This window comes from Linepithema humile, chromosome 1, assembly GCF_040581485.1.
Source record: "Linepithema humile isolate Giens D197 chromosome 1, Lhum_UNIL_v1.0, whole genome shotgun sequence".
NCBI lineage: Eukaryota > Metazoa > Arthropoda > Insecta > Hymenoptera > Formicidae > Linepithema > Linepithema humile.
Genome location: NC_090128.1, coordinates 18,004,066 through 18,142,336, shown reverse-complemented (window position 1 = coordinate 18,142,336; position 138,271 = coordinate 18,004,066). Strand labels below are relative to the sequence as shown.

The following is a 138,271-nucleotide window of genomic DNA, read 5'->3' as shown; positions in this document are numbered from 1 at the left end:
TCCTGCGCATCCTGCCGATTTTCCGAAAAGGGGGGCCCCTGAGAACCGCCCACAGTTCATCCAGGGCGCCCCCTTCCGCTCACTGTGGTTTCCTCAAGTCTTTCGGCTGATAGCGTGTCGGTAAGTCGATGTTCCCGGAAGAGACTGGTTAGGCTGGCCGGGCCATACTCCGGTCCTTCCGGGTGCAGCATCTTCGGGGTCCTCGAAGCCGTCTGCAGCCGGGCGAGGTCCGCTGCTGCGTGTCTTTGTGTTGCTTTTGACTTTGTGGCTGAAACCAAAGCGGAGTTAGATAGGGCTTGGATGGCGGAGGCGACGGAATCGCGGTACCTGACCTTTTTCGTGGGGTCACTAACGCGTGGCCCCTGCGGATGATCCCCCGGTGTCCGGCTTCCCTGGCGATGCTGTCTTCGCCCTGAGGCACAAAACACGCAACGCCGCCCGCACGGGGTCTCGCCTTACAACTCAAAAACGGTATTACGGTACAAAAACAGGAATTACAATACAAACGACGCGCAAAAATGGTGGAGTCTCGCGGGTTGCTCTCTCCACGCGAGGAGCAACACCAGGGCTCCTTGCTCCCTCGGCCGGGCTATCGCCCTTGTGACGGCGCTCGAAAAGCGTCACGTCACAGTACATTGACGATATTCTGATTCCATCCGTTTCAATTAATAAAAATTTAACCATTTTAAAACAAGTATTAATATTGCTCAAGCAGCACGAATTTCAATTAAATTATGCGAAATGCCATTTTTTGTAAACGATTGAATATTTAGGGTATATACTTTCCCCTTCAGGGATTACAATTAGTACGCGTCACACGGAAGCGATAAGAAACTTTTCGCAGCTTAAAAAAGTAATTGAGGTTCAAAGATTTTTGGGACTAACAAATTGTTTTAGAAAATTGATTAAGGATTATACTACCAAAGCGAAACCCCTCCAAAATCTATTACGTAAATCAGAAAATGTTTTTTCTATATGTATATTATTATTTTTAATTTTAACAATGGATAAAATTCGAATATAGGAGTTTAAAAACAATCATTTTAAAAATTTTAAAGATAAACTAATTTATTTGTTTTCGATTTTTTTAATTCAAATCGGAGGAGGGATGGAAGAAAATATGCGGCAGTCGGCGAAAGATAAAAATCAAGCCGAAGAAACCGACGGGAGCGATGAGATAATGGTTCGCGAGGAGAAGAGACTGGAAAGAGAGGAGGAGGAAGCACGGCAGCCGGAGAATCAGGATGGTGTGCTGGAAAGGCATCAGGTTGCGAATTATAATTTTATCGGGAATAATTTTGCTTACTTAGATTTAGTAAGGGAAAACGTACGTGAATTAAAAAATTTTGGAGTATTAGAGAAAGAGGCGGTTTTCGCCTACGTCCATTACCCGAGGAAAAGGAGGTTTATGCTAGAAAACGCGTTTCACGAGCTTCGCGGTATGTGTACGCGGTACTTTCCTGCGCTCGGGGATTACGTCGGACTTACTTTCTATTTTTCGAATCTTTCGTACGGGCCCGCGGAAATTTTGTTCCGTCTGTCGCATGATTTGACTCACGAGAATATCTGGAACCTCGTGAGTTTGCTAGCTCATTTGCTAGCTCAAAGCTCCGGGGACTTGAACGTAGCGCAGAAATTCGACATCAGTTTTTTCATGTTATCCCTCCTGCGGGTCGTGCACGTAACGCGTTTGATCGCGGGTAAACGCTTGATTTTAGTGATATCTAACTTGGATAATTTATGTTTTCCGCGTGAGTAGTTATACTATGGGGGTTCTAACTCAGGGATCTGAGGGGGTGCGCGGGTGAAGAGGGGAAAAGGGGTATCGGATAACAGTGGAGGGGGTAATGACGTCTTCGTTTTTGGAGGAGAGGGGGTAAATGTGGAGTGGTGGGGGTATCAGATTACAATAATTCCCGGAAGATAAGGATTGTTAATACAAATCGCAAGATAAGGATTCCCGGAAAAGATAAGGATTGTTTATTGGAAAGAGAACTGTTCATTGGTGCAGGTTTTTTTTTCTACGCATCAAAGTAGAGCGCCATGTTGTCAGAATCGTTATGTTTATAGTATGCAGGTTCGTGCAGATTTACGGATTGCGTCATCGCTGTATTTTAGAACAAAGAGGCAGCATTTGAGCGCCGTTTCTTAGAGGGTGTGATAATGATTGTTAATACAAATTGTAGGCATCGCCATGTTGCTAGATGCGTCATCGTGTTTAGAGGAGAGGAGGTAATTTTGGAATGGTGGGGGGTATCAGATCACAATAATTCCCGGAAGAGATAAGATAAGGATTGTTAATGCAAATATGAGCCATCGATAGTTTTAATCAATGTCGTGTGCAACAAGCGGGTATATAAGGTCCATCATGACCAAGTCGAGGTAACAGTCGAAATGTTCATCGCGCTATTGGACGAACGTGACATTCTGAGCTTGTCCGCGGAGCAATTAGAAATCGTGCCAAAAGTGATTCTTATAAAAAACTTTGCTCGGTTTGTGGATCACGTGTGGGATAGGCTACCGGATCATTTAAGAGCGGATCCGGAAGTGCAAGGTTATCGTCGGTGCTCGTTGCACTACAACCAGTCGTGGCAGCGTGACCACATCGACGGGCCCCCACCGTACAGGAAAGATTGCACTCTGTGCAAACTGAAATAAGTAAAGTACACATTTTTAAAATATCTTTAATACACATTTTTCGAATGCGTAATAACTAATTGAATATTTTTTTATTTTAATAATTTTTATTTATTACAGAGATGGAAGACAGTCTCATCTTACGAGAGGAAAATCTGAGTACTCTCACAGATTGGTTAACAACATGTCGGGAATGTAGAAGGAAATATAAAAACAGTGAGGAAATAATTGAAAAGTATACAACATTTCCTGCATTCATTAAACCATATATTCCGGATACTATATTTCGACAACAATTTATCGAATGGACGAGTGAAATTGACGACAGTGTACTAGAATATTCCGAGAAGGAATTTTCGACGTTTTTAATAGAATCTATCCTGCCGATATTGATGGAAAAGTTGTGCTCGTTATGCGCTCAGGATAGTCTAATATCAAGAATCTCTTCACACTATTATGACTACATATATTATATGATACCGAAGCAGTATAGATCAGCGATACCGGAAAAAATTAGAAAAATGCATCCAGAGAAGGTGTCGACATCGATACATTTGCACAAAGTACACACAACTCCTCAACATCAAACATCGATCGTACACATTTTGCAGAACCGGGAGAACGGAGTATGCAACACCTCAGTGCAAGAAAAGAATGAACAATGTTTTTGCAGAACCGGGATAACGGAGTATACAACACTGAACCATGTATGCGGAACTAATTATTTTTAATAAATATTATTTATCAATAAAATAATTTGAATTATTATTCCTGTGCCTCATCTTATTTACTGACCTATCCTACTGCGAGATAAGCGCGCGCGTCATGTTACACTACACGATAGAAGGAAACGAGCGAACCAGTGACTATCTTTTTTTTTTTTCTTTTAATTGTGGCGAATAATATAGAGTGAATTATTTAAGTTATGCATTTATTCTAAACACCAATAATATACTTATGTTTTCTTCTTAATACAAATTATCCGCGGTAAAATATAAATTTAATAGGAACTCTAATCTAAACTTAATATGTAATTTAAGGATGGTAGGTGAAAGGAGAAAAAAATCGCAATAAGATTAGTATTAACAAATTTTATTCATATTTTTTTTTATCTATGCAACATCTTTTAAAAAAAAAAAAAATTGTTTCAACCGAGCCTTTAACGCCTTTCACGATTACGAGGAGGGACGGTAGGCGCTTGAGTCGTCCTCGGACGAGGCTCGACCACAGCTATCGGCTTGTGGTACACTCCGCAATCTTTACACTTCTCGTATTCGGAAGTTTTTCTATTCTGATCACGCTCCATTTTCTATACTTTTTTCTCCACCGCGTGCACACTTTGAACTGATAAATTTCTCTCTTCCGCACACCTTATATACAGCTCGACGCAAAAAACGTCAATTTCGCTGTAGTAATAAACGTTAAAAGACGTTTGATAGATGTTAAAAGTGGTTTAAGTAATGTTGAAAAGATGTACAAAAGATGTTAAAAGTTGTACGTAAGTCGTTCAACAATACGTTAAAAGATGTACGAGACGTTCGATAGAGGTTCAAAGACGTACGATAGACGTTGAATAAATGGAAATATGATACGCTGGCTTATCGCCTATCGTCCTAGCGAAACCTTAGATCCACGATTACTGTTCCTCGAAAAGGAAATGCTACTGTCGAGCGAGTTATCTCGTCTTCGACATATTATTGTAAACTATAGTGGATATCGATACGAATGTTAGTTAGCGACGAATAGCTTAGCACCTATCGTCCTAGCGAAACCTTAGATCCTCGATTACTGTTCCTCGAAAAGAAAATGCTACTGTCGAGCGAGTTATCTCGTCTTCGACATATTATTGTAAACTATAGTGGATATCGATACGAATGTTAGCTATCTGTGAACATAATTAGATTATAATAAGATTTAGCGGCATCTTTGATGTAAGGGTATATAAGCCGGGATTAACTATTGCATCGACGTATTAACTTCTCAAGGCTCGAGTGAAACGTAGGAAATCATCCGGGAGCTGGTTATTTGTTTTAAAAATGTCTAGTTTGCGGAAAATTATTGATTCGTGTTTGCGATTGGCGTGTAACTTAAACGGGAGTAGTATGTTGGCAGGTATGGGCCGTCACAACAAACCCCCACCACCTACCCCGTCTAGGCCCCCCGCGGTGGGTCTGGCGCCAAAACATTCCCCCACTCCTCTCTGACGGGATGGGAAAAAAAGATGGCGGCTACGGGTAAACAAGATGGCGGATGTTGACAAGATGGCGGAAATTTTTATTTTTCCGAATTGAGAAAATCCAAACGGGGTTCGAACCTGGATCGCTGGATTTCTAGTCCTGGTCCTAGTCTGCTGGGCTACCTATAGATCTAATGAAATAAGTCGTAGGGTCGTATTTATGGCAGGCGCGGGATGACGTAAACTTTTTATTTTTTTCCGAATTGAGAAAATCCAAACCGGGTTCGAACCTGGATCGCTGGGTTTCTAGTCCTGGTCCTAGTCCGCATGGCTACCTATAGATCAAATGAAATAAGTCGTAGGGTCGTATTTATAGCTATGGGGCCTGGCAGGTATGGGACCTGGCAGGTATGGGGTATCAAAACAAACGACGTCACACAGTCGCCTCTAGTCCGTGAAGGGAAGGGACGTATTTATGGTGGAGCCGCGTCTACATGAGGTACCCCGGACTCTCAGGCAGGTATGGGACATCAAAACAAACGACGTCACACAGTCGCCTCTAGTCCGTGAAGGGAAGGGACGTATTTATGGTGGAGCCGCGTCTACATGAGGTACCTCGGACTCTCTGGCAGGTATGGGACGTCAAAACAAACGACGTCACACAGTCGCCTCGCGAAGGGTCGTATTTATGGTGGGGCCGCGTCTACATGAGGTACCCCGGACTCTCTGGCAGGTATGGGGCGTCAAAACAAACGACGTCACACAGTCGCCTCGTGAAGGAGCGTATTTATGGTGGGGCCGCGTCTATATGAGGTACCCCGGACTCTCTGGCAGGTATGGGAAATGTAAACAAACATCGCCAAGGTGTCGAGCGGGGGATGATAGAACTACGACCTGTGAGCGGGCAAGTATGGGAGAACAAAAGAACGACGGAGTCAAACGGTGGATTCTGCTAGACCGATATTCGACGAGATGACGACTAAGGGGGTGCAAACGGTATAGAGCGTGCGCCGGTATAGCGAACAAAAGAACGCAGCGACGAATGATCGGACGACTTTTAGTCTGATATTCGGCATGCTGGTTAAGGTGGCAGCGATATCTCGTGAACGGAATGAGCCACCCCGCGGATTGAGCGCGCTGTAAGGATTGTCGAGTGCAGGAACATGCGAAAAGAGGAAGGAAACAAACACGAGAAATGGAATACAAAATCGTTTATTTGGAATTTTTTCTTAAGAATACATAATTGAACTGACAAAATAAAGTTTATACATTTCATGATTTTCAATAGAATCAAATTTAATTATAAATGATAAAAGTATACATTAATGTATGAATTACAATTTTCGTTGAAATCTAATTATATGTACAATTTGATCGAAGTAAAGAGCAATTAATTCTAAAAATACAATTTCAAATTGATCGTCGAGAAATGTTAAATCTTTTAGTTGCGTACGTACATTAGTTTGTATTTCGCGACAATTAGATTTGAACGCGAGTTTTATAATATCGTTTTCGATATAACCCACGATAGGTAGTCTTATTTGTATTTCATTAATAAGATATTTAGCGCAATCATTGGCACTAGTGGTGATTATATTCAGTCGATTCAAATTAGCGTTTACACATTCGAGTATATTTTCTAGTCCCAGAAAACTAGCTCTCTGCATTGCTATAGCGAGCGAATAAGTCCGGCGTTTCTTTGGAGCATGAATTTCTTCTTTAGTCGTGGTATTTTCCAAAGGTTGAACTTCTTGTCCGTTTTCTCGATATGTCAATAACAAAGCTCTTGCTCCATAAGCAGTGGTGAAATTTATAATTATCTTGTTGATAATAATCGAGTTTGCCGTAATACTATTTCCATTTAAGTAATCCGACATTTGCTTCATATTTTCTTGAAATTTTTGCCATTCCGCCATGTTGAAGCAAATACCATCGGCTCCCTTGGATGAAAATTTAACGAAAGGTTGAAAATCAAACTCGTCGCTGTTGATTGAAGTTTGCAGCCCAACATGAATTTTCTTCGTATAAGAAAAATTCAATCCATATGTTGTAGATAATAGCATGCAATTCTGCACAATTTTTTCGGTGATGTCGCATCTTGCTTCGGAAGTGTCGCTGCACTTTGTCGGTTTTTCGGATTTCACAATTTCCCGGCGTTTATCCATGACACTGATTTTTATACGCAGACGCAAAACGAAAACACGAAAACTGAAACTTGTTCGCTGTTGATCTTGCAGGTTCGAATGCTAGGAGACAAATGAGAAAAATGTTACAATTTTCCGCGTAATAGAAAATCGGAAAAACGGTGGGGGAAATTTGAACACATAAACTTTTAAGCACTATGATTGGTCGCAAAGGCGAAGCATTGACAAATATTACTTTTCCGAATTCCCACGATAATTCTACTAGATAAAAGAAAGTTTCGATTTTCATGTCACGACATGTTACGGAATAAATTTTCATGATTTTACAACGGAAAAATTTTTGCACTCTATTGTGGTTTTTACTACGTGATTGTTATATAGAGGATTATTCTTATTCAAACAACAGAATTTCCACCCGTTGCGTAGTATTTCTTAACAAGTTAAGCGTCGTCGGAATTTTTACTACGTGTTCAATACTATAGGATTATTCTTATCCCGATTCGATTATTTGTTATTTTTATTTTTTCCGAGGCGCCTCGCTCTCCTATCTTGAAGTACCGTTCGTTGAATAATAGGATTATCGTGAAAAGCACGTGCGAAACGTTGTACGACGAAAGGACCTGGACCGTTGTCCGGTTTCAAAGGAAGTGTAATAAAAATATTTGAAAACAAACAATGCTTTTTTCCCTAAATTTTCTCAAGGTGGGGAAAACTGGTATAAAACGGGAAGACGCTAAAAAATCGCACAGTTTCACATTTTCTCGCGCATTCGGGATCATAGCGATCTGTATTTCCGTCTTCGTGTGATTTCACCGCGTATCGAAGCCACGTTGAATTAAAAATGTCTAGTTTGCGGGAAATTATCGAATCGTGTTTGCGATTGACGCGTAGTTTAAACGGGCTCTGCATCGATAATTATTTATCGTCGTTATCCGACAACGACGATAATAATTATGTCGTATTCGCAAAGTTTGCGGGTGCGTGCCCTACCGCGGTGCTCGCGGTTTTATTCCGTTTGGGGCATTTCTCGATTTACCTCCAGCTTTTGATTATTGCCGGCGAAATAATCGAGATGAGACGTGTGTTTAACGACAACGAAGAAGAGGATGCGGGAGGCTATATCGCCGGCCTGCTGAATTACTATCGTGGTGCGGTAAAAAATGGTAAGTTTCTATTTTTTATTATGAATATTTAAAACAAAATTTAAAAAAATTAAAATCATTATTTTTTAGGAACGCTACAATGTCACGAGCCGAAAAAAGTCATGGTGGTGGAGGGTGTGGTGCGTAGCGAGCGTCAAAATTATGTCGAAGAGCGAGCTACTCAACGCCGCGGGGTAAGACGACGACGAGACGATACCTCGCCTGAGGCTGGACCTTCGTGTAAGTAACAGACCTTCGTAAAAGTAATTTATATGAAATAACAGCATTGATTTAATATTAGGAAATTTTTCAAAAAATTTAATGTTTTAGCTCGCGCGCGAATTATTCTTACGCCGGAGCTTGTCGATCTTGTGAGCAACGAATCGACGAGTCAGTCGGCTCCTCGCGAAGTGAGCTCGTTCGATGAGGAGGAAATATTCAGTCCTTTGTACAGTAAGTGATAAAAAAAGTTATCTTAGCAGAAGCATAAAATAACTAAAAAATTTGAAAAATTAATAACGTAAATTTTTAGATAACGACCGTCAACAGAGTGTAATATTACCCGAGGCTGACGACGAAGAGGAAGAGCAGGAGGAAGAGCAGGAGGAGGAGGAGGAAGAGGAAGAGCAGGAAGACGAAGAAGAAGAGCAGGAGGAGGAAGAGCAGGAAGAGGAATTACAGGAGAGGAATTATGAAGGAGAGGATGAACAAAGCCACGACGGATGGGGAATGGGTGACAGAAGTAAGAAAGATTGCAAATTTTTACAGTTGCTTTTATGCTCGAATTTTATTTTTTAAACATTAAAATTAAACATTAAAATTTTCACAGGATACAGTCCCCCTGTGATTTCTTACTCTCCCGATTACAATTATCAAACGAGGGTGTAAAATAAAAAAGAAGAAAATCTAGAGGTGAGCTGATTTAACACTTTTTCGATTTTTATTGCAAATAAAATTCGAGCATGAAGATATAAAATATAATATTTTATCAAATTTTTAATTAATTCGCTAATTTTTTAATTTTGACTTTTGCAGTTCAAACAGGTGACGGTAGAGAAGAAGAAGAGTCGGAGGAAACTCGGTCGGGCGTGGAATCGACTGGCGAAACCGACGAAAGAGCGCCGCAGGAAGAGGAAAGAACGGAGGAGGAGGAAACGAGGCGAGCGGAGGATATCGATGCAGCATCGGCGGCGGAAAGGAATAATAATCAGGTCGGCGATAATTTTAATTATATAGAATTAGTATCGGAAAACACGCGTAGATTTAGAAATTTCGGGATAGAGGGTAGAGAAGCTAGATTCCGTATACTTCCGTTTCCCGAGGGAGGAGGGGAGGTTTACACGCGATTGGAAAACGCGTTTCGCGAAATTCACTCTTACGCGATATTTTCATGCGTACCGGGAGATTATGTTGGATTGTCTTTCGACTCTCCGGCTCTTTCTCACGGCCCCGCTGGAATATCGTTCCGTCCGGCGAACGATTTGACTCCCGAGAACATTTGGAATCTCGTGAGTTTATTAGCTCAAAGTTCAGGGGGGTTAAACGTAGCGCAAGAGTTTAATATTCGCGTTTTTCGTATTACCCCTCCCACGGGACGTGGATATAACGCTCTAGATATTGTTGGTAAACGTTCGATTTTAACAATAAACAACAACGATAATCTGTGTTTTCCTCGCGCGCTCGTGACGGCACAGATTTATAACGAGCGTGGAAATGTGCGTACGGGCGAGTTGCATGCGAGATGGAACGCGGTGAGAAAACGAAATTCGTCGTTGCAACGCGAACTCGCCGTCGAGTTGACGAAAAAAGTCGGTATCGCGATTCCGGAAGTCGGCTGCGGAATTAGGGAAATTGAACATTTCCAACAATATTTAGCCGCGGAAAATGTCGCGATAATAGTTTACAATTCCGACACTTTTGGTCGCGGGGGTAAACCGTTATTCGACGGAACAGCGGTGCTAGCCTCTCTACATCGAGAACCTATATCTCGATTAAATATTTTATTTGTCGCCGAATCGCGTCATTATAGCGTGATTTTAAATTTAAGAGCCGCTGCTGGAAGTAGAGGGTATTGCATTCCGTGCAACGTAGCTTATCGCAGTGACGCGAAAGGGCATCGATGCTCTAATAAATGCCCGCGTTGTAACATGGTTCCAACTTGCGAGAGATTCGAACATGAGCGAATACGCTGCACGGAATGTAATCGCGAATTTTTTAATCGCGCGTGCCTCGAGCGTCATCGCGCGCAAAAATCGTACGACGGGCATTCGCTTCAAAGCGTTTGTAGCGTTATACGATTTTGCGGCGAGTGCGGTCGTGTAATCGAACGAAAGAAACAGCACGAATGCGGCGCGGCTTTCTGTTTCACGTGTCGTTCTCACCAACCGCTAAATCATTATTGCTGCATGATGCCGATCAATCGAGCTTCGAGTAGCATCGTGGGTCGCTCTTCGGAAGAGCATTTCGAAGATCAAAATGAGGATGAACACGAGTCGAAAACAGAAAACCGCTCCGCATTCGTGTTTTACGATTTCGAAACACGACAGGATGAAACGCTTCGAGGTACCGCTAATGTAAAAATTCACGTGCCCACTCTCTGCGTCGCGCAGCAGATTTGCGAATCGTGCGCGGAAATAGAAGATATGTCGGTGCGGTGTCGTTGGTGCGGTATCCGCGAATTTACATTTCGTCACGATCCTGTTAAAGAATTTGTAAATTTCGCGACGCGTCCGACGACATATTTTAAAAAAATAATTTGTATTGCTCATAACGCAAAATCGTTCGACGCGCAATTTATCCTCCGATATTTAGTAGAAAGCGGTATTTCGACAGAACCTCGTGTAATTTTGAGCGGTACTAAAATCATAGTACTAACGGTAGGAAATACGAAATTTATCGACAGTGTTAATTATATGCCGATGCGGTTATCCGAATTACCAAAGGCTTTCGGGCTGGCGAATACTTTGGATAAAGGCGTCTTTCCGCATTTATTTAACACGCTCGATAATCAATTCTATGTAGGACCGTTGCCGGGCGTCGAGTATTACTCTCCGGAAACTATGAATACGAAAGAACGCGAACAGTTTTTAGCATGGCACGACGAGTTAACCCGGGCGAATTATATTTTTGATTTTCAACTCGAGATATCGCGCTATTGTCGCAACGACGTGGATATTCTTAGACGAGCGTGCATGGCTTTTAGGAAAATTTTCCTGAGGCGCGGAAAAGTGTGCCCGTTCGAGGAATGTACAACAATCGCTTCCACGTGTATGAGGGTTTTTAGAAAAAACTTTCTGCGTGAAAGCGAGATTGGTATAATTCCACCGGGTGGGTACAGACACGCGAATACGCAATCGCGCAAAGCACTGCGTTGGCTGGTGTGGATGGAGCGAGAGCTCGGACATCCTATTATTCACGCAGGGCGTACCCGCGAATATCGCGTACTCGACGGCACACTCGTCGACGGATATTACGAATCGTTAGAAAACGGCGTAACGCGACATCACGTGTTTCAATTTCACGGATGTTTTTGGCACGGTTGCCCGTCGTGCTTTAGAATCAACCGCGACAGTAACCTCTCCGTAAACAGTGAACGTAGGGATACGATCGATTTGCGTTATGAGCATACAGTCGCAACGACATATCGTCTTAGAAAACGCGGATACACGGTGACGGAGAAATGGGAGTGCGATTTCGATCGTGCGATGGCTGTAAATAGCGTAATGCGGGAATATTTACAGCACCATCGAATGGTTGAAAACGAACCGCTCAATCCGCGCGATGCGTTTTACGGCGGCCGTACGGGGAATGTCGCGACTCGATATGAAATTACGGGTACAGAGAAGATACGATACATCGATGTATGTTCTCTGTATCCGTATGTTTTAAAAACGGGTACTTTTCCGATCGGACATCCCACGGTGTATGTCGGGGAGGAATGTTCGGTGCTAATCGGAGAAGGCCCGAATTACAATTTCGACTCCGTCGAAGGCCTCGTACGTTGCAAAGTACTCGCACCGCGCGATCTCTTTCACCCCGTGTTACCGTATCGCGTACGCGGAAAATTGTTATTCGCGTTGTGCCGCAGTTGCTGCGAAACATTTTCACGCGAAGATTGTACACACAGGCCTTCCGAACGTGAATTTACGGGTACATGGGTATCGTGCGAATTGCGCAAAGCGCTTGAAAAAGGTTATTTCGTGTCGGAGGTTAGCGAGATTTGGCAGTACAACGCAACACGCTACGATCACGGTACGCGGCAGGGTGGGTTATTCGCCGAATATATTAATACATTTTTAAAATTAAAACAAGAAGCCAGCGGGTGGCCGAGTGAATGTACCGATGACGAGGCTAAAGAACGATATCTTCGCGATTACGAGGAAACCGAAGGTATCGTTCTCGAAAGTAACAATATCGCGAAAAATTCGGGATTACGTTCGGTCGCGAAGTTGTGTTTAAATTCTTTTTGGGGGAAATTCGGCCAACGACCCAACCTAACGAATACCGAAATCGTAAAAACTCAGCAACGATTAGCGAGTTTGCTCACAAGCCCCAAACATGAAATAACCGAAATACTGCCGGTAAACGAAGATGCGATGTATGTTTCATGGCGACTGCGGGAAGAGGCCGACGTTCCCTCGCCTCTTACCAACGTCGTTTTAGCGGCGTACACGACGGCACTAGCGCGATTAGTGTTGTATAAATATTTAGAACGCTTAGATCGACGCGTTTTATATTACGATACCGATTCTTGCATTTATGTAAGCAGCGATGATCCTTCCGAATACGAGCCGCGTACGGGTAATTTTTTGGGCGATATGACGAACGAACTCGAAAGCTATGGGTCCGGTAGTTACATCGAGGCGTTTGTATCCGGTGGCCCGAAATTTTATGCTTACGTTGTTCGCACACCGGAAGGACTCACGCACGAAGTTTGCAAAGTAAAGGGTATAACCCTAAACTTTGCAAACTCATGCTTAGTCAATTTTAATAGTATAAGAGAATTAATATTGCAAAAAGAGCGAGAGGGACGAGAAGAGGAAAGTGAAGAAGAAGAAGAAGAAGAAGAAGGAAAGTCACATAGAACATCGATAAATCTACGTTTCAGAGCAATTCGGCGTACGGCTTTTCACGAGTTAATAACTCGCGACGAAGTGAAAGCTTGTACTCCTGTGCTATTGAAACGTAGATTTATCAATAGTCGTTGTTCCGTTCCTTACGGTTACGCGATTCGATAATTTTTACAGAATTGTTCTTTCGCTGTCGACGGTTAGCGTGTGTTTTCCGACTTTATATAAATAGCTTTAAGTAGATTTATAAATTTTTGTAAAAGTATAAATAAAAAATTTTTTTTATTTAATTTAAGAAAATATTGCTAGTTTTAAAATGTAAAATGTATAATTGTATAAAAACCATGTAAAAACTATGAAAAATTTAAGAAATAAAAACGAATATTTTTATTTTTCTCAAATCATGTACTTTTATTCGTAAAAATAAATGTTTTCTCGCATAATTTTTCTTAAAGATTTTTCTTCTTCCTAACTTACTTTCCCGTATAAAACCCTCATTTTTTCCGAGAAAAAAAAGCGTTTCATCGCGCGAAGTAGCGTTTCCACTCTTGGACGCTGGCGCGAGCAATTTCGGTGGTTGCGCTTGTCCAGCGTCTCCGCGGACCGAATCAGCTTGTTCGAGTCCGCGAGTTGTACGCTAGCGCGGTTGCGCTAGTCCAGCGTCTCCGCGGACCGAATCAGCTTGTTCGAGTCCGCGAGTTGTACGCTAGCGCGAGCAAGCGGTCGCCGCCGCCGCCGCCGCCGCCGCCGCCGCCGCTGCCGTCAGTGGGCAGTAAGCTTATCGCGTCATAGTGTTTCGCTGATTTTTTTCGTTTATGAAGGCGCGAGCGAACGGCGAAGAGTTCATTTCGCAAGATGGACATACGCTGGAAACATCCTTGGACGTCTATCGTCAGCGGTCCCACTGGATGCGGCAAAACGGTCTTTGTAAAAACTTTTCTCAAATATCTATCCGAAATGGCCGATGTTTCTTTCCAAAGAGTTTTATTTTATTACGCCGAATGGCAGGATGCTTATCGACAACTTCAATACGCGTTTGAGAAAAAAGAAAGGAACGCTGCGGGAAAAATAAAGAAAAATGCAATCGAGTTTCGCGAGGGGTTGCCACAAGCGCATGATTATTCCCACGATCCTCTCACACCAAAGTTGGTGATAATCGACGATCTTATGAGAGAATCATCCTCGTGCGACGTCATCGTGGATCTTTTTACAAAGGGTAGTCACCATAAGAATCTCAGCGTTATACTTATCACGCAAAATCTATTTCACCAGGGATGCTGTCAGCGCGACATATCGCTTAATACCAATTACATCGTCGTCTTCAAGAACCCGCGCGATCGCGCTCAAATTCGTCATCTCGCGCGACAGGTGTACCCCGATGACCCAAAGTTTCTAGAAGAAGCATACTTTGACGCAACCTCGCGCCCCCACGGATATTTATTACTCGATCTGAAACAATCGACTCCGGACAAATATCGATTTCGGACAAGCATCTTTCCCGACGATGCGTTGCGTTACGTCTACGTACCGCGCAGATCCAGCGTATAAAAAGTATGCACCATCGCTCGCGAGACGACAGTTGCGAGTGATTTTCTCACGATGAAAGTAGCGGCGTCGGACGCTGCAACGAAAACCGCTAGACGTTCGATCGGAAAGAGAAACGTTTGTCTTCTAGAGGCGCTGTGTCATCTGAACAAAAATCAACGCAGCTCCTTCCTGCGAACCGCGGACGAAAAATTTATTCGCTGTATTTGCGAATGCGTTTTCAACACGCTCAATGGTAACGTTGCGCTCGAACGACGCGAAAAAAATCGTCTGAGCAAATACAAAACGACGCTACGTCGTATCGCGTCAAAGCGCGGAAATTGGAAGAATAAAAGAAAGCTATTGGTACAACGAGGTGGATTCTTATCCTATATTATCGTTCCTCTATTAGAGGCCTTATTTTCGCGAATCATAGACAAGGTGACGGCTTAAAACACAAGAGAGAAAATAATATCGAGTGTTATGGAAAGAGCGAAAAAAATGGTTTTAATTTCTACGGAAAATCTCGAGAGAATGCAGCGTCAATTGCATCAACCGACTACCGACTACGGTGCACCGCTCGTGGAAAACACACCGGACGAAAGCGTTAATAATAATAATAATAATAATTATAATTCCGTACGAACACCCGGAACCGCTCTATCCAGACTCGATGCGGAGATGAGTCGAATTCTTAATTCGCCCTATCCGAACGACGAAGCCGAGAGATGGAAGATGTACAAAGAGGCTCTTTGGCGATATCTTCACTTTGTACGAGTAGCACACGGACGACGAAATCAAGACGCGCGTAACGCCGAGGAAGAAGAAGAGGAAGAAGACGCGATGGACACTCGCGAAGAAGAAGTACCGCCGAGCGATCTCTCATTCGCTCCGGGCTCTAGTCGTGCGAGAAGCCTCCCGAAAGAACACGACGCGAGTCTCGGGGTGATGAAAAGCGTCGAAAGAATAGTGGAAAGCGTACCGAAATCTTACCGTGCCGAAGCTCGCTTACTGACGAAACGCTTGCTCGATAAAGCATCGTCGACTAGAATTAACTGGGACGAGTACGGAGTCGTGACCATAGACGGTAACGTCGTAAAAGATTCAAATATCTCAGACCTGATAAACGAGGCGATGCGCGATAGAAAAACCGTGAAAGCCGCGGGAAGAGTTCAGTTCGCGCGATTACTTCACGACTTGAACATTCCCTCCGCACTAGTGAGAAATAAAAAATTATTAACAGCCGGTTCTTCGCAAAATATCGCGAAACTTACCGGTCCTGCGGCGAGTTCCACTCCTCAGAGAAACACGGATTCTCCACCAGCGAGACGTCTGTTCGAATGGAGTAAATTGGAATGATGGCTCTTGAAAAATTGTACTACGATCCCGCGCATTATGCCGGCTATTCGGCTGTCGATAATCTGTTTCGCGCGGCGAATTTGCCCCGTAACAATGTCGAGCGATGGCTCGAAGCGCAAGACGCCTACACGCTGCATCGTCCATTGCGACGGAAATTTCCGCGAATGCATTACAACGTAACGAATATCGACGATCTGTGGGAGGCAGATTTGATCGAACTCCGAAATCTCAAAAGTTACAACGAGGGATATTCGTATTTACTCGTGATTATCGATGTACTTAGTAAATACGTCTGGGTAGAACCATTGCGCGACAAAACGAGTAATTCCGTAATGAGAGCTTTTCAGAACGTGCTCTTGAGAAGTAACGGACGCGCGCCCGTATACCTACAAACGGACAAGGGTAAAGAATTTGTCGGGCGATCGCTACAAAAGTTTTTGGAAGAAAATGACATTCGTTTTCGCGTAGCCCGCAATCCGGATGTCAAAGCAGCCATCGTCGAGCGCTTCAACAGAACGTTGAAAGAACGAATGTGGCGTTATTTTACGCATAAAAATACACGACGCTACATCGATGTTTTGCAGAATATCGTAAACGCCTATAATCACACCCGTCATTCGAGCACCAGAATGCAACCGTATGCTGTTACGAGAGAAAATGCGCGTATCGCGTGTGAAAATATAACGCGCCGATGGAGGAGCAACGGCGAAACGAACGAAAAACGCCGAAAGGCTAAATACCACGTCGGTGATCACGTTCGTATCAGTAGAGCAAAGGTCGTCTTCGAGAAAGGATACGAGGCGCGGTGGAGTGAGGAGATATTTCGAATTCATCGCATACTCGATTGGCGAAAACCACGTGTGTACGAGCTGAGCGATTTAGCGGGAGAAGTCATAGACGGTATTTTTTACGAACAAGAATTGGCTCGGGTTGAGAAAAACTTGCAGGAGGAGGAGTTTATCGTCGACCGTGTGATAAGAAGCCGGGGTCGCGGTAATAATAAGCAGGTGCTGGTTAGCTGGCGTGGTTATCCCAGTAAGTTTGATTCTTGGATCCCTGCTTCGAGTTTAACCCCGCTTGTTCAAAATGAGGACGGATCAATTTCTCTTGATTCTTCCCAGCAATAGCAGTATGCGTTATTTTCCGCACAATGCAACCACTTCCTTCACCACGGAATTACCTCAACCTATACACTTACACGGCGAATGGGAAGTCGCGCTTAACGAGATCCAATTTCCCACTACTTTTTTACACATAAACCACGTTGAAAATGTCATTAGATTCGTCGATATTGAAAATGGACACGAGACGAGGAAAAACGGGGCGCCGTTAACGTCGACGGAAGGCGTAATACCGAATGGTATTTACAAAAATATCGAGGAACTTATCTCCGCTATTAATTCGTCTTGCAAAGATGCGAATTCGCATATTAACTTGAAACTAGAAGACGCTAGCGGCGGTAAAATCTTGTTCAACATTACATGCGATGAAAATAAATGCAATCTGATTCATCATATGAACGTTTCCGATAATCTACTACGAATACTCGGCTGCGGCGGGGCCATACCAACGCCTAACAATCGCCTACAAACCACACATTATACCACGCTCACTGCGACTAAACCTAATTCCAAAGATATTTTTACAGCGCCTTTTATTAAACTCGGGTTTAAAACGGAACAAGGAGTGCGCGCTGGAAGTTTCTATACCGTCGAACCGCACGGATTGCTGCGCGGTATTCCCGATAAACTCTTTGTTTATTGCGATATTTGCGAACCTTATATAACCGGCGATGTGCAAACTCCACTTCTTCGAATAGTACCGGTCGAGCTGCAACATTACGGACATTATTACGCGTACGGCGCGAATCAAGTGAAACATTTCTCCGTCCCGCATTATATCCCATTACGACAAACGTATTTCCGCAGGATTGAAATAGATATAAAAGATCAATTCGGAAAAAGAATACCATTCCAATCGGGAACGCTAACGGTGACGTTGCACTTTAGACGTTTCCAGTAAGAAAAAATCAGTCGGAAAAGCCGCTCGCTATGGCTAGACCGGAGGACCACGAATATTACGATAGCGGAGGTAGGAGCGGAGGAATCACGAGGGTTTTCGTCGGAGCACCCTATCAACGAGGACACGGAATCGGTAGTTTTCTCGGAGGATTATTCAGGAGGGTGCTTCCTTATCTGAGTAAAGGTGTACGAGCGGTTGGTAAAGAAGCTTTACGAGCCGGCGTTAACGTGATGGAGGATGTCGAAAATAATACGCCGTTCAAGGAGGCGGTCAAATCTCGTCTCAAGGAATCGAGCGGAAATCTCAAAAGAAAAGCCAAAGAAAAAATAACTAGCTTGATGAAGGGAACAGGTTATAAAGTATCCGCGAAAACAGCTGCGCTTCAGTTTCCTTTCTTCAGTCACGTAAGACGCAACGCTGCTTCTAAGCGCCGTCGTCGTCAGACGAACAAAAAGAAATCGTCGAAGAATAGCAACGCGCGAAGAAAAATCACGAACAAAAAAAGGGCAACGAAGAAAATACGCACGGCAGGTAGAAAGACCAACAACAAAAAAAAGCCATCCACAGGACGCTGCCGTCGAGTCAAGAAACGCAGTGTAGCCGACATATTCTCTTAATCGACGTGTGAATTAGGAATTTACGGAGCATGTCCTTTCTTCATACACATTCAAACGAGTGCTTAAAGAGTGAACTCGATCTCTTTTCTTTACCGCCTACACAAACCAGCATCGAGAGATCGCAATGGATTTATTACAAACCCGTAACGTCGCTCGCGGACGACGCGCCTATAGAATTCGTCATACCCGGCCATGGGGAAGATTATCTAGATCTCACACACACCATGTTGAGTCTTCGCGTACGCGTAGAATCTTCCCCCTAGCAGGAGGCGGTACCGCCGCTGGCACCCCCGAGTTCAAAGTAGGCCCTGTAAATCATTTACTGCATTCCATGTTCAACCAAATCGACATATATTTCAATCAAAAACTCGTGTCACCCCCAAACAACGCTTACGCGTATCGGGCTTACATCGAGGCGTTATTAAATTATTCTTCACCCGCAAAAAACTCCCATCTGACCTCCTGCTTGTGGGACGCGGATACCCCGGGCTTAATGGACGCTCTCCTAGAGTCGCAAGCCACGAATCAGGCACTCGTGAGACGCTCGCGTTACATTCGAGACGGACAGGCGTTAGATCTCATAGGGCATCTTCACTGCGACGTTTTCAATCAGGATAAATTCCTAATCAACGGGGTGGAAGTTAGAATGAGGCTCGTTCGCTCGAAAGATTCGTTTTGCCTCATGGAATCTAATTCGGTGTCAAAAATACGTCTTCTAGACGCTAGTCTGCTCGTTAGAAGAGCAAAGATAAGCCCCGGTGTGTTACTCTCGCACGCGAGAATGTTGAGTAAAACCACCGCCAAATATCCTCTCACAAAAGTCGAGGTTAAAACATTTACGATTCACGCCGGACTCGTAGGAGAATCGATAGATAATGTAATACTCGGACAACTGCCGAAACGTGTAATAGTCGGCTTTGTCGATAACAGAGCGTTTAATGGCGATAGAAAATTGAATCCGTTTAATTTCAAAAACTACGGTATAAATTTCTTTTCTCTGTATGCCGATGGTATGCAAATTCCCAGTAGGCCGTTACAACCGAACTTCTCGAAAGACGAAAAGCTTTACGTCGAAGCCTACCACACGCTCTTCTCGGGAACCGGCATTCACTTCTTGAACGAGGGAAATTCTATAAGTAGAGAGGATTATGCCCAGGGCTACACTCTTTTCGCTTTTGATCTTACCCCCGACTTGTCCGCTCATTGCGCCGGACATTGGAATCTCGCGAAACATGGTAGTTTGCGATTAGAAGTGAAATTTGATAAGGCGCTTACCACGACCGTTAATTGTATCGTTTATGCTGAGTTCGACAATATTCTAGAAATAGACTCCTCTCGACAAGTTATCGTCGATTTTGGCGGTTAGGTTTTTATAACGTCAAACCCCCCACCTCTACTACTACTACTACGTACATTTTTCCCTAACGTCTGTTTTCTTAAATGACGTGTAAAGCAACGGAAAGAGATTCAGTTTTGTTCGAGACGCGAACGGCGTCGCTTCGTTTGAAAAGAAAAAGCGAGTACTTGGACATAACCATGGATATAGTCATCGATATACAGGGTTTCCGCGATGCCGACGAGAAGTTTATTCCGAAAGAAGTGGCTGTTGTCGCGCTTAACTCCGCAATCATCGGACACTGGATTATGACGCCTCCCTATCCCTTTGACGATTTACCTGAAAAATCGAGACGAGAAAACAACTGGCTTTCGCGAAATTATCACGGAATCGAGTGGTTCGATGGCGAAACCGATCTTAAATGTTTCGTAATACAACTGCGAGAAATAACACGTCGAGTGCGCTACATCTATAGCAGGGGGCAAGAAAAGGCCCGCTATCTGAGGCGTCTACTTTCCAGAAACGTATATAATTTAGAAGGAATTTCTCCGGCGTTTAAAAATTTGCCGGAAGACAAAGAGAGCGGACATCGGTGCTCTCACCACGGTTTTCGATTTTGCTCTACAGACAAATTTCTTTGCGCGTTACGCAACGCTGGCAAATTGAAACGTTGGATAGGCGCTCAAAACACCAGCAGTGAGTGTAGCATCGTTTCGAGCTGCGATGATCTTTCTCGTGAAAATTGGAGCATAAGCGAAAAAGCTGACAGCGGCGTTTTTATGAAAAAGAATAAAAATCTCGATATAATTCGCAATATCGAGGCGTGGCGTACGGAAAAAAAAGAAGAAGAAGAAGAAGAAGACAAGAATCAATCACGTAATTACATTGCAAAAGATATATCGTGTGTGAAGAAAGAAGAATATCCTACCGATAGCAACGCTCAACAAACCATCTCCGCACAATCATTCGAGAACGTCTACTCTACGCGTAAGGAGATAAACCCCTGCGACTCTACTATACAAATAATTCCTCGCGCACGAGCACCGTCTTGTTACGCGACAAATGAACTCGTTGGAAATCTTACACGCGTTGCGTCGTCTCAATGTCAGATATGTGGGAGTCTATCCTGCCGACAGACTACCGAGGGTGTGGACGAGGTCGACAGCCATTGTCGCTAATACAGACGAGCATGATCGCCCCGGAAGACACTGGGTCGCCTTCTACATCGACGAGCACGGTACCGGCACATATTTCGATAGTTACGGAATCCCGCCACACTCGGATCAACGATTTCATCTGCGACTTCGACGAAATTCCACCATGTATCGATGGAACACCGTGCAGCTACAAGGATTTTTTTCGCAAACATGCGGCCAATATTGTTGCGTGTTTCTTTACTATTTGTCTCTTGGTTACAACCTTGAGCAATTTCTTCGTCTTTTCACCGATGATTATAACCAAAACGACAGACTGATAGTATGCTTATATCGCAAAATTTTTCATTGTAAAAAAAATGAGCAAACGAAAGTACGTACAAGTACTTGTTGTAATATTCAACAATGTATTTTTAAAAATTTCAAATAAAACATTTTATTTTATATATTTAACATTTCTCGATGCATGCTTTGAAATAATATTTGTAATTCATACATTAATGTATACTTTTATCATTTATAATTAAATTTGATTCTATTGAAAATCATGAAATGTATAAACTTTATTTTGTCAGTTCAATTATGTATTCTTAAGAAAAAATTCCAAATAAACGATTTTGTATTCCATTTCTCGTGTTTGTTTCCTTCCTCTTTTCGCATGTTCCTGCACTCGACAATCCTTACAGCGCGCTCAATCCGCGGGGTGGCTCATTCCGTTCACGAGATATCGTTGCCACCTTAACCAGCATGCCGAATATCAGACTAAAAGTCGTCCGATCATTCGTCGCTGCGTTCTTTTGTTCGCTATACCGGCGCACGCTCTATACCGTTTGCACCCCCTTAGCCGTCATCTCGTCGAATATCGGTCTAGCAGAATCCGCCGTTTGACTCCGTCGTTCTTTTGTTCTCCCATACTTGCCCGCTCACAGGTCGTAGTTCTATCATCCCCCGCTCGACACCTTGGCGATGTTTGTTTACATTTCCCATACCTGCCAGAGAGTCCGGGGTACCTCATATAGACGCGGCCCCACCATAAATACGCTCCTTCACGAGGCGACTGTGTGACGTCGTTTGTTTTGACGCCCCATACCTGCCAGAGAGTCCGGGGTACCTCATGTAGACGCGGCCCCACCATAAATACGACCCTTCGCGAGGCGACTGTGTGACGTCGTTTGTTTTGACGTCCCATACCTGCCAGAGAGTCCGAGGTACCTCATGTAGACGCGGCTCCACCATAAATACGTCCCTTCCCTTCACGGACTAGAGGCGACTGTGTGACGTCGTTTGTTTTGATGTCCCATACCTGCCTGAGAGTCCGGGGTACCTCATGTAGACGCGGCTCCACCATAAATACGTCCCTTCCCTTCACGGACTAGAGGCGACTGTGTGACGTCGTTTGTTTTGATACCCCATACCTGCCAGGTCCCATACCTGCCAGGCCCCATAGCTATAAATACGACCCTACGACTTATTTCATTTGATCTATAGGTAGCCATGCGGACTAGGACCAGGACTAGAAACCCAGCGATCCAGGTTCGAACCCGGTTTGGATTTTCTCAATTCGGAAAAAAATAAAAAGTTTACGTCATCCCGCGCCTGCCATAAATACGACCCTACGACTTATTTCATTAGATCTATAGGTAGCCCAGCAGACTAGGACCAGGACTAGAAATCCAGCGATCCAGGTTCGAACCCCGTTTGGATTTTCTCAATTCGGAAAAATAAAAATTTCCGCCATCTTGTCAACATCCGCCATCTTGTTTACCCGTAGCCGCCATCTTTTTTTTCCCATCCCGTCAGAGAGGAGTGGGGGAATGTTTTGGCGCCAGACCCACCGCGGGGGGCCTAGACGGGGTAGGTGGTGGGGGTTTGTTGTGACGGCCCATACCTGCCAACATACTACTAACGGGCTATGCATCGATAATTATTTATCATCGTTATCCGACAACGACGATAATAATTATGCGGTATTCGCAAAGTTTGCGGGTGCGTGCCCTAGTGCGGTGCTCGCGGTTTTATTCCGTTTGGGACATTTTTCGATTTATCTGCAGCTCTTGATTATTGCTGGCGAAATAATCGAGATAAGGCGAGCGTTCAACGACAACGAGGAAGAGGATGCGGGAGGCTATATCATTAGGCTGTCGAATTGCTATCATGGTGCGGTAAAAAATGGTAAGTTTCTATTTTTTGTATTATGAATATTAAAACAAAGTTTTAAAAAATTAAAATTTTTTTTTTTTAGGAACGCTACAACATCCAACACCTAAAAAAACCATGGTGGTGGAGGGTGTGGTGCGTGGTACGCGTCAAAACCGTGACGAGCGAGCTACTCGACGTCTCGGGGTAAGACGTCGAGCAGATACCTCGCCTGAGGCCGGACCCTCGTGTAAGTCGCTGTATACATTATTTATATGAAATAACAGCATCGATTTTATATTAGGAAATTTTACAAAAAAAAAATTTAATGTTTCAGTTTGCGCTCGAATTGTTCTAACGCCTGAGCTCGTCGATCTCGCGAGCGACGAAGCCGGACCCTCGTGTAAGTCGCTGCATACATTATTTATATGAAATAAAATAACAGCATCGATTTTATATTAGGAAATTTTACAAAAAAAATTTAATGTTTCAGCTCGCGCTCGAATTGTTCTAACGCCTGAGCTCGTCGATCTCGCAAGCGACGAATCGACGAGCTCACTTCGCGAGGAGGAGGAAGAGCAGGAAGAAGAATTACAGACTGAGGAAGAGGAATTACAGACTGAGGAAGAGGAATTACAGATTGAGAAAGAGGAGAGGTATTATGAAGGAGGGGATGAGGAAGGCTACGCGCAAGACGGATGGGGAATGGGTGACAGAGGTAAGAAAGATTGAAAATTTTTACAGTTACTTTTATGCTCGAATTTTATTTTTTTAAACAATAAAATTTTTACAGGATATAGCCCCCCTGTGATTTCTTACTCTCCGGATTACAATTATCAAACGGGGGAGTAAAGTAAAAAGAAGAAAATCGAGAGGTGAGTTGATTTAACACTACAAATTTTTCGATTTTATATTTTCATACTCAAATTTTTTTAATTAATTCATTAATTTTTAATTTTGACTTTTTGCAGTTCAAACAGGTGGTGGTGGAGAAGAAGAGTCGGAGGAAAACTTGGTCGGGCGAGGTTCCTGCGGCGCGCTTTCGAAGTCGTCGGTTTCGCCAGTCGATTCCTCGCGAGGAAAGAACGGAGGAAACAAGGCAAGCGGAGGGATATCGATGCGGCGGTGGTGGAAAGGCGTCGGAAGAACATTTTTATGCAATTGAAAAAATTCTGTTTGCTCAAATGTACATATATTTTTTTTTAGTTTTTTAATAAATATTATTTATATTAAATAAATTAATTTTTCATTTTTTTTACCAGACTCTTTCCCCATCCTATTCAACGTCCTATTTTACTGCGAGATAAGCGATAGACCATATTATATGGTGGATTATGTGATGGGTAAAAGGTGGAATAAAAGTCATACGAGTGTGATATACATCATTTTATTAGCATAAATCATAGTTGTTTTACACGTTTGTTACGCTCAAACCACCACTTGTACAATTTGCTAACATTCCGCATAGCGCAATGTCTCGTGTGATACGCGCAGCGCAAGGTTCCGATTACATCCAAGTTCGTCAGGCGTGCGATATCTTCGTAATCCGCATCTATTGTTTCAATCTCTACATCATCTTCCAAAATCTCGCACAACCACTTTTTCTTCTCGAGTCCTTTCACGTATATCAGAGACGGTTCCGTACCAATGGCATTGTTGATAAGACTTTTTATCTGACTGTACGAGACGTGTCCATCTTCCCATCGAAAGCCGTGGTGGTGTATCCGTAACCAACACGCCAGCGATTTTTCCGATTTCGTCAACAGATACCACGGTACGTGTTCACGAAATACGTAATGAAATAGCGTTTCGCCATCTCGAAGTACCGCTACCTCTTTCACGATAAAAATGTTGTTGAACGCGTAACCTTGCAAGTCGACGAAAATTGGTACGTCAGACATCGTCGTCGACCGTCGGAAAACTGACGTTCCCATTCGCACACGTCTAATTTATAACTTTTCACACGAGTCTGCGCACAATGTTGTTCAGTGGATTATATTCGACCATTCGATCGTGTATAATGAGACAATAGGCGGTGGTGTTGGCCGGTATAATTTCCTTACAATCAAATTCTATTCGCACGTCAACGGTGGCGCTCTTGACAGAGTCGTTTTGTCGCGAACAATCTATGACTACGAACGGACCGGCTTTCAAGAATTCATCGATGTCCAAATACGTATCGTCCTGTCCATAATAGGCTTTGCGGAAACGCGCATACATATTGTACAGTATAGCGTATCGACTCTTGTCGAAATCCAAATTCATGTCGTCGTACGGATAAAAATCTGAATTCAGATGCAGTCTCACATTGGTGAGTTTACAAGCGTCAAATTGCGTAGAGTTTTCAGACAGTACGTTTTTTCGACCGGTTTGGAGAGCAAAGATTACGTATCGCGGTTTTTCCAATTGCGTCACAGCTTTGACCGCCCAGGAATGCTTCGTTGTATTCTGCAGCAGAGGAAACTCGTACAGATCCCACGAACGAAAGCACACGCTCAGATATCTTCCGCTTTTCAAAGTTCAAAGAAGAGACAGCTTGTTGACTTTGCTCAGAGATACGTGCGGCATTCGCCACTGTATCTTGAGTAGTTCGATCGTTGGATTCGTACCGACTCGTCCAACGAGAGAATTATTATCGTTGCGCGATCGTATCAATACAAGTTCGTGACGAGCGTTGATTACAATCCGTTTGTAGTCCTCGCAGAATCCTAAAAGAGTATTGAGCGGAACGCAAAAATTAAAGTTTCCATCGAGCAACGGATTTCCATCCGGATTCCACGATGCGTATTTCAGCGTCTTGCTCTTCTCCGTCGTCAACGATACATAGTTTTTGATCGTGCTCGTTATTCCAACGTTTCTGTTACGATCGATTTCAACTCCGTCGAGCTCGTATCGCATTTCATCAAACATGAACGCGACACAATTATTTCTCATTATACACACGTTATCTCTATTCTCATCGGCAGGAGTAACGAGTTTTCCTTCAATGTAGAGAAAACTCTCACACGGTAACGTGTACAAATCCTGTTGCTGCATCGGTATTCGTATCTCATCACTGTGTCCCAACGTCGTGTTAGCGTACGGATTGTACGTGTGCATCTCATATTTCACGATACGCTCGTCGAAGACGGGCTCGTCAGCGATATCGAGTATATCCATCTTTTTAAACGTTTCTCACAACGAATCCCAACGATTTTAAAAAGTTTACGTTCGTCGTACTGAGCCTCTTGAATGGTGATGTTTTCCCAATTTTCGTTGTTCTCTCAATCACTCGCTGTTCGTTCAACACGAGCATTTCCTCGCACCACGTCGCCGCAAGTGCAGTCTGATGGTAATCTCCTCTCCGCGAAAATCGATCAATCGTCCGTCTTGATCCACCACACGCAAGGTGATATCGGTAACGCTCCTCGCGATGACCGGAAAGTAAATGATTTGCGCCGGTGTTTCCGAGACTTTATATCTCGGAGGTACGTTCGGTGAAAATTCATGTATCGTGTGCACCGACCTGTCGTTGGCGTACGCAGCCGTGGTTATGCTGCATTCCACTCGAATAATGTTTACGTTGCCGATGTTTACCGAAGAATCTGATTCGTGCAACTTTTTCGGTTCCAGTATACGACTCGTCGAAAATCCAAACAGCGGTCCGATGGTATTTGGTTTGGCGAAATTTATTCGAAAAGCGCACATGATTTCACTCTTCATGGTATTAACGTTGGGACAAAGTGACAATGGATAATCTTGCTCTTCACTTTTTCCTCGTTTTTGCAGTATCGCGCGTTTCAGATAAGAAGCAATGGCGTCCAATTCGTACGATCCTTCGGGAATTGTAATTTCTTCGTCATTGTCGTCGAAATAAAATTTATTGTTTGCTACCGTCACGTTCGGAATCGTGTTGTAGGTCTCCATCGTGGTTAGGCCGAGCTCGTAGTCCCCATCGCTCAAGTCTATCGGTGGAAAATAATCCACCGTGAGAACGCTGCTTTTACCGCTTAGAGTGAGCGTCAGCTACATTGCCGAGATTCCATCGACGACTGATGTCGATCGATGGCGGATCGATTTTTATATCTATTTTCTGGAGGAACAGGAGGCACAATTGTCCGCAGATCGTTTGATCGTACGTCTGGTAGACCGTGCGATTGTACGTTATCGTTGTATCGGTGTCTCCGAGGTAGCGTGTAAGCTCCTTCGGCGGTTGCAAATTGCCAAAGCTGTCAAAGTATACGGCGCGATCGCCTCTCTTGGCGTACGCCACCCAATGCGTGCCCGGCCCGTCGACATCGTCCAAATTCACGATACCGCTCTCATTTTTATGTATCTTGTCGGGTAAAGCGTTACGCATGTAGACACCTCGGAAATACGGTATTCGCATACGCTTCGCTATTTGTAACAACTGTAGATTGGTGGTGGCACCCGCGGGCATCTCTATCGTTTTTTCGACGTTTTTTTTTTCTCTTCAATCCTTTGCCCCGCTTGTACGGAGCGAGATAAATCCCCCGTCCTTCTATTGCTTTATTGTGACGTTTCGTCTCTTCGAGTTGTCGTCGCGCGGCCTTAGAGTCGTTCACCGCCTTTGCAACACCCGCCGCTCCACCGGCAAGCGAACCGATGACTCCCAAGAGCGGTAACAACGGTAACATACCACCGCGTTTCGCCGTCGGAAGCGTTCTCCTCTTGGTCTTCTTCTTCTTTCTCTTTGTCATACCCATCCCCAATTCCGTCTTTGCTTTCATAGCAGCCCATACGGCGGTAGCAGCAGCCCTCTCACCGAGAGTCGCGTCCGCAGCGGTGATCCGCACTTGCGCTTTGTCGGCGAGAACGCGATCGGCTGCGTAGCGGTTTTGCGAGTACGCGATGTCGTGATCGCGACACGCCGCGTCCAACGGATTGATACCTCGATCCCCTCGCGCGAGTCGTTTCCGCAGACGAGTCCCCGGCCCGCAAAATTGGTAGCCGGGTATATGCAGCTCCAACGGTAGTCGATTTATCACACTGTTCAGTAAACCGGCACCCTTGTATCGTTTTATAGAGCGCGAATTCTAACGTATCGCGTGTAAATCATATTTCCAACTGAGGTGTGTTTCGACAGCGCTCACCTATAAATAGGAGGCGCGTATTGATCATTAACCAGTAGAATATCAAAGTTTGTCGGACGACAAAGTACAATGAATAACCGGGATAATAAGAAGGAACGGAAGGAGGTGAATGTCGCAAACGTGTATCGCTAATCGTGTGTTTGAAACAATAATTTTTTTTCAGTATAATGTCCAAATCATGTATGGAAATAGAAATATTTTAGATCTAGCGACAAATATCCGAGCACCGCTCTTTCCAACAACCGATGCTGCGCACTCGTCGCGTAATAACAAGGATGAGAAAAAGTCTGGTAAAAAATGAAATTTGTACAACAACCGTACACGATCCGTGTGAAAAACATGGATGATAAGACGCAAGGGGTTTGTGAGAAGGCGTGCAGACACGGTAAAATGTTGCCAAACACGATACGCGGTATCATTTGCGGTTCCTCGAATTGCGGTAAAACCAATGTAATGATTAGTCTGTTGGAAAGTCCGAACGGTGTACGTTTCGAAAACGTGTACGTGTACTCGAAATCGTTGAATCAACCAAAGTATCGATATCTCGAAAGATTGCTCGGATCGATCGATGAAATCGGCTACTTTACATTCTCGGACAACAACACAATTGTACCGCACAGCGAGGCGTTACCGAATTCCGTATTCGTCTTCGACAATATAGCGTGCGACAAGCAGAATGCGATACGCGAGTACTTTGCTATGGGTCGACATTCGAAGGTCGATTGTTTTTATCTGTGCCAAACGTATGCAAAAATACCGAAACATCTCGTGCGCGACAACGCGAATTTACTCGTAATATTCAAGCAGGATGGAACAAACCTTAAGCATGTCTACAACGATCATGTGAATACGGACATGATGTACGAAGATTTCGGTACATTGTGTCACGCATGTTGGCAGCACAAGTACGGATTTTTAGTGATAGACAAGGGTAGAACGATTAACGATGGACGATACAGACGTGGTTTAACGAGTTTGCGGTACCGCGGAATAGTTAGTTGTTCTCGAGATGTTGACGATGACGCTCGACACGAAAGATATCGACGAGAGGGAGAAGATCGCGAAGGAAATCGCTCGTACGAGCGAGTCGATTCGCAAGAAGCATTGGACGTTGAAGACGGGTAGAGTGGAGCAAGAGGTGCAATTGGAGAAACGGTTGAAACCGATCGTAGAGCCGTTGAAACAAATCGTCGAGAATATCAAGGGTGACGATGATTCGGTTGACGATCTCGAGATTAAAAACGAACCGGACATCAAACGAAAGCGAACAAGCTCTGAGAAGAAGAAAATCAAGCGTACCTCGTTGACGACACCGATACAGACCCTATTGACGTCACCGATACAAGCCTCGACTCCGTTCCAGCCGCAAAAATTGGTGTTTGAAGCGCCGACATATTTACCGACCGAAAACGTGTTTGAAACCACGGACCCGTCTTTCGTAACATCCGTGAGACAGACGATGCAAACGTCCGATGGTCGGGAAGCTCTGTACGGCCAAATGGGTCCGCTGGGTCAAGAGTACATCGGGGAGCTCTTGAGCGGTGACAAGAAGAGAGGGATCGACAACGTGTACGGTGTATACTTCAACGATGCGGGAACGTTTCTCGGAGACAAGGTCTTCGACATTGATAGAGACGACAATGTGATCGTGGACGGTGTGAAATACGCTGGCACACCCGGCCTGTTTGAATTAATATTCAAAAGACTTCCCGACGATACGCTGTGTACGGAGGATGACAAACAAAAGTACAAGAGCATACTACTCGCTACTAACGCTCACAGACGCGGTCATAACGCGCATTTACCTATTTTGGAAAACAAAGGATACAAATACAAACATATCATCACACCTCTGATATCTAAGAAAGGTGGAGGTGTTGCACATCTCGACTTGAGAGGTGCGGGTCGCACGTTACCCAAGTGTAACGTACCACAGACCATGACTGTGACCGACAACGCGGTCGATTACGTGCACTGGGATGATCCGAACGAATTGGTGGATCGCCTTCGATTGCTGGACGCCTCCCGTCAGGCGGGAAACAACGCGCACGACAACGAGTTTCTCTCGATTATCGAGGAACTGCGCGAAGCTGGTCTGATTATAAATTGATCACAGCTTTTCAACTATCGCCAGTATTGCTCGTGTGATGCTACAGGAATGTCTATCAACAAATTCGGACTACAGCTAGGAGGAGGAAGCGCCAGAGTGACGAGACAGAGCGGCGAAGTCTCGAAGAATTACGTGCGCGAGAATTGTCTCTGCAAGGATGGTGAGGTTTTCAACGCCAAGTCGCGCGTGATCAGACATCTCGCCGACCCTGAAGCGGACACCGACGCCGTCAACAAGCTGCATCTGGATCATCACCTCAAGCTTATGAGCGATCGTGAGAATCGAAATCGTATGCTCTGTGAAAATTTTAAGCGAGAAGTACTTTCGAGACTCGAAGATTCGGAGAATACCGAGCGGACCTGGAAGAGAGACCACGACGATTACATCGAGACCAGATACGTGGCGTTGGAACGACAGATTCACGATCTGAGAGGTCTCCTCGACGAGAGTGTAGCGCGACTCGATGGAAAACTCGTCGATCGCGAGCGAGAGACGAAGAGTCTTGTCGAGCGAGAGATTCACAATCTTCGTAGAGCTGTGAGAAAAAATTTCATCGAATACTACGATGAGGCGATGAAGAAGAAGCAAAACGAATCGCAATGAGCAAGAAGGAAGCGGTGAGCCTGGAGAGGAGATCGCTCGTGGACGAGCTCCACGCACCGGCGAGAAGAAACTTTACGCGTAGGCCAGTCGTCGTGAAAGGATACGACGATTTGTGGCAGGCTGACATTGTCGAGATGAGACCGTACTCGCGATCCAACGGCGGCTGCAACTACATTCTAACCGTTATCGATGTGTTGAGCAAGTACGCGTGGGCCGTGCCCTTAAAGACCAAAGGTGGAATCGAAACGTCCAAAGCATTTTCCGCGATATTTAGGGAGAGAATTCCGAAAAATTTGCAGACTGACCATGGAAAAAAATTTTACAACAGAGATTTCCAAAATCTTGTCAAGAAACACAGCATCAATCATTATTCGATATACTCGGTTATGAAGGCTTCGGTGGTGGAACGATTCAATCGCACGTTGAAGAACGAAATGTGGAAGTTTTTCACGCTCACGGGATCGTACAGGTGGATCGACGATTTACCGCGATTGGTCTCGGAATACAACGGTCGTAAACATCGTACGATCGGTATACGCCCGATCGATGTCACTCCCGAGATCGCAAAGGGACTCTTGAGCACCGTGTACGGTAATATAAAAATTGCCGCGCCGGCGAAATTCAGGGTGGGTGATTCGGTGCGCGTGAGCAAATTCAAAACTGTATTCGAGAAAGGATACACGCCGAATTGGTCGACGGAGGTGTTTAAGATCGCCACCGTGCAACGTACCAATCCTGTGACGTATCTGATTAAAGATTATCGCGGAGATCCGGTCGCGGGAGGCTTTTACGAGCACGAATTGCTCAAGACCGCACAACCCGACGTTTATCTCGTGGAGAAGATGTTGCGCCGAAAGGACGACAAGGTGTTTGTAAAGTGGTTGGGATTCGACAATTCGCACAACTCTTGGATAAATAAAGACGATGTATTGTAATAAACTATATTTATTGTACAATAAACAATTATACATATATATACAATGGTGTTCTTTATTACTACAATATATACATTTAAAACTAACAACGATAATAATACATAAAATATTAAACTATACATAAATATTAACACTAGTGTATAAACAATATAAATAATATAATGTATAAACTATATACAACATAATAATACTACAATTGTATCTTGTAATGTCCCCACGATAGAGTGTCGGTGGAACCGGATACGACGTGCCGCTTATCGTCGTACGGACTGAGCGCGAGCTTCGACTCCGACACGGTGTACACCTCGTGCAACTTTGAGCGGATGCACGATTGACGCCGCGTCAGCTCGATTTCGTCGTTGAGACACCGAGTGTAATCGTCGAACGTTATCGTTCTCACGACTACGTTTTTCTTAACGCCTTTAACTTTTTTGACATCTTTTTGTCCGGTGACTCTCAACGCGTACATCTTCGCTCTCAGTCCGACAAATTCCGTCATGATCGCGCCGTTGTTCTCGTCTTTCAACAGACCGGGTACTTTCTTGTTGGCGCGCGGCATACCGTAAGCGTTGTCCTCGGAGTAGTCGCTTGTGTCGAATTTGGATATATCGCGTTTCATATCCCGATACGCGTCCTCGCAGTGCAGAAAGTATATCAGACTGTCGGTATCGGTATACATAATTTTGCAATTGTCGCGGTAGAGAGGCGCCATGTACTCGTAGTGAAACTCGTACAAGCAGGTCTTGGATATGTCGAGGATGCACATACCCACGTAGATCGGCTTGTCGAATTTCACTTCGAGTTTTCGCAACTCTACGGCGACTAGATCCTCCGAGAACACGCTTCGGCTGTGGAAATTCGGTTTCGCGATCATAGCCTCCACTCCGTACGGACCATCCCACTGTGTAACGAGCCGGACATCCGTGTGATTTCGCACATTCTCCATGGTTTTGCCGAAAACCGCGTTGTTCATCAATTTGTACAAATTTTTTTTGAAATTATTTTTCGCCCGTGTCCGAAACTGTGTATTCAGTTCTATGTATCCGCGGAGCCACGGAGATTGCGCGAATTGCAGTACGCGGTGAATCTTTGCAATTCGCAGGCCGTGTCGCACGCATTGCTGCAGATTACGGTAGTGGATGACATAACGCTGCTTATCGCACAGCGTGGCGAGTAACTTGATCTCCCGCTTGCCGGGCGGCTTACCGCGCGTCGGGCAGAACGGTAGGTCGGAGTGCGCGTCGTGAAGATTCACCGGGTACTCGAGATCGACTTCCAGCACATAACCGGTAGCCGAATCGGATGCAACAGACATTACGTTAAAGTTTTTGACATTATCGACCCATCGAAATTTGGTGTAGGGCAACGGTTGACACATTGTCCACCCGTACAAGTTGTTTACATCATAGTACATTAGGTACGACGACGGTTCCGATGGGTCGTAGGATGGCATGTATTTGTTGTTGGCGGCGGCGTATCGGTTGGAGCATTGGCTGAGACCGCCGCGTATACCGTGCTCGACAAACAGCACCATATCGATGTCTGTGAGCAACTCGAACTTGATGCCCGTGTACTTCAACATAGCGTCTCACGTGTACCCCGGTAATGTGTAATACTGAGCGGGATCTAAACCGTAACTCTTTATACACGTGTTTCGGAAATTTTCGAAAATATCCGCCAACAAAAGAACGTCTGTTTTCAAATACAAATCGCTGTATTGACCTAGATCTTCGATTGAAAATGTTTGCCAAACGTTTGTCGCGTGCGCGTAATTGCTCTCGGATACCGTTTCTCTGGTGAGCGAGCTGTAAAACGATTCGCGCGATGGCAGGCTTGTGTCCCGGAGCTTGTCGACGCTGTCGACGTACTTGTAGGGAAACACACCTTTTCGAGTAAGCAAATTGAAATGTTCCGCGGATAAATGATTGAATTTTGATCGTGAAATTTTTAATTTATCTACAGTTAAATATGATGCCAATTTGTCGAGACTTGTACTGAGAAATTTAAACGAATCAATAAACCGTAATTTTATACACAATTTTGATTTTTGATCCATGGTATCTTTAACATTTTTTGTAAAAGAAATGTATCGCTCTTTCGTCAGCGGTAACAATTCGACGTTGCCTTCAAAGGCATTGGCAACGTCTTTAAGAGGATGCTGAAGTGACGGGCGAACTCCGACGCGAAAGCGCCATCATTTCGATGGTACTAAAAATGAAATGACATTATCGGCGCAGCCTACGGACCTATGCCGCGTAGGTCCGTGTGTACGCATTTGTTTGTAGTGGTGACTCACTACACTGACGTGTGGTCTGTGTACGTGTGTCATCGGAAGTTTGTAAACAAACGATGCTTGCGCTTGTTTCCTCGACTGAAATTTCGTCGCAAAGCTGCAATATAATGTCCGAGAAAACATAAGCGTATACAAGGTGTCAAATAAATACAAACTAAATATGACAAAATAATAAATAAAAAATATACATATAATACTATATATATCATTGAAGAAAAATGTCATATACTTTTCTTACTTTTATCCTTATGTAGTAAATACTAAATAACTAATTAATCAATTAATTAATATATACATATACACATATATTCAATAAATAGTTATCTTTATTTTGTATTTTATATGATAATGACTGAAATAATGAAAGTATATATTATTTCAGTTATATAAAATACAAAATAAAGATAACTATATTCAATATGTATATGTATGTATTCAATAATTAATTAACTTATTTATTTATTTTGTATTTATTACATAAAAATAAAAATAGGAAAAGCATATAACATATTTTTCCAATTAGATATATAGTATTATACATACATTTTTCAAATAAAATATTTTATTATATCTAACTTATATCTATTAGACACCTTGTATAAGTCTATTTTGTCTCGTATGTACATCATTCAGCCATACGATAGAATTTCAATTGCGAGAAAAAAGGTTAAATGACCTTATAAATTATCTGATAAAATATAAACAGACCACACATGCAGTAAATTGCTAACTAAAATAAATACGTATTTCTTCAAATCTGTCAGCTGACGTTAGATCGCCTATGACAATATTTCTTAAAATCTGCCAGTTCACGAATAAATTGTCTTTAGCTCTCTTTTTTCTAAACTGTCAGCTGACGTTAGATCGCCTCTGACTATATTTATTAAAAATTGTCAGCTCACGATAGATCGCCTCTGACAATATTTCTTATAATTTGCCAGTTCACGAATAAATCGTATTTAGCTCTCTTTTTTCTAAACTGTTAGCTGACGTTAGATCGTCTGTGACAATATTTATTTAAAATTGTCAGCTCACGATAGATCGCCTCTGACAATATTTCTTACAATTTGCCAGTTCACGAATAAATCGTTTTTAGCTCTCTTTTTTCTAAACTGTCAGCTGACGTTAGATCGCTTCTGACTATATTTATTAAAAATTGTCAGCTCACAATAGATCGCCTCTGACAATATTTCTTACAATTTGCCAGTTCACGAATAAATCGTCTTTAGCTCTCTTTTTTCTAAACTGTCAGCTGACGTTAGATCGTCTGTGACAATATTTATTTAAAATTGTCAGCTCACGATAGATCGCCTCTGACAATATTTCTTACAATTTGCCAGTTCACGAATAAATCACCTTTAGCTTTTTTTCTTCTAAACTGTCAGTTGACGTTAGATCACCTCTGACTATATTTATTAAAAATTGTCAGCTCACAATAGATCGCCTCTGACTATATTTCTTACAATTTGCCAGTTCACGAATAAATCGCCTTTAGCTGTCTTTTTTCTAAACGGTCAGCTGACGTTAGATCGCCTCTGACTATATTTATTAAAAATTGTTAGTTGACGTTAGATCGCTTCTGGCTTGTCTTATTCTATATTGCCAGTCTACAAGAAAGCCGCCTCTGGCTTGAAGACAAGAATAAGAATTTTCTAATGCCAGTCCACGAGAAAACCGCCTCTGGCTTGAAGACAAGAATAAGAATTTTCTAATGCCAGTCCACGAGAAAACCGCCTCTGGCTTGAAGACAAGAATAAGAATTTTCTAATGCCAGTCCACGAGAAAACCGCCTCTGGCTTGTCTTATTCTATATTGCCAGTCCACGAGAAAACCGCCTCTGGCTTGTCTTATTCTATATTGCCAGTCCACGAGGAAATCGCCTCTGGCTTGAAGACAAGAATAAGAATTTTCTAATGCCAGTCCACGAGAAAACCGCTTCTGGCTTGTCTTATTCTTTATTGTAAGATACTTTTATTACGTCATATGCTCTATGTATATATATAATGTATATTATATGCTCCATATTATCTATATTTATATCAAAATATCTTTCTAAGAAATTGACATCATTTTGTATACTTTTTTTACAATAAATGTATGATATATGCCATATTTTTTATTTCTAAAGCATGAAATATAAAGATATTTTTATTTTTTTGTGTCTATTATTTGTAAAATAATCTTGATAAAAGAAACAACATTAATTTTGCGACTTGCAATAATCTGTTTTATTATATGCTTCTTTTAAATACTTACAATTAGCCTTATTTTATGTGATTAACTTGGTATTTAAAATACGTATCAAAATCGAAAATGTATTTGTATTACAGTAGAAACGAAACATTCTTGTCTTACAACAGAGAGAAATGGCAAAATATAATATTGTCTAAAGTACAGTCTAATAAAAACTGTTAAAATTGAACATTTTATAAAACCACTGTGATTCATGAAAAATCAGAACTATTATTTAAAAAATATAAACATATTTCGACTGTGTGTTTTAAACCGCACCACACATTCAAAATTCACAGAATAAAATTATTTCTGCAAAGTTGTGTATAATGTCAGTGGAAAAGTGATTTATTTGTTATTACATATACATGATATTTTATCATTCCTCTCTGGTGTAAGACTACAATGTTTTTTTTCTACTGAACTAGAAATTAATTTTACATTTTGATGTGTATTTTAGATACCAAGGTAAACGCATAAAATAAGGCTAATTGTAAGTATTTAAAAGAAGTATATATTGAAACAGATTATTGCAAGTCACAAAATTAATGTTTTTTTTATCCAAATTTTTTTACAAGTGATACATACAAGAAACTAAAAATACCTTTATATTTCATGCTTTATAAATAAGTTATATGACATATACATTTATTATAAAAATATATACAATATACAAAATAATATTAACTTTTTACATAGATACTTTGATGTGAATATACATAATATGGAGCACATAATATATATAATATAAACACATGAAGCACATGAATAAAAGTATTTTACAGAAATTAGAATATGAATGTATGTGACTAAATAATATAAATATTTGCAAAAATGTTGCAAAATTTATGTATAATACATACACTTTTTTATCCTTCAGAGTGCCTTCAACCCATTTTTTTCAGCCGGGTTTTGTAGCACATAACACAAACACACACACACGCACAACTAACACACATAACTAACCTAAAAGATTCTGTATATGACAGATAGCACTGAGAACTGTATAGCGCCTCTATCCCAAAATCGCGGAACTAATCTATAGCTCTTTTTTACCATTTTCTTCTATATTGCACGCATGCTTTGCATAAATCTGGAAAAGTATGGCATTTTGAAAATAAGTCTCTAAGCTCTATTTTTTTGGTTTTCCATTATTGTTTCATACGCTCTTCTTCGGCACACACTCTTGTTTTGCAGATTGAAGCAGTATAATTTTGATATAAAAGATATAATTCTTTGAGGTGACATTGTCGATAAATTTTCAAAAATTTTTTTTATTTTTTGGTTTAAATTTCACTATCCACCGAAAGATTAGCATGTGCACTTTACTTACACCAAAGGATTTGTAATTCTATCAAAGCAATAAAAAATGCCATACTTTCCAGAAAATTAGAAGTTCGGTCGGTAACAATATGACTTCAGCATCCTCTTAATAATGAAATGCGCGTCGTAACCGGATAAATTGTGAAATATCACCGGCATAACGTAGGAGTCTTTGTAATTTAGATTGCACGACAAGTGCGCGGCACCGCGGTAACGCCCGGTGAGATGACAATGATCGCGCACCCGCGTATCGTTCGGTGTAAACGGTTTCTCGCACATGTGGCACATCGCGGTGCTACGGAATTTTTCCGATTCCTCCCGCGTAAGATCCGCCATGGGGACGACGGTGGTGAGGATCGCTTTCACACGGCGCGCCAAATCGTGCAGTTCGTTGACGAACCACGTCACGTATTCGATTGTTCTGTCTGAATTTTTTTCCGCAGGATACAAGACTGCTACCACCGCCCACGCAAAGCACGCATTATCGTTTGATTTAACATTGACTACCGCCTTTTTCAGCATAATTTTCCGCGGTAACTCGATGTGGCATCCCGCGCGCAGAGGATTGAACTTGTTGACGTTTATCATTAGGTTCAGGATACGTGACAACGCCCATCCGCTGTCGCGTTCCTGAAACTCCTCAAAGGATGTCAAGATGGCGTCAACTACATGCCTCGTGTACCATTCTTGTAGATCAGATGTTGGAAAGAGCTCGCAGTTCTTCGTGGCGATGGTCTTCACGGCAGTCTTGGCGCCTGCGGTGAATTCCCCGTTGAACGCGGTGTTGATTTTAACGTTCCCATGCTCCGCCATGACGCTCCGGATTCGCTCTAGTGGTGGGCGATGTTAAAAAAAAGCATCGATTTGGAAATAATCGATATAAAATAAAATCGATGTTTCAAAATCGATATTTTGCCAAATAAATCGATTTTAATCGATTCTTTTTTATCGGGACAATGCGCGCCTAATTTAAATAGCTGCAACTAAAAGGAGAAAAAAAACCGGCAAAAAATTAATAATAAATTAAGTAAAGTATTATTTTGCTTTTATTAATATCCCTATTTTTTATTATTTTACTTTTTATTTATGTAGATACAAAATTGAGCATGGAATATTGATGTTCCTGGTAATGGTTTGAATGCTGTATGATTTATAATTTTATCTTGTTTCTCTTATGATTCCAGAGTTGTGTATCTGCCTCCTTCAAATACTATACAAAGAAAATATTTATTAGTTCTATGTTCATAAAAAAGATAACCGAATAAAAATAGTACAATGAGAGTAAAGGTAGAAGCTTGAGAAACACGTTATAATTTTTAAAAACCTAAGAAATTTGATATATTATGCTTTATTATTAATTCTGTAAACATATTACACATCTTGTACATAATTTTATGTACAGTAAGAACACATGCTTCTTAAATTAGCATTTAAACAATAAGCTTAAATAATAAGATCACCGTAAATAAAAGTGCACAAAGCAATTTATAGTTCTAAACAACGTTTATGAAATGTGCCAATATTCTTTGTTGAGGGAACTAAGAAACACTAATACATTAAGTCTACCTGCCGTAAGTCGACTACGACGTTCAGCCTTAATCGCGCCGGCTTTTGAAAACAATCTCTCTGACGGTACGGATGTAGCAACAACACTTAAATATTTTAGAGCGCATGAGTGTAGTGTCGGATACGCAACTTTCAACTTGTCCCAGTACTCAATGGGGTTTTCAAATCGCGAAATAACTGGCTGATTCAGATACTGTCTGAGTTCGAGAACGAGATCATCGCCATCGGAAAATACCATCGAATTCTCGGAAACGATTAGTTTATCATGAAAACTCCATACACTATTTGCTATCTGCGGATTATTTTCGTCGTCCATCGCCAACGTAATAGGACTTACGTTTTGATGTAGAGCCGTTTTAACAATCGTATTAATTTTCGCGACTGCACTCGCAGCGAGAAGAGGCTTTTGAAAATGCAGCCTTTTAAACCGCGGATCAAGAATGGTTGATATCGCGAGCAGCTCGCGAGACTCATAATCTTTAAACCGACGATGTGATTCCGCTAAAAGTTTCTCTTAAAACTGTTGTCCTATTTCAGTGCACGGATTGCGTGTTCTAATAACAATTATCATACAACGAATAATCGGAATGATCAAACTCGATGTGACGTATGTGTCCCCGCTGCATTCGGTTATTACATTTTCCACAGGTTTTAAAAGTAATACTATATCCTGCAATAAATCGAGTTCTTCACGCGTAAGCATTTCTACGGGCCCTTTGCACTTAAGAGAGATCGGATATACATACTCGTGGAGTTCAAGAAATCGCTCGATCATAATTAAAGTAGAATTCCACCTCGTGGGAACGTCTTGTTTAAACTTGAGAAGTGTTGCTTCCGTTTTTCCGTCTCGTTTTTGCAGACGCCGCAATTCGTCCGAAACGGCGACGCTGCGTTTTGTTATCGTGACAATAGACTTTACTTTCGCGATTGCTTGTTCGACCCCACGCGTAGCCCTTATTGCATCAGGTACAATATGCGATACGGAGTGAGCAAAACATTCAATATGTTTGGAAGCACCGAAACAATCTATTATTGCTTTTTTAATATTCGCGCCGTTGTCAGATACGATCGCTGTCACGGTTTCTCGGTTAATTCCGAAGGACTGAATACTCTCCATAAGTATTTCCGAAATGTAATGTGCCGTATGGCTTTCGTCTAACGGTATTCCACCCAAACATCCGCTTTTCATTTTATTATCATGCAAGTAGTGCACCGTTATCCCTAAATACCCACGATTTGAAATATCAGACCAAATATCACACGTAAGAGTTAATGAAGTAACTTGAGCAATCTCGCGTTTAAACATGCCATGCAGGTATTCGTACTTATCATCCATATAACGAGTGATAGTGCGTCTTGATGGGATTTTATACCGCGGAGCTATCGTCTTCATGAGAGTACGGAATCCTTCGTTTTCTACGGTAGAGAGAGGACAGTGATCCGTAGCGAGCATATACAGTATTGCGTTGGTGATGTTTTTGAACGACGTTCCTCCATCTGCAATTAGAATATACATATATATATAAATATAGGCGTATGCCTAATGGATTGTGTTCGACTTGGTTGAAATTATGAAACCAATTTCTTAGAAAAATATAATTTATTTTTCCTCGTCAGAGAAGTAGAGTAAAGGTACAAGTTTTGTTTGATTTGATTGATTGCGCCAGAGGCGCTTTCTCGGCAAAAGTGTAAGGCCGAGAATCAAAAGAAAAATTGACGGGCGCGGTAAGAAATTACCGGCCGCGTCTTAGTGTGTTGAACGGGTCCTAAAAAGGACGGTTCAATTGAATTAGCTCGTTGCAGCCCCTTTCCCGGCGTCGGTGGAACTCCGTTCGGGAAGTGGTCTTCCGTCTGACAACTGCTCTCTGAGCAGGCTCTGAGCGGTGAAGTCTGTACTGCTACGGAACGAGTCTCTGATGTGCTGGTGGTAGTAACCGTCTCGGCTCTCGGAATTGCGGATTGCTCCGTGTACCGAGGAGAGAGAGGTCTCCGAATTCGGATGTCGCCTTGTGTAAGAGTGTCCCTTGGTGGTCGAGTCAACCGGACGCAGAACTCTAGTGGAATTAATTTCCAAACTAGAGACTGAGGAGGTGACGGCGAAAGTGGAGTATCCGCGGGCCGCTTGGTTGAAATGTGCGGCCGATGCTGGGACTCTGTTTTCTTTTTACGCGCCTTGCGAGGCAGCGTGAGGAAAACTGCGAGACTATGTGTCTCTGGTTAGATTCTGCCGAGGCAGAGTACGACTCAGTTCAAGGGCCCTGGAGAGAGCTCGCCTTGAAGCGAGTGAGTGAGGAAAGATCTGCGGAGCAGCTCTTTTATATCTCGTCGATCGAAGCTTGATCGCGAGAAGGCTCTTCACCGCCTGCGCAACCTGGCGGTGGGTCCGCAAGCTTGTAACTGGTAGAAGGCCTGCGGCGCGTAGCGGCGCCGCGGCGTATTATACCGCGTCAATGCAGCGGTGTGGCGGTGAGCCGCCACAGGACCCCCTTGGCAGTTTTTAAGCCTGGAAACGCACGGTTGGTTTTGAAGTTCTGCCGCTCCTCGTCTTGTTGGTTGCGGAGGGCTTTGGTTGGTCGGCTGGTGTTAGTTCGATTGGCTGCTCATCGTCGTCCAACGTGTAAGCCGGTTTCAATCGGTCAATCGAGACGTTGATTGGCTTGCCGTTGACCAATAGCCTGTAGACTTTGTCGTTTCTGCTTAAAACGTTAAATGGTCCGTCGTATGGTTGCTGTAACGCTCTGGTCGGGCAATCGTGTCTGACGAAAACTTTTTCCGATGTGGCCAGGTCCTTGTGTACGAAGGTGCTGCGGTGGCCATGGCGTCGTAAGTGTGGACGGAGTTTGTTCATTTTTTCTTGTAAATGACGGACAAACTCGTCCGTTGGCTGCTCGTTACTGGTTTGGTCCAAAAATTGTCCGGGAATCCGAATGATCTCTCCGAAAACTAATTCTGCTGGTGTGGCTCCGATGTCCTCTTTTACTGTGGCGCGGATGCCTAATAAAATGACTGGAAGAATTTGCGTCCATGCTTCTGTTTCGTGGCTTTTGATAGCCGCTTTGAGTTGCCGGTGTAGTCTCTCTACCATGCCATTGGCTGCCGGGTGATACGCGGTAGTTCGGATGTGTTGCGATCCGGTCAGTCTGGCCAACTGCTTAAATAGTTCCGACTCAAACTGCCGTCCCTGGTCCGTGGTGATTCGTGCCGGCGCTCCGAAACGCGCAATCCAGTTTTCGAATAAGGCCGCGGTCCGATTCACGTTCACAGCGCTATCAGTACACTAACGATCGGTCCAATTCACGCTCGCAGTGCCTTCGTGGACATAATGACATCATAGCACGTCATAGTTTTATGACGCGCACAGTGCTCACGGTGCCCCTAGTTGAAAGGTGAGGCACTGTGAGCATCATGGCTGATTATGGTTGTGTGACGTCAGACATGCTACACGTGCTACACATTAATTTATTTATTAGTCGTCGCGTTAGAAACAATGTCAAATCAGTTAATCTCCGTCCCTGTCTTTATAGAAGATACAGGTGAAACTGTGACCTTAAAACTTTCGCCACAAGATGCTGCAAAGGCTACTAAAGGTAAGGAAACAAATAAATTTTTGTATTTTAATAATAAAATTATACTTAACCCTTTAGAAGATATCATATCTCAAAGAGATATCTTCGGGATGTCTACTTTTCGATATTCGTGCTGTATGGATAATTAGCTCTACTAATAGCTATTACTAATACTAATTAGCTCTGATCATTGACATCAAATAATTGATGCTTGATGTCAATGACTATGATTTATGTTGATTAATGCTGATGAGAAGGAACTTTTTTTTTGTATTACCAGATCTGAATTATATGACAAGTCTTATTAAGAATATTTATAGAAAAAGAAACGAAAATGTTATCAGTCAAGAAAGTCAAATTTCGATTGATGAAAACGATGAGACTGATTCTGTAAGAACTGCAAGCAGTGCATCTTACGTTTCATCTCCAGAGCCACAAGAATTTGATAATAATCCTAAAGATCAAAGTGAGTATGACTAAAGAATATAATGGCTCCCCTACAATATGATTCTTATATTCATTCCAAGTCTTCTTTATACATAAAAATTTTTATATAATTCCAGAAAATGATAAATCATTGTTTATATGGTCATCCAAGTGCGTATATCTACTGCTCGATAAATATGAGGAATGGAAAGAAGAATTTTCAGCAGGCACAAAACGTCATAATAAAATTTGGGAAGCCATTGCTGATAATATGAGGAAAACAAATATTGAATATACAATGACTGGACCACAATGCCAATCAAAATTAAATGGTTTGAAAAAGACATACAAAAAAATATTGGATTATAATTCAGTATCAGGAAATGACAGAAAAACATGGCCATATTTTCAAGTAAGTATTTATATGAAAAGTAAATAAATATATTATAAATTTCATACTTCTCAATCATATTAGACTAAAACTTATTGAAGAATATTTCTGTTTTCTTCCAGAGAATGCACGAAATTTTTGGGAAATCAGGATGGGCAAATCCCAAAGCTATTGCCACTGAAGCTGGACCATCTACATCGAATGAAGAAGCAATCCTACTGGAATCTTCTTCAAAAAATTGTAAAAATAATGAAGGGAAATCCAATAAACGGAAGATTGAGACTATTATAAACAACTTTATCTTAGATATGAAAGAAGAAAGAGCAGAAAGGGAGAAAAAAAGGCAAGCCAAAGAAGCATTGTTTCAGGACTTAAAAGATCAACGAGAAAGACAGCATCAGGAAAAAATTAAAATAATGCAGAAGTTGTTTGAAGCTATCACCAAGAAATAATTGGACAACTGTTTTCTTTAGTATTTTAATGCGATTTGTGTAGTTTTTATTTCCAAGAGTTCTATTATTTTTATTTTTCATGGATACTCTCTGTACCTGCAATGTAGTAATTTTGGTAGTCTTATAGAGCTTAAGAAAAATTGTTTAGTTGAATATCTATTATCTTTTTCATTTTATTATTTGCATACATAATAGTTTGTCTAATTATAACTGAAGATTTTCTAGTCTATGAATTGACTATTAATTAATAAATTAAATATTATTTTTTTAAATATAAAAGTTAAAGTTAGCTTTGGAATTAATAGCTTAAAGATTTGCCTATCCTGATGAGCATTCTTTGGAATAATATATTACAGTTATTCTTATTAATCTCATCACTTGTTTTATTTTAGTGATACTGTATTAATAATATAATTTTATGTTTTTTAATTTTTATATTAAAGCTCATTTTAAACTTAGAAAATGTCAATATGGGCGTAATATGTGAAATCAATTTTTTTTTGTGAAAATAAGATAAATATTTTTTTATTTAATGTATAACTATTTAAGTTTATATAGATACATCACTATTATTTTCAGCTTCTAGTTAAATAATAATAAGCTATGATATTTATTCTTCTACCAATGTGATATTATATTTTATAAATTAGTGTAGAAAATAAATATTGTTTACAATATTAAAATTTGATTTATTTTTATCATTCTAATAAGCGATAATTAATAAAAATTTAGATTTGTATTACTAAAATACACAAAAATTGGTATAAGACATTTATTTATATAATATTTAATACAATCTATAGCAAAAATAATAAGGTTATTTCTATTCAATCTTAAACATACGCGCTCACAAAAATAAATTTGATAAAAATAATTTGCAATAAAAATATTAATCATATCATATAATCATCATATAATTTGCTGCAAAAATAATGAAATAACTATCACTAAAACATTAATTAATCAATCAATGAAACATTAAATAAGATTGAAAATATCAATGGTATCTCATTATCAAACTATTCATAATTCTTTGTCGTTTAGTATTGCCGTCCTCCATTCTATCAGATATTAATGCTTCACTGGATACATCTTCTTCATGTGTTTGCTCAAAATCTATCAAATCTCCTTTTAATATACAAATATTATGTAGTACACAAGTAGCTAATAAGTATTCAGGAATTTTTTCTAAGGTGATCATAGGCAAACAATCAAGAATGCTTCTCCATCGTCCTTTCCACAACCCAAATGTTCTCTCAATTGCCATTCTCGCTGAAGACAAACAAAAATTAAAATTTTTCTGTCTAACTGTTAAATGCCCATTATCTTTAAAAGGCACCATGATATGAGGATGAACACCATAGGCAACATCTCCAATAATGTGTGAATCATTAGGAAAATAAATTTGTGGATTTGTAATATATTGTCTGACAGGAGAGAGCCGAAAAACACGTGCATCATGCACTGATCCAACATTCCCAGCTAAAACACTTGTAAAAAGCAATTTTGAGGTGCAAACTGCCTAAAAAAGTGAAATACAAATTATTAAACGATAAGAACTTCCAATCACTTAAAGACATTTTTAAAATTCTTACTTGCACATGGATTGAATGATATCCTTTGCGGTTCACATATGATTGTTTATCTTCCAGTGGAGCTTTTATGCGAATGTGAGTGCCATCGATGGCTCCTATAATCTTAGGAAATGCACTAACTTTTTCAAATTCTTCCATCACTTTATTTGCTCTTTCACCTTGAGGCCACTGAATAAATCGCGGAGCGAGAATGTGCAAAGCATAAGTAACTTTTCTCATAGTACGAATTGCTGTAGCCTTTCCTATATTAAATTTTACACACACAGACCTATAAGCCAGAGACAAGCAAATAAAAAAGCTTATAGTTTTGACAAATAATTAAGATGTTACTATACCTGTAGGAGTCTGGTGTTGCCATCATCCACAAAGCTATTAGAAGTTGTTTTTGCGCTGCCAAAGGTTTTCTGCCACTAATTGATTTAGTGGCGCTTAACGTAGGTCCTATTAATTCCAATAGAAATTCAAAAGTTGTAGGCCACAATCTGTAAATAAAGGAAATTTGAAATTTCAGAATGTAAATATTAACAATTACTTTAAACTGAAAATTTTTATGATACTACAATGTTTCTTTAAACAATGGTCAGCCATACCTAAAATGCGATTTAAATTCCTCAGCGGTGTAATTGAGAATAATTTTTTCCACATAGTCTTTGATGCGAGGTCTAATTTGCATTTCACTTTTTTTTGTATTTAGAATCAAGTCTACAATAGTGATACGGTTTCTTACTTCTTCTTCGTTCTCGTCACTACTTGAAGACATATTCATTACAAATTCCAAGTCGTCATCATCTTCATCCTCGCTTTCAAAAGAAAATTTAATAAACTGCAGCAATGTTATTTTTTCATTTAGTTCCATTTTTCTTTTTTTTTTATTTTTCTATTCGATACATGCACACAGAACACTATCCATTTGTCTTTCAGGTTATGTTTTTTACTGTAACAAATTTACGAGCTTATGACTGGTCCGAAACGAACTATCAATAGCGTGCTTTCTCATTCGGACCGACCATTAATGCCGGTGAGCGTTAGTAGTGCTGAAAACACGATTCGGACCGCGGCCTAAGAGGCGAGCCATCGTTTCTGCCGTGATGTCGGACATCGGGTATGCCTCTGGCCATCGTGTGAACCTGTCAATGATTGTGAGGCAGTATTTCTTCCCTCGAGATGGAGGTAAAGGTCCGACGATGTCCACATGTATATGCTGGAACCTGCTGGTAGGCCCCAAGTAATTTCCTGTTGGTGAAACGGTGTGTCGGTGGACCTTTGATTTCTGGCAGGGAACGCAAGCCTGCGCCCATCTGCGGCAATTCTTTTTTATTCCGGTCCACACGAAGCGCTGCGTGATTAGTTTGACGGTGGTTTTTATCCCGGTGTGCGCAAGTCCGTGCAAATGCTTAAAGATTTGCTTTCGGAATTGTTGCGTGACGTATGGTCGTGGGATGCCCGTCGATGTATCACAAATCAGCTTGATATCCGTGCCGGGAATTACGGTTTCTTTAAGCTGCAACTTCGTATTCCCTTGGAGTAATGCTTGTATTTCGGCGTCGTCTTTTTGTGATTTTGCGAGCTCTGCAAAATTTACTGCTTGCTGGACAGCCTGCGTCCTCGACAGTGTGTCTGCTACGATGTTGTCCTTTCCCGCCACGTGTCTGATGTCGGTTGAATACTGCCCGATCAGCTCCAAGTGCCGTGTCTGCCGCGGTGAGCTCTGCAAAGGATCTTTTCGAAATGCATACACGAGCGGTTTGTGATCCGTGTAAATGATGAACTCCCTTCCTTCTAACCAGTGCCGGAAATGTTTGATTGCTGCGTATATCGCCAAGAGCTCTCGGTCGTACGGACTGTACTTCTGCTGCGCGGTGGTCAGCTTTTTGCTGAGGAACGCCACCGGTTGCTGTCCGAGTTTTCCATGCTGGTGGATTACTGCTCCGATTGCGAAATCTGAGGCGTCGGTTGTTAAGGAGAGTTCTGCTTTAGGGTCCGGATGTGCCAAGAGCGTTGCCCGTGCAAGGCTTTCTCTGCACGTTTCAAACGCTGCTTCTCGTTCTGTGCTCCATTCGATTGGTGTTTTCCCTGGTCTGTTCCCTTTTAGCGCGTCATTCAAAATTGCTTGGTCTATGGCCGCTCCCGGAATGAATCTCCTGTAGAAATTTAAGGTTCCGAGAAACTGCCGCAGCTGCTTGACGGTGATCGGTTTTGGAAATTTCCGAATGGCCTCGACTTTTTCCGGTAGTGGTTGCGTTCCTTTTGCTGAGACATGGTAGCCCAAAAATGCTACGGTTTCTCTTCCGAACACGCATTTTGCTGGGTTTAGTTGTATTCCGTACTTGCTGAGTCTCTGGAACAAAGCTGTTAAGTGTGTTTTATGTTCGTCTACGTTGTGAGATGCTACCAGGATATCATCAATGTAGGCGTAGCAGAAATCGAGTCCGCGTATCACCTCATTGATGAATCTCTGGAACGTTTGCGCTGCGTTTCTCAAACCGAAAGGCATTTTGAGAAATTCGAACAGACCGAACGGTGTGGTGATTGCCGTTTTTGGCACGTCTTCAGCGTTTACTGGAATCTGGTTGTAAGCTCTAACCAGATCCAGTGTAGAGAAAATTGTTTTCCCGTGAAGAGCCTGTGTAAAGTCCTCGATATGCGGAATCGGGTATCTGTCCGGCACCGTTCGGTTGTTGAGCTTCCTGTAATCGCCGCATGGTCGCCACGTGCCACCTTTCTTCGGTGCCATATGCAATGGTAAGGCCCACGCGCTCTTGGACGGCGCGATTACTCCTTCTTGCAGCAAAAGATCGAATTGCTGCTTCGCTTCTTTTAGTTTCTCCGGCGCCAGTCTCCTCGGCCTGCATGCTTCCGGTGGTCCCGGTGTTGTCTCGATGTAATGCATCGTTGAGTGCGGCGCGGATTCCGTCTTTCCGGTTGGTCTAGTGAGCTGTGGAAATTCAGCCAATAAGGCGTGAAAAGCTGTTTCCTGCAGTAACGTCTTAATTGATGTTTGTCCGGTTCTGCTCTGCAGGCTGTTTGTGGCCAATCCCGTCGTAGCGTCCAAAAGTTTGCCTCTCCTTACATCCGGCAGGAGATGGAAGTGCCCGAGGAAATCGGAGCCGATGATTGGCTGTGTGACGTCAGCTACGATGAATTTCCATTGGAAGGCGCGCCTCAATCCGATGTTGAGCTGAAGCGCGATCCACCCGTAAGTGTGAATGACAGTTCCATTGGCTGCAAACAGGGCTTGCGTTGCTCCGGACATCCGTCCGCGTACCATCGAGCGCGGGTAGACACTTATGTCTGATCCCGTGTCGATGAGGTACCGAACTTTCGTTTGTTGCTCGGTTATTACAAGGCGGCAAGGTTTCGGGTTCGGGCCGTCTGCCGCCATTGATTCCGGACCGTCTAGTTTTCCGTTTTGTCCTTCTTCTTCTCCTTGTATGTACATGGCTCTGTACACTTTCTAGCCTTGCTGCCGAATCGCCGATGGAAAAAGCAAAACTCGCTGTCTTCTTCCGAATTTGATTTAGTCCGGCTGCGGCTGCGCGATCTGTGGCGCTGCTGTTTGTGGCGGTGCTCCTGCCGGCCCAATCGCGTGTTGAGTGCCGCGACTTGCTTAACCAATGCCTGTATCTGGTCCTCGAGCGAGCCGGTAGGTTTCGATTTCGTCTCCTTAGGCTTGTCCAATACTGCGACTGTTCGGCATGTAACTTCGTAAACGACGTGATGGCGCTCAGCAGGAACTGGCTCTCTAATTGGGCGAACCATAATTCTGGTTCCTCCGGCCAAAAAGGTGGTACTCGCACCGATACTCTGCCGATTTGTGCTGCGTCGGCGCCTGGCATATCGCCGGCCTTCTCTGATTGGCTCATTTGCTTTAACCAGTCGTCGGGGTCACCAGTTTATAGGCGTATGCCTAATGGATTGTGTTCGACTTGGTTGAAATTATGAAACCAATTTCTTAGAAAAATATAATTTATTTTTCCTCGTCAGAGAAGTAGAGTAAAGGTACAAGTTTTGTTTGATTTGATTGATTGCGCCAGAGGCGCTTTCTCGGCAAAAGTGTAAGGCCGAGAATCAAAAGAAAAATTGACGGGCGCGGTAAGAAATTACCGGCCGCGTCTTAGTGTGTTGAACGGGTCCTAAAAAGGACGGTTCAATTGAATTAGCTCGTTGCAGCCCCTTTCCCGGCGTCGGTGGAACTCCGTTCGGGAAGTGGTCTTCCGTCTGACAACTGCTCTCTGAGCAGGCTCTGAGCGGTGAAGTCTGTACTGCTACGGAACGAGTCTCTGATGTGCTGGTGGTAGTAACCGTCCGGCTCTCGGAATTGCGGATTGCTCCGTGTACCGAGGAGAGAGAGGTCTCCGAATTCGGATGTCGCCTTGTGTAAGAGTGTCCCTTGGTGGTCGAGTCAACCGGACGCAGAACTCTAGTGGAATTAATTTCCAAACTAGAGACTGAGGAGGTGACGGCGAAAGTGGAGTATCCGCGGGCCGCTTGGTTGAAATGTGCGGCCGATGCTGGGACTCTGTTTTCTTTTTACGCGCCTTGCGAGGCAGCGTGAGGAAAACTGCGAGACTATGTGTCTCTGGTTAGATTCTGCCGAGGCAGAGTACGACTCAGTTCAAGGGCCCTGGAGAGAGCTCGCCTTGAAGCGAGTGAGTGAGGAAAGATCTGCGGAGCAGCTCTTTTATATCTCGTCGATCGAAGCTTGATCGCGAGAAGGCTCTTCACCGCCTGCGCAACCTGGCGGTGGGTCCGCAAGCTTGTAACTGGTAGAAGGCCTGCGGCGCGTAGCGGCGCCGCGGCGTATTATACCGCGTCAATGCAGCGGTGTGGCGGTGAGCCGCCACAATAAATATTAGAGAATATATATAAAATTATAAAATAATATCACATAAAATTAATTTTGTATGTGTGTGTATGGTCATTGACGTTATTGATCCATGTAAAACGGATCAACCCAATCTACTCGTAAACTACTATGTATATATTATTACCTGCGAATGACTGAGCTCGTTGAAAAACATTATCGATTTTTTGATCGCTGCCGATTGACTGGACCTGAGAAAAACGCCAAAATTTATTTTTATTAAAATTTATGGACGATTGTAAAATTCGTCCGATCTCGAATGGATTTATGTACTTAATAGTATTAAGTTAATACTGACAGGGCTTAGAACATTCTTTTGCATATTTGCATTTTCTGAAGGTTCATCTTCTGATACTAATTTCTTTCTTTTATTTGCCGTAGTGTCTAAAGAAACAATTGTTTGTTTGCTTCCAATTGTCCCAAAAGTTGGGTGCTTTCGAATCAGATGTTGTGTTAAATTTGTTGTGTTTCCACCGTGTTTTAAAATCTTCATGCAGATTAGGCACTGAGCAGTTGCTGCGTCTCTTTTAATAAAATGATCCCAGACATGACTTTTCAATTTAGAGGTGCGGTTCTTAAGTACGTTTTCCCTGTGAACAGACATATTTGTAAGTATATTAAAGTGTTACGTATCAATATATGTATATATATATTTATTTATATTCTTTTACTTACGACATCGTGATGCAAGTTGCAGCTTTGACTGCGGATGTGCTGGACTCTATAGATGTAGACAATGGTGTTTTTGAAGATGAAAGAGCTATCAAACTTTGGGTAGAAGTAGAAGGGACTGTAGAATATTATAATAAACATACATTAACAGAAATGAACAATTATATTCAGTTATACTTCATAATAATATAAATTACCGTCTTTTGATGTTTGTAAGGGTCCATGAAAAGATCCAGGTTCGTTTTGAAAACGCTGCTTATTGCCAATCCGTGCGAATTTAATATCTTTAGATTTTTTTTTAATGTTTGATGACTTTTTCGAGCAGTTTGATGTTGATGGTGATGTGTCCATGGATGATTGTGACATAACTGATATTTCCATCTCAGAATCTAATTCTTCTTGTGTGCTTGAAGTGGGAGTATCCGCTATTGTACAAAATATATATGTATTATTAATAGATTCCTTTAATAATTTTTTACATAAATCTTGAGCCTCGTTTACAGTGGCAGTAGCAGTGGATCGTAGCCAGTAGCAATAGGTCGTAGCAGCAGTTGTAGCGAATGGATTTGCTTTATTTCGCTACGACTGCTGCTATGACCTACTACTACTGCCCATTGTAGACGAGGCATTGGAAAATACAAACTTGGAGAATACAAACCATTGACATAAGGAATTGACATATCCGGAAAAGCCTCAAGTTCTTCTAAAAGTATCATACCTTCAGATATTTGGTTTTCTTCTAAATATAACGACACGTCGATAGATTCACTGAAAGAGAAACACGAATAAATATTACATCATGCAGCATTATTCTTAGAAAAGCGACACACTAACATTATATACGTACAAATTCACGTCGTCCTTTGACCGAGAAATAACATTGATGTTTTCATCTGTATTTTTTATTGCATTCGATGTGATCAAGGTTCGAATATAATTTACTGTATATTCATCGTCATCTGTAGAAGTATATATTCGTATATATTACATCTAAAAAGAACTATTCAAAAGATTGATTAACAATATTAGTACTTTACTTACGTATTAACCGCAAATACTCGGATAAGGAGAGATTGCGAACGCAAAATGATTCTTGATCATTTATGCGAAAATGAACCAAGTACGGACGATTAAGTCTAACCTCCTGAGGCTTCTCTAATAAAGAATCCATGTCTTCATGTACAGATGGAATTAACAAAACACACATAAAAAACACTCGTAATAGATGCAGTGCATACTGCGTACTGCGTAACTGCGTATTGCGTAGTCTGCGTACATACACCATACACGTGCCGCGTGCTTATACCTTATACCTTAAGCCGAGAGCACAAGCTTTTACATAAAGCATAACGCATAAGCATAAGGAAATTGATTGGTCTATATATAAGCATAAGCAAATGCATAAGGAAATGGACCAATCAATTTCCTTATGCTTATGCGTTATGCTTTATGCAAAAGTCTGTGCTCCGGCCATTATACTTATACCTTATGCCTTATACCGTGTTTCGAGTGGGCGACATCTGTATTTCGCGAAGTGAAGGAAACTTCGATGTTATATTTTAATAATTGATTGTTACTCGATGTATCGATCAGCAAAAACATCGATTAAAATAATCGATGCTGTAATAAAAAGCATTGATTTTCTAAACATCGAGTGAGCATCGCCCACCACTAATTCGCTCAATAACCGTATTTTTTACATTTTCGAAAAATTCACGAGGATCGATGTATTCGTGATTGACAACCACACCCGTCAGCACACGGTTCCTAAACGCCGTCTCGATCTCCTTCCACGTGTAGCCCTTCTTCTCGTATCCGCCGTATCCGGCACCGACGGGTACAAAACGCTCGTGCAGAGCGTCCCTCACACCCTCCAGACGCGCGATTTGCGCCACCAGAGAGTTGACTACTCCGGTGCGTTGTCTCTTGCGACATTGTTCCTTGAGAGAATCGAGGTACTCGTTGCACTCGTAGTCCCATGGAAGGAACTCTCCCGTCGTTTTGATATTCGCTGCTCGTACGGTAAGATCACGCTCCTTCTCCATTGCGAATGATTTTGAAGATTCATATTTTTCTCACTCGCTTTATATACCCGTTTGTTGCACACGACACTAACTATAAGCATAACGATGGCTCATGTTTGTATTAACAATCCTTATCTTTTTTCTTCCGGCAATTATTGTAATATAATATCCCCACCACTCCGAATTTACCCCCTCTCCTCCAAACATGATGACGCAATTTAAACAGGCGCTCTACTTTGATGCGCGCGTTGTAGGATAAGTCGGTATAGCGGATAAGATGGCACGGAAAAATAATAAAAAATTTTAATTACAGTTGAAATAATATTTATTAATATGTATTGTTACAACTCCGCAAAGACCTGAGTCACCAGTTCACAATCAATTATATTATTCTTATCGAATAAATCGCTTTTGCGAATCGCCACGTGATCGGGATCCTTCGCATTCCTCGCGATTTCTGAAAAGTGTGCGAACTTGACATCAACCGTACCGGTGATGTTGTTCAACGAATGATTGATACAGTCTACGCAATATTCAAGTGCAAACATGTTACACACGGTTCGGTTTGACATGATTAAACATAATGCTAATGTTGTCAGGCGCATTAATTTTAGGTTGTTTATTTTTCCAAAACTTAACGTGCTTTAGTGCTAGTTAGCTCCAACGGTCTGAGATGGTGCTTCGTCCGCATCATTCTTAAAGAAGCTGGCGATGATGCTCCGTTAATTCATGAGTTCTTTCCATACGTCGTATGATAGACGTAGCTCCTTGCCATGGTTGTCACCGAGAGCGATTTCCACACGGCTCGGCGTTGAGACGTTGATTCCGATGTCGAGATATTTGTAACTGGTTTTTATCAACGGGTATCTTCTAACCAAGATCCTAGATGATTCTTTTTCATCTTTGACATATTACTTTTTTGTTTTCTGTGAAAAAATAAATTGTTAGTTTAAAAGTATAACAATTAAGTTTAAAGATGTGGCTAAAGAAACAACATACTCGTTGGGTAATTGCAGCTTCTTCGCACTCTGCTGTTCGTTGATCTGATTATTCACGGTTGACATGGTGCAAAACATCGTTGCTAGTAAACGTCACAGCGAACTAGTGATTTTCTCAATGATTTCGAACGACTGATGGTTCCTATTCTTTTTCACTTGCTTTATATACCCGCTTGTTGCACACAAAATTGATTAAAACTATCGATGGTTCATATTTGTATTAACAATCCTTATCACACCCTCTAAGAAACGGCGCTCAAATGCTGCCTCTTTGTTCTAAAATACAGCGATGACGCAATCTGTAAATCTGCACGAACCTGCATACTATAAACATAATGATTCTGACAACATGGCACTCTACTTTGATGCGTAGAAAAAAAAACCTGCACCAATAAACAGTTCTCTTTCCAATAAACAATCCTTATCTTTTCCGGGAATCCTTATCTTGCGATTTGTATTAACAATCCTTATCTTCCGGGAATTATTGTAATCTGATACCCCCACCACTCCACATTTACCCCCTCTCCTCCAAAAACGAAGACGTCATTACCCCCTCCACTGTTATCCGATACCCCTCTTCCCCTCTTCACCCGCGCACCCCCTCAGATCCCTGAGTTAGAACTCCCATAGTATAACTACTCGCGTGCGCTCGTAACGGCGCAAATTTTCAATGAACGCGGTAATTTGCGTACAGGCAACCTGCATAAAAGATGGAACGTTGTGAGATACCGACATTCCGCGTTACAACGCGAGTTAGCACGTGATTTAACGAGGAAAATCGGTATCACAATTCCAAAAGAGGGTTGCGGTACTCGAGAAATCGAGCATTTCCAGCAATATTTAGCCGCGGAAAACGTCGTGATAATAGTTTACAACGCGGAAACTTGTAGCCGTTTCGATAGAAATGCGATACTAGCTTCTCTACAACGCGAACCGACCTCGCGTTTAAACATCTTGTATCACACTGAATTGTGGTGTTATTTTAAATTTAAGGACCTCCGCGAGTAGCAGAGGTTATTGCATACTGTGTAACGTCAATTACCGTAGCGGGGAGACACCAATGCTCGAATAAATGCCCTTATGCGAGCGATCCGACACGGGGCGTATTTGTTGCGAGAATTGCAATCGTGAATTTTTTAATTGCGTGTGTCCTAATGGCCGGTTTATGCTTCGGTCTTAATCTTAATCTTAAGAGTTGATAACGTAGAATGCCATAAGGGCGTTTATACTTCCCTAGTCTTAATCTTAGTCTTAATCTTAATCTTGGAAAGATCCCATCTTTTAACTTTAGTCCCTAATGTCCTAAGGCCGGGCCAATGAGGTAAATCTGACGTCCGACGCAGCACGAAACCGCGCGAAATAATGGTTTTCGATCCGTGTATATTTAAAAAATTGTTCCTGATCGTATTCAATATTCAGCATATCTTTCATTAAAGAAAAGAAATGACCAGTTTCGTGTCTTTTTCGATTCAGTGGCCGAACAGCGTATCTCCGTGGTTTTCTTTTATTTTTTTTTTAATTTCTTAATAATACACATGCTGCATAGGCACTTGATAACAAAAGTGCCATTCCAAACATTAAAGTTTTTTGCCGCTGACGATTCATTTTAACATTCACTATAATTTGCAGCACCGGGATTTATTACAATTTGTGGTTAGGTTAGGTTAGGTTTTGTTACATTTGCACATGCGTAGTCCGAATTTCCAGGGAAGCATAAACGAGTCCTTAAGATTAAGTTAAGACTAAGACTAAGATTAAGATTAAGACCGAAGCATAAACCAGCCATAAACGTTATCGTGCGCAAGTCATACGACGGGCAAACGCTTCGTAGCGTTTGCAAAACTGTGCGTTTTTGTGAAGAATGCAGTCGTTTAATCGAGCGTAATAAACAACACAAATGCGGTGTGACTTATTGTTCGACGTGTCGTTCTCCCCAACCTTTAAATAATTTTTGTTACATGCTTCCTCTTCCTCGAAATGTTAATTCCCATACTAACGATATGGAGCACGCTTTGGAAAAAGAGAGAGAGCGTTTACAGCAACAAAACGCAGGCGAACGCGTGCTTAAAACAGAAAGGCGCGTCGCATTCATGTTTTACGATTTTGAGACACGACAGGATGAAACGCTTCAAGGTTCCGCGAATGTAAAGATTCACGTGCCTACATTCTGCGTCGCGCAACAGATTTGTGAAACGTGTGCCAAGATAGACGATACGTCGGTGCGATATCGATAGTGCGATATTCGCGAATACGTATTTCGCCGTGATCCTGTAAAGGAATTTGTACCTGAAAAGATTTCGAGACACGTCCAACAAAATATTTTTAGCAAATAATTTATATAGCTCATAACGCGAAAGCGTTCGATGCGTAATTTATATTATTTAACAAACAATAAATAATGAAAATGGCGATAAGAGCCGTTGCAGGATGTTCGTGCTAAATTTTTAATTTTTCTTAAAGAAATTAGTAAATTAGTCTACAAGAGACAGTTAAATTGTACACCGATCTCAATTCGAGATACTTAAAGTGTACGAAAATTTTAAAGTACATTGTTCTCATATATCGAGAAACTTTAATGTACGTATAGGAATTATTGTAAAGAAAGGAAGAGAGAAAAAATATCAGGGCGCGAGTGGCTAAGCCGGGAATTGAACCCGGGTCTTTCGCTTGCCGGGCGAATGTTCTGACCATTAAACTACTCAGACCCCACGCTTCTAACATTTATCTCTCCTAGATTAGGAAATCAACAATGCTGTAGGACATAAACGCGTCATAATGCCCGCGTGATTTAAAACTTTAAACCACATATAATAGAAGGCTCCATATGTTTAACAAACGATAAATAATGAAAATGGCGATAAGATTAATGGTCAGAACATTCGCCCGGCAAGCGAAAGACCCGGGTTCAATTCCCGGCTTAGCCACTCGCGCCCTGATATTTTTTCTCTCTTCCTTTCTTTACAATAATTCCTATACGTACATTAAAGTTTCTCGATATATGAGAACAATGTACTTTAAAATTTTCGTACACTTTAAGTATCTCGAATTGAGATCGGTGTACAATTTAACTGTCTCTTGTAGACTAATTTACTAATTTCTTTAAGAAAAATTAAAAATTTAGCACGAACATCCTGCAACGGCTCTTATCGCCATTTTCATTATTTATCGTTTGTTAAACATATGGAGCCTTCCATTATATGTGGTTTAAAGTTTTATATTATTTATCCTATGCTATATAGTTGAGAGTGGAATTGCGTTAGAATCGCGAGTAATCTTAAACAGGACGAAAATAGTGGTATAATGGTGGGACATACGAAATTTATCGATAGTACCCGAGTAGAAGTATACCAGATGTACTATGAGGCCCTGATAAGGTTTTCTTTAGGTCTATCCTAGTAGGGTTGGCCCGAATAGGGCCTGAACAGGATCAAATAAACTTTTTCAAATCAAATTCAAAAACATTTAAACACTGGTTCATCGGCACTATTGTTTGATGCAGAAGAATTTGAAACAGATAATGATTTTGTGTTGCCGTGTTCCACGTATGAAATATTTAACAATTTGGAGAAATTAAAAAATAATAAAGAATTTTGGCAAAAAATAGTGAGTATTAAACCTAAAAGATATCATATTAAGATTTTGCTTACTAATTACTAAAAATCTATTAGTTTTATTTATTTATTTTTTTATTTTATTTTATTTATTTATTTATTTATTTATTTATTTATTTATTTATTTATTTATTTTTTAATTTTTTTTTGTATAATCTGATGTATTATTTTTTAGAAATTTGATTTATTTCGGTCGGTGGATTGCAAAAAGTCGATAACTCGAAATATTGGTGAAATAATCCGAAAATTTTTGAGTCAAGAGGTAGCTAAAGGCTTTACTACTGTGAAATTAGTATCTGAAAAAAAGTATTTAAAAATACAACCTTATATAGTTGTATCAAAGGTATGTTTTCTTTATGTTTCTTTTCTTAAACACTATTTTTAATACTGTTTTAATGCCGTTTTAATATTTTTGTGATATTTCAGATATTATCTCGCATTCTTTTAAAAAAGATAATTGCTATTATCTAAAAAAGAAATACAAGACTTAGTACAAGTTATATTTAATAATGTGAAGGAACGGTGCGCGCCAAAAACGTCGCAACATGACACAACATAAATAAAATCTAATCCTTTGTTTACTTTGTTTACTTATTGCGTACTTTGTTTAATTGTTGTTTTTTTCTATTTATAAAATATTAATATAAATATAATAAATGTTTATGCTATTATATATTATGCTATGTATCAAATGTTATGTTAAATAAAAATATATAAATTTTATTGAAATTATTTGTATTACATTTTATGGCGTAATAACTAATAAACCTCATAATCACCCGATAAGAATCCTGATTAAATAAAAGTAAGGTTGTAATAGGGCAGCTCGATCGGTTCCCGATAAGAGCATTGCGTTACCAAACATCTCAGGTCCCGATCGGATGTACTCATCAGGACCCGATCACTAAGTGAGGCCTTGCCTGATCAGTTCCTTATCGGGGCCTTATTAATATTTCCACTCGGGTATTAATTACATGTCAATGCATTTATCGGAGTTACCGAAGGCCTGTTACTTTCGGCCTGACAAATACTTCAGACAAAGGTATTTTTCTACATTTATTTAATACTAACGATAATTAGGCATATGTCGGTCCGTTGCCGGATATTCAGTATTATTCACCCGGGAGTATGAACGAGCGCGAACGGTTTTTAGTGTAGCATGCGGAAATGACGGGCGAATTACTTGTTTGATTTTAAACGCGAGATATTGTGTTACTGTCGCAACGACGTAGATATTCTGAGACGCACGTGTATGTCTTTCAGGAAGATTTTCTTAGAGCGCGGGGGAATGTGCCCATTCGAGAAATATACAACCATCGCTTCTATGTGTATGAGGGTTTTTAGAAAAAACTTTGCGTGAAAGAGAAATTGGTATCATTCCTCCGAGCGGGTACAGACGCGCAAATATCCAATCGCGCAAGGTGCTTCAGTGGTTGGGGTGGATGAAGCGCGAGATCGGGCATATCATATCCACGCAGGACGCGCTCGAGAATATCGTCTTCCAGACGGTACACTTGTCGATGGATATATCGAGTCGGTGGAAAACGATGTAACGTACTATCACATGTTGCTGTTCCACGGGTGTTTTTTACACGGATGTCCGTCGTATTTTAAAATTAATCGCGATAGATAACTCGCGTTAAACAACGAACACGAGGATACAATCGATTTGCGTTATGAGTGTACCATCGCAACGACGTATCGTCTTCGAAGACGGGGATACACGGTGATAGAAAAGTGGGAATGCGTCTTCGATCGCGAGATGGCGAAAAATAGAAAAATGCACGAATTTTTACATCACCCGACGATAGAAATTGAGCCGCTCAACCCGCGTGATGCGTTCTACGGTGGTCGTACGGGGAACATCGTGACGCGATACGAAATTATAGGTACGGAGAAGATACCCCCATAACAAATCATAGTGATATCATAATGATATTTCTCTGTGACGCTCAAATATGTCATAATAAAATCATAATAAAATTATGGTGATATGTGAATGTCCTCTTTATCACAAATAAAATTATTATAATGTCGCTATGACATCATTGTGATATGAAAAATAAAATAAAAATAAAAATATAAAATAAGAAATATATATATATATATATATATATATATATATATATACATATACACACATTTCTGTACTGATTACTGACTCATTATTATTATTAATTATGATTATTATTAATTACAGTAAAATTGAGAGACATTATTCTTAGTTTTCATAACATTTATTTGTTATATAAATTTTATATGTATAATATTATATATATATAATTACTTAGCTTTAAAACAATTAATTTAATATTTTGTAATTTTTAATACAACATTACAAAAATAACAAATTTATAATACATAAAAATGCAATGCAGCTCATTTTTCCGTCCCACTTAACAGACTGCGGACTGTCGGATAGATATTTATTAAATATCCGGTGTGGTTAAAAAATGAGATGCAAAGCATGTATAATTACATGCACCACAGCATCTCAACATGCATCACTCATACCTAACAAAAATAATACAATAATAATACAACTGTAAATAAAACATAATTCATACATGCCACATTCATACATCATACAGCTAAAGTTCTTCTCAGATCGGCATATCCCGCTACCGCAAAGAAGCCGATCTTTCCTCTGAGATCATCAACCACAACCACCACTGCCAATACCTGAAGGCACGCCTTCCCGGATAATGCCCGCAAGGAAAGCATGACTTCTTCAGGCAGATGATTCAGAGTAGAAGAATCCTACCTAATTCATCTTTCTAATTACACACTCATATTTCATACCAATTTTATACTTATAAATATATAACAATTTTACAATTTTTTAATTCATATTAACAATAAATATTCAAATTATTAATATCTGATATTAAACAATTTTTCTTTTTGCACCACCATACTAAAGTTTTTATCGCTATTACACGTACTATTATTTTAAAAATACTATTATGATGTTCTATACATTCATGCCAATCCAAATTAATATTCCACTCTTCAAAATGTTTAATAATTACTTTTAAAATATTTTTTTGGTGGGCTCGCGTTTTTAACAACTTATTTATAGTGCATATTATTTGTCTAATACAAATTGGAAAATTACTATTTTTAAAACTTTCCTCACATTCCGAACAAAAATTAATTTTTTTAAAAATAGTTACATTAATTTCTTCTAATTTTTCAAACAATAATGTTACAATAGAATTTTCCGAAACATTTTTATCAGTAATAAATTCCACGGGTTCGTCATCACAATCATCGTTGCGAACATCATGCACCTGAACATTTGAAGCATCACTTTTCAAACACTCTTCTAATAAAAACAACATGAAGCCATTATTAGCGATTTCGCAATTACCGCCAATGATTTTAATAGACTTCATGTTGCTCACCAATAAAGTGATGAACGATTCTTCAAACTGTGCAGGTGTCGGATTGGTATGACGAACAGCGTGACTTCTAATTTGACCAAAAAAATTTTCTAACGGATCTTGATTACAATATCGCGTATATAATTTATTAAAATTAAATTTAACATGAACAATTTTCCATAATTTTTGAAAGTTATTAATAGTAAAATACCAATTTTTTATACTTCGCACTGTGTTGACAATTTTCCGCGATGTTTTTTCTATAAAAACCATATTTCCTAATGTTTCTTTTGCACTCACCCAGAACGCATGATGTACACTGTTCTCAACTACTGGACACCGCAATTCACAATTGTCATCCTTCACTTTATCGCAACTATTTGTTGAGTCAAAAAGATTGTTGAAAAAGTTCACCGCCTTCGCTGTCGCAAGTTCTTCTTCCTCATTTATTTTCTTTTCTTCGTTGTCTATTAATACGGTACCTGTAACAAACATTAATGTAAAAAAATAACACTAAGTTGCTTCTACTACGAATACATATATCTTTATTGCTTTTAATTATTGCTGTACTCACACTTCGATCTAGCTAACGTTTTAATGTAACTCGCAACTGTCCCGCTCAACACTTAAGTCGCGTATTTAACACGCATCTTCTTAATTTTCTTTTCTAAAATATGTTCTTCAGTTAGTTTCTTCAATTGCGGTCGAATGGTGTTCATGGTCCTGTCCATTTGCTATGCAAGTCTTCACTATATCCCACGATGCCACGGAAGCAGTGTTCTTTTTATTTATTAACAAGTTTTTCGTTAATAAATTGTTTCTCACACCTTTAATTAAGTGCGGATAATCGTACAATGGAACGATTTCCACACCATCCACTTCAAAAGTTTCACCTGTTAACAGTTAATAATTACAATTTAATATTAAAATATTATTACCTATAACTATTATACTATACTATCAAATATTAATACTTACTTTCAGTCCTATTTTCCAATCTTTGTTTAATATTAGTGCGCAACAATAATTCTTTTATTGCGGCAACGTTGCTTGACCCTTGATCGCAAACAGTACTAACGATGTAAAAGCCTGCTTTGTTAACATCTTGAATATGTTTCTTAATGCAACGTAATAACTGCGCGGTATTAGTTTGTTTACTGCAAAAACTATACGAAATTGGCAATTTCCACCCCGAATTTAAACCACGTAACATAAAAACTAACGCGTGATCTGCTACTTTAGCGGTACGGTTGGTGCCCCAATCCTCAAGACCACATATAATATCCTTTCGGATATCATAGGTGACAGAAGATTGAATAGAAACCTCATCCCACATTAGAATGCACACTTTATCTTTCAATGGCAAATTTGGAGCTATTTTCTCCAAATGTGTCAGAATAAAAGGGTTTATTCCAGTGGTCACAGGTATTCTATGTACCGCTAACTGTAGAGTTTTAATCGAGGGAATATCTGTAAAAACTTCGCGTAAACAAGTAAATCCAAAAAAAGTTGTTGTATATATAAACCTTTCAAAAAAAAGCTGTCGTATATATTAACCTTTCAAAAAAATTAATCTTCCAAAAATAAATGTCGTATATATATTAACAAACCTTCCAAAAAAAAGTTGTTTATATAAACACGCAAATCTTCCAAAAAAAGTTGTTGTATATATAAACCTTTCAAAAAAAGCTGTCGTATATATTATATATTAACCTTCCAAAAAATTTATCTTGCACAAAAAAATGTATATATATTAACAAATAACAAACCTTTCAAAAAAAGTTGTTGTATATATAACCAAATGAAAATTTGCTATATATTCTGCCTATAAAAGAGGTGATATCAGAAAATGACGCCAAGTTTAAATAAAAAACCTTTCAAAAAAAGTTGTATGTATATATTTAAAAAAAAGTTGTATATACCAAATAAAAATTCGCTATATATTCTGCCTATAAAAAAGGTGATATCAGATCAGAAAATGACGCCAAGTTTAAATAAAAAACCTTTCAAAAAAACTTGTATGTATATATTTTAAAAAAAGTTGTATATACCAAATAAAAATTTGCTATATATTCTGCCTATAAAAGAGGTGATATCAGAAAATGACGCCAAGTTTAAATAAAAAATCTTTCAAAAAAACTTGTATGTATATATTTTAAAAAAAGTTGTATATACCAAATAAAAATTCGCTATATATTCTGCCTATAAAAGAGGTGATATCAGAAAATGAAGCCAAGTTTAAATAAAAAACCTTTAAAAAAACTTGTATGTATATATATTACGAAAAAGGATTATATTTATTGCGCTTATTGCGCTTACAGCTTTTTAACCAATAAGCATCGATAAGATTGTATTTAGTTATTTTTGCATCTTTATCTAGTTATTTATTTAAAAATTATATTCATATCTACAATTAGTTAATTTTTTTTAAATATACATTTTAAAATAATTGCATCTGTATCTAGTTATTTTTTTTATATCTGTATCTAGTTAAATAAAATAATTTTTTAAATAAAAGTATTTAATTCAAAAATAAAAAAATTTTTTAAATTTAATCAAAATAAAAAAATATTACAAAATTTCGCAAAAAACTTGGCGCTGCTGTACTGAACTATTAACTTACATAAGATTTGCATCGCAATACTTTAACATGCTCCTAATCATTCCAACATACTTTAATCTATAGTATATGTGACGTAATACTATAGTTTAGTTTGGAGTATTAGAGCGAGTAGGAGCATGTTAGAGCAAGCGATGCAAACAAATTTCGGCTCAAACAGGGCTTGTTTGTTTTAGCTGCACTGGGGCAGCTCTGGGTCTGCTCTAAACAAGATAATACAAAACAAACTATTTATCTGTCCTGTATTGTCCTGTGTAGAGCAGACCCAGAGCAGCCTCAGTGTAGCTAAAACGAACAAGCCCACAGACTAGAGCGACGAAGCGGCAAGTGGCGATGCTATAGCCAATCAACTTACAATTTTACCGTAAGAACAAGAGTTTAATTGGCTATCGCGTCGCCGTTTGCCGCTCTGGTCAGTTTGAGTCATTATAACACTTAATCATGTAAATTGTAAAATTATTGCTCATTTTTATTCTTTATAATATTTTAAGATGTATTTAACATGTAGTTCAGTACAGCAGCGCCAAGTTTTTTGCGAAATTTTGTAATATTTTTTTATTTTGATTAAATTAAAAAAATTTTTTTATTTTTGAATTAAATACTTTTATTTAAAAAATTATTTTATTTAACTAGATACAGATATAAAAAAAATAACTAGATACAGATGCAATTATTTTAAAAAGTATACTTAAGAAAAATTAACTAGATAGATATAAACACAAATATCATTTTTAAATTTAAATAACTAGATATAGAAGCAAAAGTAACTAGATACAGATGCAATTATTTTAAAATGTATATTTGAAAAAAAATTAACTAATTGTAGATATAAATATAATTTTTAAATAAATAACTAGATAAAGATGCAAAAATAACTAAATACAATCTTATCGATGCTTATTGGTTAAAAAGCTGTAAGCGCAATAAGCGCAATAAATATAATCCTTTTTCGTAATATATATACATACAAGTTTTTTTAAAGGTTTTTTATTTAAACTTGGCGTCATTTTCTGATATCACCTCTTTTATAGGCAGAATATATAGCGAATTTTTATTTGGTATATACAACTTTTTTTAAAATATATACATACAAGTTTTTTTGAAAGGTTTTTTATTTAAACTTGGCGTCATTTTCTGATCTGATATCACCTTTTTTATAGGCAGAATATATAGCGAATTTTTATTTGGTATATACAACTTTTTTTAAAATATATACATACAACTTTTTTTGAAAGGTTTTTTATTTAAACTTGGCGTCATTTTCTGATATCACCTCTTTTATAGGCAGAATATATAGCAAATTTTTATTTGGTTATATATACAACTTTTTTTGAAAGGTTTGTTATTTGTTAATATATATACATTTTTTTGTGCAAGATAAATTTTTTGGAAGGTTAATATATAATACCCATACAGCACACAAACGTTGAATCAATATCTAAAAAACGTAGAATTGTAACATTATGAATGTTTCAGCAACGTTGCGAAATATAGATTCAATGTTGAAAAAATATTGAAGAAATGTCTAATGTCCGCTGAATTGCAATGTCTGCAAGACAAGAAACATTGATTCAATATTGATTCAACATTTAATCAATGCAGAATTTATATATATTATACATTATAATAATGTTTTGAAAAATTTAACAAAATAAATGTTTAAAATTAATTTTTATTTAAATATATATATTACATTGCAGCATGATATATTTTATATTATTTTATATTATATTTTGATAATTATATATTATATCACTTGTTTTTTATTGAACACACAAATCATCTTAAATCGTCATAAATATTATCTTAAATCGTCATAAGTCATCTTAAATCGTCATAAATCATCTTCGGCATCATCGTGATTGCTGCATATCTGCATATTTTTGTTTTCATCAAGTGAAATAGAAGATTTTCTATAAATAAATAATAATTACATACATTATAGCAACACACTTTTTTATAGCTAATAAATAAATATATATTTGCATATTTATACATATTTATTGTTTATATATGTATATAAAGTTATATACATACTTTCTCTCTCGACGAGCTTTGGCCTGTACTAGCCATTTCGCTATAAATTTGGCAACTTTCTCCTCAGTCACGTCCTTGTAATGAATGCGGACAGTTTCTATTATAAATTTAATCAAATTAATACCAGTTTTCGATAAGCTGACAAATACTAAAAAAAATTTATAGTAATAATAAAAAATTTACTAAGTATGATTTTGTACAAAGTCAATTCCTGGAAAGCCTTTTTCTTTTTCATTCCGGCAAAACTGTACATTTCGGCCAAAGAGTTAGACATAAATTTTTTAAGTATATTAATAGTGCAAGAATGCACATCAACACCTCCTAGGCCTTTTAATGTATGTACCTATGATTATAAAGATAAATAATTTCAGAAATGTTCGAAGTGTTCTTGACATCGATTAACATTATTATTTTTAAATTAAATTGAGTTAGAAAATAACATACCATACTTTCAAAAAACTCATTGTCTTCCAATTTATTTTCTAGAGTATTAAGTGCTAATTCATCGCACAAAGGCAATCCCAATTCTTTTGTATTTAAAGTGTTAATATCCCCCTCACGTTTGTAATAAGAAATTAAACGACGTTCTTCAAGAATCTCCATCCTTTTATCTATCGTATTTATTTTATATAGAATAATATTTAGTTTGCGCAAAATTTCTTTTTGAAAATCTGTACAAAAAAATGAATTTTAAGTCTTTTATATGCAACAATAATAAAAAAATAAATAGGCTAATCAATATCAGCAATAATAAATAATGATTTCGTGTAAGAAACAGTTATCGGTTCAAAACATTTTGCATATTTCATATATTATTAATAATTTCTAAAAAAGGGATATTTTATTATCTTAAAATGGTATTTTTTTTTATATGATAAAAACATATATTATAAATATTTAGTCTTAGTCTCGGTGTCCAAAGAGAAAACAAACAAATAAAAACTCAAATCATAAAGATAACTTAGTTGTAATAAATATTAAAAAATGATTTTTTTGCAGATTTATTTCTGCTTAACAATTTCTCCATTTAAAAAAGAAAAGTTGTAAAAAATTATTTGTTTTTATTATTCTCAACTGACAAAATATTTACCTGTATTATATGATAGAGATTGTTGTTTCGAGCATAAGATGTCAGATTCAATGTTATCAGAAGATATCTTTGAACCATGTTTTTTAAAATCATAAAGTGATGAACTTGCCATAAAAGTACTGTTTTCTTGAAGTTCATTGTTACACTTCTGTTTCAATATGTTTTCCGGTACGCTCGAAATAGTGTTTGACTGTTCCTTTGCTATTTGCAATATGGGCAAAGGCGGTATTTCTTTACAGGTTTTTTTTTGCTTGTGACATGATTCATTTTCGGAATCAGAAGTATAGTAATTTCTTTTCTTTGCTCGCTTACGTCTAGATATTTTTTTTTCAATGTCATTTTTCTCAGAATCAATATCGGAAAATTGTTCAGCGATTTTCAATTTTTTTATGCCATTTGCATGTGTATCTAAAATAATATAGTAATTAATGAAGTACTTGCCTATTGCTTACCATACAGAAAGAAATTGACAGCTGATATAAAGTTAAAAAGATACAACAAATTTTTCTCTCTCTTTATAACATCAATTTTAGCGAAAATTTTCTACTAGTGGGGGAAAAGTACACATAAATGTAAATGTCAATATACACATCATATATATATAAACACATTAAAAAAAAAAAAAAGACATTAATTAATAAGTTAAAATGTGAACTTAATAATGTTAAAAATACAGTACCTGTTGTACCAAAAATTCGTAATATATTATATGACGGCCATATTAATGGATTCGGATCTTCTTGATTAAAAATAGCCTGATTAATCTTTGCTTGTTTTGTATAACTTGGTCAATAACATTTTTTATTATCACAATAAATCCATGACGTGGGGGCAAGTTGGATCCCATCCTCGAACTCCACAATCGAAAATATTCCCATTTTATTTATGAATTGAAACACTATGTAACAAAGATAAAAAATACTATTGTTAGACCAAAATAAACTTCATTATTATAAGTAACAAAATATGATAAAAATCGAGAAACAGATATTATATTTATAATAGTATATTTATAGTATATTACATAGTATATGGATGTTAGAAGAAATAATCAATAAAGTATGTAGATAAGAAAAAATGTATATATACAATAAATTTATTCGCGTATAAATCATTAAATTATTTATTTCAACTAGTGAGGATTTTATGAAAATTGGATGTATGGATTCGAGTACGTTTTTTATTTTGAATCTGTTGATATGTTTGGTTTGGTTGATAGTTATTCTGCAATTGGCGTACCTAATTCAGAAATATGTCGAGGTTTATTTTCCAAATACATTTTTATGTATTTGTCCATATTTAATGACCATGAATTCTGCGCAAAAAAATTATTACTTTTAATATCAATAATCTGTACATATATATATGTGTGTGTGTGTAATTTGGATAGATATAGAATTGATGCTAGATCATAAAATTACATGAAAAATTAATATAAGAGATAGCATATATACATGCTAGATCATAAAATTACATGCAAAATTAATATAAGAGATAGCATATATGTATACTGAATTTAAAATTATAATAAAAGTATGTAGCAAATTAATAATGTACATTTTGTAGACTTACTTTTTAAAATATAAAAAAATTTTTTGTTTTTCAACATTTTACAAAAGGAAAAATTGTCTTAAAATTTGTTCAAGAATATGGCATTGCAAGGACAGTACATTGTTTTGAATCACCCTGTATATTTATATTGCAAAAGTCTCGCATACAAGCAAGCAAATGCGCGTCAAGATTATTATTATTTTTACATTATGTAGTATGTAATAGCGGAAACATAAATAATTTTTTATTGTACCGCATCAGCCATAATTTCCCTGCTATTTTTGATATAGGATATACATGTAAGTTTACATCTTTTGTAACAATTGCGATATTAAGCATACGTGATGCTATTGGAGACAAATATACGTTTCCTATCGGTATTAATTTTGCTCCAATTACGTAAATTCTATTATTATCATAGCTTTCAATAATATTAGAAATTACTATAGCTGTACCATCATTTAAAATACAAGTATTATTTCTTTTATCTTTACAATGTATTGCATATAGATCGTTAAAACATCGTTTATATTGAACTTTTACTCTAATTTCATCAGAGAGTGGTCCATTAAAATGCACATTCTTAAATAAAAATTTATTTCCTTGCAAAAATCGTTTACTTGTTGTTGACTCATAACCTACTATTAGATTTTCTTCATATCTTCGTACTAACTGTTGAAGGGGTTTTTCATTTTTTCTTAAATGTCTCTTTATAGTTGACATATAATTTTCGAAGCGAAATGCACTAAACATATCTAACGGACCGAACTTCTTAACATCGGCACATATATGTAACATATTATGTATGTTATAAGTGACATATTCTTTGCCGTAGATAATAGAAAACGTTGTGACAAAATGCTCTAATAAGCTCTGTGCATAATCTGTATATTGTGTAATCAGAGTAGGATTGACAAGAATCGTAATAGCTACATGTAGTGTAAGAAAATAAACGTACATATTTTGTGATAAATGATTTTTTAATACGATTGGCCCGGTATACAGCAAAAATTGTCTGTATTTAGTTGCTTTCCATTGCAGAGCATGTTTGAGACCTCGTGGTTTTTGAACAAAATCATTTGGACATCTTTTTTTAAACAATTCTAGTATTTCCGATATTTTCGCAATTGTACGTGAGCCTAATCGCACATTATTGGGTCCTTTTAACCAAAGCCACAATAATTTTTTCATCACCCCCAAGCAAATTAAATGCATATAATCTAATGGTACATTTGTTACCAATCCAAAATTGGGAATTTCATTTAAAATAGATATACCACTTTGAAAATCTTTGTATTCTCCATTCTTAAACTTGTTGTCAGTTCTTAGAGCATTCTGTAATGTTCCTCCCGGAAAGCAAACCTTTGACTCAATCCACTCCCCTCGAATAGTGCATTTCCGACAACAATTGTAACCAGTATGCTGTTTAATTGATAAAACATAAGCTGCAGCAGGAGCGTCACAAATTAAAGCGGAGATATTAATTGTAATTTGTATGTTATTATATAAAAATCCATTTCGATTTAATTTGACAGCTTCATCAACAAATGGTCGCAAAAATTCTTCAGCATGTGTTGGCTTATTTTTTCCACAAAAACATCCGACAATATAAACTTGTTTAGAAACATTATCCGAGCATAAAATTGGCCAAAAAACTGAGCCCTCAATATTTTTTGACAATGGCAATCTATCAATATTAATTAAAAGACAAACAGTTTCATCGTTTCTAATGTTTTTACGATGTTTCAATAATGCTTCAAGAGCTCTTTTTAAACCAAAATGATAATAATTGCCTCCACTTATAGGCACAATATTTGTCGTTCTAGGCGTTTGTAATAAACTTCTGCTATCTTTTGGAAAGTTACAACTTGTATACTTATTTAAGATAGGTAATAGTGCATTAATGGCATTATGAGGAATTCTAAATTTAATGGCCCATTCTTGAATTTCGCGTTTGAATTCGATTTCATTATCTAAAAGAATTCTATCGAAGTTTGTAGACAAAGAATTATTCAAGCTATTTGAATTGCCTTCGCTATAACTTTTATCATTGTTACTGCTCATTGTCATATCATTGTTATTATCGTCACTAATGTTAAGTACTACTTTATGATTGCCATCACATTGAACCGATTCATTAAACGTTTTTTCCTCCAACTGAATAGCATTTCTCTCTCTAAATATAAGTAAATAAAGATAATTAAGTAATGAATGTAAATATCTTCAATTAAACTAAAAGAACTTTAAATTAACATTTTATAAAAGTAATCTGACTATTAACGATATCATATTAACATAATCTATAATAATTGTTTATGACAAAAACAATTTTTTTTTAATTATACTTAAAAATTATATTTATTTACATCAATATGATATCACAGACGTTTCGGCCTTGGCTTAGGCCTTTCTCAATGTGATTAAAACGGTTTTGTTACATTGTAACGATGCAGCCCGCTGCATCGTTACGGCTACGGACCGTACATCGTCCGTAGCCCACCAAGGGCGCAGCGCGCGCCGATAAATTTCGCATCAAAAACAGCGGCGGTCAACCGCCGAAAATCCCCCACACCCGACCGTTCCGAAATTCCGTATTGTGGGGGACTCGCCGCCGAAACCGCCGATGCTTGCCGATTTGAAACCATTCGGCCGCCAGCCGGGTATAAAAGAGGCCCGGCTGTACGTCTTCTCACCAGACTCCGTTCGCTGATCGACAGCGAACAAACCTGCTACGAGTGTCCTCGTAGTCCCGACCGAGCATACTCGGACTCTATGCCTTTACCAGCACACGAGAATCCTCGTGTACCGCCGAGCGTCCTCGGTAATCTTTGCTCCCGCATACGAATATCTTCGTATACCCCGTCGAGCGTACTCGATTCCTCTAGGCCACCAAACTTTGTACTGCGGGTATTTCCGCGTACCTAGCCAGGTCGTCATTCTACAATCCGTCTCCGTACGAGCATCCTCGTACTCCCGCCGAGCATAATCGGCAGCCTACACCCTAATACCGCGTTTATTCACCGGGATTTCGAAAGCCGTAAATCCGTCCGGCCGGTTAAACCACGTCGACCAATCCGCGCCGCCGAATGGTCCGCGCCGATCTACGATCGAACGGACTCGCGATACCACCACGAACGTACTCACCGACGAGCGTTGTACCAACCGTTGCGACACGATCGCCCGCGCTTGCGCTCTCGTCGACCGCACCAGGACGCCTCACGTCATTCTTTATATTTTCACCCTTATTTCCACGTCGCTTTTGTAATAATTTTACACCGCTCTAAATAATTATTTCACCGCTGTCTAAATAATTATTTCGCCGCTACCGATACTTCGCGTCTAACTGCACATTGCTTCCGTTTCTATCTTTGCGCCGCTTTAAAAATAATTATTTCAGCGTTGCTCAAATAATTATTTCACTTGCCGATACTTCACGTTTATTTTCACGCATTTACTTTACGCCGCATTAAATAATTATTTCGCAATCGCTCACATAATTATCTCACTGCTACCGATACTTCGCATTTATCTACACATTTCGCTTGTATATTCTTTCGCATCACAATTTCACATCGCATGTACACACACAGTCATCAAACATATCTAACTGAATAAACACGATTTCTAATCTATCATTAATTAACCGCTTATTTTCTTTGACACACCCCCAACCGACCGAACCTGGATTCCGACGAGCTGTCCCGCGCACGAAAAGCTCACACGGTTTCAACATTAAAATATGGAGCGTGAAATTAACATAATATCTTATTAATACAGTTTTTTACTATAATCTAAAAAGTAATAGTTTCTGACCATAGTTGGTTTATATCTTGACTATGGTTTTTAACACTCTGTTGTGCCCTTGGTGATAGGGCACGGGTTCGGGATCTGCCAAGGAGTTAGGCCGGGAATCCGGGAATAATCCTTTTTTGTTCTTCTTAATAAAAAAACAATCTCCCATATATTTATTGGCTTCTTGATTTATTACAAGTTCCCTTACTTCTATGTAATCTAGGTTCCGTCAGGAATCCTTGCCTTAGTGTAGTATCACGGAGCCCCAAGTTATTCTTATTCGCTTTTAGCGGATTGTTATAATTCGCGTTCTTCTAGATTTGTGGTCCCAACGGACATACGTCCGTTTCTTGTGAATGATAGTTTTAGACCCGCCGTCGTGATCTCGCGACGGCGATTTTATATCTGTGAAACTGCACTTGATTGCAGTTTTAACGATCTAACTTGCTGACGAAATTCGATCGTTCGTCAGCATTGTCGCGTAAAAAGTGAGTTAGGTTTTAATTTTCGCTGCGCGCGTTATCCGGTGTCTCGCATGAGCTGGAAACTGAATATTAGATATCTTAATCTGATATGCAATAGATATTTTCTTATATTTTATTAATATATATATATTTTATTTTTAATAATTGGTTGTGGTTCTTTGGACCCACAACAACTCTTTTACAAAGTCTCAACTAAGTTGAAATTGAGAATTGACACATGGCTAAAAAATGACCATCCAATTTTTCTTAATAAACTCTTATTCTTATTGGGACTCCTTTTACATTCACTGATGGTTTTTTTGAACAAGTAACATATAATTCATACCGCATCGATCGCCGGATTGCGTTTATATATCACCGTTTCAACATGCGTCGGAGAGAAATTGCGAATGAGAATAGATAATGCGAACATTACTTTTTAGATTATAGTAAAAAACTGTATTAATAAGATATGTTAATTTCACGCTCCATATTTTAATGTAACAAAACCGTTTTAATCACATTGAGAAAGGCCTAAGCCAAGGCCGAAACATCTGTGATATCATATTAATGTAAATAAATAAATAAACGCGAACATCTAGCTTAGGTTCTTAACAGCTTTATACTCTTCTTATCTTTTAGGATAAAACTAAAGAGCCGATTAATATATTTTTTTAATTTTAAAAATTACACTTTTATTTACTCCAAATATACACATAATCTAATGGTATATTTTTCAGTAAATATTATTAACAGTGACATTGCATTGTTATATTTTCCACTCAACAATGTAAGTGTAATATAAAATATATTGTATATAACAGTTATATTTTTGAGTAGAAAATTACAACATTAATGTATACTGGATCGAAAGAACTAGAAAATAATTCATCTAACAATTCATCATTAAATCATGACACAAATATAACACATACTGTATTACTTCATTTTTGGTGTAAATATTATTCTGTACATCAGACCAATGTGAGCATCCTGGCATATTTAATAACATATCGTAATCAAACTGGGTTTCCTGATCGATTATACGTCTTAAGTGCCGTTCTGAATATTTTTTTACCTTTTTATTCGGTTGAGTAGTCATTATATTTATTTTCTATTCAAAAATTAATTAAGTAATGTGTATAGAACATTTTAGATCTTACAATTAGAAGTGATTTTATATATACAGATTGGACCATTTCAATCTATCTACATTCTTTCTTATCTTGGTTGACAAAAACCATATATAAATATATAGATAGGAACTAAAAGTTACATGTAAAAGTTTATATAAACTTCTCTAATCTTTTAATTAAGATTACAAATAAAAGTTTCATATTATAAATAATATGTAATGAGCAAGCACATAACCTCTTTATCATTCTCATTAGCATTCTTTTTTCCAGTACAAAAATACAAAATACAGCTTTTTGCAATATTCATGCATAATATACATAACCTCTAAAACCGGTTAATTACACTACTGTACTTTGAAAGTTATACATAGATTTATTGAAAAAACAGGAAGAATAACATAACAAAAAAGAAAAAACGAGAAACTTACAAGTCTAGATGTAATTATGTGTGAGATAACTCTTTGGGTCCGAAGCACTCTAAAAAAAAATTAACCACACTGTTATTATTTCATTTCACAGAAAGACAAATCATGTATATATTTGATATAAAATATAAATACCTGCTTTTAACTCTTTTCCGATATAGAAATACTTTGAACAACGCAGCAGATAATTATATCGCACTATAACACACCACGTGCACACAAGAAGCGAACTTCGAAACGAATCACAGAACTCGAGTTAGTTAGATCGCAAAAAACTTGGCGCTGCTATAAAATAGCCTTCATTGCTCTATAATATTTTAAGATGTATAATAATATTTTAATAGCCTTCATTGCTCTATAATATTTTAAGATGTATAATAATATTTTAAGGCTATTTTATAGCAGCGCCAAGTTTTTTGCGAAATTTTGTAATATTTTTTTATTTTGATTAAATTTGAAAAATTTTTTTATTTAACTAGATACAGATATAAAAAAAAATAACTAGATACAGATGCAATTATTTTAAAAAGTATACTTAAGAAGAATTAATTAGATAATTAACTAGATATAAACATAAATATCATTTTTAAATAAATAATTAGATATACATGCAACTTTTTTTGAAAGGTTCTTTATTTAAACTTGGCGTCATTTTCTGATATCACCTCTTTTATAGACAGAATATGTAGCAAATTTTTATTTAATATATACAACTTTTTTTAAAAGTACAATTTTTTTGGAAAGGTTTTTTGTGAGAAAAACTTTTTTTTAATATAATATATTTTTGAAAGTACAGTTCTTTGAAAAGGTTTTTTATGAGGAAAACTTTTTTTAAAAAAACAATTTTTTGGAAAGGTTTTTTTATGAGGAAAACTTTTTTTTAATATAACAAGGCGTGTACTTGGCGCCCTTTTTTTACCTTTTTTTAAAAAAAAGGTTTTTTGTGAGATATCATTTCTTTTTTTTAGTAAAAATAATTTTAATAAATATGATTCTTTTTTTTAGTAAAAATAATGGTAATAATATCCCACCATCACTCCCGTCATATTTTCAATACGACGATCCTCTTTTTGATTATAGAAATCTTAATTTATACAAACCTAATAATTTTTTTTTATATTTTACAACATGTTTTATAAGAAAATTATTAGTGATCATAAAAAGGTTATAAAAAACTATCTGTATTTCTAAGTTATTGCGTTTTTTTCATATATAAAAACAGATTACTTTTGATCAAATTTCTGTAAGAATGACAAAAACATCTTTAGCACCTCTAGACCATTGTCTTTTTTTAATTAGCGTATCGTCAGCTTCAATCCAAGTGTTAGACATTTCTTCTCTATAAACATTACATACCTGCCGATTCCACCAATGTGCACAAAGTACACTTTCTGTCCACTAACTACAGAATACTAACAAGGGAACGTTCACAAGTGTCCCCTCCCCCGATTTGATTTTCCTTGAAATATGTTGTAAAACATACAATTTGAGGAGACACGTATTTTTTTATAGCGGCCCTAACTCAAATTTAAGGGATCAAACACTTCTTTGAAAAAAAAACGGTTTTTTTCTTTGTGTGTAACTATCGCCAAAACCGTAGGAGATAAAAAAATATTTCAAATAGAAGTTGTATGGCTTGTAATGGACTTTATAACTGTGTAGTTAAATTTTCAAAAAATGAAATTTTTTTTAATTTACCCCCACCCCTTGTTATTATTTTTTCGAATTTCAAAATTTTTGTAATGACAAAAGTTGTAGCATTTTTTACGCTGAATTCAACCATATATGATTTTATTATGTTTCGAAATCACATCTTTCAAAAATGAGTCATCAATATCACATTATATGCGTCGCGCTGCATGACCGTTTATACCGCACTTGTGTTGTGCATAGTCGCAAAATAAATATAAAAATGACATGTTAATTTATATTTGAGAAAGAAAAGTTAACTAAAATTGTTGCTAAAGCATCTCTTTCACATTACACTCTTATAGATAATCGCTGCATTTCGTGCGCAGCGCGTTGTTATATGCAAGTTAGCTATCAGCGCATATTACACTTTGAAGTTTTGCTTGCAGTGACCACGGGAAAATAATTTATGAAACGAAAACAGTGAATGAATTAATCTATTCAACATATATCTACCCTGACTCTACCTTCTTGGCCCGACTTGACTGAGAATGAAATAAAATATAAAATTCTGTACAGTTTACTCTTTTTCAATAATTTTAATATACTGTGATTCTACATGCTATTACATTCCACTAAATTACTACGATTTTTTTAAACTATGGTATATAAAATGTATATTATAAGTATAATTATAATATATATAAATAAGCTTATATATATATAAAAGCTTATTTATTGTATCAATATATTATAATTATACTTATAATATACATTTTATATTTCAAGATTTTATATACCATAGTTTAAAAAAATCGTAATAATTTAATAGAATGTAATAGTATGTAGAATATATCGCAGTATATTAAAATTATTGAAAAAGAGTATGTACAGAATTTTATTCATTGTCAGTCAAGTCGGGCCAAGAGAGTAGAGTCAGGGTGGATATATGTTGAATAGATTGATTCATTCACTGTTTTCGTTTCATAAATTATTTTCCCGTGGTCACTGCAAGCAAAACTTCAAAGTGTAATATGCGCTGATAGCTAACTTGTATATGACAACGCGCTGCATACGAAATGCAGCGATTATCTATAAGAGTGTAATGTGGAAGGGATGCTTTAGCAACAATTTTAGTTAACTTTTCTTCCTTAAATATGTGATAACATGTCATTTTTATATTTATTTAACGACTATTGCGCAACACAAGTGCGGTATAAACAATGCGTCATGCAGCGCGACGCATATAATATGATACTGATGACTTATTTTTGAAAAATGCGATTTCGGAACATAATAAAATCATATATGGTTGAATTCAGCGTAAAAAATGCTACAACTTTTGTCATTACAAAAATTTTGAAATTCGAAAAAATAATACCAAGGGGTAAGAGTAAATTAAAAAAAATTACATTTTTTGAAAATCCAACTACACAGTTATAAAGCCCATTACAAGCCATACAACTTCTACTTGAAACATTTTTTTATATCTCCTACGGTTTTGGCGATAGTTACACACAAAGAAAAAACTCGTTTTTTTCAAAAGGGTGTTTCACCCTTTAAATTTGAGTTAGGGCCACTATAAAAAAATACGTGTCTTCTCAAATTGTATGTTTTACAACATATTTCAAGGAGAATCAAATCGGGAGGGGACACTTGCGAACGTTCCCTTTAAGAGTGTTGTCAGCATGTGTGTTGCTACACTTCTGCACTTCAAGACGAGAAAATTTTTTTTATAAAGAATACTATTATTTTGATATACACTATCTCTATTCGTCTCCACAACACGTTACATATACATTTTACGACCGATATTAATTATATCAATGTGATTAGTATCATCAAAGCTGCGAGCTGACAGGTCTGAGCGCCGCCATGTTGGAAAAGAACAGACATCTTTTAGAAAAAGAAAGGAAAGAAAAAAGACGCTCTTATGCGGGAATCGACATTTCACGAGATGTAGAAAAGGACAACCATGTCGCATTTTGATGCTTCTAGTTGACAAAGGAAAAACTTATATATTAGAGAAGGATGACGAACAGACGACGACGACGACCAAGACTTACATAGATTTCGGCATATTTCGACTTTGGCAAACTTTGGCAATTAATATATTTTTTTAGAAAGCATGTACAAAAAAAGTAAAGATACTTTTATTATGTAAATCGCATGTGCTCTATCGATTGAGCCTATTATAAATTCGATCGGTCCACGCATTATTGAGATATGAAAATCTCGACTCCTATCAGCTCATGTGCTCGCGTAAAGATACACGGTCGGTCTTGCGCTGCGCGTGAACTTGGCGCGAGACACTACCGTGTCTCTTGATTAGATACGGTGTGACTCTGAGAGGTCTGCCCTCTTACGGTAATCTGGTTCGGAGCAGAACAACGAGTTGAGTCGATCCGATCAAACGGTTAGATTAGACCGACGACGTGCCTCATTATTTAAAAGAAGGATCATGTGTGTGTGTGTGTGTGTGTATATATATATATATAAAACTTTAAAAATTTAAAAAAAACCAACAAATTAATATACATATTTAAATTAATATATTTTTTAGAATTTTATATGATATAATAAATTATATATATATATAATTATATTATTATTTCTTATTAATAATTATTGTAATAATTATTATATTATTTCAAAAGATAATAATTTTTAAATGTTGTTTCTACGTTATAGCAACATTTAATAATCAATATAGAAAACTCAACATAGATTCAATGTTGAAAAAACCTTTACACTTCAACATTTAACATTGCAACGTCTCAGCAACGTTATTTCAACTTTCTGTGCTGTATGGGATATATACGACAGCTTTTTTTTGAAAGGTTTATATATACAACAACTTTTTTTGGAAGGTTTACGTGTATACAACAACTTTTTTTTGGTATACAATAACTTTTTTTGGAAGGTTTGCGTGTGTTACGTCCTGATAGATGTAGAATTTTTTTCGTTGGGCTCGGCGATCGACGTAAACGGACCTGACCGCACGAGCCGAGCGGCACGTTTAGGACTTGCGACGGGTCAGCGACTGGAAGAGTCGTTTTTACTCCGTCAACAAGTCAACCGCTCGTGGTTCCCTTTTTGGGTCAAGGAATTGAATCCCTATTACCCGGGGCGGAACCTTTGTGCGCAATTTGAGAGGGAAGGTGTGAGGGGGTGACGAACGAGGAGGGTGTGGTTAAATAAAAAAAAAGAACAAAGTTTAATTTACTAAAGACAACATTTTAATTCGATTAAATTTATAATTACGATACAAAACTCAACTCTTATTCACACGTGTTTTATATTTCTATTAGTGTATTTTTCACAAGTGTGTGTGTGTGTGTGTGTGTTATTCCTCAGGGGAGAGGACTAAGTTTAGGAAATCAAACCCTGTGAATTCAGGGTTTGGAAGATGGGGAGGAGCCGCGACGTATTCGATGGTAGTGGCTTCGGAGTTGACGGATATGTTGTCGAACTCCGGATCGTTTCGTGGGAATTCCTCCAGTTGAGCCTCTACTGGAGGAGGATGGAAGCGAACAGGCGAAGGGGGTCTGTACTCCAGGAACTCTTCAAGAGACGGAGAGATAGACCTAGGAGAAGGAAGTAGAGGAAAGTCGAACACGGGAAAGGGTTGAGGAGGTGGTTGAGGAAATTCCTGAGAAATCGGTGATAATGGAGGAGGTTGGTCTGTTTGCGTGTGAGTGCTTGTACGGGCGTTATTAAATGGGGTGTGTCGCCTAATTCTAATGGGTCTTACGGTGACCCTCGCAGCGTATCTAACGTATGGCGGGAGGAATATAGCTAAACAGAGAGCAAATGCCGAGAGATCCGAGCGGTTCCGACGATTGTTGGGTCGCGGCGAATGTTTAGTTCTCACTGACAAATAACACAAAAACAGATTTTTAACCGAAATAGGGACGGATTACATAAAAAGAAATAAGAGAATACTAAAGAGAGGAGGAAAAAAAAACAAATGAACTAACTTACTCGTTGTAGGATAGTTTCAAGTCGGGTTGACTATGTTCGGTGGTTCTGAGCAGGCGCCCCGTTGAGGGAAGGCGTTATGTGAGCGTCGGACCCCTTTTTTTGTAAACGCGTGGGCACCCTGCTGCGGGATGGTGTCGTCAGGGTGATGGGCCTTCTACTTGAGATGCACCACGAGACGATCGCGACAAGGTATCAACTGACTTTACTCTTTGATTCGCGCCCCCGAACTACTCGAAAAACTGTTTGAGCTAAACGGAATAACTGCGCAAAACTGCTTGAAAAACTGTGTGTGATTGTGTCCGGAGCCACCAGAACACGGGTTTTTATACTTTTTCTTTGGGGTAGATCCCTTTGGAAAATCTTAGGTTTTTGGAGCGGGGATCGAATAGGAATTAGTCTTGCGAGAAAATTTTTAATGTGGGGGAAGATGGCGTCATTTTTAGCTAATAGGATTGAATTTAGATGACTAGGTTACTTGAAATGAGATAGGAAGAAAGAGGCCCTAACGAATAAGGAATAGCGTCGTTTCGGGTCCATATATGATGGGGGTAGGTTTTTGAGGTGGCGTAACCCGGTTGGTGTTAATTAGTATAGGTGGGGTGCATCTCAGTGTCTTAAGATCTGGGTGGGCGTAGTCTTTAGACCATACGATGGAATGATGGGTGGTCTATAGAAGTGCTTGCCCCGATTCTCGGCTTTCGGATTGGGTGGTTAAGAATCGGTATATAAGTTCGCAAAGCCTTGGGTCACTGATCTAATAAATTTGACAGTTTACGACTGTCGCGTGCCCTTGGTGTCGCGTGGAGAGTGCGACTAATGCATCTCGGTTTTCCAGACCTACTAAACACGTGCGCCGTATCAGGTGTCGCGCCTTCTCGGCATGCGACTGCGGTCATTCCCCGATCGTTACTCGGTAAAACCCTATCTACTAGCTAGAGTTCCCGTAGGTGGAATCCAAGAGTATGACTAGTTGGTGCCAGTTTTTTCTTTTTATCTCTTACTCTAACCGTCTGGAGTTGGTTAAGGACTCCAGCTACCGCGAAGTTTTGACTTTTACGGTTTTTCTGGCGACGATAGGCACGCTGAGCGGCCAAGGTATTTTGAAATATCCATGCTATTTTTCTCCGTGAGAAGATTCGAGCTCCTGGTGTCTCATGAGAAAAACAGCTCTGGCGTTATAATATTTCTTAAGAGTTTTGTTGGTTCCGCGTTTACTAGGTCTGGTATTTAATGAAAAGAAAAGAATCGTGTAGTCTGATCAGGACGTAACACGTGTATACAACAACTTTTTTTTGGAAGATTTGCGTGCACTTGGCGCCTTTTTTTTACCTTTTTTTAAAAAGGTAATTTGTTGATTGATGGATATTGTTTCTTTTTTTCAGTAAAAATATTACTAAATATATAAATTTTATATTGATATTTCAGAGTGAAATAACAATTGTGAAATAATTAATTAGATTTTGCTAAAGAGTCCCACCACCACCCCCGTCATATAAAACGGTCCTCTTTGATTAATGTTGTAATAATATAAAGTTATATATAATTATGTAAATATCAAACAAATCGTTTCTAGGCCATTGTATTTGTTTAATATTTAAGCGTCATTGGCTTAACTTTCTTTATTTTCTTTTTTTTACATATATTTGATTATCCATAAAGATTTTCGTCATCAGTGAACATATTTTAATAAAATATTTGATTATATATGACAATTCTTTTTACCATTTATTATCAAAAGATATGATCAAATAATACCACCAATTACTTATCAATTTTCTGTAAGAAAATGATACAGATATCTTTAGCGCCTCTAGGCCATTGTTTTTTTCTAATTTGCGCATCGTCAGCTTCAATCCAAGTATTAGACATTTCTTCTCTACATATACTTGTGTAATGACCATTTTCGATACATGATCCATGATGGAATATAGCACTCATAACTTTGTAGAATTGTCCAGCAATATTTATATTAGTTGTTGGGACAGCACGTAAAGTAAACTTATCTGTTTTTGTTGATATACCGTCTTGAATTGCTATTAAATGCATGACAATTATATCTCCGGTTAATATTAATTCACTTTTACATAATATGTCATTTCCTGTACAATTTTCACATGATTCGTTGTGTAATTGACACCAATGAGAAAATGTTACATTTAATAATTCATTAAGATCAAAACTTTTTTTCTTCCGTTTATTAACAGAAATTGAAAGAAGGATATTTTTATTAACAATAGTCGTCGTATCATGACAATTTTTACATCGTTTAATGGAAGTGACTTGATGCTCAACTAAATTTTTTATATAATCGTATTTCGTGCAAAGAGCTATAAGAAATTCACATGCATCTCGTTTAACATTTTTGGAGAAAAATTCTCCTAAACTTTGTCGTATTACATATGTATTCAAGTTAGGCAGTTTGTTTTCATATTGATTTATTAAAATACCTAAAATACTTAATTTATCATACTCAAATATTAGTTTTCTAATAACATTTAAATGTAAAAAGCATTGCAATACTGCATTTGCATAACACGAACCCTTATCTATATTTTGAAAACCATGTGTGACCCAAGTAATATTTTTTCGAACTTTTTTATGTGATTCTTGAACAGAACTAATTATTTTGGGTTGTACCCATAAAATATCTTTTATTTTACGATACTTTTCTTTTGAAACAGAAATTATATCTGTTTTGGATTTGTGTATTCGTTTTAATCGATTATATTCAACAATAGCTTCTTCACTAGCTTCTATAGATGAAGGGTCAAAATTGATCAAATGCAATCCATCTGAAGATGTTACTCGTGACAATGCAACATAAACTTGGCCGTGACTAAATACAGAATTACCTATGTCCATAATAGCATTCTGCAAACTCAGGCCTTGGCTTTTATGAACAGTAATTCCGTAACTTAGACACAATGGAAATTGTTTTCGAATAACATATGCTTTCTCCATCACCGCAAATTTGACATTTACTCTTTCAATTAAATATTCTAAACCTGATGGCAAAAGAAGCTTAATTTTTTCTATATAACCGTTAGAAATATCTTGTACAACTGAAATGACTTTAGCAATTGTACCATTAACAAGACCCAAACTAGCATCAATATTACGCCTTATCATAACTTTTGCCCCAATTTTTATAACAATTTGTTTCGAAAGCCCAGCTGTTTTAGAATTATCATCATCATTATTTTCCAACACTTTTAATATTTTCTTTTTTATATATGGAATACATTCGATTGTATCTTCAGCAATTAATAATATTTCTTTCGAAGCAATACGACTTAACATTGCAGCATTCAAAACGTCACACATGTGACAAGTGGGCAATAAACAAACGGTATCTGATGGCAAATTGTTAATAAAATCACATAATTCAATTAATCTAGATTCGAAGGAATCTTCTGTAAAAGATATTTTCTTATTTTCAAAAATTTCATAATCAGACTTTGTTAATAAACCAATACGAATTCTTGACAATAATTCACAATAAGACTCATCTTCTTGCTGGCGCATATTAATTGTCAACTCATCGTAATCAAATAATGTAGTCCACAAATTTACAGTCTGTAGGCAACCGATATATTTGTTAACTTTTTCATTTGACAAATCTTTAAAGACAGAATCTTCATGTACAGGAGGCAATTGAAGCAAATCTCCAAACAAAAGAATATGCCTTTTACCAAACCAGCCATCATCACAATCACTTGAATCAAATATTTCAGACAATCGAAGATGTATGTACATTAAAGTCAAATTAGATATCATTGATACTTCATCGATTATAAAAAGAATAGCATCTTTAAGTTCCGCTCGTAAAAGTTTTAACACATGATCAGACAATCGTTTATATTTAGGAGTATTACCATGTTCAACAGGTAATTGAAGCAATCTATAAACTGTCAAACCGTCTATATTAAACGCTGCTATGCCAGTAGGTGCTGCTACAGCAGTATCTTTTTTGAGATTTTGTTTTATCCAGCACTTAACAGTTTTAATTAAATAACTTTTTCCAGTACCACCTTCTCCACTAACATATAATCGCAATATTGATTTATCTGACTCTATAATAGTAATAACTCTATCGAATACTCTTTTTTGATCTATATTTAATTTTGCAATCATTTCTGATACATCAATATCTTTAATATTTTTATCACCGAGATCCTTAAAATCTTGCATCGCTTCACCAGCTTCTATATTTTGAACACCTATTGGATTGTCAGGATCATCTTGCGACTCATGTTTTTGTACTTCATCTAAATGTTGCTGCACTAACTCTTTAGCATTTTCAAATGCTTTTTGCAATTCTTCTAGTTTTTTGTGATATTGTAATGCTTCTGTTAAATGTAGTTTTACCTTGTGAAATGATTCTGCATAAGTATCACATCCATTTCTAAGCTCTTCTAATTCTCTCCACGGTTCGAACAGAAGTAATAACGCAAAGAAATACTTTTCCGGTTGTGTATTAACATTATATCTATAATAATTAATAAGATATCCACGCTGTCGTCGTCTAAGATATCCATTTTTAAATTTATAGAATTCAACAAACTTATTTTGTGGTTTGATTTTTGTAATATCATACCATTTTGCAAACTCATAAAGAGACATACATTCTAATTCTTTTGGTCTCTCTGGATAGTGGTTATCTATCAAAGATTCACAAAATATATCTGTCGATTGATCATCAAGTACTTCAATCTCTTTACGAGTTTTCAATTTCCTACATCTTATTCGATTAACATCTAACCATCTAATAGTTGTATTTGGATCAGTTCCATATAAAGCAATACCCAGTAATGTATCAGCAGCTTCAAGAGCTCCACATTCTCTATTACTCGTGAATCGCAAGGCAATACTCCAAAGATAGCTCATCAATGATTTATTCGTATTAATAATAGTATCAGACAACTCACATTTTCCCGCTTTATTCATATATTTAGTAATGTACCAGGTAAGCAGTGACGACTTTTCGCCAATAAATTGTATATCCATATTTCCTTCCCATGCAGTAAGAAGAACAGGATTATAATCATTTATATTACTTTCATCTTCAGTTCGCGGAAGATCATAAAGCCTGCTTCTATGTTTTAATTGCTTTCTACCTGCTATGGCAGTTGTGACATCTCTTATACTTAACGTCTCAGTGACAGGACGAGGAAATCCAAAACGACATCTCCGAACAACTTTACGTCCAACTTTTTTAGAACGGAGACAGTAATCATTATGTTTGTGTCGTTGATGCGTATTAACACGTCTATACAATAATAGTGAAATATTTTTATCTGGCATTTTACAGCTTATATATTGTAAAATAAATTTGGAAACTTCTTCAATAGAAGATTCACCAAGAATTGGAGCATTTTTTATCCAAATTAATAAATGAAAATGTTGTATGCCGCTACCTTGGTATTCTCGTCGCCAAAAATAATGAGTGACTTCTCCGATCGGATGATCTTTGGAACAAATAAAGTCAAGCATCGCACGAAACGTATTATCGAGAAATCTCGATGTTGACACAGGATCTCTAGCAACAAGTACACTGGTGCATGCCGAAGAATCGCACCATCCATTTACTTCACGAATATATTCACCTAACTCTTCCCATAACCATTCAGCGGGACTTAATGTTAGAAACCATGTTGCAGGTCCGTAATGTTGTGTCATACAATTTAAATTATTTCGCGGTTTACTCCAAAATTGTTCCGTATTCCTTAGTGTCGAAAATATTGTGGTTAAATCGGATTCTAACAATTCTTTGGACATTGCTTCTAAATATTCCGCAGCCGTATAACGAACTTGTGGATTAGTTACATTTATCTTATGAAAAATTCCACGATTTAATTGACGGATATTCGTATTATTTAACAAAAAGAATAGGTATTGTTGATTTAATCTATACTGTGGATGTTTAGACATCAAACGACATTTAACAAATTCATGATCATGAAGCTTGACCTGCCTAGTTTCATGCTGTCCATTAATACCAAAAGAATATAAATCTGGAAAACATAATAAATCCAAAGATTTCTCACGATTATCCAAAGGTAAATCATAAACTTTTAACATTTGATATAAAGCTGTTGCAGTTTTATTTGTTCTCTTTTCATATAATGGATATATAGTATATTGCTCATAATAACCATCATTTTCATCATTAATAACCTGAGTTAGCATTGCCTTATGCTGATTGAATGCAGCATCTCCAAGATTTTTTGTTCCCTGTATTTCGGTTTCTAAATTATTACTTAATGACACATGCTCCTCATCCAATACATCTTTTGCAACATTTTCATCCTCTTGCATCTGGAATTCCAGATTATTTAATTTTTCCAAAGATAATTCATTATGACTATTTGGTAATATTATTTCAGAATACAAAGGATTATTATTCTTTAACCATATTAATGCATTAAATACTTTTTTAACATTTACTATCTCTTCCCATATAATTTTTGATTTTGTGGGAATACCTCTGACTAAGATATATAATTCATGATTAATATTTATTGCATCGGTATTAGAACATAATTTGTTTAATGTCTCTTGTATAGGAAGTGGTAAATGAAATGTTCTACCTTTAACTTTTTGTATCATTTGCCTTTCAGGTAATTTTTTGTTCATAACAGTTGTCATTTTAACAACAGTTTGAAATGCTTTAGCTCTCTGTATAAGAATCTTTTCAAATGTATTAAGAGATGATATTACTTCAGGCACATTATTTGTAAAAAGATTATTCAAAATGCAATACGCAGGCATTAAACCTTGACAAAATTTTTGTTTACAATAAATACATATATATTGTGCATTAATTTGTTGTTTCTTCACATGTACCATTAAATCTTTCCAAACTGGATTATCTATTTTTGCTTTAATGATTTCAGAAACATTTTTTTTATAACAAAGCTTTTCGCATGATACACAAGCATAACGCGGTGTATCCATTAGACGTTTTTTCAAGGCTTTAAACGCATTCTTATACTTAAAAAAGATATCATCATCACTTATAATTGCATCGGTTTGTTGATGTTTGTATATATCTGCTTTCTCTTGTGCAGCAATAACAGTTTTATTTAATGCTTCCAAATCAGCACAATTTAATGCTTCATCTAAATTCAACATTTTTTGATACAAATTTATAAGTTGATAAATCAAACGCCTTATATTTCTCACTTTCGGAAAATGGGGCGATAACAATAGAATTGGTAGAAACATCGCTCCACAAATAGTGAAATTAATATAGCAACTCTGTGCATGACCAAGTTTCGTATTTGATGTTTTTATTGTACATGTACGAATACTTTCTATCAATCTAGAAACATTCTTTACAGTACATGTACTAACAGTTTCAAGAAATTTTTCATATCGTTCAATCAAAACTGGATTGTCAATTTTACATGAGGTACTGCACGACCACGATTTTTTTGCTAGTGCTGTTATCAAAGGTAACACATTTACAATTTGCCCTTCCATGTTCATTACTAAAGATTCTTCCAAAATTGCATTACGATATGTAGACTCTACAAAATAATTTTCAGATGATGCTGTGTGTCTAGATATCCCACATAACACATCTAATTTTTTATTAATTCCACAACACTTATCAACAAGAGTCAAGCATACTTCTGATTTCTTTTTAAGTACAGCTAATATATTATACATCTTGCGAATATAACTGTTCCTAATATGTATACACCAACGTATTATTTTCTCGGCTTCTAATTGTTTTTCGATCTGACCTGTAATATTTAATTTATTTGAAATATTTTTAATAATTATTGTGTGTCAAAGAAGTATGAAGTTTTATTGTTGAATTCTGACACCGAAAATTTTTATATTTTTTAACAATTTTATTTGCAACATTGCATTTATTTATTACAAATTTGCTTTTATTCTCTTTTCTTCTTTCTTCTCTTTTCTTCTCGTAATATTGTCTGTTACAACATTTATGCTGTAATATTTTTTGTCTACTTTGTTTGTTTTGCGAGCCTATAGCATAAAATATGCATTGTTGTGTGCTTTTTTCAACAAAATCTTCTTCATATCGCAATCTTTTTTTAGCGCTATCATTTTTTAAATCACTTTCATCTTGAGACCGTTTTTCAGAGCAACATCTTTCTAAATTATTTTTCTTTTTATATAGACGTCGTTTTTTAGCGCAATTTTCTTCCAAATTATTTTCAAATTGACGCCGTTTTAAGACATTTTCTACATTTTGTTTATACTGATCTTGATTCTTATATTCATTTTTATTTTTCTTTCGTAATTCTGTAATAAATTCACGATTTTTTTGCAATCGATTTGCTTTTTGTTGCTCCGTCTCTTTTTGACGTCTCATACATGCACGAGTTGCTAAAGCTTCTCTCTTTTGAATCATTGCTAATGGAAGCATTTTTTGAAGAGTATTATTTAAATCCTGAGGAAAGTGTTCAATCACAATAGATTCAAAAATTTTTATTAAATGAGAACGCATTAAACTATGATCATATCTCACTTTTTCAGGTTTAATATTAAATAATAATAAAATTGCAAAAGCTATAGCAAAAACACCGCAATCATTACTATTCGGTTGTTTTTGTACAGTAGGAAACTTGACAGGCCGCTCATTAAAAGGATAAGTTGGAAATAATTGTCTTAAGAACTTTTCATAATCACTGTGCAACTTTGTGTTATTTAATGAATCATAGATAAATAAATTTTTTCTATCATAATAACTGCATATCCAATGATTTGTGCTATGTAATATCTGTATATGTTTTTTATTTTCTGGTATAGGTTTTATATACTCAAGGCATTGCAATTTCCATACCTCTTCAGGTCTATAATCTGAACAATTTTTTAAAAGTTGGTTAAAATGATCTATATGTTCATCGTTTAACCAATCACCTTGAACAATAATATTTTTTTGATCTGATTTTAACATCATCTGTTTTTCTATTTTGATAGACATTTTTGTTTTATTAATATTATTAAAATTATTCTATATTTTCTATATTCTTACAAGCACACAACAGTCTTACAGACGCACAGCAGTCGATTTTTGTAGGCGCACAGCAGCCAATTTTTATAAGCGCACAGCAGCCTTGTATGGGCGCACAGCAGCCGGTCTTTATAGGCGCACAGCAGCCTTGTATAGGCGCACAGCAGCCGGTCTTTACAGGCGCACAGCAGCCTTGTATCGGCGCACAGCAGCCGGCCGGTCTTTACAGGCTCACAGCAGTCTTGTATCGGCGCACAGCAACCGGTCTTTACAGGCGCACAGCAGCCTTGTATCGGCGCACAGCAGCCAAACTTTATACCAAACGTTCTTAATGTGCACCTTCTTTTTAAATTCTGAAATATAAAAAAATTATATTAATTTTATACATTTATACACATATAAACACTTTAGAGGTAAACTGTTAACTTTATGTTCATAAACATAATATCACACTTCTATTTAAAACAGGGTTGGCAAAAAACTTGTTTTTTTCATTTTAAACAAAAAAAAAAGGTTTTTTTATTTAAAACAATATTTTTTTGTTTTATTTGTTTTTTAAGTAACACCAAAAAAAAACGTGTTTTAAACAAAAAAACATGTTTCCCAGATAACAATTCGTGAGGGTTCACATTGCCCTCACGCGTGATAATCACATCATGCGTGCAAAAATGCCATCATGTTGCCTTCACGACGTGATGGAGGCATACATGCGAGCGTAAACGCTAGTACTTTAGAATCACGTGTAATAGGGGCATCCAGATAACACTTCGTGAGAGTTCACTTTACCCTCACGGTGTGATGATCATGCCGTGCGTGCATAAAAGCATCACGCTGTGATAATGTAATGATCTCCGCCGAATTTGTTAATAAATTATTTCTTTTTTTAAAACTTGGCTCCTACTATTGCGTAAATTTATTTCCAATCAACACATAAGATTTTTTTAACGTTTTTAAACGTTTATTTTTCATTGGCAAAATTTGTTGTAGAAAAACGTTTATTAAATATATTTTAAAAATATGTATTTTACATTTTATTTTTCAATTATTTATAATTTGTAAATAAATGTAAAAAAACATTTATTTAATATTTATTTCATATTTATGTAATGTTTATTTTTTATTAGCAAAATAATATTTATTTAACGTTTATTTATCATTTATTAAATATTTATTATATTCATTTTCCACTTATTATTTTATTTTTAAACCCATTTAAAAAACGTTTATTAACATTTATTAAATATCTATTATTAATTTTTTATTCATTTACAAATTCATATCATGTATTTAACCTTTTTTGAGCGGCAAGGTAAATTTCACTATTACTAAAATTTTATTCGAATTTGTTCGGAGCATTCATTCTACATCCAGTAATGCAAACTGGAACTCTTTGCATCCTAGCACCGTCTCATTATGCGGCCACGCGTCAAGCGGGAATCGCTACGTCACGCGTCCATGTCGTGTTCGGCGGTTGATTGGCCTGTGATCTCATTGTAGGGGGCACTTCACCTTACTGTGATGTGTGATGCAAGGAGCTCTAGGTTCCAATTTGCATCATTGGTGATACAACGTCTCTGCACGACATAGCTTATTTTTGTGATTCTTCGTTTCTTTTGTCGAACACGACGCAGGTTTTCGAGATTCTTCGTTGTCGCATTGTCGGCCGGTGCGCGTACTTTTCTCTAATCCCTTTTGCAATCGACATTTGAAGATTTCGATTCTGCCGAAGACCCGCGTCCCGATCAAGCGCACGTGTCATCGTGTGTCCATGTTTTGTTCCTAAAACTCGAGGTGATCGACTTTCTAAAAGGGCAAGAAACGCTGGAAACTTGGAAACTTAACCGATCTTAAAGTGGTCAATTCAATCTCTCCGCGTGGTAAGTTTTTAAGAATTTGATTATATCCATCTATTTCTTTGTTGTAAATATATTTAATGCTATTTTTCTAACTCTGTGAATTTTATCTTTTTGTCTGCAATATCTTTTGTCTGTTTTGTTGTGCACGTGCAGAAATTTCCATATGTGATACAAAAAAAATTCCATTTCTTTACATATGTGACATATGTGTGTGTTTCTTTATATATGGGAAACAAATGGAAATTTGTCGGAAAAATCTCATGCAAACAAATATTATTTCTGAAAATGTAATATTTCTATAAAATGTCTAATGTACACTTACATATTTGTACGTTACGAAATTGTTATCTATACATCTGTTGGTTTAAAAAAAAATTTCATTTAATTAATCATGCTGAATCCTCTATTATTCTTTAATCATAAATCGAACACTGAAATAAAAGTTTAAATTTTTAGTATAATTATTAATATTTACTCTCTATGATATTAAAATATAATTAAAAGTTTCCAACTATTTTAAAAATTTATAAATATGCTTTTATAATTATGTACTCTAATATTTGTGAAAATAAGATACAATTAATATGGAATAAAACCAAAATAAAATATATTTTACTCATTGTAATTTGTTTGAATAAAACGTTGATATCTGTAGGGATTCAATCTTATGAAAAAATTCTAGAGCTGATATGATTATTATATTTTGCATACGCATGCAGTGCTGCTCCTGATTGTAAATTATTTTGCACGATTTATGCTAACTTTTACTAATTTTTCGCCTGCGTTTGTTTCATTCGTTACAATAAGTGACATTTCCTCAAAATTACTTTCATGGCTGTAATCCTCTGTAACAGACGAAACTAACGAGGATGTCTGCGAAATTCAAAAGATTTGATAACCTCAGTTCGAGGCACAAGCGAAGGCGGTTGTCGAAAATCCAAGGTCGCCCAAGAAACTTCGAATCTTCACCACAGGATGGGTCTAATTTTACATCAGCTAATGTATTACAGAATGAATCATTAGACATTTCGGCATCACATCTTGCTACATCTACGCGTGCAGTCTATCTCCAAAATGACGAGGACCAATCAACTACAGGTTACAACGTACAAATTTCTGGTAGAGAAATAGAAAACGGTGAAGGTACTGAAGAAGAAGGAGAGGATGAAAGCACTGAAGAAGAAGAAGACAAAGAGGAAGAAGAGTATGAGGGCGAAGATAATGAAGAAATAGAGGACGATAACGAACAATACAATAATACATCGAATTTTTCTGAAGATGAGAATGACAACGAACTACAAAACTTCGATGATTTTAAAAAAAGGATATTAAAAAATGCATTTTTAGCAGTAAATATAAAGCATACGCAGGGAAATTTATTGCTTAAAACATTACGCGAGTTTCCTTTCAACTTAACTTATCTGCCCAAAGATTCAAGAACGTTATTACAAACTCCCACAGTTGTGGCTACTAGACACATCCAACAAATATGTGAGGGAGAATACCTGCATTTAGGATTGAAATGCACGCTTGCAAGAAAATTAAAAAGTCTTCGTGAAGACTTGTGGCCAAAAACTATTGAAATAGATTTCAGCACCGACGGTGCCCGAATTCACAACAGTGGCACTGCTCAATTTTGGCCGATTCAATATAGAATTTTCAATTCAATAGATAAAAGACCCGTGATTGCGGGTGTGTTTAAAGGAAATGTAAAACCAACAAATCCGTTTCCTTTTTTTGAACAATTCATTCAAGAAATCGTGGATATTTGTGAAGAAGGTGGTATCCTTGTACACAATCGACGGCTACCATTGAAAATTCGCTGTTTCATCGCCGATGCACCCGCAAGGGCATTTGCTTTGAATCATTACGGGCACACTTCATCAAATGCATGCTCAAAATGTAAAATTCATGGTTATCGTTGCGAAGAAACGACAGCCTTTCGAGGAACAATGGTATTTCCAGGGATTCGTCATCAGCCAAGAACGGATGATGAATATCATAATATGCTTGATGAAGATCATCATAAGGGCCGAAGTCCATTAGACGCAGTATTAGGACTCGTTACACAAGTCCCTTTTGAACCGATGCATCTCGTGTACTTAGGAATCGTTAAAAAAGTGTTACATACTCACATTTATGGAAAGTACGGACATCGAAAACTGACTAAAAGGAAACTGGACATTCTTGATTCGAGAATGACGTCACTTAGTTTATATTGTCCGACCGAATTCAATCGCCGCCCGAATAAGCTGTCTATGCTTAATCATTTTAAAGCCACTGAGTTTAGGCAATTTTTACTTTACTCAGCTCCAACTGTGCTGCAAAATGTTTTTGACGATGAATATTATGAGCATTTCATTTTGTTGCATTGTACAATGCGCCTTCTAAGTTTTGAAAATATCGATAATGATACTTTCGTATATTGCCAAGAAGCTGTTGAAACGTATGTTAACATGTGCGAACATTTGTACGGAGAACAATTTCTGTCATATAATGTACACGGCCTTCTACATGTAGTAGGCGATGTTAAACAATTCGGGCCTCTGGAATCGTTCAGTGCTTTCAACTACGAAAATAATATGCCTCAATTTCGGAAGTATATTCGCAAACCGCACCTTACACTGCAACAGTTCTATAACAGAATATGTGAACTGAACAACGTAATCCTTACACCCTTAGATGACAGTGTCCAAGTTCGTGCCTCAAAAAGTCACGCAAAGGGTCCTTTAGTGCAAGAGATTCCCGCCCGACTTTGCCGGCAATTTCATAAATTGCAAATTGGAAAAATTACATTTTCAACCGCCGAACGTGACAACTGCTGTCTGCTAAAAAACCTTCAGATCTGCATAATACAGAACATCGTTCAAATGGAAGAAAATACTTTCTTCATCGTAAAAAAATTTTGTACAAACGTTATGATATATGACGTTGGAGTGACGTCAGATTTTGCTGGAGTTTACCATTGCTCCAATTTATCAGTTGCAATCGAGGCAATCAATCTAATCGATGTTAAGGGGAAGATGTATAAAATGCCGAAATGGAGTAATCAAGAAGGCCAAGAAGAGTGCATTCTGGAAAACGAATGGATATGTGCATCGCTTATTACACTCCTCGTATTACCTGAATATTGAATCAGAGTAATACAAAACAACAAAATTATATATTTCTGCTAATTATTAAAAAGTACGTACAGCAACAATATTAAAGTAAACGTTTAAGTCATTTTAATATATAATATACATAAATTTTTTTGTATTACAATTTTGAAAAATAAATACTGACATTTTTAATACACGCATAAACCACAATATTGCTTCAAACGGAAATATTGAAATGTAATCTTTTGTTTATAAAAATTACTTTTTTAATAAAAGTTACTAACCTATTTTCATTTTGCAGTTCACCGAAATCGAAGAAGAATGGATGAAAGAGAAAAATATCAAAAAAAGAAGAAATATTCTAAAATTTCAGGCAGCGGTAGATTAGTGACACTACCAAAACGGCTTATGACAACATCATCGTCGGATGAAACTTTGAAAAGACAAAAAAAATCTCAAGGTAGCAAATGTATGAAAACAGAATTTGATCGACTTCGACTGATAATGCACGAAAGAAACAACACCGAAAAAAAACAAAAATTGGCTAATACATCGGAGAAAGCCACTATTCCGAGTACGTCGGAAAAAATGAGAAATGCTCCAACACCAACTTGCGTACATTCGTAAGTGTATAAGTGTTAATGCGAATTAAATAATTGTTTCCCTAACTACAAATTCTGTCCAATTGTTTGAATTCAATATTACAACGTATAAAGTAAATTTGAAAATTCTACTTTATAAACCACTATATAATTAATTAGAAGTATTAAATACTTAACGAATATATTGATTACATTTAGTACATATCGTTATTCATGATTTTTGTTTTTCTTTTCAGGCAAGTAGACACTTCTAATAGCGAGACGCAACCATTTGAGCCTCCAGAATTTGTAGCATGTACAAAATCCACAATTGCAACGTCTCCTGTTTCTCCGACAAGTCGGCAAGACACCGCAGGAGAAGAGATGAGATGTACGTGTAAAAACCAAGAAATCCTCGATCAATTAACGTGAGTAAAAATAAATAAATAAATAAATGAAAAAGAAAATAAATAAAGATAAATAAATAAAAAGATAAATAAAAAATGTTCTTTAACATAAATAAATAATGTTAAAAAACATCTTTTTCTGAACAATTTTGGATATATATGTGTTTTTTCCTTATCTTTAATACTTGAGAAGGTATTACAAGTTAAACAATGTTAATAAAGTTTTAATTTATATTTTTTTTTAATTTCTAGAACACAAAAAAAAGAACTCAAAAAATCGGAAACAATTCAGTAACGATATTTCGTATTCTACTTTATAAACTACTATATAATTAATAGAAGTATTAAATACTTAACGAATATATTGATTACATTTAGTACGTATCGTTATTCATGATTTTTGTTTTTCTTTTCAGGCAAGTAGACACTTTTGATAGCGAGACGCAACCATTTGAGCCTCCAGAGTCCGTAGCATGTGCAAAATCTACAATTGCAACGTCTTCTGTTTCTCGGACAAGTCGGCGAGACACCGCAGGAGAAGAAATGAGATGTACGTGTAAAAACCAAGAAATCCTCGATCAATTAACGTGAGTAAAAATAAATAAATAAATAAATAAAAAAGAAAATAAATAAAGATAAATAAATAAAAAATTTTTTAACATAAATAAATAATCTTAAAAAACATCTTTTTCTGAACAATTTTGGATATATATGTGTTTTTTCCCTATCTTTAATATTTGAGAAGGTATTACGAGTTAAACAATGTTAATAAAGTTTTAATTTCTATTTTTTTTAATTTCTAGAACCCAAAAAAAAAAGAACTCAAAAATCGGAAACAATTCAGTAACGCTATTTCATATATTACTATTATGGGTGCGTTCCACTTAACGCCCGCAACGCTCCTAGGATCATTTTATCCTTGTTTTTCATCGAAAGTTAAACGAGGATAAAATGATTCTAGGAGCGTTGCGAGCGTTAAGTGGAACGCACCCTATATACATAATCATGGAGAAAATAAAAAAGGGGGGACTCAAAATCTTCGATTTCAAATGAAATGCCACATATAAATATATATTAATGTATAATATTTATATTAATACATTAGCAGGAATCTGGAAAACCAAAGCAAGACAATAATTGCTGGCCATGAACAATTAATGAGGCAAATTAAAGAAATGCAGGCTGAGGTACAAATAAGAGGCGAAGTAAATGTTACGAAAACATTTTACGAGCCGCTCGAAGGCTTTCCTCTCAAGACAGTTGAGGAATTTGAAGAAATGGAAAGCGACATCAAACGTAACGAGCGCAAGAAGTTGGTGAGTATTTTGTTTTCATTTCATTCCAGTATTGAAATAGAGATTTATCAGTTACTTGAATATTACCTGTATAGAATTGTAAGATAATATAATAATATATCTTTACTTTATTTCAGTATCATCACTTACGGGTATTAGGAGGGACAAAATTGCGAGAATTCATACATTCCTCCTTGAAGGAAGTAATGACTGATGAATTAGTCTGTAAGTTTACATGGCCCGGTGGGTCAGGCACGGAGAAGTTCAAAGATACAAAAATTCTGAACATTTTATATAGTAAGAAGTTTTGTTGACATATAATATATATACAGTGACTCAAATACATATGTTGTTAAGTACTGAGTGATCCATCACGAGGTCATTTTGGTTTAATCTTGAACAACTTTGTGAAATACAGACAACGTTTGTTTTTTTTTTTAATAGAAACTGTCATCATTTTTATTGCATATTATACAGCTGTTATTAACTTATTTTCTTCTTTCAGTGGCAGCTCAAAAATGTCCCTTCTTCAGTGGACCCGACAATAAAACTGTATTCAAGGCAGATGTTCAAGAAGTTTTACGCTCTGTAAAACAAAGATTTCGAAAAAAAATAAAAAATGAAGAAAAAAAGAGAGAAAAACAAGGACATGAATCTGACAAATCAGATTATCACGCGTCCAATTATTCATCCGTTGAAACGGAGTACGAAACGGACTCGTAGAAATGCGGAACGGAACTTTTGTATGTCTCAAAAATATATTGTTTCTTTATTAACGGTAATGAAATACATTTATATGTAAGTATATATGTAAGTACATAATATATATAATTAATGTATATGGAAAAAGAAATAATATATACATGTTCGTAATAAAAATGTGTTTGTGTAAGTTTTGAAATGTTGACATTGGAAGAAAAATATCCGCAGGTCTCAAACCTGTAATCTCACTTTTTAGAGAACGGGTTACTCTGCCTGTAACCCAAGGACCAGGTGGTTCTATTGAGTCTTCAGGCTTTAGCGGATATTCATCTTCGGGCTGAGGAAAATGGAGGTTTTTCGGTATTATCCGCAATCATCTCTGTATTCCATCGCAGGGCATAATTGCGTGTCCTGTCTCAAAATTTGTGGAGGATGAAAATTGATTGCATAGAATGATGTAAAATAAAATGTATATTTTCGTGATATAAGCAGTTGTCCTACGTAGATGTGCTACGGAAACCTGGTGTATCGATTTAATACGGCAAGAAGGAATCGTTTCATTTCCTTGTATAATGGGACACTCGGAGTGATATTTTCAATTCCAACCTATTCTATTCTTTTCTGTCAAAGAAAGTTCATAATTTCTAAAAAAGATACGCACATGACTAACTTCTAGATATTTATACGAGTCACGATCAGTCACACATTTCATACTTGCAAATAAACGTATGCAAATAAGCACTTCATACACATACATATAATATATACGCCTATTACTATTACAATTTCGATCATACATTTTCGTTACAAGATAAATCAATTTATGTATGTGTACAATATAAATTCCTTTCTTGGAAATAATAGATATTAAAAAGAATAGTAATTTACTGATTTTAATTCATAATAATATAACTTTGCTTTGTATGAATAATATACCACTTCTATCGAAAATCTACTTAATAATAAACTATGAACAATTGAGACAATTCTAAAGCATAAAAAATACTTAATACATAAATTATTAAGAAAGTTAAGAAGAGATATATATGAAGTATTCATTTGAAATACATATATGAAGTACATTTTGAAAATTATCAAATAATTTTTATAATATAATTGCACAAACATCATGTTAATTATTGGTAAACAATGTATTAAAAAATCCTTATCCATATATCAAAATTTTCGTTATCGCAAATAATAAGTAGCACAATTATATGTGTATTGTTATCCTTCCATGCAACGTTTGTTTCTGATACTTACTCTGCTGGAAAAAAATAAATATAAACATATTGTTTACAGTAACTTTATTCTAACTTTCTATGAATAAATACGGTATACAAATTAATTTTGTAATTTGCATTTGTAAATTATATTTGTCTATTGCATTTTGTCTAGTACAAAATTATTTTAAATCTTGGTCATTTTGTATATTGTCTTACAGAATTTCTTTCTTGCCAGAGTAATTGTAATATTAAAAATTATTTCATTAAAGATAAATCGCTTATTCATTACTCAATTGAGACTCATATTGCTCGCACGCATGAGGGTACATTTCACTCGCACGCGTGAGCCCGCACGCGTGCGAGACATATGATCCTCAAATAAGGACGCATCTGTCTAGTGATATGAAGTCACGCCGTGCGAAATAATCCGCATGGCGTGCACGCACCGTGAGATCATGGTGCAGGCATTTTGTTATCTGGGTTTATACAAGCAAAAAAATACGTAATAGCTTTGATTCATATAAATATTTAAATTTTTAACCGGCGTTAAACTGAGTTTTTCAGTTTCAAGTTTTAACACTATTTACCACTTTGAAATAAGTGTAAGCGTGGACGTGCAAGTGCAAATGCACACATGTTTTTTGGTTGGTTCAGGTTGGTTTTAATCTGCATTTGAGCTTTGAGATCCGTATTACTTTTACTATTTGATTTATTCTTGAATTAATTAGTTACTAGTTTACATACTGCAACTCGATATGAAGTAGGTAAGTGGCGATAATGCGAATGTGTAGTATTGTTATTGTTGTTAGGTTAGGTTTTTAGTTATATATTTCTATAGTGTTACCTATTGTAATTATAATTTATTTAAAGTATTATTTTATTATTTTCAGTATTTTATTTACATTAACGATTACATTTATTCGTTTATTTGTTCTTAACAAATGCAAAATGACGGGAAGGAAGAAAGATTCAGTATGGTGTAATTTCGTTGAAATTAAAGAACACAACAAACCTGTCAAAGCAAAATGTAAAAAATGTGATATAATTATGGCAGGATTGGTCGCTAGAATAAAGATACATTTAAAAAAATGTAACTCTACATTAATTAATGTTGATGAAGATGGCTCTTCTGATAGTAGCTGCATTCGTTTTCAGTCTCTGTCTCGCTCAAATTAGTACATACATATTCTATTTTTTTATTTGGTATCTTTAAAGTATTAAACATTAACTACAATAATTTTTGTATAATTTTTCTTTTGAGACAAAAGAAGATTGTGTTATACTTTTTTATTACACTTTCAATTAAATTTTTTGTAATGTATAAAATTCCTTACAGTTTTAAATATTTTCTTTACAGCAACAATGACAGATACAATCACACATACTTCACCATCAACATCAAAATCTACAGTATCCACGCCAACACAGTTCAAATTAAGATCAACAGATATGGAACCATTTATTGTTAGAACTTCAATTGCAAATAAGAAAAAATTTGACGTACAGATAGCTAAATTTATTTACGCTACTAATTCGGCCTTCAGACATGTAGAACACCCAGAGTTTATAAAATTAATAAATTTGTTGCATCCTGGTTATAAGCCACCTTTAAGACGTCAAATCGGAAATGAACTTCTAGATGAAGTATTTGATTCAGAGTTGGTTAAAATAAAAACCTATTTAAATGAAAAAAATATATGTATGACTCAGGATGGGTGGAGCAACATTCACAATGATTCTATAGTATGTATATCAGTGACAGATATCATTGATGAAACTGTGCATTTATGTGATACTATTGATAACGAAGACAATAGCCATACCGCGGAATACTTGCTAAATTTGGCAGTAACTTCAATCAAAAGCTGTCAAAAACATGGTTGTAAAGTTAGAAGCTTTGTGACTGATAATGCAGCAAACATGCATAAAATGAGAGAACAATTAGCAAGGTGTGAAGAACTTGGCATGCCTGATATTATTACTTATGGATGCTCGGCACATATTTTAAATCTTCTTGCGCACGACATTGAAATTCCAGGAATAAAAAATCACATTAAAAAAATTATGAAATACTTTCGAAACACGCATTTTGCCGCTGCTAAGTGTAAACAAGCAGGTGGGAAAGCTTTAGTGATGCCACAAGATGTGCGATGGAATACTTTGGCCGATTGTCTGGAATCATACATTGATAATTGGCATATTTTGTCCAAAGTTTGCACTGATAATCGAGTAGCAATAAATTCGGATATTTCATCCAAAGTTAATGATATAAACTTAAAAATTAGTGCAACTAATTATTTGGAAAAATTAAAAGTAATTTTAGTTGCTTTAGACAAAGTTCAACGAGATTGCTGTACAATTGGTGAAGCTACAGAAATATGGATTGAAATAATAAACCATTTTAAACTTCAAGAAAACAATTGCTTGGAGTCTGATCTTAATTGTGTTTTGCAACGTTTCAAAATGGCAATGACACTTGCACATTATTTAGCAAATTTACTAGATCATCGATTTAGAGGACTTCAATTAAGCCAAGAACAAGTAGAAGAAGCTATGGAATATGTTAATTCGTACCACCCTGCAGCTATACCTGACATTATTTTTTACCGAGCAAGAACTTCTCCGTTTAAAAATTATCTTTTTCTGAGGAATCCATTAAAAATATTAAGCCCATAACATGGTGGCTTGCGTTAAAAAATAATGTCAATACTGTAACGTTTGATTTAGTAACACAACTTCATACAGCAGTTGCTTCTTCTGCTGGCATAGAAAGGCTGTTTTCAGCTTTTGGTTTAGTGCACACAAAACTAAGAAACAGATTAGGCGTAGAAAAAGCTGCAAAATTAGTAACAATTTTGAAGGCACTCAACAAAAAGAGTGAAATTGATCAAACTGAGTATGAGATTGAGGCTGATTGTGAATAGTCTTTGTAATCTTTTAAAAAGTATTTTCAATAATAGAAAAAAAACTATTTCTTTCTTAATATTTTATTTTTGATTAATAAATTTAAAAGTAGATATTAAAAACTTTATGCAATAATTGCAATTGCAATATGTCACCGTCCACTTTTTGTGATTTTTATTTTTTAGTTGTAGGATTGGCATTATATTTTATTTATTATTTATAATGAGCGCTAAAATTCAATGTTTATTTTTTTTTAATTTTTAGTTTTTAAATGAAAGAAGAATTAAAGTTTTTTTAATTTACAATTTATGTTGAGAGTTAAGCATTATTGTTAATAAGAATAATAACCAAAGAAAGAGACTATGACTACTGTAACTAGACTACTGATCTGTTATGAGAACTATGAGTTATGTGTTATGTATTATTAATTTAAAATGCCAGTCAATATTTATTAAATAGTTTTTATGTGTATTTTTTGTTATTTTATTTTTATTTGTGTATTAAAATTAAAAATTGAAAAATTAATAACCAAAAATATTTTTTTTTATAATATATAATATAACTCATTAATTCTATTTTATTTATATTTTTATATCTATATGTTATATCAATATAAATAAAAACAAGAACTTTTTCTGCAACATATACTCCAAGTTTTTAGTTTTTTTTTATAGTGCCTTTTCCAAATTATCAAATATTAATAGTAATGTTTTAAACAATTTTAAACAGTAGTTTAAAACTGTTTAAAACAAAAGTGTTTAAAACAATGCCTACTGTTTTAAACAAGTTTTAATCATACAGTTTTAAACATATTGTTTAAAACATGCCAACCCTGATTTAAAAACATTAAATTGATTGCGGAACATAATATTAGTGGTTATATTGAAATGACCTTTATGTGACCTTGAAGGACATCGCAAAGGTCAACTTTGAAATCTTAAATGGAAACTCCTATTTTCTATTACATATTCTTAAAGCTGGTGTCAAGACATTTCCGAAACACTATATTGAAGTTATTTTTTATTAAGTATTTTTCTAGTTATGAAGCTTGAAAGTGTTACAGCATTTTGACATAAAATACAAAATATCTTGTAAAACATTCAATTTTCGGGAATCTTATCTTAATACTTTTATACATAAAATAATATAAAAAAAACACATTGTTGCTTTCAAAAAAAAATATGCAGCTGCATGTTGCAAATTACATATTTTTTCTTAAAAGCAACAATGTGTTTTCTTTATTATATCAATTGATTCGTCTCATTATTTTATGCATAAAAGTATTAAGGTAAGATTCCTGAAAATTTAATGTTTTACAATATATTTTGTATTTTATGTCAAAATGCTGTAACTTTCAAGCCTCATAACTCGAAAAGTACTTAATGAAAAATAACCATTATAGTGTTTCGAAAATGTCTTGACACCAGCTTTAAGAATATGTAATAAAAAATAGGAGTCCATTTCCATTTCCATTTAAGATTTCAAAGTTGACCTTTGCGGTGTCCTTCAAGGTCACATGAAGGTCATTTCAATATATAAATATAACCATATAATAGACCACTTGATATATAATAGATCACTTGATATACTAAAACTTTTGTATTGAACACTTTCTTCCATAATCATTATTTTCCAAGATATTTAATCGTTACAGAACTTTCTCCCATCACTGTATAGACAACATCTATATAAAAACTAGAATATAGAGTCTTATAACAAAATAACTTAATTATTGGAACAAATATGACAACATAATTTACCTCTAAGATGCTTAATCATAACATTAGCACAATTTTTTAAAATATTTTTTAAAAACAAGAATTAAAAAAATTATAACAATAATTCCAGTGAAAATATTTAAATATTTAAATATTTTGAAGGGAAATACATGATGAAAATATTTGAAGGAGGACACATGATGAAAATACGAACATGACCTTGAGTAATCTTTTCAAGATCAGGACAAAGTCACCTAAAGTCGCAAAACTTTTGTATAAAATAATTTCTTTAAAATGCTTTGTTTCCAAGATATAAACTTGTAACACTAACTGTCGTATGCAATGAAAAATGGGGATTTCCATTTAAGAAATTAAAGGTGACCTTGGTGATATACACCATGTTGAATGTACTATTTTTTTAAATGGTGAATAAAGAGCAAATTAAAATTTAATTTCTAATATATTTTTCATAAAAATTGCAATTATGCTAGTTAAATAACATGAGAATCAAACAATTATTAATTTCATTATTAATTATCAAACATTAATTAATTATTGGTTAATATAATTTAATTGTTTATATAAAATATAAAATATAAAATATATATATATATATATATATATATATATATATATATAGTATATATACACATATATTTGAATAAAAATTTCAAATAAATATTAATGTACATGTGAATATATATAATTTTTTACATTAAGTATTAATAATTGTTACTTTTATTATAATATTAAATAATATATATTTAATAAATAACTATGATTAAATATACTTTTATTATACTTACCGATCATATCGGTTCTTTTAATAATCTTCAACCATGCTTCTGATTTTGCGGGTTCCGATGGAAATCGATGCACTGGAAAATTGCTTGATAAGGTGCACCCTGGCACACAGCATTTCCACATCATTTTAATATTTTATCTATAACTAATAATACAATCTATAACTAATGTTATAAACAACTTAAATCTAAAATTAATAAAAAAATAATACAAAAAACAGAAAAAATAATAATAAAAATAAATTAAAAGTAAGATAACCAAATAGGTTACAAAGATAAGAATAAGAAAAATAAGACAAAAAAAAAATAAAAATTTTTTTTAGGATTTTTTCCTAAAGAAATGTCTCCGTGAACGCTGCTAAAAACTGCTGTCAGCTGCTGTCAGCTGCTATGCACACAAAAATTCTTCTTGTCACACCGGCAAAATCACATTGAGCACCACAAAATATGACAAAATGACAGATAACCGAACTGTTTGCAACTGTTAAGCAACCGTTCCAAGTCGCGGCCGACAGTGCTGCGATCTTCGGTTGTACCGTCAAACCTGACTTCCGTCCTCGAAAAATTCGAGGAGTGACGACCCCCTGGTCCACATTTCAACATTTTCGTCGTCACTCCCGCCAAATTCCGGAATTTGCAAGGTCAGCCAGCTTACCGCATTTCCGGCCGGTAAGGCATTCGCATTTGAAAACATTCGATTTTGTCCGTTATTCGTAGTGATGGGCATAATCGATTGTTTTAAGGAATCGAGCATGTCGATTATTTTGAAAAGAGCTATCGATCATAATCGATTGAATCTTTAACATGATCGATTGATCGATTAATAATCGTTTAATTGTTAATTTTATAATTAAATATTATTATGAAGGAAAATGACTGAACTAAAATTTAATATATTTTCAAAAACATTTTTAAAATACAAGTTTATAATTTTTATTTAAGAAACATAACATTTTTACATTTTTTGGGCACAATCGATTTCTTCTGTCAGAAACTATATATCCAGTGGCAGAGAATAGTTGTTCTACTGGCACAGAAGTGCCTGGAGTACATAAATATTTTAAAGCAATTTGAAAAATTTCCGGATGTCTTGTTTTCAAATAATGAAAAGGTTCTTCAAATAAATTAATATTTGGAGAGCTTAAGAAATTTCTAGTTAAAATGATATTATCTACATTCACCACAGAAGATTGAGCATTTTCCATAAAACTAAAAATACCAGTAGACTTATGACTATCATTGTTAACTTGAATTTGATTAGTAAGAACATTATTTGTTCCAACTTGGTTCACATTTCTTATTTGAGCAGCAAGAAGATTTTGTACTATATTAATTGCTTCTTCATAATTTGCTTGCGAACAAAATCCTGCTTTTTTAAATCTTGAGTCAATTAATGTAGCCACTTTGCTAATCGTTCTTTGTTCATAATGCATTAATTTTTCTTCAATAAATTGCAGAATTTTTTCATGAAACGAAAAAGCTGCTGGATTACACAATTTCTTATGAACAGCTTCCAATTTTAACATTATTCCTTTTATGCAAAGAATCACAAGCGAAATTGATTGATTGACATATTTGGCACCTATAAAAATTAAAATATTTATTTATAATAAAAGATTTACATATATTATTATCAAATAAAAATTTAACAACTTATTAATATACCAGAAATATCTTTAGTTGCTTGATCAAAAGGTTCCAATATCATAATTATTTGTCTGAGCAGTTGTACTTCTTCCTTTGTTAAAGTTGTAAGATCTGAGTACTCTTCATTTAATTGAATCAATTTAATACCATTAAGATTATCAAGAACACTATTAATCATATGATGTAAGGTATTCCATCTTGTATCGATCTACATTATAATACAAAAAAAAAAATAAAGAAAAAATTCTTTTATTTAATAAAATTGATTAATATCAATAAAATTTATATTAATTATAAATATTTTTAAATCAAATTACTTAGTTACTTACATATTGTATCAGTTTGCCAGGGCCAGGAGTATTTTCTCCTTCCTTAGCTAATTTTTTATTTGCTTCTTTTAACATTTTGTTAGCTTTAGGACTGTGATAAAAAAATGTTACTAACTGTTTACATTTTGTAATAACTGATAGGATTTCATCGTTATTACATTTTGTAATAGCATTACGCAAAACAAGATTTAAACTATGTGCAAAGCACGGAAAATGCTTTTTGTTAAGTAACTCAACACTCAATTTCATGTTTGGTGCGTTGTCAGTTACAATATGATTTACTTTGTCAAAAATCTCCCATTCAGTTAAACAATTTCTGATTAGCTGACTTAAATTCCTTGCGGTTTAAGCTTTTTCAATTAGTATAACATCCAACGCAGTAGAATGCAAGACTAAGGAATCTGAAATTTCTTCAAAAAAATGACACGTAATACCGAGGTAACTGTCATTAGCGGTAGATGTCCATCCATCTGCTGTTAAGGAAACAGCAGGAGCCCTTTCTAATAAACTTTTCAAATTTTTTTTTGCTATTTCGTAGCATTCAGGCAATATAGTGGCAGTTAAGGTTTTTCTTGAAATTATTTTATATCTCGGATTTAAAGCCTTTACAAAATTACAGAATCCCTCATCTTCAACTAAAGATAAAGGCTGGAAATCTTTAGCTATCATTATAGCGAGTTTCTGATCTAAATCCTTTTTCTTTTTACTATTTTTGTCATATGGAATTATGTTTTTAAATAAATTTTTAAATGATTTTTTTTCAAATGCAGAATCTAAAAAAATTGAAAAAAAATATAAGAAAGAGTAATATAGAAACAAGATAAATAATAAATATAACAATATAATAAAAATAAATGTAATATAATAATTTTTTTTTTGTTAGAAAAAATAATTATATTTATCAATAAATTTGATAGGAGCGTAAAGAGCCAACAGCCAGATATTCGTGCGAAGGTTATCGTGTATTAATTTATAACCATTGAACAATACATTAAAAAACAAACGTTTCAGCCTGTCATCAGGCCTTTATCAATGTTATTACAAAATTCAATAAATACGCAACGCAAAAATTAAATACAAAAACCGAAGTAAAAATGACATAATAAACTGAAGAGTAGTTAAAACCACGTTAAACTGTAATAAAAAAGAGCCAAATGAGAAAATTCCCGTTACAAAATGAGCGCAAACCAAATAAACAGAAAAAAGAAACAATTTTTACATACTTGTGTTAAACATAGTAGAAAGCTCGTCCACCCAAGATGGAACGAGGTAGGACAAAAAACTTAGAACCATATAATGTGATGGTTGAAACCTCAATGTACGTGATAGAATAACGATAAATTCAAGCGATGAAAGATTAGTGAGAGGGCGGTGGAGAAAGGGGGGGGGCGGAAAGAACAAGGAGTATGGAGGGTATAAGTACCTAGGAGGGGAAGACAGGAATTAATATATGAAAAGAAAAACGATACAATTATAAAGGGGGAAACAAATTAATAATGGGGAGATAGGAGTCAGGTAACCGTTCTGTGTCATTTTGATTGTTCAAGCCTGCACGTTGTCTTTTTATGAACACCATTTCGGATATCAATCTCTTTCCATAAGAAGGTTCTCCGTCCAGAATTCTCACATTGTCCCAGTCAAAATCGTGAGAAAAATCCAATTTATGTTTGGATATAACAGAGGGGGAACAGCTCTTTTTTATATCATTCTTGTGTTCTTTGATTCTAGTATTAAGCTGTCTTTTTGTCTGACCCACGTAAGTTTTCTCACAATCTCGACATGATATCATGTAAACAACATGACAATGTGAAAATTTATTTAAACTGTCTTTTCCTGTCCGTATGAATTGTGTTATAATAGATTGTTAGGAATTGAACATGATAATTTTAAATTGAAGCTTCTGGCTATGGAGTTAAAATCTTTATAAACCGAAGGAATGTAAGGAATGGTAAAAAAAGTCTTAAAGTCATTATTGTCATAAATATTGTTTGAACAATTACTAATTAAATTAAAGTCACTAAATTTTTTATGAATTAAAAACTTAAGCCTATTATGTATAGTCGAAAAAATAAAATTGATAGGAAAACAGTTATTAAGTAGGATATTGATTGCAATAGTAAAATTCTTGTTATGAAATTCAGGATGAGAAAGTAAAAAAATTCTGTCCGTTAAACTTATAATGGTCCCTTTTTTGTGCGATATCGGATGGTGGGAATGATAATTTAATAATCTACCCGAAGAAGAAGGTTTCCGGAACCAGTCAAATGTGATAGTGTTATTTTTCACAATCAGAGTTAAATCGAGGAAATTAATCCGATTGTCCACACCAACTTCCACAGTAAACTTTAGTCTCTCATGGTAGGAATTAAAAACGTCACTAATAAAATTTATAGAATTGTTAGGTGCAGCTAAAATGATATCGTCCACATAACGGTAATAAAAAGGTAACCTGAAAGGTAGTCTATCTAACGCACTGATTTCAAGGTCCTGTAGTACTAAGTCAGCAATCAATGGGGATAAAGGAGACCCATGGGGGTGCCATAAGTTTGTTTGTAAATTTTGTTGTTAAAATTAAAAAAAGTGGAGCTCAGTATCAAGCGGATGCCCTTCAGAAATTCATTAAGAGGGATGGAAGTATTTGGGGAAATTAAAACCCATCTGTTAGAAATGCTGTCAATAGCTAATTCTATGGGGATGTTCGTGAACATGGATACAACATCTAGGGAAATAATTTGAAAATCGTTCCCAATAACAAATCCCTTTAATTTGTCAACAAAATCGAAACTATTTTCAATGTGGCTATCAGGAAGGGGTAAACTATTTTGAATAATTTTATGAAAATAAACCGAAAGAGCGTATAAAGGGCTATTGATGAGGTGGAAGAGAAACAAATTTATTGAGGACAATATTTATAGATTCTTAATGACAAGTGACGGCGTCCTTCCTAGAGCCTATGGATTACCAAAAATCCACAAACCTGGATTCCCACTTAGAATTATAGTTTCCTCCATCAATAGCCCTTTATACGCTCTTTCGGTTTATTTTCATAAAATTATTCAAAATAGTTTACCCCTTCCTGATAGCCACATTGAAAATAGTTTCGATTTTGTTGACAAATTAAAGGGATTTGTTATTGGGAACGATTTTCAAATTATTTCCCTAGATGTTGTATCCATGTTCACGAACATCCCCATAGAATTAGCTATTGACAGCATTTCTAACAGATGGGTTTTAATTTCCCCAAATACTTCCATCCCTCTTAATGAATTTCTGAAGGGCATCCGCTTGATACTGAGCTCCACTTTTTTTAATTTTAACAACAAAATTTACAAACAAACTTATGGCACCCCCATGGGCTCTCCTTTATCCCCATTGATTGCTGACTTAGTACTACAGGACCTTGAAATCAGTGCGTTAGATAGACTACCTTTCAGGTTACCTTTTTATTACCGTTATGTGGACGATATCATTTTAGCTGCACCTAACAATTCTATAAATTTTATTAGTGACGTTTTTAATTCCTACCATGAGAGACTAAAGTTTACTGTGGAAGTTGGTGTGGACAATCGGATTAATTTCCTCGATTTAACTCTGATTGTGAAAAATAACACTATCACATTTGACTGGTTCCGGAAACCTTCTTCTTCGGGTAGATTATTAAATTATCATTCCCACCATCCGATATCGCACAAAAAAGGGACCATTATAAGTTTAACGGACAGAATTTTTTTACTTTCTCATCCTGAATTTCATAACAAGAATTTTACTATTGCAATCAATATCCTACTTAATAACTGTTTTCCTATCAATTTTATTTTTTCGACTATACATAATAGGCTTAAGTTTTTAATTCATAAAAAATTTAGTGACTTTAATTTAATTAGTAATTGTTCAAACAATATTTATGACAATAATGACTTTAAGACTTTTTTTACCATTCCTTACATTCCTTCGGTTTATAAAGATTTTAACTCCATAGCCAGAAGCTTCAATTTAAAATTATCATGTTCAATTCCTAACAATCTATTATAACACAATTCATACGGACAGGAAAAGACAGTTTAAATAAATTTTCACATTGTCATGTTGTTTACATGATATCATGTCGAGATTGTGAGAAAACTTACGTGGGTCAGACAAAAAGACAGCTTAATACTAGAATCAAAGAACACAAGAATGATATAAAAAAGAGCTGTTTCCCCTCTGTTATATCCAAACATAAATTGGATTTTTCTCACGATTTTGACTGGGACAATGTGAGAATTCTGGACGGAGAACCTTCTTATGGAAAGAGATTGATATCCGAAATGGTGTTCATAAAAAGACAACGTGCAGGCTTGAACAATCAAAATGACACAGAACGGTTACCTGACTCCTATCTCCCCATTATTAATTTGTTTCCCCCTTTATAATTGTATCGTTTTTCTTTTCATATATTAATTCCTGTCTTCCCCTCCTAGGTACTTATACCCTCCATACTCCTTGTTCTTTCCGCCCCCCCCCTTTCTCCACCGCCCTCTCACTAATCTTTCATCGCTTGAATTTATCGTTATTCTATCACGTACATTGAGGTTTCAACCATCACATTATATGGTTCTAAGTTTTTTGTCCTACCTCGTTCCATCTTGGGTGGACGAGCTTTCTACTATGTTTAACACAAGTATGTAAAAATTGTTTCTTTTTTCTGTTTATTTGGTTTGCGCTCATTTTGTAACGGGAATTTTCTCATTTGGCTCTTTTTTATTACAGTTTAACGTGGTTTTAACTACTCTTCAGTTTATTATGTCATTTTTACTTCGGTTTTTGTATTTAATTTTTGCGTTGCGTATTTATTGAATTTTGTAATAACATTGATAAAGGCCTGATGACAGGCTGAAACGTTTGTTTTTTAATGTATTGTTCAATGGTTATAAATTAATACACGATAACCTTCGCACGAATCTGGCTGTTGGCTCTTTACGCTCCTATCAAATTTATTGATTTTAACAATTATCAGAGCCTGATACATCTATAATTATATTTATTTTTTACTAACCTGTTAAATTTTTGGATGTTCTTACTTTCTCTTGAGAACACAATTCATCAGAATCTGATGAATTTAAATATTGTTCAAACTCAATGTTATGTTGCTTTTTAATGTGGGTTAAAAAGTTTGTAGTATTTCCGCAATTTTTAAATATCTTTTTACAAATATTGCATTGAGCCCTTTTCTCGTCAAGTTTAGTAAAGAAATGTCATGCATCAGACTTTGTACGAAATGTTCTTGAAAATAAAATGTAAATATAATTAATGAACTTATATATTTGCTATTTAAACAAAACTAATTTATTGTTTCCTAATTTTTACATACCCATTAGTTTTTTTGTCTTTTCTTTTTTGCTTGCTATAATTTTCATAAAATTTATCATTATTTATAAAACAAAAAAATATTTATGTATAACTATTACTAACCAATATTAATAAGAGCATTCTAAAATATAACATAAAATATAAATATAAAAAATTAAATCTATATTATAAATAATTACAAACCTAGTATTACATTCAGAGTTCTCCTTAGAATTGTCTAATTCTTGATTATCATTATCAGAAGTACTTCCAAAACATAAGGATGCTTTAAAACTGTAAATCACAATAGATAACAGTGTGTATGTGCGTGCAGAAAATTTAATTTATATAATGATCTACAGGATTAAAAAATATATCTTACCGTTTTGCCCGAGAAAAAGAAGATGCTCTACTACTACTATATATAGTTGATTCGCTACAATGGCTATTAATTTCTATTTCACCAGATTCTGAAGATATCTCTGATGTAATTGCAATGTTATTTTTGCAGTAAATAAAAAAAAGAAAAAATAATTAATTAGTACTATAACTGTAACGTAATAAAAACTGTCTTTTTGTGTGTTATTTATATTAATTTTATAAAAGTTACCGTCCACATCATCTTCATTTTCTAATTTTTGTCGTCTATTTTCTGTAGATTTTAGCCAATTTTTCAACATTTTTATGTAAAAACACAGATGACCGGTCAAATTGATTAGTTAGGTTAAGTTTGGTTAACTGATACTTGTGCCACCAAATAGAAAACACAAACGTTCCGTAAACTACATATAACATACGCATAATCTATAATATACGTAACGTGTACTATAGATAAATGCGTGCATATGTAGAACGCACTTCAATGTGATACGTATACATACATATATAGATCGGGCACACCAGACAAAACGCGATACGCGACGCGCGACTGTTCAATAAACGTACTGCTTTGCTCAGTGAGCTGCGGAAAGCAGTACGCTTATTGGACAATCACGCGTCGTGTATCACGTCATCATTCTTAAGGCCATAAACAAGACTTAGTTATTCTTATAACATTATGAGAATGATCTTCCGGTATTCGACTTCCAGTATTCATAATCAGATCTTACATTCAACATCGTCTTAAAATCTCGTTCAACCAATAAAATAGCGCTATATGGTTATTTCATTGGCTGAGTGAGATGAGATCTTAAAACGATCTAAATATAAAATATAAGATCTGACTATGAATACCAGCCTATAATTGGTTAATTTGCTTACGATTTTAAGACTTTTGTACACAGTGTTAATCTTGGTTAATTAAAATAGGATTAAAAAATAAAACAATAATCGATTAAGTGTTTAAATAGTCGATTATTTCGATTAAATTTTGCTTCTGCAATATTCGATTATTGTCGATTATGCTCCCCTAGATAATCGACATAATCGATCAGTAATCGATTAAACGCCCATCACTAGTTATTCGAGTAAATAGTTTGGTTCGATTGTACATTACCGGATGTTGCCCTTGATAGGGTTACCAGACCGCTTGGACCTGCTGTCCCTTCGTCCCGGCTTATCAGCACGCTTGCTTCCTGGGGAGCCAACCTGTGTAAGACCTGGAGCAAGATCTGCTGTTGTTGTTGCATCATCGCCGTCATCTCGGTGATGGCGTGACAGAGCGCTCCTGAATTCGATGGGTCTGCTTCGGTGGCTCGACTCAAGGACGACTCTGCAGGATCGTGCATCTCACCCGTCTCCCGTAGCACCTCCAACGTCCTTTCGGTATGACTAGCTCTCTCCAGGTGAGTCAAAATTTGTTCAATCATTAAGTCTCGGTCGTTCAAGACCGGTAATTGGTATCTCCGTGCCTCTTTCTGAAGCTGCTTTAACGAAGCCTTTTCTAGGTCTTCTCTGTCCATCATGGACCTCGTTTTCGGCATTCTACTGCCCGGCTCGACTCCAATGAGGAATTTCCAGCCTCTTCGACTCAACACGGATTTGCCAAATTCGTTAATCGGCCCGACACGACGCAACGACGAATTTTGCCGTTTTTTTCGACTCGACGCGGGTTTCTGTAGCCCGTAAATTGTTCCGACACGACACAACAATGTTCGTTTTACTTTTTGACTGGATACGGGTTTAATGAGCCCGTACTCCGTTCCGACACGACGCGGCAATGTTCGTTTTTTACTTTTCGACTCGACACGGGTTTAATGAGCCCGTAATCCCACTTCTGAGCTGTAAGTTCTCTTATTAACTTTCGGTTAGTTTCTTTATCGACACAAATCTATAGTTTTTTTTTAAATAAAGAATAAAATCTTAAAGATCTGCAACCGACTAAATTTTTAAACGATAGGACGGTTACGTCTTATATCCGACCTTATTTATTGTATATAAGATTGCTTCGACAAAAGTTACTGAATGTCAGGAACAACTGTATTAATCAAATAGATTCGACACTGCTTTTAACTGAACACGATATCTTTTAATTCAAGTTAAATACAAAAAATATTACAATGCTTGACTTGATAAATTCTAAGTCTTAATACACGACCAAAAATCACCGACTGTCTCTCTAATTAATTTCTTTATGCGACCTGTTGTTTCGACTCGACGTTAGAGAGTGATTTTCTCGATTACTCTCTCCATAAGATAAACTTTTTGGAAGGTTCTCGTAATTTCGAGAACCTTCCAAAAATTAAAATTATAGTTTGGTAATGTTATAGCAGTAATATAATTTATTATTAATGTTTATTAATATACACAATTATATTACTGCTATAACATTACCAAACTATAATTTTAATTTTATTGCAAATCTTACCTTTCAAAATATTGACGGCGTCTTCCAAAATTCCACTGCTTAATAAAAATTTATTTAAGGTTTCAGTACTGTTTAATGTCTCCTAACGAAAGAAAAAAATTTAATATTATTTCGACAGATTTAACTATAACCGAGATTTTGCAGCACATGGTACGCACTTGCCGATTTAATAAACTACAAGTCATTATATAAGTTACTTCTCATTGTACTACTTGTTTATCGATATGCAAACCAAATTTATGACGAAGCTACGTAGCACGGCGGACCACATGCTGTGAGATCTCGATTTACTCTTTCTGTAACCTTTTTTTTTTTTTTTTTTTTTTTTTAGGTGGAGAAATCTTTTATGGATACCCGTGGTCCTCGGGGGAAGACCACGGGTTATGTGGGAGTCTCCTGGGAAAGAAGGTTTTTCCCAGGCATACCCACTAAAACTCCACCGGTGACCCTCACTGGCCTAGGTGGGGGAGTCCAGGGAACCGCCATGAGCATTACGTCCTGAAGACTCCCCCGGCCTGCCGCTTTATTGCAGCACTTTCCCGCCCGGAAGATACCATCCGGGCTGCCCGATTAACGGGCTTTATTTCCTTGCTTTTGTAAGGAAGCAGGGTCACCTCTGCCTCCCTACACCCCTCCCGATGTTGTTGGGGGGGTGGGGATTGGCACCTTGACCCCCGTCAAGGCGCCAACCCCCCCTGTTTTTGACATTACTTGCTCAGGAAGGGAAGGGGCAGAGAGGAGAGAAAATCCCCTCTTAGTTCTGCCCCCCCTTTTTCCCTCCCTTTTTCTTCCCCGACACGGCCCCTTGGGGGGAGGAGTGGGATGGATTAAATCCATCTAAGTCCACATCCTCCCCCAGGCCGGCCAGGAGAAATTTATTCATCTCCCCCAATGGTGGGGGAGGTTTGGCGGCTTTAACAGACATCGCCGGGTCCGTCCTTCCTCCGGCCAATTGTCGGATTTCGGACGTGACCTCCCAATATGGGAAGTCCCGAGCGATGTCTGCCGCCACCCTCCTGAGTTGTTTTGTACCGGAGACGTGACTGCGACCAATCACGTCCCGGTACTGCACCACCAACCAAGATTGGCTTTTCTTGGGATTATCTCCCATTCTCCCGATCTTTATTTGGCCAAGGTCACGTCTCTGAAGGGCATTCCACCTCTTCTCGACGTGACCAGCCATCGTCTTCCCAAGGGGTGGAACACACTTCATCCACTGTTCCAGCTCCCCGAGGGAACGTTCCTCCCATGGAATGGTGGGACCGTTCGTCCTCCAACGGAGGACAACCTCCGACGGGGGGGAGAGACGTATCTCATCCCCCGACGGAGTCGCCCTTCCAGAGGGAGAGGTGTCGCTAACCTTTCCCCTCTTCGTCCCTTCTTTTGAGGTAGGGGGGGGGGTATATTCCTGCCCTCTCCTCTCACCTTCTCCCCTCCCTTGGTGGGGATAGGGGACGAAGAGAACTTCACCTTGGTGAGTGTCCTCTCCTTTACTTCTTCCATCCCCCCCCTTCGGGCATTGTGGGGGCTTTATGCTCCCCTGCTCCGAAAGCGGGGAAGGTAATGGGGCAGAGGGGGGGAAACCCCCATCCGCCTTACTCTTATTTTTCTTTATGGGGAGAAGAGGAGGGCTTTTAATAGCCCTCCCCTCCCCCTCCTCATCCTCCTTCCCACTCCTTGTGAGGGGAAGAGGAAGGCCCCTAGGGGCCTTCCCCTCCTCACTCTCCATCCTTTCTATAGTGAGGGGAAGAGAAAAAAGGCTTTGTGGAGCCTCCTCCTCCTCATCACTACTAGTCTCCTCTTCAGTATCTACCTCCACTATCCCCTCTGACAATGCTGTTACTGTCGAGAGAGGGAGAGGTCTGATTTCCGCCCTTAGCCCCCACTGGGCGTAGTTCCCCTCATTTAAGATCCGAACTATCTTCCTCACTAGCTCGGTACTGGTCCGGCGATATTGGCCATCACCAGGCCAGCACCGGCACTTCAGCCAGGGAATTCTCTTCCCCTCCTTCCTGTACCAATTGTCCAGGAGGCCGAGATCCATGCCTGGGTGGTCATACTCATAGTCAGTCCACCAGCACTCAATCTCGTTCTTCACGCTTAGGTAGTGCGGTCTTATGTGGAAGTCCTCATAATCCGCATTACGAATTTTAGGGCCGCACATCTTCCATTGGAAGACAACCTCAGAGGGGGTGGAGTTTGGGTTTTCCCCGTTCCCCAGAGGTGTCCTCTTAATAAGAGGGGTGTTTATTACATCCCTCTTAGTTTCCTCCTTCCTCAGGGTAGGGAGGGGTTCCCCTCCCCCTCCTTCTTCCATCTTTCCTTCCCCTCCATTTTTTATGGAAGGGGGAGGCGAGGACACCCTTGCCTTTTTAGCAAGAGGCCTCGCCTTCTCATCCTCCTCCATAGGCGAAGGATTTTGGGAGGAAGAACTCCCCTCCTTCTCCTCCATCTCCACCTCCATTGCCTCAGGGTCGGGAGAGAGTGTGATAACGGGAATGAGGGAGACTTCTCCCTTCCCGCTCACTCCTCCCTTCCCCGAGGATTCCACCACCTCCTCCACTTCCATAATTGGGGTGGAAGGCGGGTGGTCCACCTCCTTCTCCTGAGAAGGTAATTGGGGGGTGTTACCCTCCTTTTCCCTCCTCTTCCTCTTCCTACGTCTCCCTTTAGGAGGGACGATCGGGCAGACTCTGCCACCAATGCGGTGGGTCGAGGCTCTGCCCGCCTCCTTGCACACAGGGCAGCTCGCCCTCCTACGCGAGCATGCCCCGGCCAGGTGGTCAGCGTCCCCGCAGTGGAGGCAGCTTTTGCTGCGGTCCACCCGCGAGGGGCACCGCCACCTCTCATGCCCGCGTTGCAGACACTTGAAACAGCGAGGGGGGAGGGTGGGAACACCCAACCCCCCGTCTACCTCGGTGCGGGCAGGCTTTTGTGGCCCCACCCTTCCCCAGGTCTGTGTACCGACGCTTTTTACGCCGGGTACAGTCCGGTCCGCCTTTTTGGCGGGAAGGGATTCGGAGTCCCTTCCCCCACCAGGGCGTTTACCCTCTCTCACGGGCTCACCACGCCCGCGTCCCCCACGAATCTCCTCTAGGAGGACAAGGAGGATTCTAAGAATCCTATGGGCCTTTGCCCACAGGTCACCATCCGCGGTAACCCTTTTGTCCAGGGCGCCCGCGTGGCACGCCCTGGATGGCCCGTCGCTAGATGACGACAGGGGGGGCACCGGGACCGGATACCCCCCTCGCCGGCCTCTGGGGGTCCGAATCCCCTGAGGCGGTAACGTGTTCCTCTCTGTCGTTATAAGTTTCACCATAATTGTTATTTGTTGACAGAGTTGTCTTCTCCGGGTTTTTTATCGTGGTTTTCCTTCCACTAGGACGGTTGTCTACCAAGGCTAACGAGCCCGTCCTGCCCGGGTCTTTTTATAGAGGTTGAACCACCCTCGCGGCCCGTGCAAGCTCCATGCAAGCACCGGCCCCCGGCCCCAATGAAATTGGGGTTACGGTACTCTTTCTGTAACCTAACCTAACCTAACCTAACCTTGAAAAACAATTTAACCTAAACACCATTCTTTACATAATATATTAAGGGGTTACCTGCAGTCAGTAATTTTGAAAAAATCGATTTTGAGATTTTGACATTTTCTTAAAGTACAACATCCCAAAAGTGTTGTCATAAATTTTCAAGCTAATCCGATCATAATTGACGGAGCAGTAGCGATTGTTTTAGTGCAGTGATGGGAATTAGTTGCAACTTTCGGCTCGATTTTCTAGCTGAATATCGCGCGTTAGTTACGCGCGTTGTTAGCGCGTTTGGAGACTTCGTTGCTAGCATGCGAGGGGCAAAGAGGGACAGTAGGTGTCAACCAGAAAATCCAACCGAAAGTTGCAACAAATTCCCATCACTGTTTTAGTGTACTGTTTAGTAACAGACGCGGAGCTAAGTAGATCGATCTATTTATTAAAAAAAATTTTTGCTTAAAATTGGTTTATTTTTTTAAATTTAAATTATATAAAATGCCGCGATCAAATGCAAAAGTTTCAAGAGAGGCAAGAACTAGGACTAATATTATTAAATCAAGAACGAAAAAGCGAAAGTGCATGTTTAATCCGAAAACAGCGGAACACGACGACGCGGGTGTTAGTACATCAGCAAAAAAATTGAAACAGCAGAATGATATTTCTGTGCCAGTAGATAATTCTATAGAATATAGAATTTTAAACTTTTTTACTGTTTTTGCTGCCATAGCTAATTTAGTGAAATGTGCAAAATGTAACGGGAATGTAAAGTTTCAAACTGCTAGTTCGCGAGGCCTTGGTTTTAAAATAGCTTTGTTGTGTGATAATTGTCCTACTGAGTATATTCCTTCAAGCCCTTTTATAGGGCATTCATACGAAATTAATAAAAGATTTATATTTGTTATGAGAGTATTGGGTATCGGCTTGAAAGGTGCAGGAAAGTTTTGTGCTCTGATGGATTTGCCAAACTTCTTAGATTTTAGAACTTATGATATTATAGCGAAACAAATACATGAAGCTTCTAAAAATGTTGCCGAATTTTTTATGAAAAAAGCTGTGAAAGAAGAAGTCGAAGAAACGTGTAAAGCTAAAAAATTAGTACAAGAAACAAATGAATTAACTGTGTCTGGAGATGGGACTTGGCAAAAACGCGGGTACTCGTCTTTATATGGCGTGTTTTCAGTTATCGGCTATTACAGTGGTAAAGTAATTGACATTATTGTTAAAAGTCGTTACTGTAAATCATGTGAATTTTGGAAATCAAAAACAGACACCCAAGAATTTGAAGAATGGTTTGAAACACATAAGGAATCATGTAGTTCTAATCATGAAGGATCATCCGGAAAAATGGAAGTCGATGGCATTTTGGACATTTTTAAACGTTCGATTAAACAGTACGCTGTAAAATTCATTAATTATATCGGCGATGGTGATTCCAAAACTTACAAAGGTCTTGTAGATGGAAATCCTTATGAAGGTATAACTATCAACAAAAAAGAGTGTATAGGACACGTGCAAAAAAGGATGGGTACTCGACTACGTGAAGCAAAAAAGAAAAACAAAGGGCTTAGCGGCAAAGGAAAACTCACTGGCAAAGTCATCGATAAATTAACTGTTTATTATGGGTTATCAATACGAAGGCACTGCAATTCTGTCAACGATATGAAAAATGCTATTTGGGCAACATTCTATCATTACAGTTCGACGGAAGCAAAACCAAATCACAGCAAGTGTCCGCCGGGGCCAGAGTCATGGTGTGAATATAAACGCGCCGAGGCCAACAATAATTTAAAGAACTATGTGCAAGATTATGAGCCGTTACCTGCGGATGTTTTGAAGGCTATTAAGCCAATTTACGAAGATCTCAGTAAGGATGAGCTGCTCGAAAGATGCCTCGGTGGATTTACCCAAAACAACAATGAAAGCTTCAATCAGATTGTGTGGAAGATAGCTCCAAAAATATCACCCTGCAGTTTTACAATAGTAGAAATGGGTGCTCATATTGCTATATACACTTTTAATGAAGGTTTCCAAGGTCTTCTAGCTATAATGAATGCTATTGGAATAAGTTGTGGCCTTTCTGCCCATCATTATGCAGAGAAAGAGGATGCGACGCGTATAAAGCTTTCCAACAAGCGCGCTGAAGAGAACACGCGGGAGGGACGAATGCGTCGACGACAGCACCAAATAAACATTTTAGAAGCTGCCGAGGAAGCAGAAGGTTCATTATATGGTCCTGGAATAGATGATTATGTGTAAGTTCCCCAAAAAAATTTTTATTATAAAATATTTCGTAAAAAAAACTTTAAATGCGTTTTTCTCAAAACTACAATTTCAAAGTCGGTGATCACTGTAATTCAAAAACGGCTTAACCGATCGGTCTGAAATTTTTTGTGCTTATTTCAGATACAATTTATGGGTCCCTGATCGTAGGATTTTTTTTTTTTCAAAAAACTTTTTTTTTTATAACCAAAAAACGTGCGATTTTTTACCGAAAATTTAAATTTTTTTTTTGTAAGTCCGCCATTTTGTTAAAAACTAAAATTTCGCTAAAACCTTCGATCAGGGACCCGCTATACTCTTATATTAACTAATGCAATCGGGATTTTTTATTTCAGATGAACCAGTCAAAAGCTACAGTGATCACCGCAAGACACCTTTTTTTTCAGGACCTCTGGGAAAACCGCCATCACACGCTTAAAAATCAATATTTTTGCATAAAAATTTTTTGTAATACTCTTAGAATATACGTCTGTCATATGCTGAAACTTATTTTTATAAATACTTATACAATACTTCAAAAAAAATTCCCAAAAAAGGGCTTTTTTTTGGCCTTCTAAGTGCAGGTAACCCCTTAAATCAGTAAATAAACTACACATAAATTCTTATAAGTACTTACCTCTGGAAGAAACGTTGACATTTTTATATGTCTATCTACGTGTATTCCTTATAGATATTCTTATTTATATCCACTATTTTTTATATTTATATCCACGATATTTTGCACCAAATACGTGTAACGATGAGACGAGAACAAGAGATAACGAGACGCAGTGATCATTCACTCTTCATGTGAATGAAATATTCACTCCATACTGCATGGAGTAAAAATATTCACTCTACAAAATAAAGTACACATAATCACTCTACTTTGCAGAGTGAAAAATTCACTCTACAACAAAAAGAGAGAGAATTAACTCCGTATGAATGAAAAGTCACTCTAACTCGAGTGACACGATCAGTCACTGAATTTTTCGAGTGCGTTTTCACTCCAAGAAATTTAGAGAGTAACGATCTTAATAAAGAAATAGAATATCAAGCTACCAGCATTGGAATATCTCTTAATCACCATTTCTTTGTTGATTGGGACGAAACAGCATGGGTGTAAAGCTGAGAAAGAATGCCCCATTAGTATACTGTCATATAATGACAAAAAGCACCAAAAGACAAAAAGATTTTTGAAAAAACGATTTGATGTAGCTCCACCAGTTCCAGAGATTCTGAGAAATCACTGTTTCGTCCCAATCAACAAAGAAATGGTGATTAAGAGATATTCCAATGCTGGTAATAGTTCGACTTTTTCATATCAAGATTTCAAAAAGTAGGGGGAAGAGCTCAGGCGACATCAGAACCAGAGGTATCTCTAGTATCAAGTTTTATAAAAATCTGTCAATTTCCTAAATTTTTAATATTTTTGGTCTTTATATTAGATCTGACATTTTCAGTTTTCGAAATCCGACTTAAGATTTGTATTTAGCTGGCCGTAAAACTCTCTGTTCAAATTTTATAAAACTCCCTTACTTTTAAAAATTTTTCAAATTCTTAGTTGTAATATTAGATCCGCTATTTTGAATTTTCGAAATGCGACTTCACATTCGTTATTAGCAATCCGAAAAAGTCCCTAATACCAAGTATTATAAAAATTCGTTAGTTTCTAAAAATTTTCAAAATGTTTTGGTGGTCATATTGGATCCGCTATTTTGTATTTTTGAAAAATAACTTTAGACTCGTATACAGTAACCCGAAAAACCCCTTGATACCAAGTTTTATAAAAATCAGTTAATTTCTTAAATTTTTTAAATTTTTGGCGGCTATATTGGATCCGCCATTTTAGTTTAGACTTATGTGACAGTGCACAGATAAACAGAGTACTCGAAAGTGTTAATTGGAAGAGAAAAACGTCGAATAAATAATCGCTACACTTGAATAATTACCGTTTTTATTATTTTTTTTTTCGGTTTTTTGAAATTTTAAGTATAATCTAATTGAATTTGATAATTTTGCCACGCGCCATTGGAAAGCTTACATTTTTCTGTAAATTTTAAGATTTTTTCAAAAATTTTTAGATCAAATAGAAAATGGGCAACATGGGTGTAAAGTTGAGAAAGAATGCCCCATATATATATATATATGTTACATATATTATACTTATACATACATTATAATATACTTTCGCAATAATATAATAATTAAAAAATTACAATTTAAAAAAAATTTTGTAATTTTATAGCCAGAAATCAATAGCTTTCTACATCACCCGTGAGATACTATTGTGGATGCGTTTTTTTAAAGTGGTTTTCCCAGTAGGCCTATTTTACTAAAAAATAATAAAGATAATGTAATATCTAAGTATGTAGAGATGGCTTGGCAGGAAATTTTATATATGACTTGGAGGATATTTTATATAAGAGAACAAAAGAGGAACAAATAAAAAAATTGGACGACTACATCCACAGAAATAGAACTATTTTAATTGCATCTTGATTCTTCTTCTAGAGTTAAAGAATTTCGAAATGACTTCACTGCTGCGATAAAGCTTTTTTTATAAATTTTTCCTTCACAAAATAACTTTGAATTTTTTGCGATAAGATTAGAAATAGCACATGATGCTATAAGAGCTTTTACCAAAAATGTAATATTATCGATATTCGAACTCGACTTTCTTGATAATTAATTTTAATTTTTCAATTAAATTAGATTTTTTCTCGTCCACATATTTTGAATTATCATTACAATGTTTATTTTTATATCTATAAAGAATATATTTTTGAACAAGAGAGAATTGATAATACTTCATAGAAAACAAGTGGTTTTATTACAAATAGAAGCAAAAAAATTTTTTTTATATCTTATCAAAGAGTTACACGAATATTTACTCGTTATCAATTTTTCAAGTAAATCCAGCAATTACTATCATTATCAATATCATAATGACTATCATTATTATGCAAATAGCATTTTCTGTCTTGTAATATGGATCTTTTAATTTAATATGGATTTTACAATTCCGCGACTTAACTTTAGGCGCGTACTCCTACTGCGGTAGCATTGATATGCAATTGTTTTATTATTGTCTCCTCGGTTATTTCTCAATGATAATCAGTGACACGAGTTAAAAGTCTCATGTGAGCGTTTTATAGATTCATATTAGAAAAAAACGATAAGTGGTTGTTAAAGAAAAATAGGTTATCGTGTCACTGGAACTAGAGAATACACTGGGTTCTGAATAGAATAATATATATATTTGTAAGACCGCAAAATACAAAAAATAAACCACGTGTGTTATTAACAACGTTAACTGCGGTATGGTATGAATAATAAGAATAAGTCTCTACGTTTAGTTTAGTTTAATATGGCGTGGCTCCGAGGGGTCTCTCCTCTTGCGACTATCTGGTTTGGTGGAAGGAGATGATATGCGCTTACGCGATAGAAAAAGCGGTATTTTAGAACAGTAAGACGTAATATGATGATGCAATCTTTTGTTTTGAGATATCCTAATTTATATGGTTTATATGGTTCACTGATCACTGATAATTTATATGATATTGATTATTATGTGTAATGTCTAAGTGTGTTTGTATGTGTATGACCGCAGTGTGTGAGCTAAGGTACGTGGGTTTGCTAAGCCCAAATGGCTGTGCGGTTCAGCCATCCTTGCGGGATGGTCTCTACATATATAACGAGATCGTGCCACGCACACACGCATACGTAAAAAGTAGAGAGAGAACCGCGTATCCCTTCGAGGTGTCTTTAGCGTCCCTATGGGTCAATCAGGGAACTAGATTTGGAGTTCCATCAGTAGTATTTGCATAATAGTGATAGTGATTGTGATAGTGACCGTGATAGTGATTGTGATTGTGATAGTGATTGTGATAGTGATTGTGATAGTGTTAGTGATACTGATTCTAAGCAATAGATGGCGAGCAGGGATACTGTCAACTTTTTGATAAGGTATGGAAAGTTTTTTTTGCTTCTATTGATAATAAAACCACCTGTCTTCTGTGTGGTTATCAACCCGATACTGTTAAAAAGTTTGTTGTTTATAGACATTATAAAAATAAACATTCTAATGAGTATTCAAAATATGTGACAAGAAGAAATCTAATTTAATAGAAGGATTAAAATTAATTTATCATGAAAATCGTAGTTTAAATACCGATAACGCTACGTCTTTGGTACAAGCTCTTGCAGCATTGTATGCTATTTCTAATCTCATCGCAAAAAATTCTAAGTCATTTTGTGAAGGAAATTTTATAAAGGAATGCCTCATCGCAGCAGTGAAGTCATTTGGAAATTCTTTGACTCTTGAAAAAGCTACTAGCATTCCTTTAACTGACAAAACGATAAAATCTCGAATAGACAATATTGCTTCTTCGTTAGAACAAAAATTAAAAGCTTTATTAAAATCTTGTTCTTTCTTCTCGTTATGTCTCGATGAGAGCACCGATAATCGGCATGTGAGTCAATTGAGTATTTTTGCTCAAATCGTGCAAAACGATTTTTCACATGTCGAGGCGCTCTTAGATTTTGCCCCACTACATAACAGAACAACGGGTATTGATAATTTCAAGGCTGTTAATCAAACCCTACAAAAATTTGGCATCGATTTTTCTAAATGTTCAGCTATCGTTACTGATAGCGCAAAAGAAATGATAGATTCGAAAATTGGATTCTTCGGCCAGTTAAAGCAACGAAATTTAAAATTCCCTGTTATTCATTGCATAATTCATCAAGAAGCGTTATGTGGGAAAGATGTGAAACTATGCACTGCAATGCAAACCGTGACAAAAATTACGAATGTAATTAAAGGCGGTAAAAAATTCCTTTCTCATCAAAAGTTTCAACACTTTCTCGAGGAACATAACGCTGTTTATACAGATGTACCTTTGCATTGCAAAGTTTGATGGCTCAGTGCAGGAAAATGTTTAGAAAAATTCTTTGCAACAAGAAAAGAGATCTTCCTTTTCTTGCAAGAACAATTACCTGTAAAATATAATGAATTCAAATTTTTTTTTGAAGATTTAGACTCGTTGTGGGAACTTGCTTTAATTACTGATGAAACGAATCATTTAAATATTTTAAATGTAAAGTTGCAAAAGACTGACCAAATTATTTCCCAACTATTAAGTCATATCGATTCTTTTCGGTCAGGTAGGCAGCGGTATGCGACAAGGTGGGCGTCGTAATGCTACAGCGGGCCGACGAGATGGTGCGTGGAGACTCCAGCAAAGACGCTTCACTCGCGAGGCCAAAGAGGAAGGAAAGAGACACTTTCTTTTCGGGCGGGAGCGAGGCGGAGGAGGGGGTTTTCCGCACCCGTCTGAGCCAGTTGCGGACAAGAACGGCGGCAGCTGCGGGAAGGTCGGGGGAGAGGTCGGGGGAGAGGACGGAGGGCTCGGATTGAGCAACCTCGGAACCCTCGGCGAGAATCCTCGAGAAAAGCAGGATGGCGACCCGACCAGCCAAGATTAGAAGGAGGACCACCCCAGTCAAGGAGGAGACCCAGGAGCCCTCCCTCCGTAGCGAGGCGGAGAAGAGCGATAAGGTGGTGGTGGTGGAGGACAGTGGTGACTCCGATGACTCCATCTGTTCCTCCTCCTCCGTGAAGGAGAGGAGAGGGCGAAAGGCGGTAAACCCCGACCATGCGGGTCAGTTTACCGCCGAGAAAAGAGCAGAAAGGGCGAAAAAAGCCAGGGACAAGGCAGAGTATAAAAAGTTCCTGGCTCTCCAAGCCCAAAACTTTTGCCTAAATACGACCTTGAGGCTGAAGAAAGCGGAAGAAAACAAGAGGGAGCTTCTGGAGGCCTACAGATTGGAGCCAACAGTAGCTCTCTACAGTATTGAGAACGAGGTTGATCGATTTAGGGAAACTATCCAGAGATCCAAGAACATCCAAAGGGGAGTAAGAAGGCTAATATGGGAGGCCACGGAGAAGTTAAAAGCCGCTTTGTTGGCCCGGTACCTTCGCGCCACTGGCTCGAGTGACGCCCCGAAGGAGGCCTCGCGACAGCTGCTCTTGAAGGAAGAGGTGGGAACTCTGAAAAAGGAGAACAGGAAATTAAGAGAGGAGATGGAGGAGATGAGGAGAAAGAGAAACAGTCGTTCCTTTCCCCCACCTCCCCAGCGATGGGATTAATGGGGAGCGGGGTTACCAAAGCGGCCGGTGGGAGGCGCATTCAATCGGCCGCTCCCACATACGCGAAAGAGAGGAGGCTTTGAATGAGGCCGCGGAAAAGAGCTCTCCTAAACATAGATCCCCCCCTCCATCAGGGGACTCGAGGAGAAGAAAGGTCTCCCCCCGCCGTCCGGGAGAAGGAAAGGGGAGAAGGACTCCGTGTTGAAAGTTCTCCCGGGATTATTGGAAACGTTGATTTCGACAATCCTGGGAAAATTGGGCTACCCCAGCGGGCCGGCTCCAGACAAGGAACCCCCCCCTCCTCTCCAAAAGAAAGGAAGGGGAGGAGGAAGAGGGAGAAAAAGGCGAAAGCCGTTCCGCCTCCTCCGCCACCCCTTCGAAGGAGACCACTGAGCCGGGCAGGGCTGGGGGAGGGATGCCGCTCGCGCCTCCCCAAAAGCTCGCCGCCTTAGCGGATAAGAATGCCTCCCCCCCGCCCCAGGCCCGTCCCCGGGCACCTCCCGAAAGCCAGAAGACCTGGGTGTCGGTGGTGGGGAGGAAGGAGAGGAAAAAGACAGGAAAGGCGGAAGGCCCCGCGCAGCAGCAGGGTGGAAACAAGAGGCAAAGGGGCCCCAGGAAACCCACTGCTGCCGCCCCCAAGAAGCGGAAGCCCTCCGGCACGGCGCCCTGTACTCCTCGATTGGGCGTTCGTTGATCAGGAGGGGGTCAGGGTTGCCCGACCTGTTAAGATGGGGGAGGTGAAAGTCCGCAATCTCGAGGACTCGATTGAGTCCAAGGAGGTCTCAGAGGCGGTAGCGGAGGTGGGGGGTTGCTTCCCCTCCTTAGTGAGGGTGGGCGCAATTTGTCCCACCCCCAACGGCCTGGTTACGATGCCCCCTCGCAGCGGCAAACAAAGTCGCGGAGACGGACCGTATCCAGGTCGGCTGGATTCGGGCAAGGGTCTCGCTGTTAAAAGCGAGGTTCTTGCAATGTTATAGATGCCTGGGGAAGAGCCACGTGCGGACTAACTGCATGAGCCCTTCCGACAGGAGCGGCGCGTGTTACAGGTGCGGGGCAACTGGCACAGTCGTGCTTGGCTCCGGCAAGCTATCCGCTGTGCCGGGAGGGTGGGCTGCCGCACAATCACCGTGTGGACAGCGCCGGATGTAAGGCCCCGCGTAAAGGGGGCCTCACCACAAGTGGAGTGAAGGTAGATGCGGCCTCGGCACCCGCACTCACCGGCATCTACGCCGGCAGCAGCCACACCAAGGCTGTCAGGGGAGGAGTCCCCACCGAGGGAAGCAAGACCGCGGGGGAATTTCCCTTACTTAAAAGGCAAGGGCAAGACAACGCCCATCCCGCAGGAGGCGATGGAGGTTAGCAGGGAGGATACCGCAGATGTCGAGTAAATGACACTGCGGATCCTCCAAGCCAACCTAAACCACTCCGCCATGGCGCAGGACCTTTTCCTGCAAACCATGATGGAGGGTGGTTACGATCTGGAGGTGGCATTGAAGCCGTACAGGGCTTCGAGAGGTCACCCAAACTGGGTGTCAGACCCCAGCGGCAAAGGGGTGACGGCATACAGGAGGTCGAACGCGAAGTCCCCCCCGTTCTCACATGAGACGGATAGGGGACTCTTTGTTGCCGTAGAGTAGAGGGAGTCCACCCTCTATGGGTGTTACGCCCCTTCGAGTTGGGGCCCTGCCCTGTTCGACACCTTCCTGTCGAAGCTGGTGGAGTGCGCGCCGACGCCTCCCTCGGCAGGTCATTGTGGCGGGGGACTTCAATGCGTGGTCAACGCTGTGGAGTTCCCCTCATATCAATAGGAAGGGCAGGAAGATGGGAGAATGGGCGGCGGCTCTCCTGTGTCTACTAAACAGGTTCGAGGAGCACCTGCGTGCGGACTCGGGGTGAATCCATTGTGGCTGTCACATGAGCTTCCCCGGCGGCCGCACGACTGGTCACGGTGTGGAGAGTGGTCGAGGAGGTGGACTCCGGGTCTGACCACAGGTACATCGAGATTGTGGCCTCGACCATCCCCACTGGGGTGCTCAGCCACCGTCGCGGGCGTAACACTCCGCAGCGAAGGGGGTGAACCCTCCGTAAAATGGAAGAAGATATCCTGACGGCGATAGTTCTGGCTGAATCCTGGTCGACAACATCCGGCCAGAAAAACGTCAGCCGAGAGGTGACGAGGATCGTCGGCATGGTTACGGACGCTTGCGATGCGTCCATGCCGCGATCCCGTTGGTCCCCTCGCAGGGCGATGCACTGGTGGACTGAGGAGATCATCGAATTGAGGCGTCTCTCTTTGGTAGCCTGGCGTCGCTTCCTGCGGGTTTGTCGTAGAGGGGACCCAGCCAGGACGGAGAGCGCGCTGGAGGAGTTTCGAGTCGCACGAAACTCCATAAGCACCGCCATCAGGAAGGCGAAAGCCAGGGCCTGGGAGGAGTTGACCTCCATAGACGGGTATCCATGGGGTCGCCCCTATAAAATTGTTCTCAACAAACTGAGAGCAAGGGCGCCCCCGGTCACGGAGAGCCTGAAGCCCGGGCTCCTCGGAGAAATTGTGGACACGCTGTTCCCAGTGAGAGGTGATGGTGTCCCACTCCCCCGCATTACACCCGGGGGGGGGGGGAGGTGGTCCGAGGAGTCCGAGGTATCTCTTGAGGAGATGGACGCGGCCCGGGGCAAGCTTGGCGATGCCGCCAAGGCGCCCGGCCCTAATGGAATCCCTGGTCGTGCCTGGGCCCTGACAATGAGGCTGATAGGAGACTGGCTGAGGAGGCTTTTCATCACCTGCCTCAAAGCCGGTTTCTTCCCCTCGCAGTGGAGGAAGGCAAGCCAGAGCAATCCTCTTCGTATCGTCCTAACCCTCTTTGTATCGTTGTATGTCTGCTGGACGAGGTCGGCAAGCTCTACGAGCGTATTATCGTGGGCCGCCTCGTCCGGCATATGTTCCGGGGAAAGAGGGGGGTTTCAACCTAAACCTAAACCTAAACGAGCGGCAGTTCGGTTTCTGGGGGAGGGGGGGAGGGCGGTCGACGATCGACGCCATCCTCCGGGTCCGCTCCTTTGCGGAGGCCGCAATCGGGGAAGGGGAAGTTGCGCTGGCGGTATCGCTGGACATCGCCAATGCCTTCAACTCCCTCCTCTGGGACTGTCTGGGGGCAGCGTTCGAGCACATTCAGCTGCCCTCATATCTTCAGGTAGTCCTTTGGGACTGCTTCCGGGATAGGAAGTTTGCGTACCGAGACGGTACGGGACGAACGCGAGAGAGAAGTGTGTACTGCGGGGTTCCATACGGATCGGTGCTGGGTCCCACGCTGTGGAATCTCTAGTACGACTCTGTGCTCCGGTCGGCACTCCTCCCGGGCTGTGACACTGTCTGCTACGCGGACGACATACTGGTCATAGCCCGTGGGGAAGATTGGAGGGAAGCCGCTGTAGCCAACGCAGCCGTGGCTAGTGTCGTGCGCTTGATCTGGGATCTGGGCTTGGAGGTGGCTCCCTATAAAACGAAGGCCATTTTCTTTTACAGCAAGGGGGAAACCACTTCCGACCCACATTATGGTGGGTGGATCCCGTGTCCCTGTGGGGTCCACGATGAAATATCTGGGCCTTACCCTGGATGGACTCTGGGAGTTCACAAGGCATTTCGAGGCTTTGACTCCCAGAGTTGATAGGATGGCGATCGCGTTGAGTCGCCTCCTACCCAACCTCGGCGGTCCAGGTGCCAAAGTCAGGCATCTGTACATGAACACCGTCCGGTCGGTGGCCCTTTATGGAACATCGGTTTGGTCGGGCGATCTGATGGCCAATAAACGCGCTAGCGCGTTGGTGCGCAAAGCCGATAGGCGCATGGCTATTAGAATCGCCCGCTGTTATCGGACGGTGTCATATGTGGCGGCAACGGTCCTGGCCGGAACACTTCCGCTCGATCTCCTCGCTGCTACGTACGCTGCGACATATCATAAAACCAAAGATTTCTCCATTATTCGTACATATTCATAGATATGTACGCTTTCAGGATCAAAATTATTTGTCGGCCCGATGTCACCATACAAGAGCAATATCACTCGCGTCCGACCTTCATTTAACGCTTGGCGATAAGAAGCCCGAAACTACATTCTTCCCCAGATGCTCTCCAAAAAATTTGACGAGAGTACCACTCTTGTTCGTCTAGAATTCTCCACGGATTTAACAATATTATCCGGTATCCATTCGTCCGCTAACCAATTTTGATAGTGAACACACAATTTGGATGGTATCGGGCTACTCTGTAGCTTCGGTATCAGCTTGCTATAAAATCGTGATCTTTGTACGAGAAGCTCACAAACGCATCGTACAATTTGTCCTTATCCAACTCCTCTTTCATCACAAACCATAAACACCACTGATGTGCAAAAAGTCATATTTTAATGTGCTCTTGATCTGTATTTGTAATGCAGACTAAAAATACAAATAATTAATCCAATAAGAGCAATTACTGCACTGATAATGCTGATAATCACTGTTGTGTCAGACGGACAAAACTTGTCCCAGATCATTTCTGATATGGATGTATTTTTTCTATGACATATTATTTTAGACATTTCGATTATTTCGGCTTTTGAATGAATAAAATTGTAAAAACCTCTAGCATCACAGTCGCATTCCCACGGATTTTCATGTAACATCAAATGAATTAAATTGGTAGAGTTTTCCTAAAACCTCAGCACGTTAAAATGTATTCTTAACAATTTATTATTGTGTAGTTCTAAAACCTGAAATAAATAATTCAATTTTAAGTTTTAATCATAACATTTATTTATAATATGTTTACATAATATACAGTTTTACGGTTTTATATACGGTTTTATATCTGCCATATATATATTTTATATAGTGTTGCGTCCGCGAACGGTCTTTCCGTCACAAACGGCACGCACAAAAGAAAGAACACTTTTATGAATACAACAGAAACTTTATTTCACTCAAACACTGAACGGTAATACACAGAACAAGCCCGTTTAAATTGTACACCGCTGAGCTAGCAGAAACACGTCCACACTTTTCTGCAGCTCCCGAAAATCTGACATCTGTCTCCTTGTTTACATTCTCTTAGCAACAACTTGTTTATTTACAATATCCTAGTAACTGTTAAACATTTACTATTTCTTAGCAACTATCCTCTTTTATTAACTCCGCAAATTAATATATCGATCGCGGTTCTATCAGCTGTCAAACGCGATATCGGACGACGAAAATCAAAACGCCGAGGACGCAACAATAGATTATTATATACAGTTATCTGAAAAAAATTCAAAATCAATTTATGAAATTTTGTTAACTAAACGTTTTTTTATTTTTTGGATGCTTTTGTGGTATATGTTTCTAAAAATTTGTTTGAACTCTTATTATATAAATTATTTTGTGAATAAAGTACAAGTTGTCTTACACACTTTTAATGTTGTTGATAATCCACTTAAAGAAATATTAGATACGTTGTTGTAGGATACAGAAAGTTTATTTACCAATTTTTTCAAGTTTGGCATTTGCGTTAACCAATTATAAGAAAAATTCAAATATAAATTATGTGTTAATTGATTTTGCAAAACTTTGAGTTGAGAAAATGTTAGGCTTTTTTATATCGTTTGGCATATTAGTGCATTAAGTTTTCATTAGAACAATCAAATATAAAAGCTTCACCATGAGGCCAAAAAGTACTTGTGTAACGTCCTCCAGCCGTCATATTTAAATTTTTATAAGTATCTATAACAATAAAAATACATATATGTTGTATTAATCTGTTAATATAAAGAAATTTATTTGCGTTAAATTAATTAATAATTTTTTTATATTAACAGATTAATACAACATATATATGTATTTTTATTATTATAGATACTTATAAAAATTTTATTATTATACTTATATACTTATTATATTTATTATACTTAATTTTTATTATAGATACTTATAAAATTTTATAATCACAATGTTGCCGCATATTTAATGATCCCTAATATATACCCCATCATATTTGTTTTAAAGAATTATTTTAAGATTTTAACAGACACATTTCAATAATATTTTATTAGCAAATATTTGAAAATTGTTAACACTTTGTAAATTTTATCATATAAATATTCACATTTGCAATATTGAAACATATATTACAATTTTATTATTTAAGTTTGTATCATAATAAATTTGTGTATGATGCTTTTTATATTATCCTAAAATTGTACTTACATTTATGAATTTCAGTTACAATTTCTTGACAATTTTTGAGGTTTTCACAATTAAATATAAAAAATAAATTTCTTTATAGTATTTTTTTTGTAAATAATGCATATAAACAGTAAATATTATTTTTAAAATAATTTTTAAATATGTACTATTTTTTCTTTTATTTTACTACTTTACAAATGATGTTTTTTGTGTATATCCCCAAATTATATTTTATTTTCATTGATATTACAGTCTAAATACGAGTACAAAGCAATTTGTATCACAAATGCATCTGTTGCAGCGATATTTAACATTATAAACGTTAAATATCTAGCGCTATAATTTGCAATATGTGTAATTTATAGCGTCTTTCTAATTTACTTTTCAATTTTTATTACGCAATTTCCAGTGCTATCAATATTTTACAAAATAAAAATATTTTTTCGATAAAAACTCAAAGCATTTCTATATTAAAGGAGCGAGAGAGAAAACACTAAAGCGTGCGAGAGAGACAGCTACTGTTAGCCGATAAGATCATCATTGCCCCTCTTGCCGCTCACCTCGCTCAGCATGTGCCCCTCTTGCCGCGCGTCCCTCTTTGCGCGTGAGATAACCTTCTCTCTATAGACCTTGGTTGTGAATTATATATGTTAATTATATATATAATTAAAATCAATAAACTATATAAGAATATATAACTATATATATGAAAAGGTAATTAATATTTATAATTAAAATTTTTTTAAACTAATTTTATAAAAAGTAAATTTTTTAAAAATAATGTTATCATTAAACTTTATGTTCACGAGTTCTTCTATGTCAATTTCTATTTTACTCACTGCAATTCGCATTAAAATTAATAACCGATTATCAGTTAATAAAGATCTATTTTTGTTTTTTATCAGTTTCATTACAGAAAAAGCACTTTCACATGAGTAAGTAGTGCCAAACATCGAAGCCATTTTAGGACCAAAAATTCGAAGCTCGGGGTACAAATCTTTCGGAAAAAGTTTAAAAAAATTAGTGCCTATTTCTTTCTTCATTGAAAGATAAGGATCAGCTCGCAAATTGCACAATTCAACCCGATATTTAATATTTTGATTTTCAATTGGTACGGCCAAAGGATTATTAAATAATAACACATCATCTTTTAATATGAGTAATTCTTTAAATCGAGAATTAAATTCAATTGCAATTTCATTAATTAAGTCTCCGAAGACAGTAAAATCAGCATTGGAGTGTTCTTTTTTTATTTCTCCACAACAAGGGAAATGATGAAATTCTTCGTTTTCAATTTCTATTTTAAACATATTTAATTAAATTTGGAAACCATTTATAAAATGAATAATGTCACTAATTGATTGATTTTTTCCTTGCAATTTTAAATTCAAATTGTTCATATGTTGAGTAAAATCCGTTAAGAAAGCTAATTCACTCAACATATCTTTGTCCATTAAAGCTTTCTCAAAATGAATAGTATTACTGGATACTTCTTCTTGTAAAAACTGTAAAATTTCTTTTCTTATGGCAAAAAAGTACTGCAAGCATTTTCCAGCACTTAGCCATCGTACCTCACAATAAAGGGGCAAATTTTTATAAGTTGCATTAATTTCTTGTAAAAAATTTTTAAATTGTCTGTGCGACAATTTATGCCCACCTCTAATAAAATTAGTAATTGAGGTAACTAATTTCATGGCATGGCACATTTTAATGGCTTTTCCACATAATGCTTCCTGATGAATTAGGCAATGAATAGTTAAACAAGTGATGTCATTTTTCTTTAATAAGCCAAAAAAGCCCTCTTTCAAGCCAATCATTGCTGGGGCACCATCTGTGACGACAGCTGAACATTTATTAAAATCGATGTTGAATTTTTTAGTTATTTTAATAAAAGCATCATAAATATCGACTCCTTTCGTCGTATTGTGCAGTGATGCCAAACCTAGCATTTCTTCATTAACTACAAAATCTTGTATTGTTCTAATAAAAATTCATAATTGACTGATGTTACAAATATCTGTACTCTCGTCTAAACAGAAAGAATAATAAACCGCATTTTCTATCATAGCTTTTAGTTTATTACATAAATGCTCATTAATATCAGTAATTCTTCTCACAATTGTTTGACGACCAAGAAGAACAGACTTAAATTTCTCAGCTAATAAATCTTCCTTGAAAGCTTTGGCCATTTTAATTGCACATTTTTTTATCATTAATCCATCAGAAAAACTTTTTTTACTGTGAGCTATTTCGAGCAATACATCATATGAAGCATGCATAATTTGTTTTTTTTTTTCAATATTAAAGTCTTGTTTCTTGGGAGAATTTTGAAATAATTTTATTTCATTTTTCAATTTGCATATTTTTTTTTTACGAACTTCATCATATTTTTGAAATTCAAGCTCATGGAACTTAGCGTAATGTCTTTGTACATTATACTTTTTAAAAGTATGTAATCTACTTTTACATATGAGGCATAGTAATGAATCATCATCTTTAATGAAGAAATAATCATTTTCCCATGTTAAAAACGAAAGTATCTTTTGTCTTTTTGCCATTGTGAAAAAACAAAAAAGTAAAATTTAAATAAAAATTATTGCAAAATATTTTGCAAATATTGCAAATTGCAATATAGCAAAATTGCAAAAACACAAAACAACAACAGACAATAACAAAAAGAATAATAAGAATAACAGAAAAAATAACAAAAAATAATCTGAAGAACAATGAAGATATCGCTTTGGGATTTGAGAACAAATATCGCTGATCGGGCTGACGAATATCTGACAGAGCGCACGAGAATTGACGATAGTCAGGCATCACTGCGAGAATAACGGCCGTATGAAGGGGATAGGTGGATCGAGGGGCCAGAAAGGAAGAAGGGGACGAAGCAGCCGCGCGAAGAGAGGGCACGTTCTCTTCCTCGCGTGCTCCGTGGGCGCCCACAGGGCCAAGCCTGGCATCAGATCATCGGCTTGCATGTCGATATCCGAATCGCTAAAGTTTGTATTGAATTGCGAACTAGGATCCAAGTTAGGGGATTTACTCACCCGTTTACTCTTGTTAGGGCCGCCTTCGAGACGGGTGCAGTGTTGGGAGATTTGTACACTTTGACTTCCATGGTTCCCACCAACACAACCAAGAACTGCTTACGTTACGTGTCCGTGTGCGCTCGGCTTGTAGAGCGAGTGAACATAAGTCTCACGTTTTCTTTTCACCAAGTCTAACAAACTGATTTTGAGATGACGTCGCGCGACTTTTTTCTCCTGCTAAGATTTGGCAGCGTTGGCAGCATACGAATATGATTTTCATATTAATGTATAAAGTAAACATAAACTAATAAAAATTATATATTGTTAATAAATTTTATTATTATAATAAAAAATTATATATATTACAATATATTAACAAAATAAGTAACATTTTTACAATTTTAGTAAGAAAAACATTTTTCCTGTTAAAACATTGACATGAGTTAATTACGACAAAAATAAGCTTAGAAATATTTAATATTTTATGTATGTTATTATTTTATTTATATATTCTAATTTTAAGTATAAGTATGAGGTTTACAGCTACAATTACATATAATTAATATAAATACAATTAATATAAATGTTTGCTTGAGCATTTGTCAACATTAATAAAATAAAGAAATAAATAAATGCAAATTATTATAAAAAAATAAAAAAATAAATTAAAAATTAAAAAAAAAAGAAATAAGTAAATGTAATCAAGAAATAAAAAATTAAAAAAAAAATTAATTAAAAATTAAAAAAAAAGAAATAAGTAAATAAATGTAGATAGATAGATAAGATAACGTAACGGGGGGGGGCGTTCCTCATTCGAAGCACCGCCCGCGGCACCCAGACAATTGTCCATTGTGCCTCCCCTCATGAACCTACTCATGAGAGACCTGTTTTCCTCCAAAAGAGAATCAGATTCTTCACCGGCAGCTCCCTGATCTGCTCGGGCCCAAGTAGTGCTGAGCCCAGCATCTTGTGTCTCAGCCCTGTATATGCAGGACAGTCGCTGAGTACATGAAGGTTTGTTTCCTTGTCGTCTCCACATGCCCTGCACCTGGATGTATCGCTACGCCCAAGCTTATGCATGTGGTAGTTTAAGGTGCCATGCCCTGTCAGTATCTGTACCGCTGCCCTGGCATCTTTCCTACTCAGAGCCCTTATGCTCCAAGCCAGTTCCCTATTAAGAGTATCTCCTATCAAAGCTCTAGCCTGTCTGCATTTGGACTCAGATTCCACTCTCCAGTGTCTTAAATGCTCTTTGCGGAGCCATTCCTTGATCCTCTCCCTTCCTAGACAAAAGGGGATTCCCAGAGCCGGCCCCGGTCCTACCATTGTTATTTCTGAACCAGCTCTTGCCAGCTGGTCCGCCCATTCATTACCCTGGATGCCTGAGTGTCTCGGCACCCAGGTAACGATGACTTCTCTTTCTTTCGCCAATTCGTCCAGAACGCCTCTGCACTCCTGAACCAACCGCAATGTTATTGTCGGAGCCACCAGCGCCTTAATGGCCGCCTGGCTGTCCGTACAAATTCTGATGTGCTCTCCCGCTTCTTCCCTACTCCGCACGGTCTGAGCACAGCTTAGGATAGCTACAATCTCCGCTTGGAATACCGTGGCATAACTGTCGAGAGAAATGCTCTTCTTCCATCCCTCTCGACTGCCAAAGAAGGCGGCCCCGGAGTCCGTGTCCGTCTTGAAGCCGTCCGTATACCAGTCCCCTTCTTGCACTCGAGCCTCTAAGTTTCCACCTTCCTTTTCCCACTCTTCCGGCCATGGTATATGCACTTTAAAGCGCCTATCAAAAACCCGACTAATAGGTATTCTGTCCTGTCGCATGTCAAATATCGGATCCGACAGAACGTCTTCTGGCAGCCTCGTATGCCAGGCTCCCTTCTTCCATTTTAGTTTGCATCTCAGACGGTAAGCCGCCATTGCTGCAGCAGCCACCACCACCTGGTAAAGCGGTTCAGTGCCGAACATTACGCCCATCGCCGCCACTGGTGTTGTAACCATAGCACCCAGGGCCCCCCTTAAAATCAGAGCCCTGACATGCTCCAGCGCGACTTTGGCTGTTTTCTTTCGCACCCTAGTCCACCATACCACAGCTGCGTATGTGAGTATGGGGCGAAGTATGGCTGTGTAGATCCAACGTATCATACTCGGTTTCAAACCCCAAGTCTGGCCAAAGGTCCTTCTGCACATCCAAAAATACTGGCACAAGCTTTTGCACCGGCTACAAAGGTGCCCCTCCCAAAGCAGTTTCCTATCCAGGATAACTTCTAGATATTTCACTGATTCGGTCGGAACTAACCTTACTCCTCCAAGAGTGGGTCCCACAATGGTGCCTATCTTGTATTTGCTAGTGAAGACAGTAAGACCGGTTTTCAGTGGATTCACTGTTAAACCCGTCCTCTGACACCACTTTTTTACGACTTCCAGTGCCTTTTTTTTTTTTTTTTTTGGTAAGGCGGGGGAAATCCTTTATGAATACCCACGGGTCTCGGGGGAGAGCTCGCCCACGCCGCGTCCCGAGCCTCTCTCCAGTTTTCCCCCCGGGCCACTATCAGTGTGTCGTCTGCGTAGCACAACAGACAACAGCCCAGGGGGAGCGCCGTGCGGAGCACTCTATCATACGCGAGGTTCCACAGCAGGGTCCCAGAACCGACCCCTGCGGAACCCCGCAGTGCACTTGCCTTTTGCTTACCCACTCTAGCTGATCTCGGTGCTGGAGCGTCCTGCCGCGGAAGTAGTCCCAGACCACATCCCGAAAGTATTGGGGGAGACCATGGTGTTCCATGGCTACCCCCACCCAGTCCCAGGGAGTTAAACGCGTTGACGATGTCTAATGACACCGCCAACGCCACCTCTTCTTCCCCTACAATTTGGTCCGAGAGGGCCTTCAGGTACAAAATTGCATCTGTTGTTGATCGGCCCTCCCGGAACCCAAACTGTTCTTCGCTTAGGTCGGGACCGTTCCGCGACAGGTGCCGGACGATTCGGCCAGCAATTATTCTCTCGAACAGCTTGCTGACCTCGTCCAGCAGGCAAATCGGCCTGTAAGCAGAAGGCTGTTCCGTCGGCTTCCCCTCTTTGTGGATCAAAACCAAGTTGGCTTTTTTCCACGCCGAGGGGAAGGTGCCAAACCTGAGGCAGGTGTTGTATAACCTCCTCAGGCGGGCTCCCACTCCGCCAAAGGCCAAGGCCCAGACCCGGGAATTCCATCAGGAC

The 138,271-nt window shown here is 37.7% G+C and overlaps 13 protein-coding genes, 1 non-coding gene and 1 pseudogene across 23 annotated transcripts in view; 6 read left to right on the top strand and 9 right to left on the bottom strand.

Moving 5' to 3' along the window:
- Positions 1-7,932: 7,932 nt before the first annotated feature.
- LOC136997640 (uncharacterized) lies at positions 7,933-13,783 on the top strand. Of its 3 annotated transcripts, XM_067348579.1 has the most exons (3): positions 7,933-8,339; positions 8,430-8,552; positions 8,632-13,783. In XM_067348579.1, exon 3 carries the CDS (start codon positions 10,247-10,249, stop codon positions 13,334-13,336), a length of 3,090 nt encoding a protein of 1,029 aa, XP_067204680.1. In that variant the 5' UTR covers positions 7,933-8,339; positions 8,430-8,552; positions 8,632-10,246; the 3' UTR covers positions 13,337-13,783. The 3 variants fall into 3 exon arrangements, with proteins under 3 accessions (XP_067204680.1, XP_067204671.1, XP_067204676.1); XM_067348570.1 differs by having other exon boundaries at positions 8,430-13,783; XM_067348575.1 differs by lacking the exon at positions 7,933-8,339 and having other exon boundaries at positions 8,369-9,011; positions 9,135-13,783.
- Positions 13,784-16,050: 2,267 nt separating this feature from the next.
- On the top strand, positions 16,051-17,178 carry LOC136997006 (uncharacterized). The gene has a single exon (XM_067347099.1). It carries the CDS (start codon positions 16,051-16,053, stop codon positions 17,176-17,178), a length of 1,128 nt encoding a protein of 375 aa, XP_067203200.1.
- A 14,765-nt stretch (positions 17,179-31,943) lies between these two features.
- On the bottom strand, positions 31,944-35,260 carry LOC136997639 (uncharacterized). The gene has a single exon (XM_067348560.1). It carries the CDS (start codon positions 33,637-33,639, stop codon positions 32,248-32,250), a length of 1,392 nt encoding a protein of 463 aa, XP_067204661.1. The 5' UTR covers positions 33,640-35,260; the 3' UTR covers positions 31,944-32,247.
- Positions 35,261-38,938: 3,678 nt separating this feature from the next.
- LOC136997537 (uncharacterized) lies at positions 38,939-52,773 on the bottom strand. 2 transcript variants are annotated; one of them, XR_010888254.1, is made up of 9 exons: positions 52,479-52,771; positions 52,285-52,396; positions 52,096-52,205; positions 51,635-51,862; positions 51,441-51,555; positions 51,064-51,355; positions 50,893-50,956; positions 39,472-40,968; positions 38,939-39,115 (listed from the first exon to the last, which is right to left on the bottom strand). XR_010888254.1 is itself a non-coding variant. In XM_067348450.1 (9 exons), exons 1-9 carry the CDS (start codon positions 52,720-52,722, stop codon positions 39,109-39,111), a joined length of 1,344 nt encoding a protein of 447 aa, XP_067204551.1. In that variant the 5' UTR covers positions 52,723-52,773; the 3' UTR covers positions 38,939-39,108. The 2 variants fall into 2 exon arrangements, 1 of the variants encoding a protein (XP_067204551.1); XM_067348450.1 differs by having other exon boundaries at positions 40,797-40,968; positions 52,479-52,773.
- Positions 42,802-44,990, top strand: LOC105669152 (uncharacterized). The gene is made up of 4 exons (XM_012361944.2): positions 42,802-43,058; positions 43,318-43,503; positions 43,601-43,875; positions 43,977-44,990. Exons 1-4 carry the CDS (start codon positions 42,959-42,961, stop codon positions 44,304-44,306), a joined length of 891 nt encoding a protein of 296 aa, XP_012217367.1. The 5' UTR covers positions 42,802-42,958; the 3' UTR covers positions 44,307-44,990.
- A 4,319-nt stretch (positions 52,774-57,092) lies between the features above and the next one.
- On the bottom strand, positions 57,093-57,165 carry TRNAA-GGC (transfer RNA alanine (anticodon GGC)). The gene has a single exon. It is a non-coding gene; the product is annotated as a tRNA-Ala (tRNA).
- A 3,065-nt stretch (positions 57,166-60,230) lies between these two features.
- On the bottom strand, positions 60,231-62,213 carry LOC136997225 (uncharacterized). The gene has a single exon (XM_067347698.1). The coding sequence runs from the start codon at positions 61,949-61,951 to the stop codon at positions 60,923-60,925; it is 1,029 nt and encodes a 342-aa protein (XP_067203799.1). The 5' UTR covers positions 61,952-62,213; the 3' UTR covers positions 60,231-60,922.
- Positions 62,214-62,217: 4 nt separating this feature from the next.
- LOC136997002 (uncharacterized) lies at positions 62,218-63,008 on the bottom strand (the record flags this gene model as incomplete). The annotated part of the gene is made up of 1 exon (XM_067347092.1): positions 62,218-63,008. A coding segment is annotated over one exon (585 nt), but the record flags the coding sequence as incomplete, so codon positions are not given.
- A 1,593-nt stretch (positions 63,009-64,601) lies between these two features.
- LOC136997479 (uncharacterized) lies at positions 64,602-74,625 on the bottom strand. 3 transcript variants are annotated; one of them, XM_067348386.1, is made up of 7 exons: positions 74,575-74,625; positions 67,883-68,101; positions 67,204-67,611; positions 66,558-66,784; positions 66,297-66,456; positions 66,114-66,210; positions 64,602-65,989 (listed from the first exon to the last, which is right to left on the bottom strand). In XM_067348386.1, exons 3-7 carry the CDS (start codon positions 67,313-67,315, stop codon positions 65,911-65,913), a joined length of 675 nt encoding a protein of 224 aa, XP_067204487.1. In that variant the 5' UTR covers positions 67,316-67,611; positions 67,883-68,101; positions 74,575-74,625; the 3' UTR covers positions 64,602-65,910. The 3 variants fall into 3 exon arrangements, with proteins under 3 accessions (XP_067204487.1, XP_067204486.1, XP_067204488.1); XM_067348385.1 differs by lacking the exon at positions 74,575-74,625 and having other exon boundaries at positions 67,883-68,244; XM_067348387.1 differs by lacking the exons at positions 67,883-68,101; positions 74,575-74,625 and having other exon boundaries at positions 67,204-67,809.
- A 7,176-nt stretch (positions 74,626-81,801) lies between these two features.
- Positions 81,802-85,581, bottom strand: LOC136997478 (uncharacterized). Its single transcript, XM_067348381.1, has one exon. The coding sequence runs from the start codon at positions 85,486-85,488 to the stop codon at positions 81,946-81,948; it is 3,543 nt and encodes a 1,180-aa protein (XP_067204482.1). The 5' UTR covers positions 85,489-85,581; the 3' UTR covers positions 81,802-81,945.
- Positions 85,582-90,639: 5,058 nt separating this feature from the next.
- LOC136996911 (uncharacterized) lies at positions 90,640-97,637 on the top strand. Of its 5 annotated transcripts, XR_010888220.1 has the most exons (8): positions 94,076-94,218; positions 94,435-94,756; positions 94,972-95,142; positions 95,538-95,708; positions 96,227-96,437; positions 96,554-96,713; positions 96,922-97,214; positions 97,375-97,637. XR_010888220.1 is itself a non-coding variant. In XM_067348384.1 (7 exons), exons 2-7 carry the CDS (start codon positions 94,455-94,457, stop codon positions 97,137-97,139), a joined length of 1,230 nt encoding a protein of 409 aa, XP_067204485.1. In that variant the 5' UTR covers positions 94,076-94,218; positions 94,435-94,454; the 3' UTR covers positions 97,140-97,637. The 5 variants fall into 5 exon arrangements, 3 of the variants coding, with proteins under 3 accessions (XP_067204485.1, XP_067204483.1, XP_067204484.1); XM_067348384.1 differs by having other exon boundaries at positions 96,230-96,437; positions 96,922-97,637; XM_067348382.1 differs by having other exon boundaries at positions 96,922-97,637.
- Positions 97,638-110,563: 12,926 nt separating this feature from the next.
- Positions 110,564-112,202, bottom strand: LOC105670246 (uncharacterized). The gene is made up of 5 exons (XM_067354247.1): positions 111,684-112,202; positions 111,456-111,555; positions 111,278-111,367; positions 111,096-111,128; positions 110,564-111,007 (listed from the first exon to the last, which is right to left on the bottom strand). The coding sequence occupies exons 1-5, from the start codon at positions 111,751-111,753 to the stop codon at positions 110,980-110,982; spliced, it is 321 nt and encodes a 106-aa protein (XP_067210348.1). The 5' UTR covers positions 111,754-112,202; the 3' UTR covers positions 110,564-110,979.
- A 5,086-nt stretch (positions 112,203-117,288) lies between these two features.
- LOC105670245 (uncharacterized) lies at positions 117,289-120,171 on the top strand. Its single transcript, XM_067354241.1, has 2 exons — positions 117,289-119,658; positions 120,022-120,171. Exons 1-2 carry the CDS (start codon positions 117,902-117,904, stop codon positions 120,023-120,025), a joined length of 1,761 nt encoding a protein of 586 aa, XP_067210342.1. The 5' UTR covers positions 117,289-117,901; the 3' UTR covers positions 120,026-120,171.
- Positions 120,172-123,599: 3,428 nt separating this feature from the next.
- On the top strand, positions 123,600-125,087 carry LOC136997000 (general transcription factor II-I repeat domain-containing protein 2A-like; annotated as a pseudogene).
- Positions 125,088-135,922: 10,835 nt separating this feature from the next.
- LOC136996999 (uncharacterized) overlaps positions 135,923-138,271 on the bottom strand; it is a 2,488-nt gene continuing 139 nt past the window's right edge. Inside the window, exons 1-4 of the mRNA XM_067347063.1 lie at positions 138,229-138,271; positions 137,737-138,187; positions 137,355-137,485; positions 135,923-137,237 (exon numbers count right to left, since the gene is read on the bottom strand). The exon at positions 138,229-138,271 is cut by the window's right edge and continues 139 nt beyond it. Of these exons, the coding sequence (XP_067203164.1) occupies positions 135,923-137,237; positions 137,355-137,485; positions 137,737-138,187; positions 138,229-138,271 (1,940 nt within the window). The remainder of the gene's footprint in view (positions 137,238-137,354; positions 137,486-137,736; positions 138,188-138,228) is intronic.

Excerpts from the sequence above, each read along its gene's own strand:
- LOC136997640 (XM_067348579.1), top strand. The coding sequence starts at position 10,247 with ATGGTTCCAACTTGCGAGAGATTCGAACATGAGCGAATACGCTGCACG.
- LOC136997006 (XM_067347099.1), top strand. The coding sequence starts at position 16,051 with ATGGCTCTTGAAAAATTGTACTACGATCCCGCGCATTATGCCGGCTAT.
- LOC136997639 (XM_067348560.1), bottom strand. The coding sequence starts at position 33,639 with ATGTTGAAGTACACGGGCATCAAGTTCGAGTTGCTCACAGACATCGAT.
- LOC105669152 (XM_012361944.2), top strand. The coding sequence starts at position 42,959 with ATGTCAAATCAGTTAATCTCCGTCCCTGTCTTTATAGAAGATACAGGT. Across the intron at positions 43,504-43,600 it reads TAATAATCCTAAAGATCAAA|AAAATGATAAATCATTGTTT; the intron begins GTGAGTATGACT and ends ATATAATTCCAG. Across the intron at positions 43,876-43,976 it reads AAACATGGCCATATTTTCAA|AGAATGCACGAAATTTTTGG; the intron begins GTAAGTATTTAT and ends GTTTTCTTCCAG.
- LOC136997537 (XM_067348450.1), bottom strand. The coding sequence starts at position 52,722 with ATGGTGTATGTACGCAGACTACGCAATACGCAGTTACGCAGTACGCAG. Across the intron at positions 51,556-51,634 it reads CTTACAAACATCAAAAGACG|TCCCTTCTACTTCTACCCAA; the intron begins GTAATTTATATT and ends AATATTCTACAG. Across the intron at positions 51,356-51,440 it reads GCAACTTGCATCACGATGTC|GGAAAACGTACTTAAGAACC; the intron begins GTAAGTAAAAGA and ends GTCTGTTCACAG.
- LOC136997225 (XM_067347698.1), bottom strand. The coding sequence starts at position 61,951 with ATGTTTGTTACAGGTACCGTATTAATAGACAACGAAGAAAAGAAAATA.
- LOC136997479 (XM_067348386.1), bottom strand. The coding sequence starts at position 67,315 with ATGGCAAGTTCATCACTTTATGATTTTAAAAAACATGGTTCAAAGATA. Across the intron at positions 66,457-66,557 it reads ATGAGTTTTTTGAAAGTATG|GTACATACATTAAAAGGCCT; the intron begins GTATGTTATTTT and ends TTATAATCATAG. Across the intron at positions 66,211-66,296 it reads TTTGTACAAAATCATACTTA|AAACTGTCCGCATTCATTAC; the intron begins GTAAATTTTTTA and ends AATTTATAATAG.
- LOC136997478 (XM_067348381.1), bottom strand. The coding sequence starts at position 85,488 with ATGCCAGATAAAAATATTTCACTATTATTGTATAGACGTGTTAATACG.
- LOC136996911 (XM_067348382.1), top strand. The coding sequence starts at position 94,455 with ATGGATGAAAGAGAAAAATATCAAAAAAAGAAGAAATATTCTAAAATT. Across the intron at positions 95,143-95,537 it reads GAAATCCTCGATCAATTAAC|GCAAGTAGACACTTTTGATA; the intron begins GTGAGTAAAAAT and ends TTTTCTTTTCAG. Across the intron at positions 95,709-96,226 it reads GAAATCCTCGATCAATTAAC|CAGGAATCTGGAAAACCAAA; the intron begins GTGAGTAAAAAT and ends TTAATACATTAG.
- LOC105670246 (XM_067354247.1), bottom strand. The coding sequence starts at position 111,753 with ATGTTGAAAAATTGGCTAAAATCTACAGAAAATAGACGACAAAAATTA. Across the intron at positions 111,556-111,683 it reads AAATGAAGATGATGTGGACG|AGATATCTTCAGAATCTGGT; the intron begins GTAACTTTTATA and ends CAATTACATCAG. Across the intron at positions 111,129-111,277 it reads AACTCTGAATGTAATACTAG|CAAGCAAAAAAGAAAAGACA; the intron begins GTTTGTAATTAT and ends TGAAAATTATAG.
- LOC105670245 (XM_067354241.1), top strand. The coding sequence starts at position 117,902 with ATGCCGCGATCAAATGCAAAAGTTTCAAGAGAGGCAAGAACTAGGACT.